At 38.2% G+C, this 144,179-nt stretch overlaps 2 protein-coding genes and 1 non-coding gene across 6 annotated transcripts; 2 read left to right on the forward strand and 1 right to left on the reverse strand.

Annotated features, from left to right (window-relative positions):
* Window positions 1-8,610: 8,610 nt before the first annotated feature.
* TMEM130 (transmembrane protein 130) lies at window positions 8,611-21,264 on the reverse strand. Its single transcript, XM_055804327.1, has 8 exons — window positions 20,661-21,264; window positions 17,925-18,215; window positions 15,838-16,006; window positions 14,552-14,721; window positions 13,812-13,896; window positions 11,125-11,327; window positions 9,957-10,069; window positions 8,611-9,150 (listed from the first exon to the last, which is right to left on the reverse strand). Exons 1-8 carry the CDS (start codon window positions 20,713-20,715, stop codon window positions 8,974-8,976), a joined length of 1,263 nt encoding a protein of 420 aa, XP_055660302.1. The 5' UTR covers window positions 20,716-21,264; the 3' UTR covers window positions 8,611-8,973.
* A 699-nt stretch (window positions 21,265-21,963) lies between these two features.
* TRRAP (transformation/transcription domain associated protein) lies at window positions 21,964-118,859 on the forward strand. 4 transcript variants are annotated; one of them, XM_055804322.1, is made up of 71 exons: window positions 21,964-22,126; window positions 22,673-22,823; window positions 23,171-23,220; window positions 27,192-27,302; window positions 27,843-27,947; window positions 28,606-28,689; window positions 29,420-29,476; window positions 30,135-30,260; window positions 30,597-30,674; window positions 30,902-30,990; window positions 31,950-32,046; window positions 32,411-32,549; window positions 35,160-35,238; window positions 36,250-36,484; window positions 38,405-38,732; window positions 38,854-38,951; window positions 39,597-39,791; window positions 40,301-40,492; window positions 42,242-42,407; window positions 43,676-43,932; window positions 44,814-45,014; window positions 47,377-47,555; window positions 48,629-48,828; window positions 49,602-49,819; window positions 49,947-50,144; window positions 50,817-51,077; window positions 52,089-52,250; window positions 53,499-53,595; window positions 54,031-54,152; window positions 55,282-55,452; window positions 56,233-56,301; window positions 60,159-60,278; window positions 60,617-60,736; window positions 61,093-61,257; window positions 61,676-61,857; window positions 62,143-62,341; window positions 62,761-62,889; window positions 63,578-63,844; window positions 64,464-64,670; window positions 65,530-65,688; window positions 65,772-65,906; window positions 66,106-66,216; window positions 67,485-67,631; window positions 69,696-69,909; window positions 70,603-70,728; window positions 72,605-72,751; window positions 73,862-74,064; window positions 74,740-74,861; window positions 75,664-75,877; window positions 76,887-77,066; window positions 77,416-77,562; window positions 78,258-78,377; window positions 78,677-78,964; window positions 80,332-80,469; window positions 80,859-80,971; window positions 81,487-81,622; window positions 87,455-87,646; window positions 90,040-90,268; window positions 90,502-90,767; window positions 91,517-91,617; window positions 94,268-94,469; window positions 95,610-95,774; window positions 98,250-98,340; window positions 99,514-99,713; window positions 100,458-100,719; window positions 109,087-109,312; window positions 109,835-110,052; window positions 112,236-112,420; window positions 114,071-114,274; window positions 115,198-115,392; window positions 117,608-118,859. In XM_055804322.1, exons 2-71 carry the CDS (start codon window positions 22,724-22,726, stop codon window positions 117,890-117,892), a joined length of 11,574 nt encoding a protein of 3,857 aa, XP_055660297.1. In that variant the 5' UTR covers window positions 21,964-22,126; window positions 22,673-22,723; the 3' UTR covers window positions 117,893-118,859. The 4 variants fall into 4 exon arrangements, with proteins under 4 accessions (XP_055660297.1, XP_055660300.1, XP_055660298.1 ...); XM_055804325.1 differs by having other exon boundaries at window positions 21,965-22,126; window positions 90,040-90,235; XM_055804323.1 differs by having other exon boundaries at window positions 21,965-22,126; window positions 47,377-47,528.
* On the forward strand, window positions 22,951-23,093 carry LOC129784652 (small nucleolar RNA ZL1). Its single transcript, XR_008747651.1, has one exon. It is a non-coding gene; the product is annotated as a small nucleolar RNA ZL1 (small nucleolar RNA).
* Window positions 118,860-144,179: the final 25,320 nt, after the last annotated feature.

The raw sequence follows: 144,179 nt of genomic DNA on the forward strand, positions 1-144,179 counted from the left end.
TCTCCCAAAGAGTCCGGGATGCAGCAGAAGAGAGATGCGGCTCTGTAAAATGGCAAATCTGCTGTACCTTTGCTGACCTGAGTCTGACAGGGCTGCTCGGGCTCTGTTTTCTTTCAAGTTTCTCTGCTGGCGCAAACGCTGCGACATGTTACTGTAAGGAACAGCGGAACAGCAGCCACACATCGGGGGTTTGCAGGGGGGCTTCTGGATGCTCATTGTACCCAGGAGATGCTATATTGCCTGAATTACTGATAGTAAAGTTGCTCTTCTAGGAAGAGAGGGAAGAAAACACAAAAGGTTGGCTCAAAGCTCATGTAAACAATTAGTAGCAAAGTAAACTAGGGCGTGAGCTTGGCAGCATATCCCGCTAATGCCCTGAATTCCTTTGTGTGAAGCAGCTTACTTTACTCAGCAAGTGCAGGGAGGCCCTGGACAGATGCCCTTTTGCAGGTCCAGCAGAGTCAACAGAAGATGCTAGTGATCCAGATGCTCCTCAGTGCTTCTCTGCCAGGAGTTGCTGCCCCCTCCTATTTGCTGGCAGAAGGAGTTTGCACGAGCACGTACGCCTTTGGATCAGGCAGCACCAGTAGGTCTGGTGCAAACTGGCCATGCTACTGGTGTGAGCTGGCTCCAGGGATTTGGCTGCTGTGAATTAGGGAATGCTCCCACGGTTTGCTCACTCTGGCAGATCCAGTGCAGGGACAGGGACAAGTGCTAGCGAGTGCTGCCATGGCCCAGCTGGAGCGGGAGGAGGGCAGCCCTCTGCGGCCACGTGGCACCTGGTATGGAAGAGCATCTACCTGGAAAATTAGTGCAGAGGAATGAACGAGCTGTGAATTCACCCACCCCCTGCTGTGCATTAGCTTTCCCACTTTAAGAGGGTGATTAGATTGCTGTGTGCCACTGCCAGTGAGGGGTGATACCCACCTTTTCTGAACCCCCCCTTTAATGCTGTACACAGCCCCTGATTACCATTGCCCTTCCCCCTTGGCTCTCGGGAGTATGTTTTGCAGAAGCACAGATGTTACCCAGAAAATTCCCAAACCATAGAATTGCCTCATACTTTTTATGCTTTTTGCTTCACTTTGATATTTCCCCAAGGATGCTATGCCTTCTTTGGTCTCTCTCTGGGCAGCAAGTCCCTTTGTAATGTCGTGATATTGCTGATGGTTTTTTCTTTTTTTAATTTAAAAACTTGCTTTGGAGTTGTTTCTTCTTCTGTGACAGTTGGTCCCCAGGAATTATTTTGCTTTTACATAATTTGCACATCTGTGTTCCGTCTGTGGTATGAAAACCAGGTTCTTAATTATAACAACCATATATCTGTTCCTTTCCTATTGCCACTGTGACCCTCCCAAAGTCACTGGCAGTTCATCATCTTGCAGCAACTCAAAATGAGCAGTGCGTAAGGGGTGAATTCCTGCTAGTTTAGCACTGCTATCAAGTGTCCTCATTGCATCTTACACTCTGATGAGTCCTTGACACTGGAGGACAGTTTCAGTTCGCCTTCACCTGTCACCGAGCTGTGGCCACCACTGCAACAGGCATGGTGAGTTTTGAACAGGCTCTGTTTGATCCACATTAAGCTCTCTGGGAAAGGGCAGGATCTGTTGATGATTATTTGTGGCAGACGTTTGCCTGACGTGGGAGAACAGCTCTTTAAATCACAAGACTGTCAGTGGCTGCAAACATCTGTGGATATGGGATCTGTAATCTCTCCTCTCAGACCTTGACATTGCTGTTTAATCTCTGCTATTTGCGACTACAGTTGCGTTTTTTTATAGGAGTCATGTAAAATCCACTGCAGGAAGGAATCACTGTGCATTTCCAATTTGAGTGGCAGTGGATATTGCACAAATATGTGTATATGTGTGTACACATGCACACATGCAGACGCACACACATGTAAAGCACAGGGAACTCTAGTGCAAACATTACCACATACTCCAGAAAGACAAATGAGGGGAGCAGTCAGTCCATGGGCTAGAGCTGTGGAGTTTTCAAGTGGTGCAGTAATGAGAAGTAGGCATGCCCTGGGGTCCTGGTCAGCCCTGACGTGACACCCATGACAGCCCCATATATGCCTCCAGGATGATATATCCAGAGAAATGTAATTGTTCCCTGTTAAAGTGCTCATTGTTTTGGAACTGAGGACTTTCTTCACTGATCAAAGAGCTGCCTTTGATTAATCGGTTTTGAAATGAATGAATTTCTAACTTCTTTTTTTTTTTTTTTTTTTTGCTTTTCTTAGGGGACACATTTCAAAAGCCTTTTGATCTTTGGTGATAGGTATTTAGTTAAAGGCAAGTACACTTTTACAAAAAGAACCGTGGAAGTCTTGTAACGGGTGACATGTATAAAACCCTGATCAGAAAACATTCAGAACACGTGTTCAGCAGGTCCATTGACTTCAGCGGGCCTAAGCACTCTCGCAGGGTTGCTCTTGTGCTCATTCTTCAGCAGGATCAATGGTTTTAAAAGGTAAAATCAGGCTGCTGGTCTGTGGGGGAAAAAAAAAGGGTAATATCTGCCGCAAAGGTCAGGAAATATTTATGTGGCATCTTACACTAACAGAGTACAGGCAGCACAAATCTTTACAAATAGGTGTCCTGCTGGTACCAACTGAAATGTAAGAGGCAGTTAGTGTCTTTCCATTGTAAGTGTCATTTGGTCCCCAGGGAGGCGTTTAATGGATGGTATTTCCCTACTGAGAGTCCTGTATTTTCTTCCTGTACTTCATTAGTAATAGTTGAGGGTCCTCCTGTTCATAAAAAATGTATGCATTGCTTACTTGATTTTTCACATACTGTATTATGAAAAAGGATGCAGTTCCTACAGAACTAAATAGAATGCTTTCCCTTTAGTTATGCAGTGCGTTCCCTACTGCAAGCAGGTTTTCCTCACTACTTATTACCAAGCCATAGGGAAGGAAAGGACAAAACAGAGAAAAGAGAATAAAACCCAAACAAAATAATGGCTATTTGCAAATCCACTTGCCCCTGGAAATTTCCCCCCTCCCCATGCAAGCTGCATGGCCTGGATTGCTCTTAAGGATACCTTGAATGCAACTGCTGTCTGCGGTGAGACGTCTGTAGGAACCGGGTACCTCACTCTTTCTGCAGAGGCGGACCTGTGACATGAAACACTCATCTTACCGAGCATGAATAATTTGATCCACGAGTGAAATCTTCCAGTTGTTTGACAAGGTAGAGCATTCCTAACCTACTGTTGTTAGAGGGAGAAAAAAAAATCAGAAAGAAGAACTCAAAATACCACAAGTAGAGACACTGGGAATAATTTCGGATACAAAACTCAAGCTGTAACAAAAATCCAAGTCTTTCCCTGGTGTCTCAGGGAGGCCCATCTTTCTCCCCCAGGATCAGGGGCTGCCATTCATTTTCTGATACTGTCTTGGTTGGCTGGTCTCCTATTTTCTCACAATGTTTTAGCTCAAATCTACTTTGTTATAACCTTGACCAACTCCACAATATATAGATAATTTAGTAACAGAAGTACTTTACTTTAATGGTCTAATTACATACAATACAACACTTTAACACCCAAACAAGAGCCTCCCAGGAACTGCTCTGTGTGTTGGGGTTCAGTTCCCACATGTGTATCTATCTGCCTTTCTGGCTGCAGCGCTCCTGCATGGGGTGCTCGCCTGGGGTGGCAGAGAAAGTGCCACACTGCCCGTCACAGATCAGTCCTGTTCGTCCCCCATCACCCACAAAAATGCTCTGGATTCATTGCAAGTGTGAATTGCAAGTAAATCAATTGCACATGGAAAAAATCCAGTAGTGGACTAAGAAACAGTTTTTGCATTAGCCACCAGCTCCCCAGATGGGTGCTCGCTGCAGGCCACCTGATGTGGTCCTGAGAACTGGGCTGTCCTGCTGGAGTGAGGCTGCTCGCCTTCCCTTCAGACCCTATCTAACACCCCAAGGAGCTGCTCCTCTGAGTCTGTTCCTGTGCTTGCACTTCAGTGTGTGTTTGAGTGCTTTGCTGAAGCAGAATCAAACCGGCCAGGTTCAATATTGACTTGTTTTTGTTAAATTGAGCATGTCGTGTTTTGTTACATAGCTTGGGGTGGTGAGAGAAATCCATTAAACTGGAAGTTAATTAGTACGGGAAGACTGTAATTTATCAAGATTGCCTGAATGAAAGTAAGGGTATTGCTATTTAATTAGCAAGCACATTTGAATTTTTTGGATTATTTTTTCCTTTTGGATTTAATTTAAAATATTATAAGTACTTTGCGTATAATGAAAGAATAGATTAAGAACTGGAAACTGAAAGGACCTTAAGAACCTATGGCATTTTTTTGTTGGTTTTGTTTTGCTTAATAGTACATGCTGTTGATGAGATAAGGGATTTTATTGCTGTGGTCTCTTCTTTGTATCTAAATTATAATTGAAAAAAGATGCTTTAAATGACAGAGTCCTAATCTATATTACCACGAAGGACTGAATTTATAGAGCCACTAAGCCAGGATGTGCCTGTTTGTTGCTGCTTCTGCTTCCCTGTTTCTGGGACCTTCCACTGAAGCAATGGGGACCTCTAGGTGGTTTCAGGAAACATTTGCGCTCAGCTGTGGTTTACACTGCGGGCTGCTTTCTTCTTAATTTTCCTTAATTTAAGATGGGTCATTGTAGATTCAAACTTCACAGTTACTCTCCTTTATGGAAAATGATAGTGCTTTCACTCACTGGGATGGGCCTGGTCCCACCAGTTTCTAATCACGCAGCACGTGTCCCACTGACCTAAGGGAGTGTGGAACAGGCTGTTGTCATGTCAAGGGCATTGAATAAAGTCCAGAAAGTTATCTCCCAGGACCGTTACTGCCTGCACAGCTTGTTCAGTCTGTCCATCTATCCCCTTCCAGCAAAAGCCATGGGGCAAGCGTTCCTGCGCGCAGCGACCAACACCGAGCCATTGGTCACAGCTGCTCGGGACGGCATCCAAAACCATAGCACTCGTGTTGTGAATAATGTGCATCTTTTATCGAACTTGGTTGTGCATTTAGCTTACGTGCCACAGTGAGGCGTGCATAAAAATATTCACTGAAAGCCTTACCAGTGGCTCAAGTCTGCCATCGTGGGAGTATGAAGATTGTAGAAATATTCTTGTGCCGTGGGAGACACCTGCTGTGCAGTCCACAAACCGCACTGCCACACTACGCGTGCTATGCCCAGGCACCCTGTGAGAGCTACCGTACAGGATATCTAAGTCGGTGTTTGTACAAAGCAACCTGAATGTAGTGCTTACCTTGCTCCACAGACTGTAAAAAGGACCAAGATTAGGGAGATGGTCTGCATCCTTCCATAATCTTTTTATTCTCGAACTTTATGCAGGCATCTACACCCGCCTCTGCACAAGCAAGCTCTGTATCTCTATGTGGCTCCCTTTTGCCTCCTGTGAATAGTGATAATAGCTCTTCCCTGCCTCCTGGGACAGCTGTGAGTAAATGCGTTAGAAATTTATTTGGCTAGGGTAGCCTTTCACTAGTGCTCTCGTGTCATTGGCTCTGGTAGTTGTGTCAGTTGTGCAACTATGGCATTTTGGACAAAACCCACTACATGCTGCGACTATATGCACACCGTTGTAGGAATTACACACGCTGGCGATGAGCATACCCAGCTCTGAGAAAAGTTTCTGGAACTTCTGCATTCCCCACGTTGGTGGCTGCAATTTAAAAATCCACACTTGTAGTGCTCGGTGTGCTGTCAAAGCTGAGATCTGCAGGATTGAAACAATTTTCTGACAGCTACAGGATGGCACTTCAGTTTCCACGGAAACTGGCCCTGGCTCTGCAAAATCAAGGTGACGTTTTGGCTGATTATCTAATAATAATGCTGAGTGTTTAAATATATGAAGTTCTTCACCTTCCTCTTGCTGAAACAACTTCAATTCCTCCAGCATCCAGCAAACGCAACAGAGGTCTTGCAAATTCAAACTGTTGTCCCAGCTCGGGCTATGTAATCTACTTCCCAGAGATGAAAGGCAGAATTCAGCCCCGACCCGCTCAGCCACAGAGCCTTACGCTCTGCTGTTAAGATAAAGGGCTAATTTGTCCCCACATCTACTGCACAAACTGGTACCATTGTTTATATGACAAATTACAGAATAAGAGAAGTTCTTTCGGTTTACCGTGTGCCTTTATACTGTGTCTTTACTGAACACTTTTGTCCTCAAACACATTTCGTGTAAATAATTCTATCTGCTCACACTCTTGCTTACCTGAATTTAATCACTCTTTAGCTTTGCACTCACTGGACTCTTGTTTTGAATCAGTGACTTTCATCGTTTTGCTGAACATTCCTTTTTCCAGGTCATTGATTTCTAAGGTTAACAAAATGAATCCTCCCGCTGATCCTTGTTACATCCCACTAATCTCCTTGCTATATCCTGAACTGCTCAATTACCTTTTGTCTTCAATTTCAGAGGCGTTTATTGAATCCACAGATCAGTCTTTTGTGCAGGAAGCAGTTTCATATTAGATTCAGGAACATGTTCATGTGAATAGTTCTCATACTTACACCTCAATTTGTTAAGGTTGTTTAAATTTTCTTGGTTAGTTTGCTTCTTGACATGTCCTTTTAAGTGTACTTTCTCTACAGCTTTTTTTTTTTTTTTTGCAAGAGATGTCTTTCTTTCTAACCTCTATTATTTTCTGTCTGCTCTTGAATTAATATCTTCCACTATTTGATAGTATTGACTTTCCACTTTGTATCACTTTATCTTTTCTACCCTTCTGAATCCTTTGACTCCTTTGCCATCCTTTGTTCATTTTAGGAAGAGAATAAGAGTGAATATTCTGAAGGACATTTGCTCTGTTTTCCCGAGTAGGAAATTGGGGATTTTCTTAGGCCTGTCTTTCATATCACTAACTCCATGTCTCTTTTTTTTTTTGACTGGGGGTTGCTATCCACTTTAGCCAGGTTTGGCGTGATGAGTTGTATCTCAGCTGGGATGTATTGGGAAGAGCATGGAGGCACAAAACTAAAGCAGCAACCTTTGTGGCCTAATACCCCATGCATCAGCTGGGTATTGATAGAAAACGAGGCAGCCCATAGGTCTTACTCCTTTGACATGATCTTCCTCCAACCCAAATGACCCGTTTCATGTAACTCTAACTGAGTTTGCTCTCAGAGTTACTGTCTTTTCTGGGAGTACAATATGGAGAAGAAAGGGGTTTTACACATTCAGTAGTGTGCCAAGGGGTTGTCTTTAGGTGTCTTATAGCAGCAAGGGCCACATGCCTGTCACAAATGTAATAAAAGAAGCAGCCCAAACTGAACTACTGGCTACAGAGAGAAACTGTGCAGTCTGTCTAGAGCCACCAATGCTCTGAGTTGCATTTTTCACGTCAGAAATCTGTTATTTCTAGCGCCCAAGGACTGTGGAGCCATTTACAGAATACACCGACATCCCAGAACAAGGCACATACCTTTGGCAGTGGCTTAGATGACTGGGATCTCAGGAATAAGCAGTAAAAGTGAAATTCTCTAGAACAATAACTTCTCTGCTAAGGACAGGCACATTTTTAACAGTGACCAAATATGACTGAAGGTGAGAGTTTGACACTAGAGCACTGAGAAGGAATACAAAGGACACCACTCAGAATCAACAAGCTTGCTTATAAATACAATTTCTCTTTAGAAAAAAAGCCAAAAGAAGTTCTGCCTTGGAAAGTACTTTTCGAACAAAACTTGGGTTTACTGGATCATTTGTTATCTTAGATGATCCTATTCAATTTGAATGTATCAAATTAATTAACAAAGCCCTTCTGAAGTCATGTAATTTCATTCAGAGGAACTGATGCTCTGGGCTTCTCTGAGGAAACACAGAGGTTGAATGTGTGAAATGAGCACCCCAAAACCCTCATGGTAAATCCCCTCACTTTCAGACAACCATCTTCCAATCAACACATTTGAGAAATTTTGACATACTTGAAAAACGTCAAGCCCACGACACCCATAGGCTTTAAATCAGAGGTGGGGAAGGTGTGTCACGTTTAAAAAAATAAGAAATTGCCACAAAGGTGCTTTTGTTTAGAAGCTTCCAGGGTACTCTGAAACATCTTGTAGCAGAAGGCAAAGCCTGGCTGAGCAGGAAGCTGATAGTAGAAGACAGCCTGCAACAGGCATGGAATTTACACAGCCTTGAACATTGACCGTGAATTTGAATTTAATATGTTTTGCTGAGCAGCTTTGAGCTACTGGTTGTTGCATTTTTTACAAGAGGAGCTTTGGTGACTAGCTGGGTAGTAATATGAGAAAGAAAAGAATGGACAGCCTGGCGGAAAAAAAAAGCAAGCTGCTTCTACAGATTAGAGCAGAGTACTGCTTCACAAAGTGTTGGAGATGTGAAGTCTTCTACAGCATGTGCAGCGATCCCACCAAAATACTGCCAGCAGCTAGCTCTCCATGAGCAGGTCACCAGCCACTACAGTCCCACAGAAGCCCATTAACTTAAAAAGGGGGGTCTTCTGAGACAGGAGGAAAAAACCCATTGTAATTAGGTAGTCTGGTTCATTAGAACCACCTAGGCTGTTCTCAGCCTGGATAAGTCAGTTCCTTTTTACAACAAATAGACATTCAGCAGCATTTTGGGTGACTTCCATTTCTGGTAATAGTATTGTAACAGAGGAAAGAGAAGTGTGTTTGTCTTAAGCATTTTTTTCTTTGAAACAGCAGAAGGAACAGAGAAATTACAAGAGGTAGTGAGTTTAGCAAACCTGCACATAAAACAATCTTTCATAAGAATAAAATGCTGCATTTACAACTGTAAATGTATACACCCGTATAATTTAAAAATAGAAAGCTACTTTTACTCAAGTGCTGGACTTAAAGTGGTTAACCTCATTGCATTGGCAAAACCAAACCATTCATGCAGCACTGGGCTTTTAGCTCATCATAAGTGAGAAAGTTAAACTTGACAGTTAGTGTAAGGAAAGTGCAATTGTGTTCTTCACACTGTGTAAGTTTTGACTGGCTTGTAAAAAGAATGTAGAAGTTCATGACTCTCCCTGGCAGCTTCTTGCGATGACCAAAGAAAACATGATCTGCAACACATTCGGCCACAGCCTGACTCCGAATAAGAGGCGAGGTTTTTGTCAGACAGCGGAGAAAAGTCGAAGTCAGCTACCTGGAAAAAGAACATCAGAGAGATCTTTCTTAATTTGGGTCCTACGAGCTCAGGCGAGTCCGGCAAGAATACTTTGGGCCAGAGAAATGGCACTTGGTCCTCAACCAGTTTCAGTCAGTCACCAGCTTCAAATAGACTTGTGATTTATACCTGCTGCACACCCGGCTCATAGGCAGTCTCTCATGAGTTATATCATTTGCATTGTGGCACGATGAAAAGTGTATTAGGAGCTTTCCAAAGGGCCAAAAAAAAAATCCTTTTGATTGAGAAGCTCATGCAAAGGGCCAAAAAAAAATCCTTTTGATTGAGGAGCTCATGCTCGTTACAAATAGGATAATGTAGCAAGTGAAAGCTACACCAGAGATGGAAGGTAGCTGGGGAGATAAAAGTCACATACTAGGGTCACGTGACAATGTAGTGCCACTTTAGGTAATAACCCACCCTTCGTTACTATCCTGTACCCTCTCTCACTATCCCCCTGCTTTCTTCCATATAACCACTCTGAGGGATAATTTCATATAACTCTCTGGAAGGGATACTTCAGCGCAAGCATCTGCTTGGGAATATTAACAAACTGCCCGTGATAGCCCTGGCAGCTTGAATTATAGTTACAGTTCTCTGCAACAAGCCAGAAGCATGCCTGTTGCTTAAAGTGCTTGCCTACACTGTTCAGATGTTTCCATGGAATGGATCAGACATACTAGGGAAATGCTCCCTCCCACTCCATTTGTCTGGTGATTAAAGAACAGACATGGATGAAAGGTATTTAATTACTATCCCAGCTCAAAGTAAGAGTAACTGAATACCTCCACGAGATCTTTTTGTTGTGTGTTACTTCGAAAGGTTGTGTACAGCACCAGCCCTAGCATCACTGTAGCCAGAGCAATGCAGAGCAGGACAAAGCAAGCCGGGTGGATCCCTAGGAAAGAGCACAAGGGCATATGCCTGGAGTGATGCAATACACTGAGAAGAGGTAACAGTAAGAAGGAAATTACGTTTTAGGAGTTTACATATTTTTAGAACAAAGGACATGTGTGTAACAGGGAATAAATTTTTCAGCCCAGATCACTTCATGTCTTTCTGAAATCTCAGAAGTGGGAATGCGGGGTTGTGAGGTTGTAAGGCTCCTTCCCTTTTCACCCCTCTTTTCCCTTGAACAGCCTACAAAGCCCACCCAATTACATATGTTAGCCCTAATTCCCCAGGGTGTTTGTACCCCTGTGGTACCCCAGGATGACAGGAGGATACCTCATTGTCACAGCAGCTAGCAGCCTCCAGCAAAGAGGATTTGCACACTTAGTCCTGAATGCACACCAGCACCCTGTGGAGTGAGCTGGCCTGTCCGTATACCAGTGCTGGCCCACGGTGATGTGGTATAACCATTCTGCATCACAGCCTGGCTGCTCTCTGGTCAGGTCCTCCTCACTTGGCCACCTAACCACATTCTCAGATGATTCAGGGACCCAAGAGGGGCACGTGTGAGTGTGCATGAGGGAGCCAGCAGGGACTGCTGGCTGGGAGGACAGTAATCTGATGAAATGGAGGCCAAGAAAAATCTAGCCATAAAAACCCCCATAACTAAACTAAACAAAAAGAAGAATGGAAACTGCTTAAGTAAGGGAGAGTTACAGACATATATGTTTTCCTAGTTATCCTCTCTAACTACAATAGCCAGACTATCTACACTGGAAAATATCTAATTTAAGTAACTTAGCCTTCCCTGGAAACTCATTAACTTCAAGACACTCATGAGACAAAGGGTTCAGCAGGATGCAAGAAGCTCAGAGCAATTACAGGAGGCACAGTACAGGCTCTCCTTTCTCTTCCTCCTTCCTATGCTTTTAGGGATCTATACCAGTTTCCAGAAACCTCATCTGCAGGCTGGTTAATCCATAATTGTCCCTGACATGTTTGAGACTGTCGGTTCCCTGACAGGTGGGGATCTCCACGCTGCTCAGACTAGCTGCTCCTCACCTGTTGGCCACACTTTTATTTCATGGTATGTCTGCAGCATCGTCACGCCGTTCTCCACTCTGACGCTGAGGCAATACTGTCCAGCATCACTGAAGGTATGGCTGAGGTTGTAGCAGGAGCCATCAATCTCCACCAGATGGCATTTCTCACCTTCGAGTGGAATGCACTCGGACTTTATAAGCCAGCATAATGCCAGTGGTGGGCTGAAATGACAAGAGCGAAAAAAGAGGAAGGGAAGGGAATAATTTGGTGAAAATTTTGCAAAAATCTCGTCAAAGAGCTGATGAATCACTTGGTTAAAACAGAATAATGATTTTGAAAATAATTAAGTTAATCTCAATACGAATAGAGAAGTAATTAACTGCACAATTGTTTGGTTTATAGCATCTGTCAATTGAGAAAGTTCTTTGTGATGCTTCTATAAAAGCAAACCTTTCAGCTGAGAGCTGAATACCTGTGCGGGTCATAGGTGGGCCATTGTATGTAGAAAAACCTGTAGTCCTCCAACGAAGATAAAAGGAGTCTTTTTTCCCCCTGTGCTTCCAAGGCAGTATAGGTTGGTTTTAATTTGTTCTTCTCACACAGAACTCACTTTCTGTGTTACTGAAGCACACCCAAGAATTTTGTGATTAATGTGTGTGTCCCACCCCCCCAGTCAAAACTGGTAAGATTGTAGGATGAGCTCTGTACAACAGATTAATAGCTGGAAAAGGTAAAGAAATCACAAGATCTCCCTTACAATAACAAAAATGGGTTTATTTGCTATCAAGCAATCTAGGTGCAATCTGCTTTATGGCCATGTGTCTTCTCACCATGTCTAGTTGATGCCTTTTATTTACATTTTCAGACCCTTGTCCTAACTGATTCTGCTTGGACCCACCTTATGTACTATGGACTTTGATTCTGACAAGAGATAGAGCTTTTCTTTACTCCATCTTATTAGTATTTTGTTTCTTATCTCTGTAGGACATTCTCTGCTAAAGAAAGCAGCATGTTTATGTGCTTACCTGATTTTCTTTGATAACCCATTTCTCAAGCCTTTGTCATTGCTTCTCTGTCATAAACTCTTATTGCATCAGTCCCAGTGCTGTGGCTAGGAGGTTAGGTCTGTGTTGTGGTTTAACCTAGTAGCTTGCTGAACACCACACAGCCACTTGATCCCCTCCCACCCCCCAAGTGGGATGGGGGAAAGAATTGGAGGAAAAAAAAAATTGTGGGTTGAGATAAAGACAGTTTAATAGGATAGAAAAGGAAGGGAAAAGAATAATAATAATAATAATAATAATGACAAAAATATTAGAGTATGGAAAAGAAGTGATGCACAATGTAATTGTTCACCACCTGCCAACCGATGGCCAGCCAGTTGCCAAGCAGTGTCCCCCAGCCAGCTTTCACCCTGGTTTATATGCTGAGCATAATGCCGTATGGTATGGAATATTCCTTTGGTCAGCTGGGGTCCCCTGTCCTAGCTGTGCATCCTCCCAGCTTCTTGTGCACCCTCAGTCTACTAATTGGTGGGGTGGGGTGAGAAACTGAAAAGTCCTTGAGTTAGTGTAAATGCTGCCTAGCAACAACTAAAACATCAGTGTGTTATCAACATTATTCTCACCCTAGATCCAAACCACAGCACTACAGCAGCTACTAGGAAGGAAATTAACTCTACCCCAGCTGAAACCAGGACAGTCTGGCAAACACTGTCCAGCCTAAAACCAAGCCCGCTTTTAGGGATCTCATGTTTGCCTGTAATACTGGTATGCCATTTCCAGTTTCCACTCCTGCCAGTGTGCCATTTGCTTTCTGAATGCAACTGTGCTGCTTTGTCTATTGGGACTATTTTTACCTTTGGCAAATGATTCTGTGTTGGGTGCTGCTCGCTCCATCCTACATCCATAATAATAGTCCTGCTTTTTTTTTTCCTTCTTTTTTTTCTTCCTTCCCTCCCCCTTTTAAATCAGCATTAGCCTAAACAGCTTCCAGTAGCAGAACTTGAAAGTGTCACTCCTCTTCAGAATAAATTACTTCTGTGGTCATGAAGTTTTTATGGTGAAAGGTTTCTTGAGTATTTGAATAGTATTTAAAATGCTTCTGCCATACAAAAAAAGCTCTGATGTGTTCTAAATACTGCAGCCTGTGAGAGTTCGTGCTAGGACTGAGGTGCTCATGGCTCTCCCATGTTCCTATAAATCTCACTCCATGGAGCCTCTCTGACTTAGTCATCTTGTGGCAATCTTAGTTTTGTGAAAATTATTCCCCAAACCCATTACTCCCATGTGCCAGTCAAGGATTGCTGCTATGCAACAGGACTCTGAATGCAATTTAATTTAATGGTGGGGAAACTGTTCAAGAAGAAAATTCAAAAGGAAGTTTTAAAATTTAATTTTCCCCACTATCTTTCTCTGGCTAGTTTTCTTTTAACATTATCTTTACAAAGATAAAAAAATAACATTTGCTTTACTTGGGAGGATTCTACTTTTCTGAAAAGATGCAGGCTCTTTCAGGCTTTTAGAGTTCATGGTATTTCAAGCCAGGAAAATGCAATATTCAATAGTATTTTGCTCAAAGGAAATTTCTTTTTTGTTTTAAGAAACACTTATGTGGGGTGTAACCGACTATTTTGAGGAAAAAGTGGGTAAAACCCCTGAAATAGACAATGCTTTTTGGGGAAAGAAGTTGCGTTTCCTACTTACGTGCCATTGATATGAAGAGATAAACTCAAGTTTTCCATTACATGAGTCTCTCTGGAGCCCACTACATTAATACTTTTAACAGCATCTGAGAGGAAGAAAAGAAAGCATGTCACACTCCACATGTAAACTTACAGTTCACTGGAAAACCAGTGAAGGTTTGTTTTCATAGACTGCAGATTTCAGCTCCATCAGTCCCACAAATAATAATACTTGCCTCACACCCAAAAAGGAAACCTACCGGTAGAGTTATAAGACTTCTGACTTTTTTTGTGATTTCTTTTTAATGTATAATCAACCACATTATTAATACTTTGCATTTTTACTTATGTATTGATTTACTCCTGAAGCTGATCAAATCAATAAGACTTTCCTAGTGCTTCTTTTAACTAATTCATTTTTTAGGGATAGCTGGCATAAACTAAACAAATAAATACTCTATAAGTTACAGTAAACATTTTGTTGTAAGTTTTAAGTGTATGTGAGACTTTTACAAAAGACAGTAAAACTTTTGGTAGATGAAAAAAACCCAGAAGGTTTTATATATTTCCCCCCATTCCCCCATTTTTTCTGTACTAGAAAAGCACAAAGTCCATTTTGCAATGTAAACACTTCATTGAACAACGTTGACCAGTTCTTGCATGTGAAACAATGCTTAAGTTGTATTATCAAGTTAAAGCTAGATTCTATCTGTACATATATAGCAAGTTCTGTTTTGAGTATGCATAATGTTTCATAATTACCTAGCAGCTCCAGAGCAGTGGTAAAATCACCAGTTTTCTGCACCATTTCTTTTTCATGCATGATGCTTCCAATTTGCTCCCATTCAGCTATGACTTTCAGATGCACTGTGCGATTCCCCATGGTAGAGCAGTTATAGTAGACAAAGGGTTTCTTGGTAATCTGATAAACTCTACGTGCAACACAGAAAGATTTAGAATCAAAATTGCCTTTTATCAAGTGCTTGCATATTTCTGATTTAAAAAGGGAACAAGCTCTTATATATTTTCTTTATAGACAATGCTACAGTTGGCTGTGACTTTAATTCTACTTTATGTCCATATCAATAAGGATTAATGTCTGTGGCATTACCAATAGAACTATGATCAGTATAAGGTCCAGAGTATATTTGTGCATTTTTAATCAAAGAAAATAAAGACAATGCTAAAACAATTAACAAAATGGAATAGTCAGTAAATTATGAAAACTACCTTTATAGCAGGTGGACTATAAGCTAACTGAAGCACTGAGGTGGGAGGGGTGGAGGAAAAAAGAAAGAAAGAAAGAAAAAATGTAGCATTCAAAGACTAAAGCTTACATCTCTCTTTGCATACACTTATTTGTATTGGACATATATTTGTCCCCAGAAAAGGAAAATACCTAAATGTCCCTTTTCATCCCTACTCCAAGTAGCTTTACCCATGGTTTTGTTTCCGATGGTTCTGAGCTATGTTGTGGTCTTTTCCCCTCCATTTTGTTATTAGGTAAGCATTAGGTGTGTGTTAATGTGTACCTCCATATTATTTGAGACACCTATCCACTTCCCAAAGCTCCTCACCCAAGCTGTGGTATATTATGGGTAGCTGGTCATAGTAACAGCTACTTACTGCCTAACCGCAAGACAGCATACTCTTCCGTGTTCCTTAAGTGCACAAATTATGCACATATTCAACAACAACAATCTGCTAATGGAGATCTGCAGGCATAATGATGTTTTAAAATAACAATTTACAATAAGTTACTTTTTCCAGTTTGTTCAGTTCGGTTCAGCTCATTGCATGTATAGCAATGCACCAAAGCATACATTTGAACAAGAAATTTAGGTCTTTAAAATGTCACCATTTCATGAGTACACAGTGACTTCCATGCCGAAGTTTTCATAATTCACCTGGCTGACATATTAAGAATGTATCAATTGACAAAGACGTATGCTTTGTCCTATGATTTAATCAGGATTTCTCTGTAGATGAGCAACTGAATCAGAGCCATCTTGAATACTCATTAAAGGAAACAAAGTAACCACACCTACCCATCTCCAAAATCCCAGGTGTAGACAAACGATGCTGACTTGAAGTAATGACTTGGGTCATGAAGACAGAAAGAAATCCGGGATATGGCGCCCATGGAGGAACTGGAACTACGCGTGATAAATCTGCTGTCTTCTATCTGGGCAATGGTGAGATTCCCTGTGATAAATTCTGCGGAATAACAAGGTGGAAAAAGAATGACAGCATGCATCACTTTCATAGCATGCTCTGTGTGAGTATCAAAACATTATTTAAAGTGTACTGCATAAGTCTTTCTGTATCCTAGTCCAAATGGTTAAGTGTATTTGTAATATTACTCAGTGTTGTTACATGTGTTAGTGAGGCAGAGAGATTAAATACTTATTTAGGGTTATACAATGGGTCATGATAAAGCTTCTAATAGAACTAAGAGAAGTAATCCTGGACCGATTGAGGTCAATACCAATTTTTACTACTGATTTTAAAAGAATTGGGATTAACATAAAGTATCTAGATCAAGGGATTCAGAATCAAACTGGTATACACACCCTTTGTATTTGGGGTGCTGGTTTTTGATTGGATGGTTTGTGGGTATTTATGGTGTTGTTTTTTGTTTTTTAGTTTTAGCTACTTCCACAGAAATGAAAATTTGACTATTATGAATAAGAGATGTGCTGTATGTATCTTGTGAATACAGAAAGGGTGAAATTTTGGTTTTGATGTCTGTAAGAGAACTTATGCTCAAGTTTGTTTATAAGGACTAGTAAAGGCGCATCTAAAAAAACTTCTCTAACCTACGAATAAAGACGTATTATGATGATACACTTATTAGCTCATTATAACATTAATGGGCTATTAATTACCAGTCACAGACTCTTACCTTGTAAACAATTCCTTAAATCTGGTTAACTGTTATTTTCCTGATGCACAATTAAGAATCACAATTACCACTTCACAACGGGGCTGGTAATGCAGAACTAACCATAGTTGTTATTTATATGAATTATTGGCAATTACGTTGGGGCCTCTGTGAAGCCCTGGTGGGTGCTCTTGCTTGGGGACGGCAGAAGGGTACAATGGAATCTTAACTTACACAGCTAAAGAAAGTTTCTATCCCTTTTGCTTGCGGCATGAGAACATGACAGTGCAAAGCCAGAAAGGAGTAAGTAGATATTCAGCAAGACAGCAGCTCTTAACAGAGAAAAGATCTCATGTATACTTTTATAAAGACTTATGCAATAAGCTTGGTGTTTCTCAAAGAAAAATCTCAACAGTTATTCCCCAAAATGTCAGCTATATCCTATGGTTAGCTCTTCTGTCCTCATGCACATCTTCTTCTTTGGCTAGGAGCTGGGTCTGTATTGGAGTGTGTAAGTCAAACACTAGGACATGGGGCTGAAGGGACATGGTTACTAGTCTCTGAAAGATGGGGCTGTGTGAAGCTCTCAGGTGTTACTTCATGTCAATCCCTGTATCAGAGATTAGGTTAACCATATGGTACCATTAGTCTATTTATAAAAAAAGATACTCATATTTATGTTTATGAATATTCCCAAAATAAGCCAAAATTGCACTTAGCGATATTTGGTAATGCAGCCACGACTTCACATCCAATTTCAGTACAGTCAGTCAGAACTTCCAAAGAAAATGTAATGGCTCTGTTGTGCTGATGGCCTGAGTTTTTGCTATGTCATGCGACAGGGAAAATCAGTAGATTGTCACTGCTGCTGGTCATCCTAACTTTAGGACTAGAAATGCTGCAAAGCAGTACAGGGAGCATTGTTTTAGGAGTCTGGATATCACTGAACAATGTTGATCTGTGAACTGCAGCTCTTGAAGCGCCTAGTTGCTAGTTCAGTCTCTCTAAGTGACAGACAGGAAAACATGGGCAGGATCACTCTTGCTTCCTGGATGTAGGTAAACTACAGTATGGCTCAGTTAGTACAATGCCATCCAAACCTATATTCAATGAAAGAGCTACACAAATCTAACTCTGTTGGCAGAAGCCGTATTTATGCCGGGCTTTCATTTTTCTGATGCTAGCAAAGGCGGCAAGCATCCCGATGTACACCGAATTCCGGAAGACATAGAAGTTGTAAAGCCATTTTACCTGTAAATTGAAGCACAGTGACATTTCTAGCAATCGGCCGACATAGCCAACAGTTTCTATGAGTCACCCAGACAGATACAGGAAAAGTCCCAGGAAATTCACCAGTCACATTAATTACGGAGTTAAACTGCTGCTCGGATTTCTCTATCAGGATCAGAGGAGCATAAATCCAGTTAAAGTGATACAAGTTTGATGCAGCACTGTCATTCTTCATACTTAGACTGGCGTGAACAGTAGCTTGAGCTCCCGTTGTGACAGGACCATTGTTGGTTATTTCCAGACCATATTCCTCTGTGGAAATCAGAAGGAAAAAAACCCAACAAACCTTATTGTACTGCATTTTTTAGTTTTTTTATTTACACAGTGTAAGTAGTCAGCTGTAGCTATGTGATTCACAATAGCAGTCTTTTTTTTTTTTTTTAACATATAAAAACCTGGAACAGAAACTGTATATATGTGTTCAAACAAGTAGCATAAACCAGCATGTTAGATTGGGTCCTAGAAATTTTAGTAGTATAAGGGAGCTTCAGCCTAGAACATCACAAAAACTTAGATAAGGTTTTATAGGCAGAGCTGGGTACTGGTGGTAGGGTCAGTGCCACTAAGGAGCTAACATGGTCACTAAACTTCCAGCTACTAGAAGAAAGTCAAGCTCAGCTCCAGCCTGCCCCCTAAAAAAATGAACTTCCAAAGTCAGGCAAGATTTCATCTAATAGATTCCTTTGTCAGCTCTGTTGGCCAACACATCTTTCCCATTTTCCTCCTAGCTGAACAAAAAAATCTCAGTACCAGCTTCTGCTCTATGGCCCACCATTGATTGCTTTTCCAGGAAGAGACCAAAAATCCCAGTGTAAATGAAACTTGTACCATGCCAGAGGGCCCTGGACAAGCTCAAGAAGTGGGCCCATGTGAACCTCATGAGCTTCAACAATGTCAAGTGCAAGCTCCTCCACCTGGGTTGGGGCAACCCCCAGTATCAATACAGGTGGGGGGATGAAGGGACTGAGAGCAGCCCTACAGAGAAGGACTTGGGGATACTGGTGGATGAAAAGCTGGACGTGAGCCAACAATGTGCGCGCTCGCAGCCCAGAAAGCCAACCATATCCTGGGCTGCATCAGAAGTGTGGCCAGCAGGTTGAGGGAGGTGATTTTTTGTGATGGGGTGGTAAAATAGTGGAACAGGTTGCCCAGAGAGGTGATAGATACCCTGTCCCTAGAAACATTCAAGATCAGGTTGGACAGTTGGAGATGCCCCTGCTCATTTCAGGGGTGTTGAACTAGATGGCCTTTAAAGGTCCCTTCCAACCCAAAATCTTCTGTGAAACAACAAGACATGAGAATTGCAGGACCTGTCATAACTGAATCATCCCTGCTACTCTGGATTGCTCACTAAACTTCTCTGCCATGTTTACACAAGCTGCTTCAGCTCTTACAACTACTGCAATGGGCAGAGTGGGAGTGAGGTTGGGTTTTATGGCAAGGATGCAATTGATTTTTCCAAAAAAATAACAGTGCAAAAAGATTAAGTGACCTGCATGTGTTAAAAACAAATGAAAACAAACAACCCCGAAACAAAAGGAAAGGCAACAATCACTGGAAGCTGTGAATTGGGGCAGAGCTGGGAACAGTATCTGGTTGTTTGCCTCCAACGTGGAGGATGTTCCCTCCCTGCATCAGCACCCTGCCTGGCTGTCCTCTCATGGGCGAGCAATGGGGCAGAGCAGCAGGGGTTCTCATGCTGGTGACTTTCCCTCTCCTCTCTTTCAGCAGCCACCAGACTGCTAAAGGGGACCTCAATACTGTGGATTCAGAAGTTGCGTTTCTCACTCATCCGTGACCCGTAACATCGAGGGAGCACTGGGGTCAGCTCACCCCTGTGCTGCCTTCCCTGCACCCATCAGTTTGGGATGGCGTGGAATCAGAACCCAAAGCATCTACTTAGTGCCTGCATTTTATTTCACAGATCGCAGGTGCTGAGCAAACCTGAACACAAAAGGACTGTGAGAAAAAACTGTAACATTACTGCCTGAGCAAGAACTGCACCGGTCCCATTCCACAGCACAAGAGTTCAGATTTTTGAGTTAATAGAGAAATGCTGGCGATTTGTTGAAATCTGACACAGGTTTCAAGTCTCTAGAAGATTCAGGCAACTCTCCGCATTGTTCCAGCGGAACCTGGGGAAAAAAACCAGCCAGCTACCTCACGCTTATCTAGCACTTCTCCTTGGAGGTTATCATGGTGCTTTACACACCAGGGCGGAAGCCCAGCAGCTGCAGCGGTTGGAGATTAAGCGGCTAACCCAAGGTCGCCCAGTGAGCCACTGGCAGAACAAGCCATTTCAGACCAGTTCTGGGATTTTTTCTACCTTCACCACCTCCATCTGCAGAACGCAGCGCGGCGCGGGTACCGTGGCAGGGGGCAGCCGTGCCCCCCGGCGCTGGGCGGGCGGAGCGCAGCCTGTGGGTCGGGGAGCGTGAGGCAGCGCCAGGGCTCCCCGGGGTGCCCCAGCGCCGCTGCCAGCGCCTGAGGAGAAAGTCTGGGGTGGCCGGGGGGTGCTCGGAGCTGCCTCCATCCCCTGTCGTGGCCAGCAAGCCCGGGCACGGACCCGCCGCCACCCCACAAGTCAAGCCCCTCACGCCCGAGGTCTCCCGCCCCCCCCCGCCCGCCCGCTCGCCCGCCCGCTGCCCGGGAGCCGCTCGCCGGCGGCGATGACAGCGCAGACCGGCGGCCCCTCACCTGCCGCCGGGGCGGCGCGGCCGAGCAGTAGCAGCACGCAGGTCAGCCCCAGCATGCTGGGGGCGGCGGCGGCGGCCACGGGCAGGCACCGCCGGGCCGGGTCCGGGTCCGGGTCTCGCCGCGCTGGGGCCGGGCGCTGCCCCCGAGGCCGCCCGCGGTACTGCGGCACCGCCGTCCGCGCCCCCGGGACGCTCCCCCGCGGCGGCGCCCAACCAGCCTCTCCCGGGGGAAGTTCCCGCGGGGCTGTCGCCAACGTGATGGGCTGCTGCGGAACCGCCGGGGGGGGGGCGGGGAAGGCAAACCAAAAAAGCAGCAAGCACGAATGCTGCCCGTCTGCGGAACGGGCAAGCGTTTAGGAAAGAGTTTGTATTGCGGTGTGGTGGCTGGCACGGCAAGGAGAACGGTATTTTTCAGGCTCAGGTGCCGTGAGGACGCCCGAGCGGCTGCGGTCACCGCCCGCTCCGCGCCCGCGGCTCTGCCGGACCCCGTCCCGCCGAGTGGCCGCGGGGGGCTCGCAGGCGCAATGCAGGTTTTGTGTAAGTAGTTCTCCGAAGCCCATTCTTAATCCTAGTTGCCTTTTTTTTTTTTTTTCCTTTTGGTGCGGATCAGGCCCCCTCTGCCGGCTTTGCTCCCGGTTCCGCGGCTTGTGCCGCCGCTTCCCTGGGGCGCCGCCGGGCCGCGGCTGCAGCGGCGGGAGGGGCCGGGGTAACACCTCGCCCTGCTACCGGCGTCGCGCCCAGCGGCCGCTGCCTCAGCGGAGACCCCGGGGCTGAGGGGAGGGACGGGGCCAGCCTCGCCTCAGGCACCGCAGGAGCTGGCAGCCGCCCTTCCCGTCTGGGGCGAGAGCGGCCCGGCAGGGCAAGGGGTGGCCGGGGGCTGCGAGGCCCGCGGCTCCGGGGCGCGGTGAGGGGATGGGGCGGTGCCACAGGCCTCAGCGCCCGCCTCCGCCGGGGAAGATGCGCGGGAGGCGGCGGCCGGAACTGGGCTCAGGAGCTTCCGTTGCGCCCATGCGCTGCCGCCGGCCTCCGGGAGCAACAAAGGAGGGAGGTGGGGGGCCGAGGCCGGCCGGGCCCGTGGAGCCGCGGGGTGAGGAGCGCCGGGGGCGGCGGCGGCGGCAGCGCCTCGGCGGGGCCCAGGCCGGGGCGCGGGGGCGGGGTGGAGCGGAGCGGCGGGAGGCGAGGCCCAGCGCGGCGCAGCCTGCGGGGCGGAACCGGCGGGCGGGGGGGGGGGGAGGGAGGGAGGGAGGGAGGGAGGAAGGGGCCGGAGCGCGGCGGCGCGGTGCTGAGAGGCCGCGGGCCGAGGACGGGAACCGGGAGGGCTGAGGGCCGCGGCGGGGGAGGTGTCGCTGCGGCCGTTCATGGGTGCCCGTGTTCACAGGGCGGGTGCCTCGGCGGGGATGGGGGCGGCGTGATGGCGCCCTGGCAGCGGGGAGCGACCCGGTGGCGACCGGCCCAGTGGCGGGGAAGGTAAGGGGGCGCGGGGCCCGGCCGCGGCCGTACCGGGCGGGGTGTCTGCGTGGGCCCCCGGCTGTCGGTCGCGGCGGGCGCTGCCGGGCGGCTCGGCTGAAGTGAGCTGCCGGGAGAGCGCCGAGGTCAGGGGAGAGGGTCGGTTTTTCAAGCTGATTTTTATTTCAGTGACTCAGACCAGCAAGGCGGGGCAGCTGGTGGTACCTCAGGGAGCGAGTCTTGCTGAGATATGTCCCAGGGTGGCTGCGAGGTTGGGACCCGGCTGGGGGGAACTGCTGTGGGGTATCGGGAGCATCCGTGGAGCAACGAAACCGAACAACGTGTGAGGTGTGAGGAGCCCAGCGTCTGCTTGTGGCTGGCAGCGCTTTCCTGTGACACTGGCTGCGGGGTGCTACGTTTGTCACCCTAACTAAATGTGACAGTTGTGACTTTTGGAAAAGATGTGTCCTCTCCGATACGTCAGAGTGGATGTAGGTGGTGATGTGGTAGCTGCTGTTAACCAGATGTATAAACTAGTAAATATTTTTTCTTATTTTTTTTTTGTAGGTGTATTAGTTTTGATTTTATGTACTGAAAACTGATCCTTCGTCCTCCAAGATGGCATTCGTTTCGGCACAAGGACCTACGGTGGTGGACCAAACCACTTTGATGAAAAAATACCTTCAGTTTGTGGCTGCTCTTACAGATGTCAATACACGTGAGATACTTTTTTTCTATGAAAAGCTACAGTTCTTCAGTAGTTTTCACAAACTTTATGGTATTGTTCAGACAATTGATAAACGTGTGTTGAATTCAGTTTAAATTTTATTTGAATTTTGATTTTTGAAGAAGCAAAGTGATGAGTAATACTTGCATGAGCCAAAGTGAGCAAGCTGTGTGCGTGTGTGGTTGTATGATGGTTGGTTGTGAGAACTGTGTGCCTTATAATTGGGCAGTGATAGCTAAACTGATAAGATCTGATTGCTTCTTTGATCAATGGACCTGGTGTTTTCCTTTGTGATGTAGTTTTGAATTTAACTTTTTTGCTTTAATTTCCATTTTCAGCTGATGAAACCAAATTGAAAATGATGCAAGAAGTCAGTGAGAATTTTGAGGTAAATAAAACAACAAAACAAACCCAAACAACAAAACCCCACCAAACCCCCCAACCTTCTGAAATGGCAGTCTTGTGATTAATGTATGTTGGTTTGATTTCTGATATTATGTGGTAAAAATAGTATCTTGTGATTTATCAATGAGTTACAACAATATAAGTAATTTTAGCTTTATATTTAGTAATTAGCCAGGTTGTTGAAGAATTACAGCATCTGGACTTAGCTCTTTCACTCTCTAATCTTTATTCAGTAAGCATTTAAATGAAGGTGAAGTAATAGATTTTTCTTCTATTTTGTTGAATAATAAGTAGTTTTTATATTTAAAGCTTTCTTTTATTTAGTTCAGATATGTATTGTGCCCTTGTGAAGAAGAGGACCCTCTCATTCCTCTGAGTTCCATAGCATAGGGAGGGAGGAGTTGTCAGATGCAGAATCTGACATCAGGAGTGGAGATGTCTGGTGACATCTTTTGTGTAGTGTTGGACCATCAAATTTAGATGAGCAGCAGAAAAAAAGCGAGACATGTATTAAACCAACCTTGTCTTAGCAGAATTTATACTTAGTTGAATATTTAATCTTTGTCTGTTCTGAAATGATAGAGAACTTAATATTTTGTAGAAAAAGTTCAGGGTCTCAGAATCACTGTAATTATCTCCGTATCTAGTTTTTTAGTCATACTGCAATTAAAAAGGAGTGCTACCACTTTAACACATTCTGTCCTTACCTACTTTATTTGAAGTGATCTTGCTTAATCTGTGTTATGGAAATGTAAATACACGTTCTAGTCCTGTTTAATGTCTTTGGATATTTTTAAGTAAGCTTCACATAAAGTTACATCCAATGAATGCTGAATATTGAAAGCTGTGCCAATTTTAGTTCTTCCTGAGTTATCAGTGGAATTTCCTGTCCAGTGAATTTTTTTGTTTAGTTCAGGTTAACATAGTGGAATAAAAAAATTAGAGCTGGTATAACTGTATTATAAAACAAAACTAAATTAAAAGGCTTAATCTTTTCTTAGTGTGTATGAGGAAATAAGTAGATGTCTGTGACAGTTCTGCATATATATGCACATGGTGTGAGCAGAGCTTCATATTACCATAAGTGACTATCTAAAAATACCCCTCTGGAGTTTTGTATCTGTTTAAGCTGACCTGCCATCTCTGAAACAATTTGTTATCTGACTAAAATAATAGTTTTAACAGCTTAGACTGTTGATCTGTTTAGAATTTGAAGGCTTAGTTGACTGTCTTTGCTCTTGTCTTCAGTAGGGTAGAACTTAATATTTGTTTTGATAATGTTTTCTTGGAACTCACTTGTTTCTATGGTGTGATCCTCTGTAAAGACATCATGAATTGACTTATGCTGAAGTACAGTTCTACTTGTTGGAAAATACTTGAGGGAGCAAGAACCACTAAAAAAGTTTTAGTTTCCTTTTTTCCTCTATAGGTTGTGGGGCGGTATTGTTGTATGTTGTTATGCTAGATGGTTTCTTTACATTTTCTCGTTCCGTAGTCTCCTTATTAACTCTTCTGTATTGCCTGCTTCAGCTTCCAATAGCTATGAAGTTCAGCAGGTTTTATGTTTCACTTCAAATGTTGGTTTTTTTATTTTCCTCCTCAAAAAATGGCTGTTTGAAAATGAGTGTTCAGGTTCTGTTGGCTGCATTAGTGATCTGGACGCCTCTCTGGTTAGGGGTAGAACTGAATGTGGATTGATCATTCTGGAGGACTTCTTGAAGGGAGGTTTAAAACTGAGGTGCTGCATAGTTTTAACCACTTGACAGTGCCAGTTTTTGGGCTAGTTGTTAGGATGCTGTTCTGGGCTAGCAGAGGATATTGCTCTCTAAACTAGTTTCTGGATGGAAGCGTGATAGTTTTGAATCATGTTTTTCAGAAATTACTTGTTTCAGAGGGAATTTTTTCCTTCTCCATTTCTTGACAAGAGATTCTGGATTCCAAATGGGGAGAGAGGAGTGTATTCATTGTCTTTTCAGCCTCTGTTTTGGAGGAGAAAAAACTTCCAGAATCAACCTCTGTTGCTGCTTCTGATGTTTTTGTGCCAGCAGCATAATTCTGAACTTGGGTAGTATAGTGGGGTTTTTTAGTTTCTTCTATGGTTCAGAACAGCAACTCATAGATATCAGTAGTGCAGCTAATTTTGTGCTCTTTGCTGTTTATCAAAGATATTGGGAAGAAGCTTTCAGAATTTAAGCTGGGCTTGTGAAGGTATACTTCTCTTTCAATGAATTTGTGAGCCACTTAGCCAGAATATGGCAATACCTGTTTAATTTCTTGTTAGAAACTTTCCTTCCTTTCTTCCTCTAAAGTAGGACCAATGTCATGGCATAAAGCTGGGAAGGTTAGGAATCTTTCAAAGTTGCAAAGATTATAGGGGAGGTGGAAGAGAAGATATAGACAGGCTTTCTTTGGGAAACCCTTTAAGGTGAAGAGAAGATGCTGGTTAATTTGGTGTTGATAATATCCTGTCTTACATTGTCATGGTTTAACCCCACCTGTCAATTAGCCCCCCCCCAGCTGCTCACTTACTACCCCCCAGTGGGATGGGGGAGAGAATTGGAAGGGTAGTAGTAAGAAAACCCGTGGGCTGAGGTAGAGACAGTTTAATAGGTAAAGCAAAAACTACGCACACATGCAAAGGTGAACAAGGAATTCGTTCAGCACTTCCTATGGGCAGGCAGGTGTTCAGCCACCTCCAGGAAAGCAGGGCTCCATCACGTGTAGTAGTGACTTGGGAAGACTAACTCCAAACATTTCCTTCTTCTTCCCCCAACTTTATATGCTGAGCATGATGTCATATGGTATGGAATATCCCTTTGGTCAGCTGTTCTGGCTGTGTCCCAGTTTCTTTACCCCCAGCCTACTTGCTGGTAGGGTGGTGTGAGAAGGAGAAAAGGCCTTGACTCTGTCGAAGCACTGTTCACCCTCTGTGATCAACACTGTTTCCAGCACAAATCCAAAACGGCCCCATACTAGCTACTATGAAAAAAATAAACTCTGTCCCAGCCAAAATCGGCACATGTATTTAAAATGTTTTTGTGCCCTTGCTATGATATCTGTCTGCTTTCTTAAAAGCCCTTGGAATAAAAGCCCCTTTATTTGGACAGTGCCTAGTATAATATGATTTATGGTTGTGTGCTATGAAAAGTTACTGCAAAGTAGAGAATAGCAGTGGAAATCTGTAAAAGGAGGAGGCTTTATAAAATTTTTATGTTGTTCAAGGAATAATGTGAAATGCCTGTATAGATTTTTCAGAATAATGCTGCATTCTCATTTGTACCTTAATTAACAGACCAGTATGCTTCTGTATCACAGATGCTTCAGAGAATTGCCTAATAGCATATACATAAACTACAGCTGAGATTCCAAATAAACCTCACAGTGGCCAAGTTAGGTTTTCTTTTAAGGCAGATAAAGCTTGCTTGTCTAATATTTCCAGTAGTGCAAGATAGTTTTCACAGTGGAAAGTAATGCTGTCAGTTTGTGTGATGTGTACATGTACACATATTGCAGAAAAACCTAAAATCTCAATTTAACAGTGGCTGAAAAGTCTTGGGAGTCCTAGAGCAATGAAATGAGAGCGTGCCTGTCAGTCTTTCTTGTTCAAGAATGTCTAAAGCGCTTTGGCTTTTTCTTTTTCCTCCTATTTAAACTGGCCATGTGTTATGCCCATTTTATTTTCCATGTGAGATGACAGTGTTAAAGTTAAAAAAAAATCATATTACAGTCCATTGGAATTGGAGGAAAGACATTAATTTGTATTCACTTTTGTTTGTTTCATGAATAGTGCTCTGTAGTGTGTTAGCAGACACGTGTAATCACTGAATCTATTAAAAAGTCACTGAAAATGTTTGATAGTGGCTCTGAATGTAATTTAGTGTCATCTGTGTAATACTGATTATATCTGTCTCCCCATTTTTGGTATTTTTTTTGTTTTGTTTTGTTCTTAATTAGAATGTGACATCATCCCCTCAATACTCTACGTTCTTGGAACACATCATCCCTAGGTTTCTCACCTTTCTACAGGATGGAGAAGTACAGTTTCTGCAGGAGAAGCCAGCACAGGTAAACTGTGTGGAGCATCTCTTACCTTTTTGCAATGTGTATGGCGAACTACTTGATTATCCTAATGAACCGATTTATGTATGGACTTTGTGTTAAAAATAGATCTGTCATTTGGAGTGAAATTGAGTAAGTCCAGCTTCTAAAAAAGTTACTTATAAACTTTGCAAATCTGGGCTTCTATGAAAAATGAGGAAAAACAGGTGAAACAGAATTGGCTTTCTCACTGGAATATAACAGAATGTTAGAAATTTATGAATTTACTATGGGATGAAAGGCAAATGTATGTCATTAAATACTTAAATTGGACTTTAAGAAACTCAGTTTTTCAACTGTAAACTTTTAAAATTTGCCTTATTTACATTTGTGGGTAGTAGGAAGAATTATTGTATATGTTTATGTCCACATAAAGTAAAATGGCTTTTTTTTAAGCATGCGGAATTATTAAGCTGAAAAGATGTTGCAACCAATTGTTGGTTTCTGTGTGCTTTTGAAAAGTTCTATCATATCTTTATTTTCTTGTCTTTTTTTTTTTTTTTACAGCAACTCCGAAAGCTAGTGCTTGAAATCATTCACAGGATACCAACAAACGAACATCTTCGTCTTCATACCAAAAATATCCTGTCTGTAATGTTTAGATTTCTAGAGGTATTTTTATTTTTATTTTTTCTCTTAAAACTGTTTCAGGTTTCCAAAAGTTTTTCCTCTTCTTTCTTGATCTCCAAAAATTGCTGGGGCTAGGATTTCAAATAGCTGTTCTTCTAGAGCAAGGGTGGAAGGGCATTCTATTTACGCTTCACCAGTGTGGTATCTTATTGCCTACAGGTTTTCTGCATGTTCTGTCCTTTGGAAACTTGGATTTTCTCATGCTAGATAAATTTCATTCATGAATGTTTTTCTGGGAGATATCTTATTCTAGAGAGTTTGTTTTGTTTCTTACTTGGAACTGAAAGAGTGGTCATTTGAAGCTCCGAAAAAATAACCTGCTGTACGTGGAGGTGTCTTGGTGTGTAAATAGCCTCACTTGGGTCTCACTGTCCGTGGGGCAATAGAAACAGGTCTGATGGTATAGAGTGGTTGCAACTTCTGGTTTTTGTTCCAGTAGGAATGAATTTAATTTTAACCATACTCTTTAATTTAATTAGATTAAGTTGTATCATAGGAAGGGTATCTTGCTTATGCAAATTCATATTACTGGGGCTCTTGTAGGTTGCTGAGTTGAGTATAATTTTATGGAGTTTTTAAGTACTTAGGGAGTAGTTGAAGAATGCAGCAGTAGGCTCACTAAAGATTCTCATTTTTTCAGACGGAGAATGAAGAAAATGTACTGATTTGCTTAAGAATAATTATTGAATTGCACAAACAGTTCCGACCAGCAATCACTCAAGAAGTAGGTCATAAATCTTGTTAGATGGTATAGAACTTACTGCCATGCTCTTTGGAATTGTTATTTTGTTCAGGTGGGTAGGTGGGTTGGTTTGAGTTTTCCTGCTGTTCTTTTGTGTTGGCTGATCTGTTGTGATAACCATATATTTAATTTTTTTTTTTACTGTAAAGTAAAAGAGGATTGGATAGTGCTTGCACCCCTGGGAAAAAACACAAATTGTTAACGCCGAGTTGTCTTTGCTTTAAGTGTTCATGGGCAATATAATTAGACTAAGTAATAAAATTCCCACAGAAGGCAAGAGAATTGGTGCCTTTTTAACTTGTGAAGAGAAAATCCTGGAAAAAGAATATTAAATTCTTCCCCCCTCTACCCCTTGCTTCTGTCTTGTGACTCATGAAAGGAGTATTTGAAAGTGTGGATTTTTATTCTGTTGCTTTCTTTACTTGCTTTTCTCCTGGGAAGACTTTGTTGGTTAATAGTAATTTTTTCTAATACTTTATTGGAACTATGTTGAGATGATAAGTAAATTGGATTCTTTCCAAGTGTGAGTCAAATGAATATTGGCAGAACAGAAGGAAATAGGAGAACACTTTCAAATTTTTTTAAATGTAATGAAAAATATACTGTAGTGGTGACTTAAGATTTTATGTGATTATACTGTTAATATAGAGATTCTAAAATTGTGATTTTTTTTTTTTTTTTCTTTATGGTAAACTGACTTCTTCCTTCTTAGATCCATCATTTTTTGGACTTTGTGAAACAGATTTACAAGGAACTTCCAAAAGTAGTGGTAAGCGTTTTATTTCTTAAATTGCCCTTGCTATAGTCAGAAACCTGGTTTTTATGTCTTAATTTTATCTCTAAAATATATTAACATAATTACTTTTGTATTTAGTGATACAAAGTAAATCTTTTAATACATTTTTTAAAGAAAAATAAATTGGATAAATTTAGATTTTGAATTAGAAAAACGTGTTTCTAGCACAGTATTACTAGTATGAGAAAAGCGAGGTAAACTTAGGTAATTAAGCACTGGTCAGTTGACTGCAGCGGTGTCCGTGTTGCCAAATGTTGGGGTTTTTTTTTTTGAGGGAAGGGCGAGGTGATGCACTTTGCAGCAGATAGAGCTCTTCAGCGTGCTTGGTGTCTGTGCAGAACAGCGCCTGCTCTTCCTCACTGGTACAGAATATCTGTTGGGAGCTTTTTCTTCAGCAAAAGAACCACCTTGGTGGGGATGCTTTTCCACTTCTTGCTGTAGCAGCAGTGAAAGATTGCAGGGTATGTGTGTAGTCCTGGTACATACTGCTGTGTAAATGTCCCGTGCAGAGAAGAAAAAACTGTCTGCGGTAAGCTGTGGGGAAAAAATATATGCAGGAATTCTAATGGGATAAACGGCCTTTTGACTGTTACTGGCATTATTATATTTTTCCTCTGCTCTTTGCTTGTAGAATCGGTATTTTGAGAATCCTCAGGTGATTCCAGAGAACACAGTTCCTACTCCTGAAATGGTTGGCATGATTACCACAATTGTGGTGAAAGTAAATCCTGAGCGAGAAGATAGTGAAACAAGAACAGTGAGTATTCTAACTGCTCTTTAGCTATGAGCCTGTCTGTATCGCAATACCCCAGATCACAAGGGCAGGTAAAGATAATTAATAAGCTTTCTTTTTGCTTGTTTTTCCTATCAAGATTTATTTGTAGAAGCTGATTGAAACTTTCCATGTATTTTCTATGCAGCTATAATTACAGGATTTTTATTTAATGTAGTACCATATGGTTTTGTGCTTTTAAAATGTTATTATTGCTAAATATAGTGCTATTAAAATGAGCAGTTTCTTTAAAAAGGTATTTGGAATACTTCTTTGAATTAATAATTAAACTGTTTATAAGACACGTGTTCTTTCTTTCAGCATTCTATAATTCCCAGAGGATCTTTATCTCTAAAGGTCTTGGCTGAGCTACCTATTATTGTTGTTCTTATGTATCAGGTTAGTATACTCCAGTATTTTGCATATAAATACTTTCTATTACTGAACGGCTTGTGTAACTTCTGCGAGCTAACATATCAGTAAAAATGAACGCAATATATTTTTGGGATTAAAATATGGTCTAAAAATGAGCTGCTGAGATTTTGTCATTTTTTCTGTTAGCTGTCAAGTAAGTTGACTGCAAGGGACTTGTAAATTTCTCTAATTATACCTCTTTTTTTTTTTAGCTCTACAAACTGAATATTCATAATGTAGTAGCTGAATTTGTGCCCTTGATTATGAACACTATTATAATACAGGTTTCTGCTCAAGCAAGGTAAGAGCATTTTAACAGTGTTTTGATGATATTTGGGATAAACTTCTTAGATGTGCCATGCACTATTGCCCAAAATATTTTTGTCTTACATCTTTTGATCTTTGCTTTTAGTCTTACTGCTTTTAATCTCAAAAGTAGCAATGATTATTTGACTTAAAATTGTCAAAATTTTGTAAGCGAAGTAATTGGCAAATCTGAATATTCCCATTATATGGCATTGATAAAATCCATAGTTGTGCAGAAGATGCCAATTTTTTATTTGATTATGCTTTTTTTTAAATGAATTTCTAAATAGTAGAGTTTTTATAGTTTCTGACAGAAATCCGTATTACCAGAAATAGTATGTGACTCTTGACAGTACGAGATCATATTAGCTGGGATACTTGCTGTTCGTTAATCTTTACTATACCACCAGTGGTGTATTTTTGCTCTTCCAACGCATAGCTTAGGTAGAGCCTTGTGGTGTTGCAGATGACGGGTGCTGCTTTTCTTGCTTCACAGAGAGGTTTCTAAGGAGCAGCAAGTGATGCTGAGCAGGGCAGCAAGAGTAAGATCTCTGTCTTTCCCTGTCTGCCTGAATAATCTGAATAAGTGGTTGAAGCTTGAGACAGACAGACGGACAAGGCTGTGGGAGGGTGTATTGCTTGGAGGAAAAAAATTGCCCTAGTTAGGGGAATGGAGCCAGATGTTTGATGCTAATGTATTGGCTTGGCTTTCTATAGAAAGTTGAAAATTGCATGGCTGCCTCAGGGCTGTGCATTTCTACTTAGAGCGTAAGGTTCTGGGAATTTGAATGGCAGAGAGCTTGTTGAAAATGGGCTCTCCCATGATGATTTTATTCCGTTATGAAGCAAGAGCCTCACTACAAGGTGATGTAATTTGAAACTTCTGTGAATTTTCTGAATGAAGGTATTAAAAAGGAGGAACAAAATTGTAAACACTGTTCAATTTTATTTCAGGCAACATAAACTTTACAACAAGGAATTGTATGCCGATTTTATCGCTGCTCAAATTAAAACATTGTCTTTTTTGGCTTACATCATAAGAATTTACCAGGTAGGTTGTGTTTTTTTAACTTTATTACTCTTAGTGCAACAGATGGATCTCTAGTTAACTTAATGGTAGGCAAGGGACCACCATGAGTGCATCGGGGATTGGAGGGAAGAGCAGTTGTGTAGCAGATCTGAAGACGGGGCTATACTTGGTTGTCCTTTCAGAAGGATTCTCATGTGAATGCAAACTCAAAATGTGCCATTCCACCCACCCTGGGCACCTATGGAATGGCTATTGTATTTTGATTTTAGAAGTACTTCTTAAAGAGAAATGAGTGAATTTTACGTGAATGTTATTTTGCAAATAAAAAGCAAACCTTTAAAATATAATGTCGTAATAATTGTATTCATGCTATTTTTTGTTATAGGAATTGGTGTCTAAGTACTCTCAGCAAATGGTAAAAGGAATGCTGCAGTTGCTCTCCAACTGTCCAGCTGAAACAGCACACCTTCGGAAGGAGCTTCTGATTGCTGCTAAGCACATCTTGACAACAGACTTGAGGAACCGTATGTAGTACTTATTTTTAAAAATGTATCTATAAACTGGAAAGATTTCAACTATTTCTGTGTATTTAAGAGACATACTGCTTATTACTTGTTTTGGACTATTACATACATTTGATTATTTTGGGGGGTGTGTGATATTTGTTTTGTCTTTTTTCTTTTTCTTTAAAAAAATTGTCATCTGAATAAGATGTTCAGTCTGCCAGCAGTATGCAGAGTAGCTTTTCTAGTTTTCCAAGTATCTGTTGTTCCAAGTAATTGCCATTTGAGGATAAACATTTGTGTTGGTTTGTAATTGTTCCTACAATTATATGGATACTTTAAAATACTGATCTGTTAACCTGAGTGGAAGTAGTTTTGTCAAAACCTGATGGCATATGTTTGATTCAGCTCATAGTATTTGTTTCTAGCAGAGGAAAAGCCATTTTTGGTGTGCTTGAATTAACCAAGTTTGGTGGCTATGTTCTGTTTTGGCAGAATTGCAAAACTGGAGATGAGTGTACTCTGTAAAGTACTAACTTCTATCTTTTCATCTTTATTGGGTGGTACCCTTTCTTTTTCTTCTGCTAACAGCAATTATGGAGCAGTGTGATGCCTTACAGGTGGTGTTAGCTTACTAACAAAATAGCATGTTTCCTACTTCTGGGATTTAGTATTGTGGTCACATGGAAAGCTGTTTCTTTGGTTATTTTTTGGCTAGCTGTAGAAGATCAGGCTTCAGTCATTCTGCTGGTGCAGTGCAACTTATTTGAAAACATGAATGTTAAGGAGAGTGTTTCATGTTTGTGGGTCTTGCCATTGGCATTATTGTTCTCAGTGAAAGAATCTTTCAGACTGAGTCTTTTGTTTTGATTGAGAGTTGACAAATAATGCCATTGTACCTTACTGTGATGTGTTTTGTGGAACTTTGCTTCTGATTCCTAAAAGCGAGGGTGGAGGTGAAACTGTACTCGCTCTCTCCACTATTATCACCGCAAAGACTGCCCCTGTCTAAGAATATCAGCAAAATGTGGTGTGTACATAAATATTAGATGGAGGTTTTAAAACCTGGCTTAGAAGATAGAATTCAAATTGAATTTAGAAACTTACCTATTTTCATCCATATTAAGCCATTTCTTTTGAGAATTTTTACTGACGTGTCCATTTCAAAAAGCTAGAATGGTTTGTATGGTGTTTCTGAAATTCTAACGACTGAACGTTGTGACCATTTCTTAATTTCAGTGCAAAATATTCTTAAGTTACAAAGTTTAAGGAGAGTTCTATCAGTGGTCTGGTGTAAACTATTACTGCTTGCTTTGTTTTAATTTCTCTTGCTAGCTCACATTAGGATTCACAGCACAGGAATATGAATGTTAAATGTGTTCAACACACAAACTCTCAATTTGCATTTCCTTTGCTTTTTTTCATTGTCAGGATTTGTGCCTTAATCTCTTTGCTAACACTAGCGCATCTAAGACTGTTTTTTCAGAGTGGTTTGATGATCAAAGGTAGTTCCTTTCCAACCATCTTTTTGACTCACCTTATTTCTCCACAGTATTATTTGCTGGCTATGGCTGAATTTATTCCCACATCATGACTGCTGTGGTGGTTGCGTTGTAAAATAATGGATTGTCTTTGCATCCAAAATCTTTGCTCCCATTCTTAATTTGCTTTTTCCACTGTAATTCTTTCAGATCTCTGCCCTCCTCAAAAATCAGTGCCAGTGCTCTCCTTTTCTCTTCCTCTGTATTTTTGCAGAATGTCACATTCTCTTAAAGCAAAGACAGCTACTATATTGTCCTTTTCGTTTAAGTAGACCTCACTGATTCCTTGTCTATTTCAGATTTCATTCAGGAAATGATGAATTTTTATCTTTATTATTGTTTGGAAATCTGTGGAGAATGGAGGCTGCTGGATATTCCTCTTTGTCTTTATTTGTCTTTTTGCTTATTTTTTACTAATTTTTAGCTTGTGCTATTTGGAGGTGGGAGCAGTTAATCCGTCCTGTCATTTCCATCATCTGCCTTCGGGGGGAGAGCAACCTAATCAATTCTATGAACTTGTTGATTTCTGTATTTAAAAATCAGATGCCTCTTTGGTCTTGCTTTGCCACTTGATTTTGTTTTTGAAATCTTCCTTTTGTTCCTTGACACCAAGTTGCATGTTGCTGCAAGTTGCTCCTTATATTTTGGGATAGAGCTTGTATAAGATGCCAGGCAAAATTGAGTTGTGTTGTACAGTGTTGCCCAAACTTGTCCTTTTCAGTAGCTCATTTGTTACATTTTAAAATTTCTGCAGAGTTGAAAATAAGCATTTTTTTCTCTTTCCAGATGTAACTGTTTTTGTAACATCAGTGCTGTGGCTTTGCCTGTGTACTGTGTACTCAAGGGGCAAGTGTCAGTGGAGTTCATAGTCACAAGAGGTTAATTTAAAGTTTCCTTGTAACTGACACTGCCTTTTATAAGCTTCAGGAATGAATTTTATAATAAAACCACTTTTCTGACTTAGGTATAAATACCTAAGTTGCATGATTTAATGCTTAACTATCTTATTTTGATTATTTATTTTGCCAATCATTTTTTCATTGCCAATCATTGCTTTTTCTTTTTTCTCTTTATTTTTTTTAAATTACAGAATTTATTCCATGTATGGACAAACTATTTGATGAATCTATACTAATTGGCTCTGGATACACTGCCCGAGAGACACTGAGGTATGACAAAGTTTGGAGTGCCTGCCGCAGCTGTTTTCTTTCAAGGTTTACCAACATTTTAGGGTCCTAAATCTTTGCTTTAAATAACTAATTTTATTAGATCATAATATTCGAATGGTTTCTGCTGCTGTAAAGAGTGGTGGTTCTTTAACACTTTTGATGGCGTAGCATGGTAGTGTGAGTGTAGGGCAAAATGAGATAAATGGGTGAATGAAAATTATTTCATGTTTTGAATTACAGAGCACAGCCACAACAGTGGTCACAGTGAAATCAACTCAGTATCTTCCCAGTATTTCAAGAAATACATCTTGTGTCCAGTGTAAAATCTGAATGAAATTTTAAACTGTTTTATCAATCAGTACCTTAAAACTTACTCATTTGAATTGAAAAAAAAATAAATGAGGAGTATACTTACTTGCTGTGTCTCCAAATGTACTAGTTTTTAGGTGCTTTTGCAGACCAAATTAAAATATATGAACTGGCAGAATTGTTTCCTCATGCTGAAGTATCAAGTGTACCTTATTGACAACATGTATTAGATTGAGTAGTATCTGCTAGATGCTTAAACCTGGTATTTGAAAAGAAATTATATTAAAAATTTATCAGGTTTTGTAACTACTTCTGAAATGAAGAATCATCAGCAGTTAATTGTGAAACAGCTTACCAACACTGCTTAAAATGTGGCTTACAACACACTAATTTGCTTTTAATTGTATGTAAATGAAAATATGTGCTGGGGATGTTCAGCAGTGGGGGAAGAAAGATCAGAGAGGTAATATCAGTGTTGTGGGATAAATCAATGAATGCATCTTTGGTTAGATTGTACAGGTTATAGTTCTCTTGTGTAATTGTAAAAGCCGTGTGAGATCTGGATTTGCATATAAAAAAAGTAGAAAATCTGGGTTTAGAATCTTGGAAATAGCTCTGGGCAGTAATTATTGGTTAAGTCCAATTAACAACAATTTTAATTGTCCTCAATGTGTTTTCTTCATTTCTTGTTTTTACTGATAGACCACTTGCATATAGTACGCTGGCAGACCTGGTACATCATGTCCGTCAGCATTTACCACTCAACGATCTCTCCCTTGCTGTCCAGTTATTTGCCAAGAACATTGATGATGAGTCCTTGCCTAGCAGTATCCAGACAATGTCGTGCAAGCTTCTGCTAAATTTGGTAGACTGTATCCGTTCCAAAAGTGAACAGGAAAATGGAAATGGTAGAGATATCCTCATGAGAATGCTGGAGGTATTGATTTAAAACATTCAATAAGAAGTTGAATATCCTATTTTATAGTATGTTGCCAATCTCATTTTACTTTCTCCTTTCTTCAGAAATGAGAGTATATAGAAACAGTCTGCATACTGTATTTCATTTTAGTACCTCAGAGAAGGGTTTTTAAAATGCTGTGCAACAGGGACCATCTCTCAAGTATAGCGGAGATGCTTTGCCAACTCAGCTTATTCATTCAATGACTTCTTTCAAAGAAGGAAACCATGTCTGTGATGCTGGGGGTAGCTTAACTGTTATTGTTATTTAAATTTTTCTTTTAAAATTTAGTTGTAATCTTCCCTCCCCACCACTGCTTAAGGGTATGTAAGAAAGGTATTCTTTAATGCCTTCTGTGTGTGTGTTTTGTCTTTTTTTAAACCCTGAAAGAGGATTATTTCACAGGTCCTTGGCATAGCCCAATACAATGTGTAAAACATGAAATATTTGTACTCTGAGGACCTACAGATCCTTTTTAAGGATCTTTTTTATATGGAGGCTTTTTTTTGTGTTTTTTTTTTTTTTTAAATCAGGGATGCACCTGAAAAGCTGGCCTCCCTGGTGTAGTGCAAGTGAAGTAATACCTGTTTGCTGTAGCCAGGTTGTTAATGGAAAAAGATTGTGTAGTGTTTCTTCTGCCATAACATGAAGATACACTCAATTGTAGAGTAAAACACTTCTAGGGTAAATACTGATTTAATAATCTCATTTTGGGATGCGAGATCATGGCTTGAAATCTAAATCAAACTGGTGTTAATGCTTTAAGATAACTGAGGAAGCTGTATGGCTGGTTGTTTTGGAAAGGGAGATGTAGGAATTCTGAATGTCGTGGATCCCCTGCATCATTGACGCTTCTCTGTCATTGATAGCCTGTTGTGGTTCTGAATGCACCAGGGAAGAGATTTAGTCATTTTAGTAATTTTCAGATTATTTGGTATTAACTGTGAACTTATTTTTTTCTTAAGGTAGCAGTAGTTTAGGGAATGGCTTTCATCCTAAATACAAAATACAAGTGACAGTGCAAGTGAAAAATCTGGATAATATGCATTGTAATGGGACCTTTATTCCAGATTTCTCGTACTGGAGTAGCTTTCTCATAGGGTTGTCTTCCAAATAAACTTGTGCTTTTTCCCCCTACTTTTTGAAAAAAATCTGTAGTGTTGCACAGTTGTTTCTTATTTGATAAACAAGTGTTCGTTTTGTAATAATACGTGAATTCAGAGAAGATACATCTAGGGAAGAGGGGGGTAAACAGAACTGTGGTGGTAGTTGGGAAAAATCTGAGCAAGCTGAGTACATCTAGACTTTAAAAGCTGGGAAGTACAGAAAATTTTGAACTGAAACCTTGTACAACATGTCTCTTGTTTAGTATTGGCCAAGTGGCAGGAATGTTGGGAGACTGTTCTACAAGATTGATTATTGCTTTCTAAATCTGATATATTGCATAAAACTAAAACTTAACCCTATAATGAATACATCTTTGAATACATCTTACATGTTACAAATAGGTCTGAAAAATTTGAGGCATTTATGCTTAATAGTACACATTTTTAGACTGAAATATTAAGTCTTATTTTTAAAAATGTATTCAGATAGCTCTTCATTTTAAGTTAAGTGGAATTGTAGAGAGATCCAATTTTAGTTGATGGTTTTACTAGTTTTCAGCAAATATTTTTACTCTTGGAACTTGTTAAAGGTAAGCAAACTACTTTAAGCGTATCAACAATGTTTGCAGTGATCTGAATGACTTCAGAAATGGTCATAAATCTTACTGGTCTTGGTCTGCTGAATTGAAGTATTAGTATTACTAAATTCAGAAGGATTTTTGAAGAAGAAACTTACTTTTTGTTTTCTTCCCCCTCCCTGCTTTTTCATTTCCCTTCCCTCTTTGTGCCTTAGGTTTTTGTTCTGAAATTCCACACCATAGCACGGTACCAGCTTTCTGTAATTTTTAAAAAATGCAAGCCACAGTCTGAACTTGGGGCTGCTGAAGCCGCATTACCTGGAGTACCAACGGCAGCAAATGCAGCACCTGTTCCTGTTCCATCTCCTGCCCCAGCCACTCCAGTGGCCCCTGCACCAGTACCTGTATTTGAAAAACAAGGGGAGAAAGAAAAAGAAGATAAACAGACATTTCAGGTCACAGATTGTCGAAGCTTGGTAAAAACTTTGGTCTGTGGTGTCAAGACAATCACGTGGGGCATAACATCATGCAAAGCTCCTGGTGGTAAAACTGCATCTATTTAATTATTTTTATCTTTTGTAATTCTACAGTTAAAACTCCCTAGCATGAAAGCAAATAGTATTTTTAATGGTTAACTACTGTCTTATTCTTTATCTTTTTTCAGAAGCACAGTTCATTCCCAATAAGCAGTTACAACCTAAGGAGACTCAAATATATATAAAACTGGTAAAATATGCAATGCAAGCTTTAGATATTTATCAGGTATGTAACCTGGCTGCATAGCACTCTTATTTATACAGTTACTGTGTGTTAGATCTTTTAATAAGGATTTGTTTGTCAGCTAGAAGACAAATTTCACATGTAGTATATTTTCATTAAATCTTCAACTTCAGGACCACAGCTATTAGGAAATTTCATGAATTTCGAAGTACTTATTGCTTGCAAGGAATAAATTATTTTTTTAACGCTGTTATTGTCTGTGTTTATGCAGGCAGGTTAGACTGGAAAAAAATGGTCTTTCACATAGCGGATTAGATCTTTTCTTCAAAGTGATATTTTTTGCATCAGTTGAAGCATTCACGTGGCTGTGTTTATGTTCTGTAGTTAAAGTAGTGATGACATGCCAATGTACATGATCTGGAATTACGTAACTTTAGGAATGCACTGTGATATCTCCTGCTGTAGTTGTTTTCCACCCTGACTTCATGGTTTTAAAATCTGTGCGGAAAACTCTTATTTTAATATTTTCATTGTCACTGTTGGCTCTTGGCCCAACTTCTAATTGTATGGGGCTTGCATGTGAAACCTGTAGTATATCAGGTTTTTCCAAAACCTTTTTTTAAGAGTAGTGGGGGAAAAGTTATTCAAATTCTGTAACCAATATATGTGTTTTCTCAATTGCTGTAGGTCCAAATAGCAGGAAATGGACAGACCTATGTTCGAGTAGCAAATTGTCAGACAGTCAGAATGAAAGAGGAGAAGGAAGTTCTCGAGCATTTTGCTGGTGTGTTCACAATGATGAACCCTTTAACTTTTAAAGAAATCTTTCAAACTACTGTTCCTTATATGGTGGAGAGAATCTCAAAAAACTATGCTCTCCAGGTATTATGTTTTTGTTTACTTTTTTCAGATGATAATAAAGAGCACTTAAAAAATAGCTTATGCCTTGGAAGTACACAAGGCTGGATTTATAAATGGTAATGTTGAAATCAGCATGCAAGATTTGAAGCAGTCTATAAAAATACTTTGTAAAGATGGGTTTTCAAAAACTTTCCAGATTAAATGATGCAATACAAACATGAGCACTTCAGTTTAGAAGATACGAATGGACTTTATTCTTGAAAAGTATTAACATTGTGGAGTTCTTTTTTTCTTCAGGTAGTGTTAGTGTTCTGCAGTTTTACAGAACACGAGTCCTATAATAAACATTAAACTTGAATACCTAAGTAATATGCATGTTTGTTTTCCATTGAGAATAACCTGAATCACTTGGGTAGCGGTGGAGGTGGGGAAAGAAATCTGTCTTAGTTTTTTGTTTTAAATTGGTAGTGCATTTATCCCTCTGTTCTTTTCATTACAGCAACAATAACTCTTGTGGTTTCCTTTTACAGATTGTTGCCAATTCCTTCTTGGCAAACCCTACTACCTCTGCCCTCTTTGCAACGATTTTGGTAGAGTATCTTCTGGATCGGCTGCCAGAAATGGGCTCTAATGTGGAACTCTCCAATCTGTATCTCAAGCTGTTCAAGTTAGTCTTTGGCTCAGTTTCACTATTTGCAGCTGAAAACGAACAAATGCTGAAGGTAAAGGTCATTTGTGTTAAAAATAAAAAAAAAAAATCTGTTTTGACTTAATACGTTCTTCAGATGTGTGAAGAAATTTTGTTTTACACTAACATTTTATAGTGTTTTCATGTTTGAACCACTGTTAGTGATATATCTCCATTTTTTCCAAATGCCCAGTACATTGCCTTATTTATGAGATGGTTTCTGTGAACGTTTGCTTCATATTTGAAACTATAAAGTGACATACTAATTCTGAGTATAAATGACTGATATGTGCTTGTGGCCTGATTAGGATTACCACAGACCTGTGTAACTTCATGGTCAGGATATGCTTATCTTCTTGCATGTTTTTTCCCCTTTGTTTCCATATTAATTTAAGACTTTTGCTTAGACTGGAATCACTTTTTTGTGTGTTCGTGAATCTTGTTCATTCATGTCATATTCGATGACATGTACCTCTCGAGTCAGTTACTTCTGTGCTTTTAAGAAGTCTAGGTTAAGGAATGCTATTCTTTTTCTATTGACAACATATTGCCTGTGTATTCCAAGGATCTATTTATGTTGATGAGGTCATCATTCAGTGAGGTTAGAAATACTGAGCTTGAAGCTAGTGTGTTTTTAATCATAAAAGTAACAGCTGCCTATATCCAGAAATAATTGAACGCTGCTCCTTCTCTCATAATTTCTCTCTATTTCTCTTCTTCCAACTTAAAATTTCTGATACAGGTAACTGTGTGATAATTGTTTCGGTGCTGAATGATTTTTAACAGTAAGTTTAGTTCAGTTTTCTGTGCAGAACAGAGTAGGGACTAATAGTTTCCAGATTCTTTGAAAGATAAAAGTAATATGAAGGAATATTCATAAGTAGTATGAACCAATATTCATATAATCTTGCTTAAATTCTTCTAGTTTGTCATCAGAATCAAGGTCATTAGGATTTTATAAGCTGCAAATTCAATGTAAAGAGTGCGATTTACTACCTTCACAGTCTGATGCTTCTGTTGTGGGTGGTTTTTTTGGGGTGGTGGTTTTTTTGTTTTGCTTCTACAGGATTGATGATACGGGCCTTGGGTAGACAATTTAACTGAATGATGAAGGCTATTTGCAGTATTTGCATAAGCAGTATAGAAAGCTTTTGGATGTTAATAAAATCCAGCGTTGTGTCACTGTTTGTCCCTGATCCGTGGGAATCCTTGTCTTTATCAATTATTTTTAATGATTCTTGCAAACTGTTGATGTCCTCTGTTCTTGAAGGCCACCAGTTTCATAGCTGGTTTTTTACTTGTAAAAGTTTGCTTTCAAAGTAAAATTTTAGCATTCACGAAAATGAAGAATTAGTGATGAAATTAGATCAGTAGTAAATTAATATTGTGAAATGTCTTCTTTTGTCATTCTGACACTTCTTCTGATTTCTGCTACACGTCCCTAGGTTCTGTGGAGCAAATATTTTTCATTGTGTCAGATTTACAGTATGTTTTGTTGTTCTAATGAAGTTATTGCTGGAAGTAGCAAGCAGAATTGATCATTTGGCTAATATGAAAGCAGGGTTTAACTAATTAAACAGCGCTTTAGGTTCTTGATACTGTTCAAATACAGGTTTACTTTTCAACAGTTCTTCAACAGCGGTATAAAATCAGCATATGTTGTAGTACTTGGAATAGCAGAAGGCTTTTTATCTGAAAAACTTGTTTCATGCTAAACTCGTACAGTGTAATGATGATAAAATCGATCATTTTTAATCTTAAAGCATATTTTATTTTTTTTTAGCCACATTTGCACAAGATTGTGAACAGCTCTATGGAACTTGCACAGACTGCCAAAGAGCCTTACAACTATTTCCTGCTGCTCAGAGCACTGTTCAGATCTATCGGAGGAGGCAGTCACGATCTGTTATATCAAGAATTCTTGCCGCTGTTACCAAACTTACTGCAAGGTAGAGCAATACCTTCTTTCCCCTCCCCAGTTTCTGATCTTTTTGTGTAAATAGTAGTAATAAAGTTATGTTATGTAATTAAAAAACCCTCAAACTGAAGCCCTAACCCTGATAAGTAGGTTCTTATTTTGAGCTTAGCAGTTGATTATCTTCAATGTGGCTTGTTTTCATTTACTGTCAGCTGCTTCAGGCTCCATAGTTTTGGCTGCTTCACAATTTCTGCTGCTTGTTTTTCTGCTTTTCATTGTGGGGCTGTTGGTTGGGTTTTTTTGGTTGGTTGTGGGGTTTTTGTTTTTTTGTTTTTTTGATTTTGTGTTTTTTTTTTTAATTTTTTGCTTTGTTAGCGTAAAGCATTGAGGGGTAAGAGTAATAGGAGAAGCAGTGTTGCCAGGCCATCACTAGTTTTGTGGGGAGGACCTTACAGATGAGCTCTGGTGGTTCTGTACTTGAGGGTGTGTCAGTGCACCTGCAAGTGCATAATAAACACAAGTAGTGCCAGTTTGCAAAAAGAAATGGAAAAAACAATCGGGTTGATTAATTGAGGATTTGTGCTTGTAAGGACTGGTGTTCCAGGGGTACTGAAGGTGAGCAAGGAAATGTGGAGAACTACTTAAACCTGAGGACAAGCTGGTGGGAACAATGCCAGGAATGTGCAATTCTGTGGTTCCCATCTACAGCTGTAGGGGCAATTTTTATTGTAGTTAGCAAATATGTATATTACTTGTAAATCACTATGTAAAATATATGTCGCTGTAGAAGTGCTAGCTAGGCTTATGAAATATATAAAATCTGGATGGGGAGAAAAATAACTTGGGGAACGTGTTTAGTCTGTATGGGGCAGTGAATGTACTTGAACTCATTTAATGCTACTTTTCAGGATTTCAGATACTTCAAAAACAGTTTGTTCTGTGTGGTTTTTTTTCTGTTGATAACAAGGCTGAGGTTTGGGTCAAGTAATCTTTTTCTGGTTTTCATCCCCTGTATTCAAATGCTACTTTATTGAATCTAATATTAAATTTTGGAATATTCATAGATGATTTTTTTTGTGTATGCATGTACCTGCAAAAGCATTTGCTGCATAACATCCTTAGATGTAAGTTATATTTATGGATGATACTGTATTTTGTAAATATGTTATTTAGAGTGCTATAAGCTTTACAGAATTTAAAGATGTCAGGTTATTTTGAATTTAGGAAATACAAATTTTTAACAATAAGCTATGGACTGTCTTTTTCCTTTGAGTGTATAACACTACCAATCATTTTCAGGACTTAATATGTTGCAAAGTGGCCTTCATAAACAGCACATGAAAGACTTGTTTGTAGAGCTCTGCCTCACTGTGCCAGTTCGTTTGAGCTCATTACTGCCTTATCTGCCGATGTTGATGGATCCCTTGGTGTCAGCTCTGAATGGATCTCAGACCCTGGTTAGCCAAGGCTTAAGAACTCTGGAATTGTGTGTGGATAATTTGCAGCCAGACTTTCTGTATGATCACATTCAGCCAGTGCGAGCTGAGCTAATGCAGGTAAACGTGTGGTTTCCTATTAGACCACAAGAGGTCATTGATTTGCTAAATATTATTAGAAATGTGTGTGAACCTTTGGTTATAAAAACTTGAAAACTCTGTCATGAGAACCATACAGTTTGAATTGTATGTAAAAGGCCAGTTGGTGTTGTGCTGCTAAACTGAGAACTCTGAGAAATTTAAAAGTGAATTAATAATTTCTTCTATATCTCCTGTTAAGGGGTTGAACTTAAGACTTGGGACTCAAATAGCAAGAGTATTACTATGTTTAAGATGAGCTGGTACAGAAAATGATTACAGTTCATTAATTTTTTTTAAAAATGAGAAAAGTAATTACCTTCAGCATGTCATGATTGACAGCTATATGAAGTCTTATATATACAGTGAAGATGATGTGGTTGAAATTTGGAACAATGTTTTAAATGTGGCTATTTCCCCTAATACAGTGCTTGCATATGCTTTATCCTTTAAATATAATACTTACTTCATTTGCTTTTTATATTTAAAATCTAGCATTTTGAGGTTAATTCACTTCGGCCTTAACTGGCCTGCTTTTTTTTTTTTTCTTTTTAAGAATTCCTAATGTTGTTCAATATTAGCCATAAATGTGAAACTTCATTTCAGTGTGGCAAAGATTTTGTAGCCGATCACAGTAATCTCATCTAAAACTGCATTTAGGACAACCTTGTTACAAAGCACTTGATTGGTTGCAAATTGAGACTGCTTTTATTCAATATAGATAAATATTTTCTGGGGGTTATGCAGGATCAGTTCCAGACATAAGAATAAGTGTTTTCCTTGACTTTTTTTTTTTTACATCACAACTTGAAAAATTATGAAGTGTGACTGGCCTGACCACGTAATGTTTAAAATACTTACAGGCTTTGTGGCGTACACTGCGCAATCCTGCAGACAGTATTTCTCATGTGGCTTATCGTGTACTTGGTAAATTTGGTGGAAGTAACAGGAAGATGTTAAAGGAATCGCAGAAACTACAATATGTAGTCACAGAAATTCAAGGACCCAGTATTACAATTGAATTTTCAGACTGTAAAGCATCCATTCAGCTCCCAATGGAAAAGGTAAGGGCTTAAGTTATTTTCTGTGCTGAGAAACTATTTTACTCAATTTTCTTTTATTACAGACTTTTTGGAAGCTTGTTTGCTTCTGAAACCTTGATAAAATATGCGGTATGTCTGCCAGTTCCAGATATGAGTTAATGAATATCTGTATTACAGAATTTACACAATTGAGAAGTAGGTTTTAGGATCTCTTGCATACCTGATTTTTTTTTTTTTTTAATATTCCTTCAGTTAGACAAAGAGATTTCTAATTAATCTATGTTGTAATGGAGAAAAATAATCTAAACTCGCTTATGCTTTTTTTTGTTTTTGTTTCAAATAATTTTTGAGTTGCTTTACTTGGCAGGTAAAGGATAAAATGTTTTGGAAATGACTGCAAAGAGGATTTTTGCATTTTTACCACATAATGCTCAGTTGAGAGTCTCTGTGTAAGGCAGGTGGATCTACGCTAACTTCTTGCTTCATTTTGACATGCAAAATTAGCAGAAGCTTGCCAGCTTGTGCTTTCTTTATTTTCCCTTTAAACCATTTTTTTATATGTCACCCCCGAAATAATAGGTTTAAACATGCTTTTCCACTTTTACAAAATGATAGGATAGGGAACTAAAGTGGCACAAGTAAATGCTTTCTGTGCATTTTTTTCACCTTCCTAACTTTTGGTGTATTGCTTAGATTAGGAGCAGAAATCTACTCTAAAACCTCACTATTTTCTTTTTGAAGCGTACCAAAAACTTACTGTAGAAATTCTTCAGAGTTGATTATTATAACAACTCCAGAGATTTGGTTTTGTTTGTTGTCTCTAGGTTGGGTAAGTACCACTTAGAGCTGCAAAACCACATTGTACTTGTACTGGCTTTCATCCGACCACGTCAATGCATCACAAGTACTTAGGTCTCACTAATTACAGCAGTCTAATCCGTGTCTTAACTCTTGGGATCTGAAAGTGAAGCTGGATCTGAGTTAATTTGGCCTGTAGTTTTAATACGTACCTTTTCAATTTCACTTTCATAAGTAGGTATGATCTGAAAATAGTAAACAATTTTCTTTACAGGCAGCTGGCTCTCTATGGCTTCATACAGCCAACAGGCTTTAAAAACAGCTTGGAAAAATGATATTTAAAATGCAGATCAGCTGCTCCTCTGTACTGAAACTGATGACTTGAACACATACAGATACTGTAATTGCTGACATTTTCCTATCCCGCTAGGTTTAATTTAAACCAAGTTTTCTGAAGTATTCATACATCCATGTTGGTTAATGATATGGAACAGTCTTCAGCTTCTTGGTGTTGACCGACAGTGTTATCCGTTGAATACTTTGTATCTATAAAAAGGAAATGTCAAATTGAAAGGCGTGGAATAAAGTGAAAATGAGAAATCTATGTTTTCTTTCAGTGCTTTGGTAGACTTCTATGGTCTGTGTAAAACTCATTGTTCTTTTCATTGAGGTGCTGATAAATTTATTCAAACAGTGATGGGATGACAGTTAAGTCAGTGAGTAGAGAGATAGTTTTACTTTCAAAGAAGGAAAATGCCCACTTTATAGGAAAGCCTTTTTCTGCATAATCCTCTTCAAGCATGTATGGTTAGATTTTATTAACAGTTGATCAAGTATTGAAATTCCTTATTTTGCATGCTCCAAAACTTTTTTTTTTTTTTTAACTTAAAGCTTGTCTCATTTGTTTTTAATTTCTTCCTTTTTTTTTTTTGGGCGGGGGGGGAAGGATAAAAAGTGTCTAGCTGTGTTTATGTATATGCAAAATAGAAATTTTCCAAAAAGATGTACCCTCCATTTTCATTGCTTTCATATTTTAGGCAATTATTTGAATTCTCAAATGTATTAAATCTTGCAAAGGAAAATGAGTGCTATTCCCATTAAGTAAACGGTGTTTAGAAGTTGCTGACAGGTACATTTCATCATGTATGATGTGGCTCTTAATTTGCATGGAAAAATACAACAAAGTAATTTGTAAGATAGAACAGTTTTTGATACCATTTATATATGTGTATAAATGCGTTGTATACCTGCAGTGTATGGGGATTATGAACAGCAATTATTGTTGGAGGGAAGGTGAAGAAAATTTTCTTGAGGTGGGGAGAGAGAATGAAGGTGTAACTCACTCATGACTTCAAATGCTTTCTGACTGCAGAAATAAATGTGTCTGCCCTGAAACTTTGCATTTATAAAAGCACAGCACATGCCATAATAGTTTCCAGTCCACACGCTCAGGCATTCTCTGCATTTCTTAATTTTTAGTTACTTTTAATATGTATTAAAGATGCTGTTCCCTTGATTAATCACCTAATTGTAAATATTAAGAACAAGAGGTGTTTGGTTACTGCCTGTCTTGTTTTCATTATAGGCAATTGAGACTGCTCTGGACTGTTTGAAGAGTGCTAACACAGAACCGTATTACCGGAGGCAAGCATGGGAAGTAATCAAGTGTTTTTTAGTAGCTATGATGAGCCTGGATGATAATAAGCACGCATTATATCAACTTCTTGCGCATCCCAAGTATGACAATTCTTTAAACATAAATGTGTATGTAAAATTTATAGTGTCTTTAGAACAACTTAATATAGATACAGTGGTTAGTCTAGGCAGTGCATTCTTCATGGGATTTTTACCTACTGGTTTATCCTGCTACCTTCTAGATCACTGCAGGACTTCGCTATAAGAGGGGTTTTGTCAGCACACTGTGTAACGCCAATAACATTTTTTAATGTTTCATGCTTTAGTTTTCTTCCTCTAATCACAGTCCAATGTATTATCTGTTACATATGATCAGACTTCTAAAAATTTTTTAAATTAATTTTAGCTTATTTTATTTAAGTAGTTGGAATATTTTGGTGCTTAATTGTGGTTTAAAGATTAACATTGATTGTGACATTTTGTGTGTTCATCTGACTTTTTACTAAAGTGAAAGAGATAAAAAATTCAGTTTCGTTTAGTGACCAGACTGTAGCGTAGTCACACACATAACCTTGTTTGTCGTAGTGTGGGGGCTTTTTATGGAAATTTTTTACATCTTATACAATTTTAGTCATTGTTACTTATTGAGTTTATTGCTTTTAGACAACTTTGACATCTTTGCCCACAAAGTGTGTGCTGACTTTGACTTGCAGTGTAGTGTACGTAACTAAAGTATAGTAGCTTTTATAATTTGGACTTGTTAGACTTGACGTAAATATAGCTTTGCAGTGAATAGGTTTTGTTGGGCAGTGATTTGATAAGTAATGTTTCAATCTTTCAAGACTAAAATCAGATGTCATTTTAAAAAAGGGAAAAATGTCAAAATATTGAAAATGACATTCTGTAATTGAGTTGCAGTGTGATGCCTGTATACCTATTATTTGTAATATACATGGCTTCTTCTGAACCACTGCTTTAAATGTTCCTGATGAAATTGAGCTATCCATCATGTTTGAGACCAGTGGCTGACAAAATTAATACGGACCAAGTGAACTGGTCTAGCTCTATCAAAATGAGGGGACAACATGAGGTGAGAATTTAGATATCGAGAGCAAACTTAAAATCAAGTACTTGACAGTGCTCATGGTTGAGCTGCCAATACTGCAGTTTAGGATTATAGCAAACTTAATTTTGTCTTTCAGCTTTACTGAGAAGTCCATACCCAGTGTGATTATTTCACATCGGTACAAAGCCCAGGATACTCCAGCTCGTAAAACATTTGAACAGGCATTGACAGGGGCATTCATGTCAGCAGTCATCAAAGACCTGAGACCTAGCGCTCTGCCTTTTGTAGCCAGCTTAATCCGCCATTACACAATGGTGGCAGTTGCTCAGCAATGTGGTAAGTGGAATAGAGATTGTGTGGACTGTCATCAGAGGGTGGAAAAGTTTATACTTTTTCTAATAGTAATTTGTTTTAAGAAAGTCATGATATTGCAGTTGCTTCTGGGTAGATACGTTGTGTTTTGTTTGATGGCTGAATTACATTGTAATTCTTTTGAGCAGTAAAAAAACATTAAGCAAGTTTTAAAAAACAATTAGTAACCTAAAAATACTTCTAAAATGCTACAGCAAATGAAATAATTACAACTTGGAACAGTTTATATTTCCAGAGCATTTGTGTAACTTGATATACACAGTTACTCTTGCAGATGGTCTTTAATTGGGTTGTTTTTACTTGTGGTATTGGAGGACCATCAGAGGAACCAAGTAAAAGTTGGAGCGCTGCTGTGGCTCATATCTATGAATAAAACTTTTTGTTTGCAGTTGTACTGTATGACAAGTAATTTGGGAAAAGACATACTATAAGCATATCACACTTCGTTGTCACATTAACGTAACTTGAATTTTTGTGCTTCTTCATTTTAATTAAATCTTCTTGCAGTGCATAGTTTAGTGCATAGAAGAAAATATACAAGTAGATGTAATAATTTTTTTTCTTCAAAGTGTGAAGAATGCTTTACAATCCATTCATATGCAAATAGACACAGTCCTTGCTGGTTTTGCCATGAGCTAGTTAGAACAGTAGTAATATGTAATTGAAAGACTGTTCATATTGAAATATACGTTGTTTTATCTCTCTCCCCCTTTTTGCCCCCCCAATACAAATTACAGGTCCTTTTTTGCTACAGTGCTACCAGGTTGGAAGCCAGCCTAGCACAGCCATGTTTCATAGTGAAGAAAATGGGTCAAAAGGCATGGATCCCTTGGTGCTTATTGATGCCATAGCAATCTGCATGGCATATGAGGAGAAGGAACTCTGCAAAATTGGAGAGGTGGCTCTAGCAGTGATATTTGATGTTGCGAGTATTATCTTGGGTTCAAAGGAAAGGGTAATATATTCTGTTTTAAATATATATGTTTAGATGATCTAATTTCAGCTAATAGAATTTTGCTTCTAAAATTTTGGAGACTACCAGTGAGCTGAAAAAGCAAACTGATACATTTCTTTGTTTCCAGGCTTGTCAGCTTCCCTTGTTTTCATATATTGTGGAACGTTTATGTGCTTGCTGTTATGAACAAGCTTGGTATGCTAAACTAGGAGGTGTTGTGTCAATTAAATTTCTTATGGAACGACTGCCGCTAATTTGGGTCCTCCAGAACCAGCAGACTTTCCTGAAGGCGCTTCTCTTTGTTATGATGGATCTAACTGGAGAGGTATTTAATGAATGAATTATATCAAATAAAGAGGGGGGGAAAAACCAATCTGTGTGAATTTAAGAACAGAAGAACTCTTGCTAATTTTGATTTTACTTAACTTAAGAATGTATTGTATCTGTGATAGGAGTGAATTTTAGTAATTTTTACTTAAACCTTAAGACGAAGTTAGAAATTACATCTGTTTTTTCCACATAACTTTGCCAAAGTTGTTGGAATTACACTTGCTTCTTTCAGCGTAGAGATGTACAGGTCACATTCAGATCAGTGAAGGAACACTAGAGTTGCTCTCACTTGCATGAAAAACACTGTGGTTTTTTCTTCTTTCTGTGTCTAGTTTGAAAGCTGTTCATCTTATAAAAAAGCTGTATGTAGTTATAGATACCTAGAGAGTCAGCTGCTTGACCTTTTCTCAGTTGTGAATCATATGGTGACAGTATTGCTAAGGGTTCCAGTGCCTGAGTTTGTTTATGAAATTGCGTTGCAGCTCACAGTTCTGGAATGATTGGTGGGAAGACTAGTTGAATAATACGTGTTCTGTTTAAGCTTATATGTTTTAGCCATTTGCAGAGGATTGATCAAAATCATATGCCAAGTTCATTGATGAGTAGTGTGTAGATTTCTGATCTTAGATCTGTACTTATTTAATAAAAATGATCTATAATACTTTAGGTTTCCAATGGAGCAGTTGCTATGGCAAAGACCACGTTAGAACAGCTTTTGATTAGATGTGCAACTCCTTTAAAAGATGAAGAAAAAACAGAAGAAATCCTAGCAGCACAGGAAAAGTCTTTCCATCATGTAACACATGACCTTGTTCGAGAAGTAACTTCTCCAAACTCTACTGTGAGAAAACAGGCCATGCATTCATTGCAGGTACTTGCACAAGTCACTGGAAAAAGTGTCACGGTGATTATGGAGCCACATAAAGAGGTGAGCAGAAATGCTGGAAGGGAGTTTAAAGCTGTTTACCCATTTGGATTTGCAAAATGCTTTTCTGAGTATGTTTTCTCACAGTAGTGAATTAAGTTCTTAGTGCTTTGGTAGCATGCGTTTTTCATTTGCTAGATTTCGTTGTTCTAAAATACACTGTGGCTGGGGTAGTATAGAGGTTCGTACAGGCTATGCCTGACTACTTAGCCAGTATTTATAGTGTCTTCAGGTTGATTTACTTCCCGAAATTATGGAGTGCTTGTCCTACCACCAATCAGACATAGGCTAGGCCAGGTAGATACTGCATTTTGAACCTCAGTTATGTGTTACTTTCTAAATGTGAGGCATGTTGCTGTGTCTTGCCCTATCCAGAAAGAGACTATAAAGATCAAAGCTGGTTGAAATAACTTCTTGCTGAATATTGTTAAAGGTAATAGCATTCATTCTCTTGACAGACAGGTAAACATACATAAGCCATAAGGGCCACCACAGGGTATGAAACTATAGGTGTCATTGTTGTAGTTTGGGAACATACAGAGGAGCCTCCTCTAATTCATACCTTATTTTGCTAAAGGTGTTTATGGAGGACAGTGAGAAGTTGGTGTAATGGAAAAAAATTACATGAATGTTTTAGTTTTTCTGATGTTTTAGGAGCTTAAAATATGCTTGTTTCCTGAGCTGAGCATTTGAAATGTCTAAGTCTACGAATTTCTTTGTTGTTTATGACGTTATGTGAAGTTAATAAGTATCATAGATCTGCTCACAGAGAATATGTATTACATATTCTGTAATGATATGTAATGTAATTACAGATACTGAGTTGTTTTGCTAACTTACTGTGAATTAAATTAGTTTGGAGAAATACTTTTCTTCTTGCTTGGTGATTTCTAAAGAGTTACATCTAGAACCACAATAGAAACTTGCATCCATGACCAATGATGACTTAGTGGCTAGGTCTGTGGGGTCATTTGAATTGGCTGCTAATTCAGTAATCTAAACTATGCTGTGTAGGTTCTCCAAGACATGGTTCCTCCTAAAAAGCATTTACTTAGGCATCAACCTGCAAATGCCCAGATTGGCCTGATGGAGGGAAATACATTTTGCACAACCCTGCAACCCCGATTGTTTACAATGGATCTAAATGTGGTGGAACACAAGGTTTTCTACACAGAGGTACTTTCTTTTTATGTTGTCATATTTTAATGTAGATACTTCAGTAGTGATGGTGTTAGAACTTTTTGTTAAAAATACATATTTTTCTCTGTGTCTTTTAAACTTTCACTGAAATGTTAAGAATTTGCCTTTTGAAATGGGAGCTGAGGTCTGCCTTTACCTACAATGTAATAGCTCTGAGCTAAGCAGGGTGTTCTAATGTGTGTGAAATATATTAAATGAACTTTGGTGTTACTCCTAGTTTAGTAGACCTAACTTTCACATTTAGGTCTTATTTTATGTACAGTGTATCTCTTAAATAAGTTGTTGTAACACCAAAACATAGATACAGTTTGTTAAAGTTTTTTGCATCTCTAACACTTTGAGTAAAATCAGGTATAAAACTAGCATATAGATTTAACTGAGAGAAACTGTCTAGTCCCTTGGTTTCCTAGCAGTCTTGTCCAGATGTGAATTTAGAAGGTCTTTGATACCAACAGTAATAGCAATTAACAAAGCAGGTGTGGGGTATAGTTGTCAATGCAGAGGATCCTCTGTTTCTGACTTAAGATGAAGACAATGTGCTGTAGGTGAAAAAATGTCTGTAAAAGTGAGTGATACATTGGTATTGTGAATGTGAGTGTTAAGTGTTCTTGAGTATAGGTGCAACCTGGACATTGTCAACTTGCATGACTTTGTTTCAACCTGTGCAGTGTTTTATATATATATGTGTGTGTGTATGTATATATATATATAAAAAAACATATACATACATTGAAAATACTCGCCTGCAAAGAGGAGAGCCTCTGGGCAGTGACCCATGAGCTTTAGAATTCATGGAGACATTTTCAGCACGTTTTCTCCCTATTAATCTCCTTCTGCCCTCTTGCCCTGCTCCTCGTATTTGCAGTATTATTACTGCCATTCAGGAGGCAAGTTTTTCTGTAGACCTTTGATCGTATGAGCAGCCTGTTTGCAGATAGACCACCTAGGTATTGGCCAAAAAAATGCAATATGGCTAACTTTTGCCTGACTTTTCTGTGTTGGCAGTGCTAATGGACTCTCTTGCCTCTGGATAACCACCAGTTTTCGTGGGGACTTATACCCTAGTTTTGAGTATAATTTTGGCCTGTTGGTGAAATTTGGAGGTTGATTACTCTGTGTAAACTTGGCTGTTTGAGGAAACAAGACTCAAAATGTAATTGATAATACTGTTTCAACCATGATTCACAGTGCTATGCTAAAATGATTGTTTATTTTTTTCCCTAGTTGCTAAATCTGTGTGAGGCTGAAGATGCTGCCTTAATGAAACTACCTTGTTACAAAAGTCTTCCATCGCTTGTACCTCTTCGGATTGCAGCCTTAAGTACGTAAAACTTCCTAAACAAAATTTGGTATGTCTTTGTGAGAATGGGCAGTCTTCTTCCCAAGATCAGCAGAAAACTTGAGCGCTTGAAGACTGATGACTGCTCTCTAGAGGACACAGTTTAATGGAGAGAATAATGGGAAAGTATCACTGCTTTCTTAATGGCTAGTATTTAGTTTCTGAAATGAGCCCCAAATATTTTTAGACTAATTATGTTATACAGTATTAAGAAAACTTTAGAACACTGTTAATAGAGTTTCCATTCTTTTATTGTTTTGTGATGTCTGTTGCTTTTGGCAAAGCATGCTATGCTTTAGCTGTCTGTAATTTGAGATGCAATAAAAGAAACTTAAAGAGAAGAACTGTAGAATTAGGGATTTTTCCCCCTCTCTTTTGAAATTAACAAAGAGAACAAATTTACTTTGATATTCGCAGATGCTCTAGCTGCCTGCAATTACTTGCCTCAGTCGAGAGAGAAAATCATTGCTGCACTTTTCAAGGCACTTAATTCAACAAATAATGAACTGCAGGAGGCAGGAGAAGCATGCATGAGAAAGGTTAGTGTATTAAACCAGTATTGCTTTTGAGGCCATTGTTCTCCCTGCTTTACTTTCTTGTTAGAAAGCTTCTTGGGAAAGTTCTCTATGGGAAATAATGGCTGCTCTGTTAAGTTTTTGTTAGTGACACCAGTATAATTATGTTTTGGTCAGATGTGGTTTTGGGGGGGGTTGAACTTAACCGTAAAAATTTCTTCTGGTTGAAATTAAGCATTATAAGCTCTTGGACAAGGACCATGGTAAGTCTTTCAATCTTTCCATCTGTCCCGTCTTTTGGTCTTTCTGTTTGTTGGGTCTTTGTAAATGTATCTTCTTTTCTAAAGTAAACAGTGTTGGTCCTTCCTAGCAGTTTTGGAAACGTGCATGCCTGGCTTTAGTGTAAAAGCTTTTCTCATGTTTCTTTTTTTGTTCCCAAAAGAAGTGGTAGAAACCTCATAGTTGGTTTTGGAAAAGTAAGCAATGCAGCAGGATTAGACTCTGCATCGCAGTATGGCAGTTACCTTAATGAACAGGACTGGCTGTACTGGTTAAGGTCAGAATCGGCATCCTTGTATGGTGCTACATTACACTATCTATTCTGTGGATGCTAGGTTATTGTGTTAAAAAACCCTGGAAGGATGGTGAAAAGGATATTCTCTCATCGTGGTTTGTTGTCCAGTAGGTATGCCTAACTCTTGTTTAGCAAATTTTTAACACCATTCTTAAAAATACAGAAAATGGAAAAAAAAAAAAAAATCCTTCTAACCTCCTTGTAATGATGTGTAGATTGACTGGCATATAACAGGGAATATTTGCTCTGTTGCCTTCAGCCAGATTCACAGGCAGTTCTTAATAAAGCAGTGTTTATAGCTGAACTTAGAGCTGTAGCAGTTTTTCAATCCATCTGTAATTAAAATCTCCTACTTGATTATTTTATGGAATAACCTACTGTGTGTCAGAAATGCTTAAGTGCTTCCTAAATCCATCTTGCCACTATATGTATTTCGGGCAATAAACATTGTTTAAACTATTGCATTTTAAAAGTACAAATGAAAAGAAGAAAAATCAATTCAGTGGAATTTATTTTAAGAAGCTTGCACAAAAGTAAGTCCCCTCTCCGTCTGTATCTTAATCCTGTACTCTCTTGCAGTTCTTGGAAGGAGCAACCATAGAAGTTGATCAAATTCATACACACATGAGACCATTGCTTATGATGTTGGGAGACTATCGAAGTCTGACACTGAACGTTGTGAATCGTCTGACATCTGTCACTAGACTTTTTCCAAACTCTTTTAATGATAAATTCTGTGATCAGATGATGGTAAGCTCATTCAAGTTTTCTTTAGGTCTTCCAGAAGAACTTTTTTTTTTCTTTTTTTTTAGCTTACATTTGTATTGTTGAAGAGTCAACAAACAATTCAGTACTGACTCAGCGTATATATTGGAAGTAAAAGATTTTTGTTTCACAGTTTTTGTTTCACAGTTAATAGAAAAAAAATATCTTTTTAAATATTTTGACTTAATTTCTAAAGAGCTGCTAAACCAGAAAGTTAGGATACCTTTTTTTTTTTTCTTTTTTTTTTTTTAGCGAAGACTGATTATGCTAAGGTCTGCTTGGACAAATTTATCTTTAAACAAGGTGCCAGCAGCATAATATACTAAGGAAACCCTTGAAAATATATTTTACTTCCTAGTGTGCTAAGTCTGTTTTGGTATTTTCTTGATTTATAAAGTGGCGGGAGGTATTGCCCTTCTTATTCGCAGTTTTTAAGCTGTGTATGTGAATTCTTTATCCGTTTGCAGTGATATTTAAATGTTTAAATGCATACATATCAAGCAAATAATTACCAAGTGTAAGTCTATCAGACTTCAGATTTTTCTGACTTTTAATGTACGTACTCTTTTAACCCCTACTTTCTTGAATATGGAGAGGACTTGGCAACAGTGAACTCTTCAATCTGAGGGAGTGAAAATAACTAATCATTTTGCCTTTTGTTTCCTTCAATCCTGCCTCTGCTGCTGCTTTTCTTGTAGCATATGCTGTCACTTGCTAAAATAGAACAGTATAATTAGAACAATACTAATTATCCTGTCTTTATAGCAACACCTGCGTAAATGGATGGAGGTTGTAGTTATTACACACAAAGGTGGACAACGGAGCGATGGAAATGTAAGTTAATGAACGCTTTCATGTGGGAACACAATAAATAAATAGTATTAATGTTTTGGAATTACAGAACTCAGTTGTAAATATTGTCATAACTGATTACACACTTATGTTTTGTTACAAACTAATGAACTTACATGTATATTGAGTATTTGATGCAAATCTTAGTGAGAGGAGCTTCTTAGCTGCTGACAATGGTTACTTTCAAGCCTGTTCCTTACAGGTTGGTGTGAGAACAGCTCAATGATTTTTACTTTTTTTTTTACTTAGGATTTTCTGCTTAGAAATCTGTTCTTCATTGGAATGGCTGATGAGCTCAGCAGCATAATCCCTCTCTTTTCACTAATATGTTTGATGTCCATAACATAGTATTCTGACAATTATACAGAATAATGATATAATCCTAGTTAATTTTAAATCTAATTTTTGAAAACCAAGTTCAATATTTAGCAGTTAAAATCACATTAAAATCTCTCTCCTATCCATACTAGTGGCCTTAATGGTGAGCTGTGGGAAGCTGATCAATTTTCTTACAAATGGAAAATAGCACAGCTTAATGACTACACTGTGTGCTCTTGGCAATATGGTACTGAGGGCAATTCCTGCTTCAGTATAGTTTCACGTAGATTACCGGAAGTCCCATAATTCTATTAAGATTTTATTAATAACTTACATTAAGTGTTGAGACTTATTATTGCAACTAGGAAAAATTGGCAGGAATTTTGTTCATGTCTTTGTTTTTCAAATTGGAATGAAATTAGATTGGTGTTTTATTTCCCTCAAAACATGGAAATGGCTTAATGGCTTTTCAGTACTCTCTGCTGTCATTGCAAGGAGAGCTTTTAAATCTGAATTAGGTCATTGCTTTGTATTTGACCTAGATTGACCTAGATGGAGTAGAATTTGTTTCTTATGTTTTTAAGTTAAACAGAATTTATTCAGATCGGAGTAGTTCTAAGGCCTTCATATCCTTATTTTGGGATTCACTTTTCCTGAAATGTGGTGAATACAGATACCTTGCAGATCTTTTTATAGCAATAGTCTTTTAAACCACAGTGTGACACCTCCAGAACAGTTTTTAGTTGTCCCTAATTCACATTGAATTGTGAATTCTTCTGCTTTTAATGTTTTCTGTTGATGTTTTATATGTAGTTGTGTGTTCAGTCTCCTCTAAACCTGTAATGTTTTCTTAGTGTTGGTTTAAAACCTAGGTATGTTGAGGGTGAGGTGCACACCAGACTCTTCAGAAGGAAGCTACTGTTGCATCTTGAGAGAGGAGAGAAGTCTATGGAAACATGTTCAAATAGAATTGCGTGACTGCAAAGCTGATTTGAAATACTACTTTTTTCCCCCCAGTTGTTGCTCTAAAGCTTCCTTAAAAATAAAAACTCTAAGAAACTGAAGGAAGGCACAGACAGCGTGGTCTTAATTCCATTGCTGTGACAGTCTGTGTTTGTATGTCCATATGTACAGTGTGCTGTTGCTGTAATTGTACCTTCTAAATGTGGGAAAACTGGGATGGCAGAGCTGGTGGTCAAAGTTGCTGTAGCTGGCCTTTCACTTACTGCGATTTCTTTTTGTCCATAGTGAGATTCAAAAATCTGCCGTAATCACTTAAAAGCAATGTTGGGGAGTGTACTGGAGTAGGTTTCATCGTTCAGACTGAGTGAGTGAGCGATTAGATCTAGGAGACGGTAGGCATGCTGTGGAGAATGGAATTGGTCAGGAAAGCCTTGTGTTTGCTAGCTGAAACAGTAGAGAACACTGTTACGATAACTTTTTTGATGTAAAGTGTTTTCATTTTTTTCCGTTGGCACTTTATGAAGGTGCCATTTGATGCTGCTGCTGCTGGTCGTGTGCAGTGCTCCAGCACAGTGCGGGCAGTGGCTAGTCAGCAAGGCTGCTAAATGAAACATACCGAAAGTCTGTGGAATGAGTTTTCACACGTAGATGGCAGTTCTAGGCAAACAAAGAACTTCAGACATCTCTGTTAAAAATGCTGCATTATAATTAACAGCTATTGTGAAGATCCACATTGATGCCAGAATAACGAAGTTCTTCGTTCACCTAAATAATTTTGACAGTCTTACTCTGTTCCTGAGCTGTGACTGGGCTGTTTAGAGAAATGAACAAATTAAACCAGAACATATTAAGCAGCGTTTAAGATTTAATCCATTTGCTCAATGAATGAAATCTTTGATTTAAGTCCCTTCTTTTTCTCTTCCCTGTCTCCCCAGGGAAAGGCATTTTTTTAGGTCATGTCTGGGAATTGAAAAAGTTTTGAATAGTTGGTTGCCTCTGACCGTCCGGCTTGTGAACAGTGGCACCGCAGTGGAAATTCTGCATTACAGTCTGTCAGAAGGACTTTATAGCTTGGTAGTTCAAGCATTGAAAGTGGTTTCAATGTTGCACCAGTTTGTCTTTGAAGATGCTAAAATATTGTTTCCTCTGACTTAATAATCTCTACTATCTTTTTATTCAGTATAAATATTTGAGAAGCTATGTCTAAACAACATACGAGTAGAAAAAAGAATGCTTTCCATCCTAATTCTTAGGAGAGCAATTCAGAGCATGGGAGATGCTCATTGTTTCCGTTCTTTCAGTCTGAGATGAGAAAATAACCCTACTGAAGTCAGTTTCTGTCTGCAGCCTGAAGAATAGCATATCCTGATTTGTTCATTTATTTGATATTTTTGTGGGCATTTTCTTTTCATGCTGTGACTTCTGTTTTGGTTCAGCCTGCTGCGGAGGGGGTAGAGGTGAGAAACTCAGTGGAGGCACCAGGAAGTTCTTTGTTGTTGTGGGTTTTTTTGTTCGCTTGGTTTTATTTTTTATTTTTCCTTTCTTTTTAATTGTGGTTTGTTAGTTCAATTGTGGTGTTTTGGGCAGAGTGCATTGTGCCTTTGAGTGCAGTGCTGTGAATTGTCTTCTCTTTGTCTGTGGCAGAGCTGTTTTGATAACATTGCTGTTAAGGATGTTAAGCATGTTAAGCATGTTTGTACTAGGAAGAGCAGGATTTTTAGTTTCTGTGAAGGCATAAGTACTTTCAAAAGATTTTATATGCGTTCTCAGTGCTGCACTTCAATCCATGAGAGTAGTTTTGTGGGGATCTGTCTAGGCAGATCATGTTTAAGGAGTGGGGCCTAATACGTTGTGTCTAAATTCAGTTGAGGAGATGCAGTGCACTTGGTAATATTCTTTTGTATAATGCGTACTAGAATTCAGTTTCAGAGGGATGGTGAGGGTGGATGTTTCGGTTTTTTTCCTTTCCCTTTTCTTACTGAAGGAAATTCACACTCAACTGAAATATAGTGCCCATTTAAATTACACTGAAAGAAACCCACAAAATTATTTTGAACATCAGAAGAATTTAATATCTAGTGGAAGAACAGAACTGACATTTCTTTGAAGTAACCAGCTGTTTGTGAGATATACTGAACAGTGCTGTGAGAAAGCTGTCTGTCTTTTTCTTTGTGTCTAGTCTGGGGTTGCAGGGTGTGTATGAGAAATTAAACTGGCTTTTTGATGTATGAGCCACTTGGTGTAGTGCAGTGAGCACTCCATAACTCCCCATCACCATTATCATTAAATAGTGTTTAGCTCTTACCTGTAAAACACCACTATACTGACAAAGAATATAAAATTAAACCATGATGTTACAAGGGGGGAAGGGCAGGCTTTCACAAAATCAATTTTCTCCGTACATTCTGGTAAGTAGATGCTATATGTATGTTAAACCTTCGCATTTGGTTGCTGGCTATGCTAATATAGAAGGGGGAAAAAAAAGGTAGGGTATGTGATACTGTTTTTACATGTTTAGCTGGTAATATTAATTTAATTGTATTTCTTTTTACCTGTAGGAAATGAAGATTTGTTCAGCAATTATAAATTTATTCCATCTGATCCCAGCTGCCCCTCAGACTTTGGTTAAACCTCTGCTGGAAGTTGTTATGAAAACAGAACGAGCAATGTTAATTGAGGTAAAAGTGGAAGTTAACATTGCTGACACTTCTGCTTTATGGTATTTTTAAATGTTAGTATATAATAATTACAATATTTTAGGAATGGTGTAGAAAAACATTTTGTGTAATGAATAAATAAATGAATATTCTCTTCAAGCGTTTTAGGAGGTGTTAACATTTGTCTTAGACTCCTAAAAGTGCCTTTTTGAAATTGTCAGTAAATTCTCATCGTAGATGTTCTGAACATTTTGTATCTGCATAAATGCCAAATCAAATGGATTTTTCTGCATTCTAATAAATGACTAGAAAATACTCTCTACTCTGCATTTTTAATTTAAGCTTTATGAATCTTCCAGGCTGGCAGTCCATTCAGAGAACCATTGATAAAATTTTTGACGCGTCATCCATCCCAGACTGTGGAGCTGTTCATGATGGAAGCCACTTTAAATGATCCACAGTGGAGCAGAATGTTTATGGTAAGCTGTGTGGGGAGGGGAGCAGGAGAAATCCCTCATCTTCACAAATCTGATGAACAAAATTTTTTTCATCTGTTCCGTGTTTTTTTTCCCTCTGTGACCTGGTAGTCCTTAATCATGGTTTTACTCTGACTGTAGGGTGCCAATTCTCAGGTTTTTATTTGCCCTGAGATGTTGATTTTATACCTTTCCAGATCATGTAGGATTATTACTAAAGTTGTAGAGGTTATTTTTATGTATGTGAAATATAACCTCTGCAACTTAAGGGAGGAATATAAAATCTACAGGATGATATAGACCTTTGTTATTTTTGCTTTTAAAGGTTGTTATTAAAATTATGTCTTCCCCTTCTGCAGAGTTTCTTAAAACATAAAGATGCCAAACCTCTACGAGATGTACTGGCAGCTAATCCTAACCGATTTATCACTCTGCTGTTACCTGTTGGTACCCAAGCAGCTGTTAGACCTGGTTCTCCAAGCACTACCACAATGCGTCTTGATCTGCAGTTCCAGGCTATCAAGGTATTCATTTATTCTTGTTTGTCTCTGAACTAGATAGTTAAATCTCTTTAGCTACAAGCCTGTTACGTGCGGACTTTCAAGTGTGTGTATGTGTTATAGCTCATAGAAAAACAATTGTAAAAATGTGAACTGTTTGTAGTCAGTCACTGTAGGAAGGGAAAGAAGACTTGAGGTGAACTATACTTTCTTTTCTTAAAAATCAAGTACGATACAAGAGGAAAACATGGCCACAGAAACATCTTTTTAAAATAAGAAATTCCTGTAAAAATCAATATAGACTAGTTTTTATTTGACTTTTAAAAAAAAAATATTTAAAACCTTTGATTTTGACCTTAAAGAAGTGCTTTTATATAATTTTTTTCTACTGACAGATCTATTGCGTGTTGACTGTGCATTTGTCTTGTTTTGCTTTTGACAGATCATAAGTATTATTGTTAAGAATGATGAATGTTGGTTAGCAAATCAACATTCTTTGGTGAATCAGCTGAAACGTGTTTGGGTGAGTGAAGCTTTTCAGGAGAGACATCGTAAGGAGAATATGGCAGCAACTAATTGGAAAGAACCTAAGCTATTGGCATATTGCTTACTGAATTACTGCAAGTACGTAAAAACATTTATTTCCTATAGCTTGCATATATTTTTAAAATAAATTTTGAAAATACTGTAAAGGTGTGTAGGGGTTACTATAAAATGGTTTGTAGTTATTGAAGAGAAAGTTTAATATATTTTGTAATACTGCCGTTAGCTCTAAAACCATGCCTCTGACACTGCTTGCTCCTGCCTGTGCTCATTTAAAACCAAGACTAGTTTCTTTATCAAGTCATTAGCATAGTAGTTTGGCTGGGTATTTTTTCACAGAAGCTTTTTTTTAATGTTCTTTTACAGAAGGAATTATGGTGATATAGAGTTGCTCTTCCAGTTGCTTCGAGCTTTTACAGGTCGATTTCTCTGCAATATGACTTTCTTAAAAGAATACATGGAAGAAGAGATCCCCAAAAACTACAGTATTCCCCAGAAACGGGCTTTGTTCTTCCGATTTGTAGACTTCAATGACCCAAACTTTGGAGATGAGCTCAAAGCCAAGGTAACGAAAGCAATTAAATCAAAGAAGCCTGGAATTTAGGTTTAGTTTTCTTCTTGGGAGCAAGGGCAACAAAACTTGCTTACTTAAATGTCAGTGAGTTGGATAATTGGCAGAGTCATTTAGGTGAAAATATCATACCTGAAGAAGAGTGATAATAAACAGAGACAGCAATTTATCTTGCTTTCAGTGCTGACTACTTCAGATTACACTTTCTAAGAATCTTTGCCCTTTAAGGGGGAAAGGGGGGGGGGGGGGAATCCATGTGTATCTGTTTCTTTAAGGTTTCATGTATCACTGCCTTTTGTAAGGCAGTGAGTGTGTCTAACATGCAGGTTTGCATATGAAATTACTGGAATGTTGACTGCTGTTAGAAGAATCCAGTAGTTGAATATAATAGTTTTTTTGTTTGTATTCTGTAGGTGCTGCAACATATCCTGAATCCGGCTTTCCTGTACAGCTTTGAAAAGGGAGAAGGTGAACAGCTGTTAGGACCTCCAAACCCAGAGGGAGATAATCCAGAAAGCATCACTAGTGTTTTTATAACAAAGGTAAACAAGGATTGTTTACATTAAAGTGTTGGAAAATTAAAAAGTTGTTTCTCTCATTTGGCTTTTCAATCCTGATTTGAATTAGTTGTGCTATTTCTAAATACTACGATCAGGTATATCAAATCACATCATAATTTTGAACTGGTGTGAGATCCCTCAGTCATCATTAGGATTGGACTTCAGTTCATGGTACCTTTACAACTTGAACGTCTGTCTTCAGAAATGGGGCTTATATGGCTGTAATCCCAGTCTTTTGCATAAGCAAAGATTTCCATGACTGGACATCAGTATGTTTGTAATTCACATTGATTTCGTTGAACCAGTTAGGAGTTATAAAATAGGTGTTGTTAAAGAGGAGGATTGTGGGGGGGTGTTGTGTTTGGGTTTTTTTGTCATCCTCCTGTCGTCGTCCCCAGTAGGTTAGCACTTCAGAAGTTCCTAGGTGTGCTTGTTATTTAAAAGTTCTCAACTCAGGAGGTTGTTTTGTGGGTATTAAACTGAATAAAAAAAGTGGTATACTTTATTAGTCTTACTAAAAACTGCTCAAAAAGCAAAAAAAACTATAATAAAATTGTTTTTCTTGTTTTTCTGTTTTTTTTTGTTTTTTTTTTTTTTTTGTCTTTTTTTTGTCACTGTTCTTTTTTCTCCTCACCTTTCTCCTCTCCTCTTGGATCATCCCTGGGACTAGGTACTTGATCCAGAAAAACAGGCTGATATGCTGGATTCTCTCAGGATATATCTCTTGCAGTTTGCAACACTTTTGGTTGAGCATGCTCCACATCACATTCATGACAATAACAAAAACCGGAACAGCAAACTGCGACGCCTCATGACATTTGCTTGGCCTTGTCTCTTGTCCAAGGCTTGTGTGGACCCAGCATGCAAATACAGTGGACATTTACTTTTGGCACACATCATTGCAAAATTTGCCATACATAAGAAGATAGTTCTGCAGGTATTGACTATGGGCTTGTATTCATACATGTAAGGGATGTTGATAAGTTCTTTAGTGGGCTTTCTTTTATTTAAAAATGCAGAGGAGAGGGTGCACAGTAGTTTGGGATACTTAGTTTACTCAGTTAAAAAAAATAATATCTATATACGTACTTTGGATACTTAGTTAAATTCGTATGCAACAAAGAAAGAAGCAGCAAGCCAAATATTAATACAAATTTATTTGGGGGTAGAAGAGTATAGAAAGAGTTTTGATGGTAAGGGAAGAAAGAGAGGGTAAATGGGACAGTGAAAAGTCCTCTTGATTGAATTAGGAAAATTGGTAATGCTTCTTCATTTTAAAAAATACACACATTTCAGTTGTGGTAGAATGTGGGGACCGAAGGAAGACTTGAAATTGCACAGTGGAGAGGGAGGAAGAAAAAGGGAACATAAGGGAAACGGAAATATATGCTGTATACCTCTCATAATGAAGTATCATCATGTATTTAACAAATTATGGGCCTTCAGGAAAAAATGGTGTTTAGAGAATTGTGTATTGTAGTTTCTTTTTCTTTATAAATGCTTTATTTTTGAAAATATATGTAATATTAATGTTGATCAGAATCTTTGCTGTTTAGGTTTTTCACAGTCTTCTAAAAGCTCATGCTATGGAGGCCAGAGCTATTGTCAGGCAAGCGATGGCTATTCTGACTCCGGCTGTGCCTGCTCGAATGGAGGATGGACATCAGATGCTGACTCACTGGACGCGAAAAATCATTGTGGAAGAGGGTCATACAGTTCCACAACTAGTACATATTTTGCACTTGATAGTACAACATTTCAAGGTACTTGCACCAGTTCTGGCAGTCACGGTATCTCAGATACCAAGAATGTTAACTGCAGTTTGCTTAGAAAACTATAATCTGATTTATATGGTTTATCTTGAAAAGGCATCAACTGTCTGCAAAGCTATTTATTTAAAACTGAAAACTATTAAAATTAAGCAGCAAGCCACTTATTAAACTTTATCACGATTGAAGTCAGAATGTTAGGTGAAAGTCTGCAAGGTTAATTCATTGCACATGCATTAGCAGTGCTCTTTAACAGATCTGTGAAGATTCTTTAAGTTGTTTAAAAAAAGTGCAGAACCATATTCTTTTCCATCCTCCAGTAATTCTTGTTTATTGACTTTATATATTCTGTGGGGTTAACTAGACAACTTTTATCTCCAGCTAATGTATGTTGGGAAGTATTAAGCAAATGGAGGAATGCTGCAGAATATCTATATAGGAGTATTTTTGAAACTGTATTAAAATACGACGTGAAGTAACAGCTACCTAATATACATTTAAGTCGCTTTTCATGAATCAATGCCTCGGTGCTTTTTGAAAAAATATCTGAGTTCAAGTGTGAGTTGTAGCTCTCTAAAAGGATCAGCAAAAAATTGGAATGATTGGTCCTTGAGAAAAATAATGTATTTTCAAAAAAAATCTTCATTTGGGTATATGAAACCAGTAGTCACCACTGAAAAGTTTTATTTGCAAAACACCAGTTACTTTTCCAGATTGCAAAATTTGAACATGGTACAGATTTAGTAGGCTTTGAGATTAAAGACACTTTTACCGTTTTGCTTTATATTGCCTCTGTTTTTGTGTAGAATTTTATTGGTTAATGGCTAACATGACTGTGAAACCTTCTTTTCAGGTTTATTATCCAGTGAGGCATCACTTGGTTCAGCATATGGTTAGTGCCATGCAGAGACTGGGCTTCACTCCCAGTGTTACAATAGAGCAAAGAAAATTAGCTGTGGATCTTGCTGAAGTAGTTATTAAGTGGGAATTGCAAAGAATTAAAGACCAGCAGGTAGGAAGTCTAAAGAAACTGGTAAAGATTGAACTGTTATACAGTTAAACGCTTTTTTAACACATACATTTGTGATATTTCAGCCAGATTCAGATATGGATTCAAGTGCAAGTGGAGAAGGAGCAGGTTCTGCCTTATCTGCTGTTAAGAGAGGGTTGTCTGTGGATTCTGGCCAAGAAGTAAAACGATTCAGGACAGCTACAGGAGCAATAAGTGCTGTAAGAGAAAAATTTTGTTCAGACACTCTGAAATTATAACCTGCATTCACTAAGCAATTTAGTGCAATTATATTTTTTCCACCTAGCTCAAAGCTCCCTGAATTGAAAGTTAAGGTTTTAAAAAATATTTTAAATTTGTTGTACTTGTTGTTATCCTTTCCAGTGTTGCTTATGGTTTTTGTGTTTTGTATACCTGCAGGTATTTGGACGTAGCCAGTCCTTGCCAGGAGCTGATGCGCTTCTTTCCAAGCCGATTGACAAGCAGCATACAGATACAGTCGTGAATTTCTTGATTAGAATTGCTTGCCAGGTAATGTGTTTATTCCGATATGCAAATACCAATGCGGGATTAGTAGCCAAAACCATAAACACCTCTTTTCGTAAGAGTCCTTTTATGCTTAGATTATTCTAGTGTTTGTGTACTTTATATTGCTAAAAGGTCAGAAACTTTAATGTGAAATTGTAGAAGTAGTAAAATACTTCTGTTTTAAGGAGGAAAGAAACTGAATTTGGTAAAAGATTTCTGTGTGTTTTTGATGTCACAAATGATGGATATTGTTCAAGAGAAGTATGCTTTAGCTTCTTATTGTTGGCATTGTATGTTTAGAGCTTGCCACAGGGAGTGTGCACTTTAAAATTAAAACTTCAAATGTGAACAGTTGCAACCCAGATTCTGAAATTTCAACTCCATTTTACTGTGCTATTGATCATTTCTAGTATTTTGTTTATTCTTTACTTTCTTTTTCAAGCAAGTACTATATCATCAGGAATGACATGATTGAAATGAACATGAGTAGTAGAATTTGGCTGGAGCCAGGCAGACTTCAGAAAGTGCCCATAAGCATGTTTTTTTTAATTCATTTATGTATTTGCCTGATGCTGCAAAGTATGCTTGTTCTATTGCCTAGATATAACGGCAAAAATATTTTATCCAAAAACTAGAGAGTTTATAATAGGGGAAGACTATGTGAATTACATCTCTAAGGATAATGATTGTAATTGTGTTTTCAAGATCAAATACATGGAATTACTTCTTTTCACGCAGCGTGTAGGACTAAAGCTTTTCACCATATTTTGTAAGAGTTAACTTTTCTAGAGTGGGGAAAATTAACAGGGTGTAGCTCAAAGCTGACAAATTTTATGGCTTCTCCTTCTGCAGCAGACTCAGCTGGTAAGTAACGCGGGGTTTTATACTCTGCAGTCCATTGCACAGAATAGACACACTCTCGAAGTATGAAGATGAATTGAAGAAAGAGCTACGTGTGTTTACACATACCTTGCAAACAGAAAAGATTAACCATCCTGAGCATGTTCAGAGTTGTAGTGTATGGGATTAAACTTTTTTCAAAATATACCTTTGATGGGTGATTTGGGGTAATTAGCTAGCACTTTAGACACCAGTACTGATGTTTACTTGTCAGCTTTTTATGTAGTTAAATACTCTGTGACTATACTGATAAAACTATGTAAGCTCATCCATTTCAGAAATAAGAAATTATGTGCTTGCTTGGAATGCATAATGAATTAATGAGTTGGTTACAAAAGGGTGTCATTTTGTTAACTCTGATTAATTGCTAGGTAAATGACAACTCAAACACTGCTGGATCTCCTGGGGAACTGCTGTCTCGCCGCTGTGTCAACCTTCTGAAAACAGCTTTACGGCCAGACATGTGGCCAAAATCGGAACTGAAGTTGCAGTGGTTTGATAAGCTGCTAATGACTGTGGTAGGTAACATTCTAGTCCTGTAGGTCTTCAGGTTTCACTAGCCCATACATTGATTGAATACTAGCGATATCTTGATGCTGATTTTTACAGTCTTCGTCTTTTCTTCTTTGTAGTGAACTACATAATCTGTTAAGTATGTGAATTGTATCGGTGGTTATAATTTGTATAGCTGCAGTACTTAAAACATTAAACTAGACTTAGGAGCAGGTGGAGTAACTTCCTGAATTACTTCAATTTTGAAATAGGTTGTAGTTTGCTTGTTTGGATGGTGTTTTTTTGCTTTTCTGTTGATAGAAAGTTTTACATATTGAGATTGCTTTTATTGGTTCTTGGTTTTCTGACTACATTATGATTATATGAAGTCACTGAAAGGCTGGCTTCCTGTATTTGGTGCTACAACATATTTTGTTTATAATCTCTGTGCTGTTTTTGTGCTTTTTGCCATATAGTAACTTTTTTTACACCTATTTTATTTGTATCATGCTATTTAATAGATTGGTAAATCTTACAGTGTTAAATTTTTAGGAGCTCCCTTGATGTCGCTTTTCTGTTTCTTTGAATAAAGGACTAATATATCCTACTTCTGTAAATTTTAAAATCTCTAAGATTACATGAAAATTTGCTGTGGCCTATTTTTTTCAAACGATGATTTGCATGTGCCGTACTTCAATAGTGCTGTTGTCTTTATGGAGATAGTTCTTGAAAGGGCAAGTATGTACTTTCATCCTTTTCTCCTTCTGTTGGAAGAGTTTTTGATGTGGCTCCATTTGTTATGGATTTACAAATGTTCAGTGCTCCAGGGAGCTCATATTTGTTGCTTTACTCATCTTTTCCCAAATAGTGTGCAACCTGAGTGAAAATTGCCATTAAAACTCATAATTTTTTTCCTGTTTATGGCATTTGATAGCCTGCAACAGGAAAAACCAGAGTCAATTCTGACCATTGTTGTGCAAGGATTGCCTCGTCCTCATCTTCCTCACTTGCACAGCTGCAAGGCTGTTGTAGTGCCGGTTGATGGAGGCCGTGCAGTAACAGCAGTATGACTTCAGCAAAGCCATGTGCACTGAAGACAGAGAAAGTTGTGAGTACCTGTGTGCTGGCTGCTGAAGAAGAGCTGCACGTTACCGTACAGACCAGCGTTGGCCCTTGCTTTCCCAAACAGAGGTGAAGATGGTGAAGATGTGAAAATAACATTAGAGCATGCAATTTGGAGAGTTTTATGCTACCAGAATGCGAACTGCTATCGTTTTCCTCTGCCTTTTTCATACAAATCTTCCAGTTTATCATCTTCCATGAATTTGTGGAAGGTGGGCTAAGTGCGCTGCATCTAAGAGTGAGCCAAAATCAAAACCTAGCCCACTCCACTTCTCCTTTGCCCACCGCAAAACAAACATGTCATACCAGCCATCAGACCTGAGGAAGGTGGTGGTTGCTGATGTTTACTTAATACAAGGATATGAGCCCTTTGGAACAGGAATTTTATATCTTAATTTTGTGCTATATGGCATTAGTTATACAAGAGGCTCAGAAGAAAAGACTAAGGCTTTTGCAGGAAACAGGCTAATTTACTATCTTGATGATTTTGTAGGCTTACAAAGATATGTCCAGAGATGTTTTATTTCCTTTTTTTTTTCCTTTTTGTTCCAGATATCCCCTTTTCTAATCTTTAAGCTATAACTTACCACAGAATACGCTGTCTTAGCTCTTCATGGAAGGTCTGTCTCTGAGAGATGTTGACAAGGAGATAAAACACAATCCTCTGTTGAAAGCATTTCTAACCACAAGGTTGCAGGCAAATTTTCAAAGCGAAGGACCACAAAAAACACCAGAAGGAATATACCTGTAAATGCTTAAGTAACGCTTCTGTGGTTAAAGATTTTAGAGCACCTTGTATTTTACAGTTTTATATTGTGTGACGTAATCAAAAGATTGATGTAAAACATTGCCAGTCTAGAAACCTCAGCCTTATTACAGCTTGTCAACAGATTTGATATGGATTTACTAATTGTGTAATACTTGATGATTTCCCCCACTCAATGCCTTTTTACATGTGTTCTCTTCAGGAACAACCCAATCAGGCCAATTTTGCCAACATTTGCACTGGCTTAGAGGTCTTAAGTTTCCTGTTGACTGTGCTGCAGCCCCCTGCTATCCTTAGCAGCTTCAAACCCCTGCAACGAGGCGTCGCAGCTTGTATGACTTGTGGAAACACCAAGGTTTTGAGAGCAGTCCACAGTTTGCTTTCTCGCTTGATGGGTATTTTCCCTACAGAACCAAGTATGTGGCATTTTCTTCCTCCTTTTATCCTTTATTGCTGCATAACATAAGTGATCAAGGGCGGGGTGAAGATACTCTTTGGAATGTGCTAATACTCTTGTTTTATGATTCCTGCATTTAATGGTCCATTTTAGCTTGCACTTTCAACCTCTGTTTAAAAAAAGAAAAGCTGAAATAAGTAATTGTGTGCAATACATTATCCATTGACATAAAAACTTAATAACCTGTGGCTGTCATAACTTTGGTTCAAGAAATGCATGCTATAAATTTAACGTATTTTTGCAATTATAATTTTTCAGTTTCAGAGGTGCAAATCTTTTAGTTGCTAGGCTTTGATGTTTTCCTAAAACAAGGAAGGGAGATAGAGTACAAAAAAGAAAGACGACAGGTAGTGCGCCATGTCTTAATATGCACTAATTTAGGTAATCCTCTCTCTCCAAAAAAAATCACTACTATAAGACTTCTCATCAAAATGAGTTATTCAGAAGTAATGGTACACTATTATAAAATACATATTGGTTGTATAATAAAGAGGTTTTTATAAATGAGGGATCTGCTTATGTTACTTTGGTTTGTTAGCAAGATAAAGTTCTGGTCGTGGTATAGATGACTCTGTGTTCACCGTGTAACTGTTCCTTGCCTGTGCTGTGGCTAATGTTACCAAAAGTAAACACAACTCTCTAAACTCTGCAGGTACCTCAAGTGTAGCTTCCAAGTATGAAGAGCTGGAGTGCCTTTATGCTGCAGTTGGAAAGGTTATTTATGAAGGACTTACTAATTATGAAAAAGCCACTAACGCTAACCCTTCTCAGCTCTTTGGTAAGTTTCCCACATCTCTAGCAGATATACGTGGAGTGCGTATTCACGAATATGATCTTTGTCATGAGCTTTTATTCTCCATAAGGAAGCTGAAATCTGTACCATGGAGAGGAAGCTGTGGGAAGCATTTCAGGCTAACTTGAGAGACGAGCTTGGGATGTCTTTTCATCTGTGAAGAAAGGGATTGGGGGTTCATTGCATTCTGTCTTCTGTATGATTTGGGAGCAGTTACTGGAAGTGGGGAGCTGCAATTGTGCCACATGGAAGCCTTCTGTATTTAAAGGGTATAGGAAAAAGGTGCAGCATTCAGATTAAGCAAAATATAAAGTAAAAGTTACTGGAATACTGGGTAGTATTCTGAGATGCAGTAGAATATTTCAAGGAATCTGTGTAAACATTCTTACATTTTATTGCCTTACTCTTTTTCAGTTGTTTTTAAAGTCTTGTTTATCAGCTGATTTAAATAGGGTGGGAAGATTTGTGTATATATATAGATCTTGAGTTCTCAGTAAGTAAGAAATTACAAAAATGCTATTTTTTCTTGAGTGAGCAAATCTGAGTTTTTAGCATATGCCATTCTGAACAGCTGAAATTTTCCTTTTCTTGTTCTTCATACTTAGTTGCTAAAAAACTCAGCTACATAATACAATGGCAAGGATGTATTGCAATAATACAGTTTGGCCTGGAACTGGTTGTGTTGGTAATACAGACCTGAAATTGCACAATTTTGGAAAACTTGCTGATTTTAATGGCAAATGTCCTTCACTATTCTGCTCTGTGATTTGTGTAGATAGTTGTAATTTTGCTTTGGGAATTGCCTATTTGTCAGATGTCAGGATGTGCTATACAACAAACTAACCAAGAAAGATGTTTCTTACATTTTGTCCAGAGCTTGCTTAAAAGCAGCACTACAGTCTGTCAGGTGGTGCACATCTTAGTTACTTTGTGTTTGAGGCTCAACTTTGTGTGATGAATTTTGTACACATCTGAGCACAAAAAGAGATCAAAACTTTTGAAGCAGCCATTCAACGAACAAAGCACACTCCTTTAAATATTGTTGTAGGCTTTTGTTCAATTGTGAAGTTGTAGTAAGGAAGGGGATAGCTGTAGGTGTTTTTAGAGGGTGTAGTTCGGCAGGATGGGCGCACTTTTAAAAAACGGTTAAGTATTTTAAAGCAGATATTGCTAAAACTGATTGGTTTGCACAAACATGGATAAGCTTATGTTGGGATAGGCATCGTTAACAACTGTGTAATTTGAAAGGACTGGGATCTTGTAGGCATAGTGCATTCGTAAACTGTGCTGAAACCAGCTCTTACTGCAGATTGAAAAAGTTAGCTACTGAAACTAATAAGATTAGAAACCCAGGATTGTGTAATGTTTTTATTTACTTGATTTTTAATTACTAAACCAAGGCCTATTCATGTAAAAGTTTTGCTACTTTTTGCTGCTAAAAAAATGTGCAACATTAAGAGTAGTTTAATTTTGCCTGGTTAAATCTCTCTCCCCCCCCCCCTCCCAGATGTTGGAAAAGTATCTACTCTCAATGCCTCTATTTCTGTCCTCCCTTTCTCCCCCTTGACCTCCATCACATGCTTTATACAGACTTCAAAATATTTTGATTAATGCAAAAATAACTTTTTAGTAATAGACTAAAGATTAAAGTTGAAACTGAAGTTTTTCTTCAAATCTGTCTTCATTTATAGTGTTTGTAGCTTGGGTAGTCCCATGCTTCCTTCATGGCAGGACAAAACACAGCTTGAATGTTTTTCTGTACTCGTCCATGAAATGAGAATATCCACGTTGGAAATCCCTACTTTTCTCAGGTCATGCTCAGTAAAAGTTTTACTTCATTAAGTGTTGTTTTTAATTATAGGTACTTTGATGATTCTGAAGTCTGCATGCAGTAACAATCCCAGCTATATTGACAGATTGATCTCAGTTTTTATGCGATCTCTGCAGAAGATGGTCAGGGAACATTTAAACCCACAGGCTACAGCAGGAACAGCAGAAGCAAATACAGGTATTGCACTATATAGTTTAGGGGTGTCAATTATTTGATGTGTTGTAAAATATTAAGATCCCTTCATCCTAAAGGGATCCAAATGATTTTGTAGATTTGTGTGCATTATTACATATTGAAAAATACTTTGGCATTAGTGAGAAATACTACTAATGTATCAAACGATAAAAATGCACTTTGAGGTCTTGTTAGGTGCTTACTCTATATCAATTTCAGTATTAACCCAAACACTTCAGTGAATGATTAGTGAATATTTGCTGAGCTACAGCATTTAAGAATTTCAGTATTTCTATAAAGAGTTTATAGTGTTGAGGGGAGAGGGGCTGAATTTTTTTGCTTATTCTGTGCTTTTGCGTTTTTTTACTCCTTCCTATTTGATAACATTGGAACAGCTTTGTGAAATGAACTTGTTGGAGCTGATGCTTTGTTTTTATCTTAAAATAGCTTCTTCACTCTGTACAATTCTGTCATCAAATGGATTAGGTCGTGAGTCATTGAAAAAAGTCAGATGTTCTTGTAGAAGAAAATCCAGTGCTAGTAACAAGCACTGTAATTTATTAATGAATAAGCTACTGTAGAAAATACTTCGAAAGAATTGCTGCTGTTAGATTCCCAGCCCATATTTTAAATAGTTAAATGAGAAAATTGCAATTTTTATTAATACTGGGAAACAGGTGGAAAATTACTAAACTTGACAGATAAGCCAATCAGGAAACTAACAGGACAGAATAGGTTTGCTCCATCATGGAGTACTTCATTCACAAGTTTAACTTTAGTTTTTCCAGTACTGGGGTTCTGTAACGCCTTTTACCAAAGATTTACTGAAATGAAACCACACAGGCTTGCCTTTAGAATTTTGAATGGATTTGGGTTGGTTTTTTTTTAGTTTGTTTTTTTTTTTTTTTTTTTTTTGAAGGAGTCTGTCTCAGTTGTTCAGGAATGGAAAGTAGTTGTTCTGAAAACATTATTTTTGGGGATATATTTCCAGGTAATAGATATGGTTGTTGCTATTTTTAAAATTACAGTAGCTTACCTTGAAAAAAGTTTTACTAGGTGTTTTATATGCATATACACAAAAAAACAACAACAAAGGATTACAATTATCTGTAGCAGGTACAAGTGAACTGGTGATGCTAAGCCTGGACCTTGTGAAAACTCGGCTGGCTGTGATGAGCATGGAAATGAGGAAAAATTTCATACAAGCTATTCTGACATCTCTCATTGAAAAATCTACTGATGCCAAAATTCTTCGTGCAGTGGTAAAAATAGTGGAAGAGTGGGTGAAAAACAATTCCCCAATGGCAGCTAATCAGGTAAATTGAGAAGATAATGCTCTCAAATATTGAATAACTATAAGACACTGTTAAAATTCATCAGTTTTTGACAGGGTTATAAGTATCTGTTGTGTATATTTAGATGCACTTGATGAGGGTTGGAATATTTTGCATCTCCTGTAAAAGTAACTGGATTTAAAGATACTTGGCATTTTATAGGCTTATATTAGGTGTTTGATCTCAAGTGCTGTTTTGCTGAGTACTTGTTTTAAAGCAGAAGTTTTAAAATATGTTTTACATTAACATGGATAAAGAGATTCTTCAGGAGGAGGAGTAGTAATGCAGGTTTAAATTGTGTTGTTCCTGTAACGTTTTGTGGCTTCTCAATTTGCTGTATTTTCTGTTGGAGTTGGATACGTGACAACCTAGTGCTGTATGAAAGGACCTACACTTTTTACAAATATACATTAGATTTTTGTAATCATTGAACTACTTAAACCTGGTTTTAGTCATGATTTTAAAATTCTCTAGCATATATTAGAAGGATAAATGCTTGAGTTATTTAAGAACTATGACCTTCTACCAAGCTATTCTTCAGTACTTCAGAAGTGAAAGAGGGATATAAAGGATGGCTGAGGTGTACTTTGAATGTGCCAGTTCTCTGCACATTTTAAGATGAATTGACAAAATTAATCACGTCTTCTTTTAACACAGACACCTACTCTCCGGGAGAAGTCCATTTTACTAGTGAAAATGATGACTTACATTGAAAAGCGTTTTCCAGAAGACCTTGAATTAAATGCCCAGTTCTTAGACCTTGTTAACTATGTCTATAGGTAATTATAGCAATTAATCATTTATTGCAGTGTACTGGTTCATAGTTTTTACCATATATGACCTTTATGACGTATCATCAGTCTTTTTTGGTCTGAATTAAGTGATGTCTTCCCCTCCCAGGGAAAAAAAAAAAAAAGCAAAATCAGTTCATTTCGGTGAGACCACAGTATGCATTACGGAAGACAGTTTGAAAATAGAAGTTCATTAGAAAGGATTTTCTTTTTGGATCCACTAAAATATATTTACTGCCCCAACCTCTTCCTTTCCCGAGATACTGGGGCATCCTTGTAGCCGATTGTATTCTAAACGCTGTGGTAACAGCTGAAATCTGTCTTTTCACATTCATAGGGTATAAATAATTCTTCTTTTCTTGGAAATTTGTTGTAAGTTATACTTTCAAAAGAGTTACTTTGCTAGCTGTTAGGTTTTGTAACATGATGAAATAACTCAAATAATTACCTTATCAACAACAAATGCCAGGCATTTAATTTTGTGCTGACGATTCGCAGTATTTTGAGTTACTGTTTGCTGCTGTTCTGTTTGCTGGTTAACTGTGGAAAGCCCTGGTGTGGACATGGTAGTCAGAATATCATTTGTCATTTCAAACAGAATACAGATATGGCTGAAAGTGCTTCACAATTATGATAAGATTTTATCCTGAAAGAGTTTTTATGATATATTTGTGTCATATCTTGTGGGCTTCTACAGAATATCACCTCTTTTGATTTTTTGATGTTATATACAAACCCTAGAAGTCTTCTCTCACTAATGTCTCTGTCATTTAATCTTTGTTCATTTTAGGGATGAGAATCTTTCTGGTAGTGAACTTACTGCTAAACTTGAGCCAGCATTTCTTTCGGGTTTGCGTTGTGCCCAGCCACTCATACGAGCCAAATTTTTTGAGGTCTTTGACAACTCTATGAAACGTCGTGTTTATGAGCGCCTACTTTATGTGACCTGTTCTCAAAACTGGGAAGCAATGGGAAATCACTTTTGGATAAAACAGTGTATCGAGGTGAGGAAATTATTTGTATCAGAAATACAATTATAATTAAAGAATTATGTTTTATTCCCCATTTTGCTTGGCTGGGTGTAAAAGCATTGTGCCGTGTGTGTCTTGAAGTATGTATTATCTGTATCAAAGCTAAAAGTACCAAGTCTGCTGCCTCAGATACTTCCTGTGCTGCTTAAAAATAAATGCAGTGTCTAAATTGTGAAATGCTGATGTTTGGAAGGTGGCTTTAATATTAACCTTTAAAATCTATTTTTCTCTGCAAAAAGCTTAATGACCAGGTTTATACTGCTTAAGAAAACCTATCTCTTATTAATTATAGTAATTATAAAAAAAAAACCACAAGAATTATTACAGTGGATGACTTCAAGAAAACTGTTAAGGCTAGAGCGTCTGCTCTGGCCGTATGACAGTGGTTAGGTGGGATTGCATTGAAATGAAATTGCATTTTTGGCTGGCTTATTTAAAACAAGATGGGATCACCCCCACCCCACATTTCTTAACAATCTGCATATTAAAACATGACTTCAGAGTGACTGTGAGGATAACTTTGTACTCTTAAAAGTATTAGAACTCCTTCCGGAGAGATAAACCCCAGCATTGTTGGTTTCGGATTTCCCTGAGCCCCACAACATTCACTCTGGGAGGACTTTCATTGTAACGGTGAGAGTTTGTATACATTAGCAGACTGGGGACACTAAATAGACATGTTAAAAAGTACCAAATACAGAATTTAGGCGTAGAAGATTCCTATTTCTTCAGCATTTTCAGGAGAGATTTGAAAACGAATCTTGAAAGTATAGTCATGAACTTGAAAATGGTGACAAAATGCAATCAGATTAAGATGAAAAAATATTAGTGTATTTATTGAATGACGGTGATAAATAGGCCTTAGATGTATTATTGCAAATTTTATCTTACTGATAAATATTAAACAATAGTGATGTTTTCCTTGGAATACTGCAGCTAACTGTGTATTTAGAAACTCCCCTTGCTTTTTCTCCTTGTTTAGCTCCTGTTGGCAGTGTGTGAGAGGAATACAACGATTGGGACAAGCTGTCAGGGTGCTATGCTGCCCTCTATTACCAACGTTATCAACCTTGCTGACAGTCACGATAGAGCGGCATTCGCTATGGTAACCCATGTCAAACAAGAGCCTCGTGAAAGGGAAAACAGTGAATCCAAAGAGGAGGTAACTTCCAGAAAGTACAGTAGAAAAATCTTTGCTGGTGTATAGCTTTTCCTAGTTTCTCATGTAGTAAGTTTGGAGAATATGTGTCCAAGGTGAGGTGCACAGATTGTTCAGTGTATCCTTGTTTAATACATTGTATTTTAACCAAGCATGGGTTTCTCAGAACTTGCATCATTCATTTAGCCTTTTCTTTCCTATAGCACTCTAGTAATATCTGAACCTGAAGAACTAACAGAAATAGTGAGACCTGAAATAAGTTGAGTGGAAGGTTATCTTGTATTTGTATGGAAAAAAAGCAAAAGTGTGTAGAAAATTATCTGCAATCTTTGATTTGTTTACTTCTGTATAGGATGTTGAAATAGACATTGAATTGGCTCCAGGAGATCAGACCAGTACACCTAAAACTAAGGAACTTTCTGAGAAGGACATCGGCAACCAGCTGCACATGTTGACCAACCGGCATGACAAATTTCTTGACTCTCTTCGAGAAGTGAAGGTTGGTATGGGTGGTTGGTTTCTTGACAAAACACTTTAATACTGAAATCTTCAAACTGATCTGACATCCCTCCCCCCCCCCCTTTTTTTTTTAATCTCACACTTTTTTTTAGCTGATTTTTTTAATGTAGATATCTCTTATAATCTGATGTAATTTCTTATTTGCATAGGGTAAAAATTTCTTAAGCCTTCACTTAATTGCTAGTTGTTACTGTATCCCTTTCCTACCAAACTTCAATTTCATCCTACTCCACCTGTAAATGTATTTTAACTGTTCAGTTAAGAAAATAGTGATGGCAGAGACAGGGCAGAGATCAAAAATGTGTATCAGCATCTTGCATTGAAATCATTTCTGAGAAAATAATTTTAGCTGAAAGCTATGTGAAATAATTCTCACAATAGTAACAGCTCTGTCCAATGAAATTGATCATACCTATTACTGAAGTAATAAACTTCTTTCCTATTTTTTAAATTTTAAATGGTTACAGTAATGCATCAGAGTCTTGATCAACATGAAAATAGGATTAAGCTCTTGTTACAGTAGTCTGTATTGCTAGAGGAAACAACTTTTTGACATGTTGGTTGGAAAAGGCATTTGCATTACTGCTTAAACAGCTGTCTAACTCTGAACTGTTTTTCCATAGTACTGAATTGTATTTTTGCCATTTATATACATCTCTTTCTTTTTGTTTCTAGACTGGAGCATTGCTGAGTGCCTTTGTTCAGTTATGTCATATTTCTACACCATTAGCAGAGAAGACTTGGATACAGCTTTTTTCACGACTTTGGAAAATCTTGTCTGACAGGCAGCAACATGTGAGAATCTCTCTCTTCTCACTTAAAAAATCCCCTTTGTAACTGACTGTTGTCCCAGGAAAATGTATTTGTGTCATAAATGACTTGTTCACTTGCTTTGAGGAGTTTGCCGTTCTTTGTGACTAGTGAATGCTGTATACCTCAATACATCTTTTTTAAAAAAATAGAGCCCTTGAGTGTACGAAGAGAAATACTGTTATCAAATGAATGTTCCATGTATTAACAAGATTTTAAATCTAAATTAGAGAATTGAAGAATCTGATTGAACAGATAACTATTACTATGTTTTTTTCTTCTAGGCTCTAGCAGGTGAAATAAGTCCTTTCTTGTGCAGCGGTAGCCATCAAGTACAGAGAGATTGCCAGCCGAGTGCCCTGAATTGCTTTGTGGAAGCCATGTCACAGTGTGTTCCTCCCATTCCCATCAGACCTTGTGTCCTGAAATACTTGGGTAAAACTCATAACCTCTGGTTTCGTTCTACGCTGATGCTGGAACATCAAGCCTTTGAAAAAGGACTGAGTCTACAAATTAAGCCTAAACAGACAACAGAATTTTACGAGCAGGAAAGCATAACTCCTCCTCAACAGGTAGTGTTAGAGTAATTGAAATACCTTGTGAAATGAGAAGAGAAAAAAACAGTGATAGTGTAGTGCGGTGGTACCATAGTCATATTTTTCCATTTAGGTTGGAAAAGACCTTTTAAGGTCACTGAGTCCAGCCATAAACCTAATGCTGCCAAGTCCACTACTAAACCATGTCCCAAAGTGCCATATCTACCTGTCTGTTAAATACCTCCAGGGATGATGGCTTCACCACTTCCCTGGGCAGCCTGTTCCAGTTCTTGACAGCCCTTTCGGTGAAGACATTTTTCCTAATACCCAGTCAGTCTCCCCTGGTGCAGCCTGAGGCCGTTTGCTCTTGCCCTGTCGCTTGTTCCCTGGGCGCAGAGACCGACCCCCCCTGCCCACAGCCCCTGTCAGGCAGCTGGAGGGAGCGATCAGGTCCCCCCCGAGCCCCCTGCTCTCCAGGCTGACCCCCCCCCAGCTCCCCCAGCCGCTCCCCACAGGGCTTGTGCCCCAGCCCCTTCCCCAGCCCCTGCCCGGCTCTGGACACGCTCCAGCCCCTCCACGTCCCCCTGGCAGTGAGGGGCCACAGCTGCCCATAGTATATGAGGTGCCCCCTGATCAGTGCCAAGTACAGGGGGACAAGCACTTCTAAATCTTTGTATTTAGAAGCTTATTAGTGTTGGTTTTCTCTTAATTCAGTCAAGAAATTCCTGTCCTTGTGTGTTTGCGCATACAGACACTTGCAACATTGACTGCTTTGTGTCTTACCTACTTCTCATGCTTTTCTTTCATCTGTCACTGATATTTTCGTATTTCTCTCTTGATCCCTCTTTTCCTTTTGTTTTTGACACTAACTCATTTTCTGCAGCACCATAGAACTACATGAAACCATTTCTGCCCCTAATTTTAAATCTTGAGTAGAACTCTGTGTTGTCTGTCTCCCTTAGTTTCCATAATCAAGTTGGTTATTATATGGCCTTAAAGAATTATTAAAGGTAAACAAAATTGAGTTATGTGTAAATAGGTGCTGTTGTGTTTAGTGGTCTGTCAGGTATTTATGATCTACTTAAGCATGTTTCTGATCAGCTGAGGAAGCTGAATATTAGATTCCTTTTACATTAAAAACTTAGTTGTTGGTTGTTTTTGGTTTCTATGGTTTGATCTATTGGGGAAGACAAGCAAGAATCAATGTACAAGCCACAGGTAGTTTTTTTTGTCATGTAATGCAGTGTTGTCCTCAGTACTTGGTTGCTGCTAATTGCTTGCCTTCTGGAGTTTTTTCCATGTCTTTCTCAATTTGCCTCAGTGTAGAACATGTGGTTTTGCTATCTACTATGCTTTATAAGGACAGCTTGGCTGTGGAGAAGTAAGTGTGCTTAACATTCTAGGAAATACTGGATTCCCTTGCTGAGCTCTACTCTTTGTTACAAGAAGAGGATATGTGGGCTGGACTGTGGCAGAAGCGCTGTAAATTCCCAGAGACAGCAACAGCTATTGCCTATGAACAACATGGCTTTTTTGAACAGGTACGCTCTTGACATTAGAAACAATTTGAGTAGTTCTACTGTCAGAATAAATATTATGGTCAGAAAAAAATTTCTGAATATTAATAAACAACTTCAGTATTCTAAAATAGAAAGCACTGTAGCTTTTCTGCTGGCTAAAGTAGTAGTTTAAAGGCCGTGTAATAACTAGATAAGCTGAGATTTTTGAACACATCTGTCGTTTTTTCCATCACATTTGTAAAGCTGCAAAATAGTGACTATATTCAGGAATGAATTAACACACTACACTTTTTTTTTTTAAACTTAGACTTTATAAAAGTTTTCTTATAACTTTTTTTTTTTGTAGAGGAAGTGTTGAGTTAATGTGTATATAGCAGGTGGAAGAATAAAATGGTTTAAATTTTATTTAGGCACAAGAAACTTACGAAAAAGCAATGGAAAAGGCTAAAAAAGAGCACGAACGGAACAATGCTTCTCCTTCGATCTTTCCTGAATATCAGCTCTGGGAAGACCATTGGATTCGGTAAGACTTTAAAGCTGGTGTAGAACAACTATTTTTACCCTGCAGTTGAAGTAAAATACCCTGCTGTTTAAAACATTAGTTACGAGAATAAACCTAGCTGAGGACTTAGCTCAGATACAGGGGAAACTTAAGGGAATAAAAAAAAGCTGGTTTTTACTCCCTTAACAGAACCTCAGAAGTGATATGCCTGAAGTGTTGTAAAAGTGTAATTTGATATTGGTGGAAACAGACTGGAGCTAAAATTTGTTTTTCTTATTTAAAATGGTTGTTCTGGGAGACACAAAATGCAGCTCTTCCCTGTTCACAGATTTCTGTATTATAACTGGTAATAAAAAATAAAAAAATAATAATAAAAAAAAATCTTCCCATCTGGAGAAGACTTCTACAGTGCTTGCAGAGCTGTTCATAGACAAACAACTATGCAGATAATATTCTGATACACAACATTTATAGTCACTTTTGTTCAATTTTTATTTTTTTGTTAACCAAATTGACAATGCTTTTGATTTTCGTAGTTGCTCTAAAGAATTGAACCAGTGGGAACCTTTGACAGAATATGGCCAGTCCAAAGGTCATATAAATCCTTACCTAGTACTGGAATGTGCATGGAGGGTCTCAAACTGGACTGCTATGAAGGAGGCTCTGGTGCAGGTGAGCGAGGGCTTTCTATGCTAATGTTTAGTTTCTTTCTTCATTTTACTGATTACATTGCTAACAAGTCAGCATTTCGGTTCATTTCACAGACACAGTGAACTGCTCTTTGGAAGTTATCTTTGATGTCCCAGCGCACAGCTGGGTGTTTTGGCAACTGAACCATGTAATTTCAACAGACAAACTTGATTCTCTTTTTCTATCCGTTTATAAAGCTGTACTATGTAAAAAAATTTAGCCAGGGCAGGTGAAGGACAATGTGCATTGTAATGAGTAGCTAAAAAGTGACAAATGCTTGTCACAGAAGTGTGTGCCAGCAGGGATATGTGGAGAAACTTAAAATGGGACCCTTGCAAGTATAATGTGTAATTTAAAATAGTACATTATTGGGGAGGGACATTTTTTTTTGTATTTTACACCTTTACAGGAATAAATGTCCCTTTTGTGAAAGGGAATGAAGTATGAAAACACATCTATTATCATACCCCTGTCTGTGGGCAACATAACTGTGCTTCCAGGTGTAAAAGGGCAAAAGGCCATCATTACCTGTGGGGTGGATGTGTGTTTTAGCACCTGAAAGGCAAAGCCAAAGCGTTCTGAACTGCTCCTGCCCAAACCTAAAACTGCTAAACACAATTTATTCTGTTCATCTCCACTGCACATGAAGGGGGATTAAGACCTGTATGAAAATGTGAGGGTCGGGGACTGATTAGCTGAATTACGTTACATACCTTGGTATATTTGAGGAATATTTGTAAGGCTGTGTTTCAGCATCCTTGTTAAAAAGATCCCTGAAAAAGTAACATATTAAATCTCAGTTTCAGTATTAATTGGTTGGCGAGGCTGGTGTACGCTGCAGATTATAGCAGTAGTTACTGTTCAAATGAAGAAAGAGACAAATTTGTGGTTGGTTGTGTGGTGGGAAATGTATTGGGATTACTTGGCGCATGCTGGTTTTCATGTTTCTTGGATTTTAGAGCCCTGCTTAGCAGAGGTGTAATAGGTTTGTTTTTCTTTCCGTAGCAATGTTTGTCTGTACTGTCTGTCCAGGGATTGCTTCCTGTATCTGTCATCTTTTGCTTTCTTTTTAAGTACTCAAATACTTTATTACTGCAAATTTACTGCTAGATTCCTAACTTGATTCTCACTTTGAGTCTACTTTAGTTCCATTTAAAATGAGGTTCATTTGATTTTGCAATGTATCCGTTACATATAATTTTAAAATATCTTGGGAACACTAGAGGTTGGAGCCAGTATGGTCAAGACTGGAAACTGGAGATCTAACAAGAAATGAGGGACAGGAAGACCAGGTAATGAACCTCAGGCAATGAGCCTGGGATTAGGAAGCAATGAGAAGAGTATGAGGTGAGGATGAAGAAGGCTGGAGGAGTACAAATTTGACGAGGAGTGGCAGGGATAACTGGGTAAATAGACAGAAGCAAGAAGTTGAAGGAAGTGATTTCCTTCAAGAAAGTGTAAAAGGACGTGGTAAAACCAGCGAAGAGGAGGGAGGCATTGAATTAGATGTTGCAGGGTGCGTTAGTGGGACTGGCTGTGCAGGAGACAGGGTTTGAGTTGATGGATAGGGAGGCAGATAGGGACCTGATTTGAACAAGTCACTGAATTTTTCAAATCACTGATTACAGAAAGGGATGGGTTACTTCTGGGGGAAAGGTACTTCGATTCTACAACTGGGTTTATAAAGTAAATAGAATCATAATGCATAAGCACAAGGGCATACCTAGTTTTTAGACGATTGACTTTCAAATGTGTTCCCAAAACAATTTTTGTGTGTATAACCTTTATACTAGAAAGCATACAAGTAAAAATGGTGAGACCAATTATGAGCAAGAGTAGGCTTTTGTGAAGTGACACTGTTTAAATCTACAGTCTTTACCAAAAAAAAAAAAAAAAAGGCTGAAAAGTATTTTTATCTTTTCTCAAATTGTGACAGTTTGTGATAAGTTTTTGTGCTAGAAGTAAATATAACTATTGTAAAGACTACTATATATATACGTTTATGACAGAATGCTGAGGCTTCCAGATGGCACAGCTAGTAGGAGTTGTTCCCTCTAAGTTCCTTATTTGATCCTCCGTGGAATCAGAAAACTTGAGTTTGGAATTTTCTGATGTTCCAAGGTTTCCTCAGAAGCACCGATGATTATACTTTAATAGTTTAACACAAAGTTTACAGAACCATAAAACGGCTTGAGTTGGAAGGGACTTCTGGAGGTCATCTGGTCCAGTGCTCTGTCCAGAGGAGGGCCCCAGTACATCAGGTTGTCTTGCCTAGCAAGAGTTTTAGGATCTCTTAAGAACTGAGATGCCACAGCCTTTCTGGACGTATTCTTCATCTGAAGTAGCATCGGTGTGCCTTATATGTTGTTTTAGAAAACAGCGCAGTACTTGGCTTCTTTTGTTAGAAACTAAGGAACTTGCATATGGCAAGTGAGGTAGTCACCATCTTCGTTTGGTCGTGGATAATATGTATTGTTTGTTCTTTCCTGCTGTTGACCTTCCTGATTCATTATGGAGTTCGTTATTGTGTCCTGCTTGTAATTCATTTTTCTGAACAGCATGGACTTGTAAAACATTTAACTTTCCCTTTGTCCTTTCCTGGGTTTCACTCATGAGACTGTGTATTCTGTGTTGTGTGCTTGATGAATGAATACTCTAAAGTTTTGGCTGTTACAGAACAGCTTGAAGGTGGGGGGCACACTACATAGAGAAAATAACACTTTGAAAGATTTGAATCTGGAAGATCTATTTTCTTTTGGAATATAATTTATTTTTGTGTGTGTGTGGATAAAGTTAAAATGGCTAAGGGAAACATGCTGTAAATGAATCCTCATTTTCTGAGAAGATGCAACAGAGAGAGAATACATAGGCAGATACTTCTATCTGAGCAAATTTTGATGAAATCTTACACATGCAAAAAGCTGATCATATTTAGGTAACTTGCTCCTTGTCTTCTCTTAGGCATCTTCTCCCCAACTGTTTTAAGAACCATCCCATGTGAATAAACTGGTATTGTTCTTGAGGTTATTATAAAATGTTAGGCCATCTCATGCTTCTTGGGGCAAATGACAGATTTGTGCATTGGAGTCACCCGTAGATTTGTCTGGGGCTTCCCCCCCCCCCCCCCCCAACTTCATATGCAATATCACTGTTCTGTAGTGTGTTTTTTTCTTTTTTTTTTTTTTTTTTTAATTTTAAGGGAATATACCCTCTTTTCATGGTGCGTAGGGTTGTTCACCTGTGATTACATCTGGTTTGTTTCTACATTAAGTAGAACTGCAGTTCGGAAGGTGAGGATACCACATTAAATCACAAGCAAAGGGGAACTTGCTGATCTTCATTGCACTGTTGCTACATAGTGTGACATTACTGGAATGACTCTGGTAAAGATGCCAGAGTTTGGAATAAGAGGGTGAATTGCATATTAAAAATACAATCTTACTGACAAAGTTCTCAAGCAGAGTCATGGGCAGTGTTTTTTTGTATTGCAAAGAGCCAGAAGAATTAGTTCCTCACTTAATTAGTGTTTATTGTTTCATCAGTACTGTCTTTTGAACCAATACCTACCAATTAATAATATTACATGTCAAATTGACAGCTGACTGTTGAGTTTCATAGTATTTGCAAGAGATGAAGCATAATTATGAAAAAGGCTGCGCATCCTTTAATTCCAATATCTTTCAGGATTAAGTTCTTGTATACAAAATATCCTAACAGCATGCTTCTTGTGACAATTTAGTCTCACATGATAAATATGCAGAGTTGTGTGTGTCTCTTACTTTCTCCAAAATCAGACTGAATATTACATTTTTAAAATGTAGTATGTTTACTCTTCTGTAATGCTTTCTTTTGTCAGAAGGGAAAATAGGTAGATACAATCAGTATGTTTTACTTTAAAGGCTGAACCATGTAAACAGTAAAAGTTGTTTGATTAATTAAAGGTAGTGTTGTCTTTTGATGGAACCTAGATTAAGGGTGTCCAACCATTGCAACGTTTGAATTGGATGTAGTACTAATGGTTCAAATTAAATAGGTGTCTCTAAAGATGGATTTTATTATTTATCAGCCCATGTGAAGCCAAATCTGTAAGCAGCAAGCTGCATATGCTACAAAAAATGTTATATTTACATTTTAATTAACTTCCTTTGTCCTTAAACAATTAGTATTTTTGTCCTATTTAAGTGTGCAACTTCCGTGGCTAATTATAGAAATAGTATTATTTGAGAAACCTTTAAAGCCTAAAATAAGAACTGTGTTGTACAGTACATTATAAACCGTGAGTTTGAACAGAATGAAATACTGAACAGAAATTGTGTCTGACAGGTTCTGGTTTTGGAGATTTGCAAGTTGAGTAGAAGTGACAACCCCGAGTAACTGCTCATGTGCTTCAGCTGAAGTTATATTAAATGAGATATTTTCAGTGATGAGACATTTACTAAATGACTAAGGAGAAGATGCTGCTGAAATCATAAATGGAGCTTTTGTGGCTCTACTCAGATTCTTGTAAAAGTTTCAGGACATGTTTGCATAAATATTAGGATGTGGAAGAATAATTGAGTCTATGCTGCTATAGTTGCTATTCTGGTTTTATTGATATCCTTTAATGTGGCTGTTTTTTATCAAGTTCCATGGTTGATTCACAAGAGAGGTCAGAAGGATGGCAAACATGTATCTGTGTTCTTAAATCTTTGTGAAACATTTTTAATAATCTATCTATTAAAGTCGAGCTATTAAAACAGCAAGTGGCCTTTGATAGGACCCAAGACTCATTTCCGTTTGCTCACATTGCCATTGTGTTTAATGATCCAGTAGATAATGTAATAAAGAAAGAGATTATTTTCACTGTGTAAGTGTAAGATTGCTACCTGGCAGTTTCTCTTTGCTGGCTCAGGCATAAAAATCAGTTGAGGATAACAGAAATAACAGTTGTAATGGTTAAGATAGAGTATATCAACACGAAGATAATGCAGAGGGATTTCTGTGTTGCATATCAAACCATAAAGGGTTTGATGTAAAGCGGAAGAAAAAGAAGGGAAAATGTTCTAGATTTAAGACCTGCAGTGTCAGCTAGGGAGCATTGGCTAAGTGCAAGTTTACTGTAAAATACTCACAGAATTTAGTTGCTAGACCATTAAAGTACTTTACTGTTTTTAGTTGCCACGTTTCTGTTGTTCCAGGATTTTAAGAAAAATTTTAAATTACTTTAGCACTACAACCTGACTTTGTACCTGCACTGAGAAATGACTTAAAAAATTATTAACTGTTTATTTTCATGAACTTAGTAATGTCCTAGAGCAGGCAGGTAGGAAGTATAATACTGGCATAATGTGCTGACATATGGGGGCGTGGGATCATGTGAAGTGAGAAGTTGACATTACTTGTTCTGGAGCGCCTGAAGCATTTCGGAGGTAGTATGCGTTATCTGCTGAGAAGCATCTTTTTTTCTTTATACAGGGTGAATTGGTTTGCAGTGAGCTTCATGCTCCTGTTGCAAGACTGCTTTCAGCTTGCTCAGCTGTCTGAACACTACAGTTGTCAGTGTAAAAATACCCTAACAGCAGGTTGTATGCAGGCATTTCTACTCTTGTGCTGAATTTGCAATTTATGTGCTAGCCTGCCCTTGCCAATAACTTTGAGAGCTCAGACTCCTCTAATGACAAGATTTGTAGTAGTTTAGTCTGGTATTTTTAGAAAATGAGTGAACTTTAATAAAAATAAAATTGAGTGTTTGCTTTTATATTATAAAATAATTTTTAAAAGTCTGCGTTGGAGTATGAATGATCTTTACTAGACTCTTTTCCATTTCATTACCAGGTGGAGTTGAGCTGTCCAAAGGAGATGGCATGGAAAGTGAATATGTACAGAGGATACTTAGCAATCTGCCACCCTGAAGAGCAACAGCTTAACTTCATCGAGCGGCTGGTAGAGATGGCGAGTAGTTTAGCTATTCGAGAATGGCGAAGGCTTCCTCACGTAGTCTCACATGTTCATACTCCCCTCCTGCAGGTAAGAATGAGAAGGTTTTTATTGCCAGTTGTTTTTCAGTGGCAGGCTTCAGAACTTTCAGTAACTGTAAAATATTTAACTGTGTAGTGCTGATAGGTTTTTCATAGTGATATTTTTTTGTTAAAAGTTGCAGAATGTGCATTTCAATTTGGATTCCTTTTAAAGTTTTTGTAGTTTACTTGAGACTGTTCTGTTTGTAGCATGCAGAGGTAGCTATTGAAAAATTGATCAGATGCTCATCTTTTTTTGTGGGCTAATACATAATGCACTGCAGTACTTGGAGATCTTGAACATTCATTGGGTTTTGAAGTGAGATCCATTTTGGGTGGGTATATTATTGCATTCTGTTATTTGCAAAAGTTTAGCTCTTGTTACTGTTGAGGGAACCTTTCATGCCCAGAGGGGAAATTCTGGAAAATCTCAGTGCAACACAATCTGGAATTTCCTAACAGGGATGCATGCGCTTCTTGATGGGCTGTTGCTTAGAGAATGGTGAATGAGCCTTACCTGTAGAAATGCAGAGGACCTTGCGTTCTGAGTCTGTCTGTTTGAGCTGATAGAATACCACTAGAACACTTCTTGATGAAATTTAATTCTTTACTGCTAAGTCTTCACTGATACTTCAAGTTTTTCCTCCCCTAAGAATGGCAGTATCTGCAGCTTGAAAGGATTAGTCTTGCTAAATAAAGTATTTAAGTGCTTCCAGATATCAATTAAAACAAGCTTTTAGAATAATCTAATATGTATATATCCCTCATGAAGAAATGATAGATTAGTCAATGACTGACAGAAGTACAAATGTATGCAGTTACATGCATTTGCACTGCAGTAATTACTTTTTTTTTTAATATCAGATAGTATGTGATTAAATACCTGTGAGAAAATTAAATTTACGTGATGAATGAGTGTAGGATGAAGGTTAAGCTATTGTGAGAGCTGATACTGAGATGATGGTAGGAAAATACTACTTTGCTTAATTTATTTTGTTTCAAGAGATTTCACTCTAAATTTGGACTGCTGCTTTTTTTTTTTCTCTCCTTCCAAATAATTATCTTATTTGCTTGATTAACAATGAATACAACTGTTATCTGCCAAGTGGTAGATTAGAGAATACTACATTGGTTTTACTGTACTACAGGTAATTAAATTCCATTAAAGTTTGTGGGCCTTTCCTTCAGGTTGTTGAAGTTTTAACAAAATGTCTCCTGCCTTTAAGTAGGTTTGAGACTACTGCCATCTTCTATTTGTTCCTCTCATTAATTTGAGGATAGTAGATACCAGTGAGAAACCATTCTAAACTTATTTCTGAAAGCTAAGGTGTATGTGGAGTAGCTTAAAGTAACACCTTCAGAATCATGTAGATGGTATTTCTGTACATGCAAGCTTCTATCAAGAAGTCAGATCTTGACCAGTTCTGCTGAAAGTTTTGAAGTCAGTATTTTTACTTGATCCTTGTATTTAGCATGCATGTTTCCTTGCGCTTTTCTGTGATTAGGGTTGATGTAGTAAGGTCAAACCTGTATGCTAGAATTTAATTCTAACCTGTGGTTTTATTTAAGTGCGTGTGGGGAAGAGGATGGGGATGAAGGGAAAGTGTACATTCCAGTAAATTCTTTCCTCTGCTGTGTTGTGTTTGTTTTGTTTTGTGGGTTTGGTGTTTTGGTTTGGTTTTGTGTGTTGTTGTTTTTTTTTTTAAGAAAAAACTGCCTCTTCAAAGGAAGACACTACCATTTGAGGGGCAATTTGTGAAAGTATTTGCAGTTCAAAATAAAAGGATGGATGAGGGAATTTTTGTCTTAATATAATGAATGAAAGACACATCATAGTTACCCAAAATTAAACTTAACAAGCAAACCCATAGTATCATAGGAAGAAAATATTAAGTATAGATCAGTAATGTCTTTTTACAACCCAGTAATGTTAGGGCACTTAGGTTTTATTAGCATTAGGCATGCATGAAATAAACTGCTTGGTACTTTTACTCCATCCCTGGAGAAGGGGGGAGCCTGAAGGTAGGCAGGGACCTTCTGGAAGCATGTAAGAAAGTACTTTATGGCACCTTTATTATTTTTTTTTTTAATAATTTGCCTATTTATTAGGACTAGTGACCCATTCATATAAATACTGTGCTGGTGATTCAGTGGATGAATTCAACACTTCAGGTCAATGACTGAAGTGTTGAATTAATCTCCTGGACTTTTTGCTATTTTGTTAATGATTGGTTAAAGGTCATTTATGCAGCTAATAGACAGGTCCCTAAAAGAGCATTAACAGTTTCATCTTTATTTGATCATTTAAAGGTGGCATCATTCATTGAGATCTTTTCTAACAATGAAATTGGCCAGCTTGTTTTACTATCCTTTATGGTGTTTATATTGTTTAATGTTTTCTAGGCAGCGCAGCAAATAATTGAACTTCAAGAAGCAGCCCAAATAAATGCAGGATTGCAGCCAACTAATCTGGGGAGGAACAACAGCTTACATGATATGAAGACTGTTGTAAAGACTTGGAGGAACAGGTTACCTATTGTGTCAGATGATTTATCCCACTGGAGCAGCATTTTCATGTGGAGACAACATCATTACCAGGGTAAAACTGCCTGGTCCAGCATGCATTCATCATGTAATTTTCCAGACAACACATTGTTTGAAATAAGTTCTTTTAATGTTTTTTTTTTTTGTTGTTGTTTAAACATACAGGGATGGTTTTGATTTTGACAAATGTTTGTTTTTATTAAATTTCCTTTGAAGTGTTTCATTATCTTAAGTCATCATTTCATATGTATTGCTGTGTAAGATATTGCTGTGTATATAATTTTAATTTATAATGACAAATGTTGCATGTTTTATTTCTAGCCATTGTAACTGCATATGAAAATAGTTCTCAGCATGATCCTAGTTCCAATAACGCTATGTTGGGAGTTCATGCTTCTGCATCGGCCATTATCCAATATGGAAAGATAGCTCGTAAACAAGGGCTGGTCAACGTAGCTCTGGACATCCTGAGTCGCATTCATACAATTCCAACTGTGCCCATTGTGGACTGCTTTCAGAAGATTCGCCAGCAAGTTAAATGTTACCTTCAGCTGGCTGGAGTCATGGGCAAGAATGAATGCATGCAGGTATGGTAACTTTATCTCTGAAGTGGGTGGAACTTGGAGAATTACAAGGGCTATCAGATACATTGATTTAAATAAACTGCCTGTATACAAAGCAGGCTCTAGTTTTCTTGGCCATGTTATACCGTAGATAGAGTGTTGTTTTAAGTAATGCTGTTAGTTAAAAGCAGTCATTGTCCTCTTTGAATGGAGTACTGTGAATACATTAAACGTTAGCTGAATAAAAAATAAAGTGGAAATATGTTTTTTTGAATCTTACAAGATAGGTGAATAGAAGGGATTTTGAATATTAGATTATTTACAATAGGAAGAAACACTATTGTAAGACTAACTGAAGCTCTGAGTCAGTTTTAAGTGTCTGACTCGTGAGTGAGGGATGCTGGCAAACTGAAGTGAAATTGTATGTGTTAAAAGGAAAGGAAAAAATGTGATTGTAGGCAAAACCCACTGACATAAGATTATAAGGTCAGCAAACTGGGACCTTATAATAATGTAACATAACATAACATAAAAAAACAAGACGGAAAAGGTAGCCGATCACCTGATGAACATTGTCTGTAGTATCTGATAGTTTTGCATAGGCTGGCGGAAACTTAAAATTGTTCAGTCCAGATTTTTTAAAATGAAAATTAAATACTATAAATCTGTGTTATTTAAATTTCAAGAGAGTATTTTGGCTATTGTTTTATGATGCTTTCATCTTAAACCTTTCCATTTTAGAAGGCTTTTTCTCACTAAAGCTTTTTTAATAGGGTCTTGAAGTTATTGAATCAACCAATCTGAAGTACTTCACCAAGGAGATGACTGCTGAGTTTTATGCATTGAAGGGAATGTTCTTGGCACAGATTAACAAGTATGTTGGCTGGAAAAGGCAATGGCACACCTCTGAGAAAAATGCAACTGAAGTATTTCAGCACAGTATTTGAGCAGGAAATTCCATATGTTTATACAATTTGTCACAGCTCTGCAAGAAAGTGAAAGTATACATGAGAGTTCCTTTGTAGTTTGAAGATGTAATGGTTGGTCGTATTTCTAAGTATTGTAGGAAAGAACTAGTTAAAACAAACATTGCACCAGTTCTTTTTTGGAAAGTTTTGTATTTCTCCACCACACCACCCCTACTAGTTGTGTGAATACTTAGACAAACTGATGTCTAACTGACATCTTAGTGTAGTTGTCAAAAGGAGATTGCTTTATTTATGCTCTTAATGTAAATACCACGTGTAAAACCAAGGAAGAAAAAGTTTAATCTGTAACCAATTAACCTACCTCTTTGTTTCTCTCATTTCTGTTTGATTGTCATTGTATATGTCCCTTTAATAGCTGCAAGTGGTCAAGGCATAGGAACATGTGTGGTGGCACAGTTCAGAGTGCTTAGGTGAATCTGGAGTGTGATGCAGTATGGAAAGGCAATGCTAGTTTCAGATAATGGAATTTGAAACACTGATGTGGTGTGCATTGGAGACATCTTGCATTGTGGCAGTTAAACACCTAGGTGAAAGCCTTGCTTTCACTCAACTACTTTTGTAATATTTTTGATTTATGCAGACAGGCATCTTGCTGTTTTGAGGAAGATCTCTCTTTAGTTCAATAAACAAGTATCTCAGCAGTCAAATTTTATTTGGTGATGCCAAAAAAAACCCTTTGGATTTCAACAGCGTTTAGTATGCATGGTACTTAATGGCAGTATTGCTACGTGTTACATATGGGTGGAATAATTCCTTTACCACTACGTTGTGGATGCTTACGGAATAAAATCCATCAGGTTTTAAGCTGTACACTGCAACCTCACATAGCAATTTAAGTCAGGAAGTGATGAATATCTTCTTATGTGGATACAAGAGAGAATTTTAAATAGGCTGAATGCAATTACTTCGATGGAAAGTGCAGTGGGATTTTTTTATGGCCATAAGCGACCTTTGTTTCAGTGAAGGTGTAAAGAGAAGGAAGCGTACCTCCCCCCGTCGTCTTTTAATTTTTTAAAATGTATGCAGATAAAGTAATAGGCAGCTAAACTGTCTCTGTTTGTTCTTTTGGGACAGAATGGATAAAGGATTCTGTTTAAAACATGGTTCTGATGTACTTACAGTTTCTTAATCTTACCAAAAACGTACAGGCATTTTTTAGCACTGCAGCTGAGGTCGGGAATTCAGGTCAGCTACAGTTAAGAACAGTGACAGCACTGAACCTGCGAATGTGTGACTACTATCACCTGTGTGTTGACTATATACTGGAAGTTAAAGGTCACCTCTGCTCTGGCATCTCCCTGTGCTGCCCATTTGCTGAGCAAGGTGATAGAAACCATTTTAAAAAAGTCATCTTGGGTGTCAGGAATGATGGATTGTAGAGGAGAAAAGAAAACAGACTGAAAAGTCCCCTTTTTATAAAGGGGAAGTAATGGTACCAAGTCATCTTATCAGGCTGCTGCTGTGGTAGTTCGCTGCAAAACCTGAACCTCTGAAAGCAAGTAATGTTAATGTAACATAAAAACTAGTATATGCTTTGACAGACAAAGTTACTTTCTTTTTCACAGTTTTGCCTTAATAGTTATTTTAATTTATCACTATAATCACTGTAATTCGCCAAGGTAGTGTTTTTATAGAAAAAATACATTACAGTTAATTAAAAAAAAAATAGTCAAACAAGCATTATGTTACTTTTGTATGGCTTATTTCAATGCTGCTTCTATAAGGGAGAAGAGAAGCGGTTTCTATTAATACAGAACCTTGGAATGCTTTAAAAGTGTCTTCATTTCAGTAATGTGAGTTTTCTCATCGTTTATTTTTATGCCTGAAAAGTTACATAGGGTCAAGGGCTGCATATATATTGGATGAATAATGCCAAATCTTGGACTAGAAAACCTTGAGGAAACCTAGAGAAGCCTTCAGAAGTATCAAAGAAATAACCTTTTGGTTATGAAGAACTGTGTGATTAACACATATTCCTTTGCTTTTCCTGTTAAAATAAGCTTTTAAAGCTGTGGGGATGAGGAACTGAATTTTTGCAGATAATGTTGATTGTAAATTCTCTCATGACTTTGGTGGGAGAACAGTTAAATAAAATACAGTCCTCCAAAAGAGCTGATACAACGTCTTCCCAATGTTGTTTTTTCTTACTCCCTTTTTTGCTCAGCAGAGGAACAATTTTTAATGCATTTGCTTTGTCTTTTCTTGTGTTATCATTCACTCTTTTTTTTTTCTCCCGGTATCATTGCTTTGGGTGCTATTGCAGTGCCCTGGAAATTTTTTTTTTTTTTTTTTTTTTTTTTTTTTTCAGGAGATATCCGGAGATCTAAGATAATTGCGTAGTTGTTTCTGTTATGAAGCATGTACTTTCATAGGTGCTGAACTTTAAGGAAAGCTAAGACAAAACAGTCATAAGGGACCTTACTAGAGAACTTGATGTGAAAATGTAATTGAGTACCCTATCAGAAATCTGTCTTACATAGTGTAGTAACTTTTTTGTTAATGTAAAATTCATACTCTTTATTTGTCACAATGCAGGTCTGAAGAAGCAAACAAAGCTTTTTCTGCAGCTGTGCAAATGCATGATGTGCTAGTGAAAGCATGGGCAATGTGGGGCGATTACCTGGAGAATATTTTTGTGAAAGAACGTCAGCTTCACCTGGGTGTGTCTGCTATTACTTGCTACCTTCATGCATGTCGTCATCAGAATGAGAGTAAATCAAGAAAATACTTAGCAAAGGTAAGACCTAGATTTTTTTAGAAAGAATTGGAGCTCCGCCCCTTCGGAAGAGGCTGGGATAATGGTCAGTGTCCACATCTGTGCAGTTAGAGAAATAGCAGGTACTGATGGAAAGCTATAATTTAGGTAGAGAATCTGCATATGGTTGCTGTTGGGTCACTGCACGTAACTCATCTTGGGTTTTTCTACTTCATTGGGATATCTGGGGTTTTCTTTAGGTATGGAACCTTTTTGTGGTATAAAGGGGACGAAACACATCCAGCATTTCTGCTATATAATGGGGTGAAATATCTGCAGAAAGGCATCCTTTGGTCCTTTAAAGTAACATAATTTGATGTGTGTTTATCATTACTATGGATAATTCATAGTAACTTTTACTTAATTATTGCATTTTATTTCAAATATGCCTTTTCTGTAAATTTTTACTGTAACTCAACAAAATTTCAGCCAAAAAAGCGCTTTGTAGTTAGTATTGTGGTTACTATGGACATATTCAATCTCTCCCATGAAAAAAAAAGCTAAAAAATGGCAGCAGACTGTGGAAGACAATCTGTTTCGAACATGAAACAAACACATTTTTTTAGATTAATGGTGGCCTCAGTAGCACTCTGAAGTTTTATTATTCTCCCTGTCTGGTTGAATAACTGTTAGTGATTTTTAGTCAGTGCTTAATATATTTGCATTTAAATTGAGCTGTAGGAAAGGTATCATTAGGGGTGGACAGTTAAAATAATTAAAAACAACCAAAGAAATACTCAGGTTCTGGTGTCAGAGTTAATTTATTTGAACAGCATATTTTACATTCTATAAACACGCCTCATTTTCCACCCCCTTCCCTACCAAATACCCAAAGAATTTGTGGAATGCAGTCATGTTCATTTACTTTTTTCTGCCTTGTTTCATAGCAAGTAGTACACTTATATTTATTTTCTATTTCCTTTAAATATAATTTCTAAGAGAAAAAATGACATTGGCCAGGCATAATGAATGTAAGTTCTTGTGCTTTAACGCTTTAACAACTTTAAGGCTTGCAAGGACTCCACTAAAATGCTAATAAAATACCTGTGTTTTTTGTGCATCATAATGATTGATGTGTCTTGAATTTAAGCGCTGAGATGTCGTCTTGAAATTCTCTTTTAGGTTCTTTGGCTACTGAGTTTTGATGATGATAAGAACACCTTAGCAGATGCAGTAGATAAGTACTGTATCGGTGTCCCACCCATTCAGTGGTTGGCCTGGATTCCACAGCTGTTGACGTGCCTGGTTGGCTCAGAGGGCAAACTCCTTCTGAACCTCATTAGTCAGGTATGGAAGATAATCGCTAATTCTTTATTGTCTGCAATCTTTGTTTTCAAGATGAGAGACAAAGATTTTTTCAAAGCAAATTATGAAAATGCCAAGCTTTAAAAATGCAATTGTTTAAAAAAAAAACCCACCACCAAACAACAAAGGCAGTTTCTCTCTAGAATATTTTAAATTTCAAAGTGAGTGTTACTTAATGAGGTTAAACCCAGTGAAGTTGTATGCCATATGCACATAAGGCGTTATAGCTTTCCCTCTGGAATTGTATTTATTAGACTTTTGTGAACATTATGGAACACATTTAGAAACACAGAGTTAAATGCTTGTAATGCAGGAGTAGGGATAAAGAATTGTTAACTTCAGTGACTAAAGGGCAAACTATTTCATTAATTCTTTGGGTTTTATTAGACAATATTAAAAAACAAGGCTCTGTCACCATCAGAAATGTTTACTGGGGCTTTGTAAGTTTTCACTTGAAGTTTAGCATGACAAACAGACAAATAAGGATAAGGTTTAAGGAGTTAGATGAAGAAACTGAACTTACTTCCTGGATATGTACCTCTGAACTGACAGATACACATTTTGATTAGTCTTGCTTTGGAATTTTGAGAATTTACTGTCTTTGCTGTCTGTTTTTAAGCAGAATCAAAGAATAGAATGTATACGTGTATGTCAGTTTAAAGTTGGTTTAAGCATGTCTGTAGACTGAGGGAGAATAAGTGACATCTTGTTAATGTGTTTTTAGATGCTGTTTTGGTATTGCTTAGTGTGAATGGGGTTCCAGCCTGGTTTCAGAGATGTTAACTGTTCATGGGCTAACTTCAGCTGTGTTTTAGCGTGTGCACAACCTGGGAGCATTTTGATGTTTGCTCGTTTGGGTTAATGTAAAACAATAGTGAAGTCCTGTTAATGTACAGGTGAACACACAACGACGCTGCAGTAGCCTGAACCACAGGTCACTCCTGCCTGCAGTGCTCCACTGGTCCCTGAAAACTGGCAAAGGACAGCTGCTGTGCTGAATTCCTCACAGTGCTCCTTTCCTTCCCCCCACTCTTGATTTTTGGGATGTGGACTTCATGATTCGTGTGGGTCCATTCCAACTCAAGATATTCTGTGATCCTGTGATATCCAGCTGCTTTTATACTATCTATCTCTTATCCTTGCTCTTTCAGAGCTCTGAGAATATGCATTTTTATAGAGAGGAGTCTGTCCATCTGTGTTTGCATATGCATTGATACTTGTGTACACAAATCTAGATAAGTATGTGTGTGCATATGTATATATATGTTTCCTTCCCTCTCTCCCTAACATGAAACTGAAACTTTGAAGAGGCGATGTACCCAAACAGCTTAAGAAAGCAACGTAGCTAAGTCAAAATTTCTGATGTGTATGGCTTGATATTGTCTTGCAACACCATGTGCTTGGCTGTCTACTGAGAGCAGACAGAAAAATATTATTTCAGTGACTTGTAGACACTTTATTTGTTGAGATCTGTATAAAATTTTAGGAGTGCCTACTCAGAAGTCCTGCTGTAGGACTTTATGAGCTTAGGCTCATAAATATCACAGATATTTTTGTTACACTTCAGGTTCGTTGAAAGAATATAAAATAAAAAAGTACCAAATTTTCAGTGTTACTAATTTAAAACTCTTTAAGTTTGCAGAAGTACTAGAACCTAAACCTTACAATTATCTTCCAGTGATTTACTCTTGAATTACACATGAAGTGTGTGTGTGTCAGATCAGTAATCTGCCACGAATATCATATTACTGAACAGTTAAATGCCATTGCAAAATTTCTACCGCTTACCAAGCCCATTTGGATGGAGAAAGAATCCCTGGTTTAGTAAAATTGTGGCTGTAGAAGCCTCTAATCATGTCTTCAGGTGTGCTCTGTTGTGGGTAGTACTTAGACACATTGTTTCTTTCCTTTTAATAGATACCGAGATTTACAGATTTTAAAGGGGATGCTGAATGTTAGTATCTCTTCAGCATTTTTTTTTTTTTTAATGGAAGCCATAAAATCTTTTTTTAATCCTTGGGTGAAATTAGTATCCCCTTAGTCTAAAGTGCCACAATTGGGTGGAGTGAAGTTTCTCTCTAATGGGCCTTCATATCAAGTATCATGGGGCTTGCTGGGAATTGTGGCCTAACTTAAAGACTAACCACTGTCATGATGTCTGTGTTTCTTCCATTACCTGCCTGAGTAAGATCTTTGAGCAGGCCTGGCTGGTACTCTGGCATTAATGCTGTTTTCAGGTTTATCAAGCAACGTGATCTGGAAGCCCTCGTTAGGGAATGCCTTAGCAGTGTCTGTAGGGAGTTACCATTTCATCCTCTAAGAGTTTCTGTTACTGAAAGAATCTTTAAAACAAGGAGCTGGATTGCACTCAATTACAAAGAGAACCTGTACATGTTGATCTGATTTAGAGTCAGTTTTCCTTAACTGAGAAATATGTCTGTGTGTGTCTTTGAATAGGTGGGAAGGGTCTATCCCCAAGCTGTCTACTTCCCCATTAGGACCCTCTATTTGACCTTGAAGATAGAACAGCGAGAGCGCTACAAAAGTGGTGAGCTTGATCATGATGAAATTGTTTGGGTTCTTTGTAACTTATTTTGAGCTTCACCTGATTTTATTGGGAAAACTGATTCTCTAGAAAACATAACCAATTTATAAAGGCTAAGGGAAAAAAAAATCTTGATGAACTTTGCTTGTATTCATTTGTTCCTGTGAAGTTAAATGTACAGATGGCTTGAGCTGTCTTGAATTTTCTTGAATAAAATATTAACCAAGTAGAGTTTAATCGCCTTCATTCCCGTGCCAACTTAGTTATTGAGAATTACATATTCCTTACTGGATTTTTATCTTTAAAAATTGGTGGAGAGATAGAAATTCTTGGATTACAGGTACAGATGAGCATCATAGTTTTCTGAGATGTTGTAGTCTAATTTTGTTTGAAGGCATGAACCATGTGACATTCAGTTTCATTTCAAGTAAGTCCAACTTTTAAAAATAGTTTCACAAAGGATGAATTCATGTAACTCAAGTGAGGGAAGCTGCTTTCCCTGAATAATCTCCACTTTAACGTTTCCGTAATAACTTCTTAAGATGAATGTTCAAGTGAAGTTAGCATCTAAGTTTATAGAAAATAAAATCATTTTAGGCTTTGAAGAAATGTTTGGGAGGTGGGAAGAACATTAAACAACTTGTGCAACACCTTTTTTTCCAACAAGTCCTATTTCGAACTGTTATGTCAAATGATTCCACAGAATTTCATCGTTCTTTTGTCCCATATAATTTTCTGGGAATCCCAGGAGTGCACTTGAAGAATTCTCCGTTCTGTTCTGTGTTCTTTGTTATGAAGTGCATTGTTTGTTTAATTGCCTTTTCACTTGGGAATTGTTCACTAAATTTTGAAGGACTAATTAAATAATGTCTTATTTTTCTTTGAGTACTCTTTTGGAGGAGGAGGGGATGCCCACATACCATAATACTTCACTACGTTCATATCCAGTGACAGGCGTTTCTCTGCCAAATTCTTGATATTGCCACATGCACATCTAAACCCCCAAATATTTCTTTCTAACCCCCCCAATTTTTCTGAATTTCCGTAGGTAATACATGATTAATACTTAATGCAAATCTAAAGCAAATTCTTTGAACAATTTATTTTACTTCATGAAGACACGTCTCAGGTTTATGAAAGGTAATTTTTATGTTTTTAAAATTTTTTACTTTCTAGATTCTGGGCAACAACAGCCAAGTTCAGTTGGAAACCAGTCCCACTCTGCCTCAGATCCTGGCCCAATCAGAGCCACTGCACCAATGTGGCGATGCAGCAGAATTATGCATATGCAGCGAGAATTACATCCAACACTTTTGTCTTCTCTGGAAGGGATCGTAGATCAGATGGTCTGGTTCAGAGAGAATTGGCATGAAGAGGTAGTTGGCTTTAATACACCTTCATATGTATGTATCACTTAAGGAAAAGTTAAATGCAAAATATTTATCTAGAGTTATTTTTAAACATTAAAACATAACTTCGTTTTGATTAGTAAACTGATGTATTTGTAGAACTGATTGTTCTGATGGGCGTTTTAAGGAGCATGGTGATTTCTGGAAGAAATGCAGAGGTTTCCCAAAACTAATAATTAGATGAATGCCTCTAGGATTTAAGCTGTTGCTTGTACTAACTCAAAATTTATATTCTTACTACGTTTCATGGATACCAGTTTCCTTCTTCATCTGGTGGTCTGTGACAGGTAGTGTTAATTGTCTGAAGTTTGAATTATAACAAGGAGCAGATGGACATGCCACTCTACTGTTATTATTTGCCTCAAAGTGTCGGGCTGTTAAGTTCTGTCTACCTAGCACAGTGTTTGTTTGAAGAAGGATTCCTCATATCACATCTTTTTCTAATATATCACAAAATTTATCTAAAACTTAGCTGCTCTTAAAAGAGCAAGGTGTACTTTGGGGCATTTCTGCTGCTCAGTTTATTTGCGGTGCTAATAAGAATCAGTGCGCTCATTGTGACTGACCCTCTGAGGCAATTTAAAAATACAGTTTTAAATAAATGTTTCTGAGAATAACTTCACTATATAAAATGCAGCGCAGGTATAAATACTTGCTGTCAAATCAGAAGTCCTAATTTTCCTGACTCTTTTCTCTTTTTTTAATCCTTAGGTTCTTAGACAGCTGCAACAGGGTTTGGCAAAGTGTTATTCCGTTGCCTTTGAGAAAAGTGGAGCCGTTTCAGATGCCAAAATCACTCCTCATACTCTAAATTTTGTCAAGAAGTTAGTCAGCACTTTTGGAGTAGGTCTTGAGAATGTCTCTAACGTGTCCACCATGTTTTCTAGTGCAGCCTCAGAGTCACTAGCTAGGAGAGCACAGGCGACAGCTCAAGATCCTGTGTTCCAGAAGTTAAAAGGGCAATTTACAACAGGTAAATATTTAAAGTGTTTTTTTAAATGATACTTTGAATTTCCAGAGAAATTTCCCCCTTCAAAGTTCAACTGTGAAGAAATTCTGCTTTTTTTATTCTTCTTCCACTATTTTTCTTAAGAGAAAATACAGAAAGCAGCACCTTTCTGTCATTCAGCAAACCGTAAATAGTTTGTTCCAGTTTTCTGTGGAGTAGTAAAGATAATTCAAATGAAAAAACAGATGTCGACATAAAGAATTAGTATATTGTTGCATTTTTATTACCTAAAACTGTGGTCACATCACATACGTGTTTAAAGATAAATTACTTCACTATATTTTTGCAATTTGTGTAGAACTGCCTGCTATAGATGAGGGACGATAATGATCTCTATTTTACAGTGATGCCAGAATTTAATGAAATTTTTACGCCAGAACTCCAAACTGACAGTATTATGTGAAGTCTTTCAAAACAGCCTATTTCTGATGAGTAAGATTACTTCAGTGTTTTGGATAACTAGATTATAAAAATCCTATTACACAAATTTACATCATTGTTAGGTAAATGGAATCAATAACTTTAATCAGATCTAATAAAAAAGATAGTTAAGGGAGGTAGCTTTCTTTGCTTCAGTCGTTTTTATCAGTGGAGTTACATGTTTGAGTATCTAATGCTGATTTAAAATTCTAAGAAAAGGTGTACAGTAGAGCGTGGTTTTGATATATTGGGAGAAAAGTGTTAAGGCCATGTGCTATATGTGACAGGAGGTGACACCGATTGGCATCAGGGTATTGGATTGATAGAATTCTCAGTTTTGCATAAATTCCTATCAGAACTACATCAGGTTTTACTTAAAGATAACTGTTTGACAGAGTTTGACAAGTGGATTTATGATGTTTTTTCAAGCATTTTACTGATACTGTTGTGAAAATAAGTGAACTGATGGGAAACTTGTGAAAGTAACTCAGTTGTAGGTATGGCCTACATAGCTTGTGCACACTGTATAGCATGGTGTCCTTTTTGAGACACAAGAGTTGCATGACAAAAGATAATGAAAGTCTTGAACCATATGATTAAATTTTTAATGGATGAAGTGTACTAGGAAGGGAAATGGAAGTAGAAACATTGTGTGTGTCTTTAATGGGAGCATACAGGGAAGAAAAAAATAATTGGGCAGTGATTAATGGAATGAAGTTTAACAAGTCCAAATGCCCGATTCTGTGCATCGGATGCAGTAATGCTGGACACGGTTGGGAGAGGAGTGGCTGGAGAGCAGCCCTGCCGAAGGGGATCTGGGGGTGCGGGCTGGGTGCACGTCAGCAGCATGCCTGGCAGCCAGGAGGGCAAATGGCATGCAGGGTGCATCAAACACAGCGTGACCGGCCGGTCTAAAGAGGGGATTATCCCGCTGTATTGAGTGCGGTGCAGCCTCACCTGGGGTGCTGTGTGCGGTGCTGGGCCCCACCATATCGGGACGTGAAGGTCCTCCAATGTGTCCAGAGGAGGGCAACAAAGCTGGTGAGAGAGCTGCAAGGAATGTCCTGTGAGGAGCAGCTAAGGGCTTCGGGCTTGTCTAGTTTGGAGAAAAGGAGTCTGAGGGGTGGGCTCATGGCTCTCCACAGCTTCCTGAGGAGGGAAGTGGGAAAGGGAGGTGCTGATCTCTTCTGCCTGGGATCCAGTGATAGGGCACATGGGAATGGTTCAAAGCTGCACCAGGGGAGGATTAGGCTGAGCATTAGGAGGGATTTCTTTACTGGGAGGGTGGTCAGGGTGGTCAAACACCAGAGCAGGCTTCCTGTAGAGGTGGTTGATGCCTCAAGCCTGTCAGTGTCTGAGGCTGTTGTGATGTAACCCCAGCCAGCAGCTAAGTTTAAAAAACCCAAACAAACATTCATAACTGTAATGGAAAGGAGAGGGAGAGAGAGGAATAAAACCCAGGAAAAACAAAATGAGTGATGTACCATGCAGTTGCTCACCAGCTGCTGACCGATACCCAGCCAGTCCCCAAGCAGTGACTGGCAGCCCCTGGCCATCTCCCCCTAGTTGAAGTTGATATACCGTGCATGATGCTCTATGGTATGGAGCACCCCTTTAGCCAGTTCGGGTCAGCTGTCCTGGCTCTGCTCCCTCCCAGCTTCTTGGACACCTGCTCACACTCACCCTGCAGAGCATGGGAAACTGAGAAGTCCTTGGTCTAGAGCAAGCACTGCTTAGCAACAACTGAAACACCGGTGCGTTATCGACATTATTCTCATGCTAAATCCAAAACACAGCACTGTACCAGCTAGAAAGAATATTGACTCTATCCTAGCTGAGACCAGGACAGAGGCATTTGGACAGTGCCCTTAGTAACGTGCTTTAACTTTTGGTGAGCCCTGAATCGGTCGGGCAGTGGGACTACATATCGTTGTAGGTCCCTTCTGACTGAAATGCTATGCTCTGCATTTAATACTAGTTTGGACTTGTTTTTCATTTTTAATGTGGTTTATATGTCTCTACATTGCAGCAGTAGTATATAGTCACTTTTTTATTGCTGTAAGTGTTGTTGATATGCTCAGGTTTTGTTGGATTTGAGTTATTTTTTTTCTGTCACAGTATCTCTTTAGTTTCTTTCCTTTGAGTGTTACAGAGATCAGGGGGTTTGGAAGTTACAAAGGAAAACTAAATACAACACCAGGCTCAAGTCTGCAAAATCTAAAGTAATGTTTCAGAGTGTTTCTAGAAAAACAATTAAGAAAGTTTAATTAATTGCAATTCAGTTACAATTTTTGGATAAAAAATAGAGAGGATTTTCAATTTTTATTATGATGTATATTTTTTGCATATCTTTACGGTATAAATGGTAGTTAAGTTTTTCAGGTTTGCTATCTGATCATAGCATTTACAAAGAATCATATGGAACAACATATAAAGCAAAGAACAGTAACATAGACCTGGGCATAAAAATCCTGTAAGTCATAAAATACAATGTGTTTCTTAGTAAATTTTAGTTTAATAGTAAGTAATTGCTTTCTGTATTTTTTTTTGTTGAAGAGTTCATGTTTTATTTTTTGAGTATGATTAAACATTAATGTCTACAAGATTAAAATAATTATTTTGCTTGGTACTAGATTTTATTTTATTTTAATCTAATAAATTAGTGTTTTAATCCACAAATGAAGTGTGGGAAAACAGAAGAAATTAAACTGATAAATGTACTTAGACATTTTAGTAATTTAATTCATTATGCAGAAAATGAAAGAAAGTCTTGTATTAATTTTGTAATAGCAGTAAAATGTGCATAAATAAATGAATAGGATTGTAATTACTGTACTGAAGATAGCAAAGGCGGCTATAACATAACGAGAAACCATTTGTAAATCATGCCTGCCATGTCCTTTCGTCACACTAGAATGTTCATGTTTATTTTTTCTGATTCTTAGTACCAGTTGCATTTAGATGATGGACAGCTAATTACAGCCGTTGCCTTCCATTCCAAAAGTATCCAAGCTGAGGAGCTGTCTTGGAGTAAACTCTCTTCTTCAATTATTTCCAGATTAATGTTGGCAGCTATGTTTTATAGACACTTTCAACTATGTTTGGTTGCATAATAATTTCCATCAACATCTGAGTTGCATCTTGATTCCTGTTTGGAACCACTGGGGACTCTTGCACCATTTTTTATATTCTAAATACTTTGTGTGCAGCAGTCTGGACCATTGGAGCTTTGATAGGTCATCTTTTTCCATCCTAATGTTAAATATTTTAAAACCAAATTTTACTTTGAATTTTTTTTCCCCTGGAACTTCAAATGCATAGTTCTTTGACCATCTGTTCTTTGTTCCTTCTCTCCTTTTCTGCTAAACCTTTGACATCAAAGAACAGGCAAATGCTGAGAAATGCTCCCTTTGAGAGCTCTCTCAGCAGTGAAAGGAGGAGAAAAACTGCCTCAATTGTTCTTTTGTGGGCAGATGATAGTTTAGAGTTTGGATTGCTTCTTTCTGCAACCATCTCTCCACTCAAGCTGAATACTAATGGAAAAATCCCAAATATACCCTTAAAGGGCAAGATAACTTTCTTGGGAGTTTTGGCACCCAGCACAGTGAATTCTTTACTGTGAATGGAAACTCTGTAATCGGAACAAAGCTTCTTGAAGACCTAGTGTGTCTCTGAAATGTGGGGAGAGGGCAGGGGGAGAAGATCTGTTAATAATTTTCAGCTTTTTTAAAGGAATATTTGGTTTCTTTTTCTCGAGACTGAGCATAGCATCACTTTGGTAGCTCTATCTTTAATTCCCTTCTAATTTTTAGATAACAGGATATTATCCAGAAAATCCAGATCAAGAGATTTGAGTTAGCATCGTATTTAAACTTGGTCTGGTCTTTATGTCTTGGTATTTTGGAGCTGAGCGATACACCAGAAGTCCTGCATCATATTGCTGCTTACCTGTCACTGGGATTTTTCAGGTTTGTTGGTGCTTTCCAAAAGTCCTTGTGAGGTTGCTTTCTCAAAGTTTCTTTTTACAGAGTGTGTAAATGTCGGAGTAATAACTTCAAAAGCAAGACAGCTTTTCTTTCTTTGAGAATGCTTGGAACTTCTTCGGTATCATATGCATAAATAATTTGGGTTGGTCTGTGAAGCTAAGCTTACATTTCAGTCCTAAGTGGCCTCTTATATGATTGGCGTCTTGTCTTTTTTTAGTTGAAGATCCTTGGGTCATGATCTTCAAGTGTGATCAGGGTCTATCTATAGTCAGAATAATTTTTAAAATCTTGCAAATGAACTATTGCTTGCTCTGAAAGTGTTAATTGCCTGGTACTTTTAACTGATTAGAACTATTTTCTGCCAGTGTAGTAGAAGGTGAGGTAGGGGGGATGAGGTGAGGTAGAGGGGGTGTTAGCTGCTAAGTCTTGGTTTGGAGGTATTTTCTTTGTAATGCTATGTTCGTGTTCTGTAGGTCAAGGATTGGGGCACCAGGGGCTTGCTACTCTAATTTTGCTTACTCAAGTGTATTCTTCTTTTGCGTTGCTTCATGAGAAGTGATGCTACAGCCCTTATTCAAAAAGAATTAAGCTTTATGTATTGTGTTAAGAAGCACAAGGAGTTTTTTTAGATCTGTCTCACTGACAGGAATATTGTGCCCCCTGTTCTTTTATTGAGAGTGCAGCATTTGGCAGCATTGAGAACAAAGAGCAAGCTGCTTCAGTTGCAGTCTGTGTCATGCTCTTCTGTGAATACCTCAATTAAAGATGAGGAGGTAAACTTCCTATTCTGTTTAGGAAACGATGGTGTAAATAGTAAGGTGTTTTAGACCAGCATGTGTTAGCTTGAGAAATATGTTCTCCAGTAGTAAGTACTGACAAAATGCATTTGTTTGAAACAAAAATACTATTTATATAGATGTCTGCAAAGCAAGGGGACTTTGTGCACAAATAATGCCTAGTCTTGTATTTCCCTTTCATCCAGCTGAAGTAATTTTTCTTCTCAGATGGGCTCTCTGTCACATGAGCAAAAAGACTAATTGAACTCTGTTTTTCCTGTCTAGCATTGGGAAACAAAACAACAAAAATCCTGAAATAGGCATTTCAACAAACTAGAGCTATCCTTGTGGTTAAGTGAATGTGTTTTTTTTAATAAGGAATATATATTTTATATATATATATATATACACGTATATACACACACATATATAGATAGATGGATATGTGTGTGTGTATATATATATATATGCATATTTTTACTACTTTGGTGAGTCACATAGCACAAAACCTAGTTGCAATTTGGGGATACTTTCCTTCGCTTCAGAGATTCAGGAGATAAATTATTCAAAAATTTTCTCACTTTCGTGAAATGATTTACTCCCACTGCTCGCTAGAGGGTAGGCTTGGGATTATAATAAGAGTGTTTTACAGTGGTACTGCAATAGATGCACTGCCCATACCAGGTACAAAAAGAAAAGGGAATGTTACAGTTACACTGATTTCTAACATCTGTAAATATGAAACTGTATTTTTCATTATAGACTTTTTTCTTATAGAAATGAAAAGGATTTGGTATGTGCTGTTTTTTAGCTGTTTTGGTCTAGTAGGCTTAAGATTTTTACTGAAAGCTTTTAGCTGTCGATACGCAGTGAAATACGTTGGGTTATATATTCTCTAATATTTTGTTTAAGTAACAGAATAGCAAAATGAAAGGAATCCTAGGCTGCATGATTTTATTTGGTAATAGTATCCTGTACATGTAAAGAAAAGAACTTGGAGAAAAAGAGTGTATGTATAGAACGATATGAACTGTCCTGGTTGAAAGAACAAATGTTCTAAGCTTGTTTGTAGGAGTAGGTCTTGTGAATAATCAGAGTTTTGAGTGGTTTTAATTGTGGTTGAAAAAAACTTGTATATGCAGTAATTACTGTACTCATGTACTTAATTCACTGTTGGCATACGTGCGGATAGATGCTTGTAGCATATTTATGTGGTCAAATTAATTTCTTCTTTGAGCAGCAGTCATGACTCTCTTGCGTTTGTTGCAGGGGTGGGTGGTATTTTTTCCCCCAACGCTTTTTAAAAATTCAAGTCTGTTAACTTGTACGACTTGGGATGCCATAACAAGGTTTACAGAGAAAGCAGGTTATCTTCTAATCCAAGTGTGTTTAATCTCTCATTGTTGTGGTACTGAAGTGCTGAACCATAATTTTATGCATGTGGCTTATGCGTTTCCCTCTTCTGGGAAATTCAAACAGATTTATTTGTTTGTTTGTGGTGTTCTGAAACTGTAGTGAAAGCAGTGTTGAGAAGATGGCATTGATGTTGTCCCAGAAAATGGTTGTTATTGCAGTGATTTCTGTTACAGAATTATTTGCATAGTGTGTTGAAGACCATGTATTGACCTTGGGAAAGTTCTTCCATTGCTTGCGTGTGGGCTACAGGAGGTAGTTGCATGCTGCAACACTGTTCGGTTGTAAAGGAAAGAGCAGGCTGTTTGCATAATATTGTAATTTTTGCTTAGGCTGTCAGATCTTTTCTTCCTGTGGTGGCACGAAGTTGTTAGCTAAGCCAGGAAAGAATAAGGAGAAGTTTCTTGCATCTCTGCATAGGAGAAAAATAGTAATAGCAATTTTACTACCTGTCCTGCACTCGCTCGCAGATTCTATGTTCTATCCTCAGTTCAGGCTCTTTCATCCCTTTTAAAAGCAAAAAGCCTCTGCTGATTTTAAATAAATAATTCACTTAGTGAAACAGGTAGAGAATGACAGTGCTAGACTTCTCCTCTCACTAAATGATCTGATCTAATCTAATAATTTCAGTTTATTACTGCTTTCTTACTATGCAATCTCCCTGGTTGCAGTAGTATATATACTGCTGAATACAGTAGTAGTATTGAAAGTTTTCACAGGATATTTTTCTAATTTTTGCATGACTATTGTCGCGACGGAGGGAAGACGCAGTCACTCAATATGAGTGATCAGCAGACTTCGTTTATTGTACCTCACAGTCACCTTTTATGCCTTGTTATAATTAGCTCATACATATTACAAAAGTTAAGCACATTATTGGTTAGTTGCCTAAATATCAAGCCTGCCCCTAGTTTCTCTTCTGTAGTTATCTGTTCCCACTTGCAACATTCTTTTTCCACCACAATCTTCCTGTTATATTTTTGCTTTACTTCAGATAAGCTGAGAGCGATGTGCGTTTTTGTCCAGCCAGCTGGACTATGTCTATGTGACCCTTTTCAGCTAGCCAGTTATCCACAGACTATAAAACAGGAAAATCTTAAGAGCGTCGTTGTTTACTAAATAACAGTATTTTAGAGCTGTGTACAGAAAAGAGGTAGAAGATTCTGACAGATTTAAGTTATATATAATTTTAGGACTCTACTACAGGATTTTATACAGAGATGAAATATTCAGCAGCTCTTCTACACTATTGAATTTTATAATTTGTTGGTTGTAGTGTTATTGCTGTTGTATGATCCTATACTGATTATGCTCTGATTATGCTGATAGTGCTAGATACTAAGAAGGAAGTTAACTCCATCCCAGCCAAAACGAGGACACTCTTCCTTGATGATTCCTATGCTATTCTGTGTTTGTCTTGAACCTGCTAGTTTTTCTTTGTGGATTCACAGGTAGCCATGTTTCTCTGCTGGACTTGCTTGGTAGTATGCCTCCCCTTTTTTGTGTGAATTGCTGACTGTAGTAGCTTTCCATTTTACTACAGTATTTGAGATCAGTGTGATGCTATTCTACATAAAAGGTGTGTGTGCTATATGTGGGACTCCTTAAAGTATTTCTCTTCAGGGCATGTGCCTGAAAGAACCTCTTTCAAAATGCAAACTTCAGACACTTGGTAGTTAAATACACTATGTAGAATTTTAAACTCTGAGGATGTATATGTATTTTTTTTCTTTTAGACTTTGACTTCAGTGTGCCAGGGTCAATGAAACTTCACAATCTTATCTCTAAACTGAAGAAATGGATCAAAATTCTGGAGGCAAAAACTAAACAGCTTCCAAAGTTCTTCCTCATAGAGGAAAAGTGCCGATTTCTAAGTAATTTTTCAGCTCAAACTGCAGAAGTAGAGATACCTGGAGAATTCCTTATGCCAAAGCCAACACATTACTACATCAAGATAGCAAGGTAACCTAAAAAATAGCCTTGGTAGCTGTAATTCTGAAAACAGAGAAGAGAATAAAAACTTCCTCCATTTGTCCACTCTGCAAAAGTAGATGTTATATACATTTAACTTATTTAAATTACATATCTAGAGTCATACTTTCATAAATGCCTTTTTTTTAATCTATCCTCCTGTAATTTTACATTGTCTCGCTAAGGAACTGTACTGTTACATGAAGAGTATATTTGATTTTCTGTTAGGTTGATACAAGTTGATATTAATTCTTCTGTTGTAGTCAGCAGAGGCACTATTCTTCAAAATGGTGATAAAGGTCTGATCTGATGATTAATATTGCTCAAGAATTGTGTTTTCTTAAATAAAAAACAGAAGAGCTTTCTTACTACAAAATAGAGACCACAGGCTAAAGGGATAATAGAATTGTACCTTGTAACACACTTGCACTGCCTTATTTCTTTGGTGGTTTTGTTTGTTTAATATCAGAGGAGATTAGCCTGGATGCTTTACTATCCTTTCCTTCCTGATAGGTTTATGCCCAGAGTGGAGATAGTTCAGAAACACAATACTGCAGCTAGAAGACTCTATATTCGAGGCCATAATGGAAAGATTTACCCATACCTCGTAATGAATGATGCTTGCTTGACAGAGTCTCGTAGAGAAGAGCGGGTGTTACAACTTCTTCGCCTTTTGAACCCCTGCTTAGAGAAACGGAAGGAAACCACAAAAAGACATTTGTTTTTCACAGGTACTGGAAAGAGATTTTATGTTATTTTTAAATATGTTACACTCAAAGATTGTAAATGCTAAAGTTTTTGATAGCTACTAATCGTTGATACTGAGGTTTTTGAATATTCAGAAGGCAAATTCACATCTGCCTAGGTGATTAGTCTTTTCTGACATTGTAGCAACCCTCTGAAGAAGTAAAGTTGATTGCATGTGATCTAGGGTGTTTTTAAAAGAGCTTATACACATAATTTGTGGTATAAAGTTCAGTTGTGAATAACATGCATAAGGAAGAGGCATGGCTATTGGATCTGTTGCTATGGTAATGGATACATGTACTTCAGAACAAGCATTGAGAAACAATTGGAGAGGGACAGAACAAAACTTTTTCTCCCCAAATTGCAATATACAGATACTGAATTTCTTTTACCTCTTCCACAGAATGCAGAAGATTTTTTTTATTTTTTTTTTAGAAGTTTGAATTTGATACATAGTTTTTGGATTCTCTGATGTGAGAACATATCTCTGTAATTTTTCAAGTAAATTAAGTGTTCACTTTCAGAAATAATATATGCTGATTGGTTAGTGTGCTTCATAATAGTTGAACTCTTGTGTTCTCCAGATACTAAGGCTGTTGGCAAATTCCAGCTTACAGCTGTGTAGCTGCTTCATATGAATGTATAAATATGTTTCATTTTAGAAGGTCAATGAATCACTTCATATAAACGAGTTCTGTACATTGCATTAGTCGGTCCTAATAATCCTTGGTTGGTGAGCAGGAAATATATTATGGATAAGGGAAACCAATCAAAGACGCTAAGGCAAAGCTGCTGCTTTGCTGTTGTCCTTTCTAAAAGTGCTGAGATCTGATTTTAAAGAATTATGGTTTTATCAGTCCCCCCTTTTGGGCTAATAGTATCTATTGATATGAGTTGCTTTCTGAGCTTAGGTGGCCAGATGATGCAAGTTGCACTTAGAGAGCTAGAGACGCATATTTGAGTTCTAACTTTGAAAGACCAAAATGTACGACCCAAAGGATTTGTTATAACAAAAGATAAATATAGTATCTCTACATATGCGAAGACAATTTTGCATCACAGTAAGGTCAAAAGAACAGAAATGCAGTGGATAAAGCCTTGAAAGATAATGATAAACAAGGCCACTGATGCAGAAATACATCTATATAACATGATTATTAAAGTAATACGTTTTCCTTCAGAGAGCTGTTTTTAAACTATAGTGTTTGCAGAAATAATTCTGTATCTTGGTTAGATACTATTTGAAAGAAACCTAAAGAACATTAATTTCTCTGCTGGCAGAGGTTAATGGAAGCAGACCAGAAGAAATTGCTCATTAACACCCCTTCTGCAGAATGCATTTTCTTCTTTAAGATTGAAGAAATTACATCAAACAATTTAAGTGCATTTAAACAACTTTTCCCTGTATTTCTGAGGTTAATTATTACAGCTTCTGAGGGAATTGATGAGAGAACAGTTTTGGTGGTAACTGGAGATTGCTGTCAAACAGTACAAACTGTTGCTGGACAACCTGGCTATGGAAGAAGCCTTGTCTGTCTCAATGTAGGTGGGGATGCACGTAGGATTTAGTTGGATGATACATCTGTTGAGCATCACGGAAGTGAAAATATGGGTTTTGCAACTTTACTGTTCATCAAGGAAAAGCTCTGTGGCTTTTCTGATTATTGAATTATTTTCTGTGTCTTCCCTATGTTGTTTTCAAATAGCGTCATTTAAACGTCTGTTCCTCAACTGTGTTCAGATATTTTTCCTTCAGTTTTTCTGAATCACTTTAGATACCCTATTGAGCTAAGTAGTTTTGTTCTTAAAAGTCATTTTTATTGACATGAGGCCAGTGTCATGTAATCAGATATTACAAACCCATTTGCATCTGAGAATAGCGAGTGCTGAATTTATTTTTTTGCTACTGTAGTTGCTGTTTCTGTTAAGATGAAAAAAATCTGCTATTAAATTTCTTTTTAACTGAGCTTGTGAATTAGTTATGAATGTAGTAATACAATTTTTCTCTTCATATACTTCAGCTGATTATCACAGTTGTATTTTAAGGGCTGATACTTGCATGCTAATTCTTCTCTTAATATTTGGGTTATGGATTAACTGTTTTATTTTGCTCTTCCCCCACCCCCCCTGCCCTCATCTTCTCTTACCCTTCTCACATTACTCCTAGTCCCCCGTGTTGTAGCAGTTTCTCCACAGATGCGTTTGGTAGAAGACAACCCCTCTTCTCTTTCCCTGGTGGAGATTTATAAGCAACGCTGTGCCAAGAAAGGCATTGAGCATGACAACCCTATTTCTCGTTACTATGACAGACTGGCAACTGTCCAAGCACGGGGGACTCAAGCTAGCCATCAGGTATTAGAATATATAATGAATTTTATTTAATCAAGGGCTTTTCTTGAGGACTGTACTATAGTGTGTCCAGCTCCCCTCTCCCCCTGGACTCTTCACCTCTAATTAGGTGCGAGACAGATATTTTTTGCAGAGGTGGTGTTTTGATTTTTTGGGGGTTTATTTTGTTTTTGCTTAGTGTTTTCTTGGGAACTCTTATATCTCTTTGGTATTTTAGATTATCTTGGAAAACTTCAAAAAAGCTGTATTCATTTTATTCTAGGTTGTTTTGTAACTGAAAACTGTAACAGACAAGGCATTGGTTGGTTTTTGACCCTTTTGTATAGTGCTTTGAAAATAATTGATAACATGGGAAACAGCATTCCTGATTTACATAAGCAGTTACAGCATGGTATGTGATTTAGGCTTCCCCATCTTCTTGTAATGTATCTCCTAAAATTGCCAGTGGGTTCATTTCATCTGAGTCAAATAAAAACAGTTGAGTTATCTCACCCTAATAAATGATAGTACTCAGAAAGAACAAAGGCCCCTCTCTCTGTAGCCTCCACCAAACTTCCAATTGTGATAAATAACCTTATTTTATTTTTTTTTATCTTAAGGTTAATGCAAATTCTTACATAAAATGCCAGTCTCATTTCAGAAATAGCTATTAGAAAATACATAGTATACATGTATCACGGACATAATTTAAAGAAATTATCTTTTCAGTCTTTCTTTGTTACAAAATAACACTAAGCGTTACATAACATTTGTTTCAATTTTGAGTATTTTTCCTTTAGGTTATGAAACTGTTTAACAAGTGTTTAACTGAAGTCAGTATAGTTATCGTGGGTTCTGGTGTAATAGAACAGATCCTAACCTTTTCTAATTAATTAGGCTAGTATATGCTACTGTACTTAAATATTTTGGTAGACTGCAAATGTTTACATCTAGGGAAAAAACTGTTGCACTGTGTACAGTTACAGAAACAGTTGAATACAGCTCTCAGCTTTTATCTTTTTGTACTTTTGAGGTAAATTTGCTGTAATAATATGTGTTACAATTTACCTACTGTCTTTCCTTATCTTGAGTATATAAAAATCCTTTACCTTATATATGACGAAACCATGCAGGCAGCCGTCTTTTAGGTTGCATGCTTTGTAGGCCCCATGTATAATTTCAGATCTTGCCATTATGCTTAAAATGTAGGATTTTGTTTTATTGCTGCAAAATGCATATCCAGCTTGCACTGAAGTGAGAAAATAGTGAAGTATGTTTCGTTAGTTTCCCATAAGAGTACAACATTGTGAGTTGAATGTCTCTTTAGCTCGCTTCTGTTTTTCTTGAAAGTCTTGAATAGAAGATACTTGAGTCTCAGGTTTTCTGACATGCCTGTTTACAGTTTTCCTACTTTTAGTGGTTTTACTTAAAATGTAGTCTTTTCAGCTAAAGAATATTTTCTAGCTGTGCAGAGGATGGGCTAAGAAGGTATCGTGTGTTTTGACAAAGTTGTCAGGAAGTAATGTTGGATTGAAAGTGTCCAAGTTCAGGATTTTTTTCTTAAAATGGGATACAGCAGTTGAGAAAAGTTTGGTAGTTGCTTTTGGCATATTTGTCAGTTGCTAAGAAGTGTATTAAAAATGATCTCTTTCAACTAATACTTTTCATATATAGGTTCTCAGAGATATACTTAAAGAAGTGCAGAGTAACATGGTGCCGCGCAGTATGCTTAAGGAGTGGGCTTTACATACATTCCCCAATGCTACAGATTACTGGACTTTTCGAAAGATGTTCACTATTCAGTTAGCTCTAATTGGCTTTGCAGAATTCATCTTTCATCTAAATAGACTCAACCCCGAAATGCTGCAGATTGCCCAGGTATGCTTTAGTTTGTTCTAGATGCATGCTGTCATCTTTGGTCAAATGAAAATCTGGACAGTACTTTTGAAATGAGTCAAAACAGTAATTTGATATATATAATTGCATTTCAGTAGGCTTTTCATTTAGATGTGATTGTACATCAGGTAGGTAGTAATTTAAACCGCAGTCCCCGTGGACATCAACTCTACCTTCTGTGGTGAGGATTTAGAACTTTGTCTGTAAAATCTTTGTTAAGATAAGTGGAACCGTTCATGTTCTGGATGCATTGGAATTGTTCATGACTGATAAGTCTTTTTAGTCCTCCTTCAAATATATTGCTTTGAATATATTTCTGTGTCAAACAGGTTTCAAAAAACCTCAAAAAAATCCCCTTTTCTTAAAGGGGAATACTCTTTTTCAAATACTCTTCCCTTTTCAGCATTGACATCATGTCAAGCTACAGCTCCTATTAATAGTGATTTTTTTCCTGTACCATCTAAACCCAACATTTAAAATAAGGTTTGCCACCTTAGTAGGGCAAAGGTGATATAAATTAAAGTTGTAATGTCATTTTAATGGATTGAGGGCTATACTCTGCATAGCAATTAAGGTTCTTTAATCCCTCTAGATACGCGTTCAGATGCTTACCCAGAGTGAACAATGCATAGAGAATGCTTGCCCAGAGCTGGGATGCATAGAGAATAGAAATCTGTCTATCTGCATGACTTCTTACAGACGATACTGCAGAAGAATCTGTTCCTGAAGGTTGATATTACAATAATGTGTAAATGCCTTTAATTTTAACTTTTTTGCTCAAAAACTGACAGAAAGAGTGAAAAGCTACCGCAGTACCATTTGTAGTCTGAGTATTAACAGGAAACAAAGATTCAGCTTCTTTTGGTTTCATTAATGAAAATCCGTTCCTTTAATTACTTTTCCAGGACACTGGCAAGCTAAATGTAGCTTACTTCCGCTTTGACATTAATGATGCTACTGGAGATTTGGATGCCAACCGTCCAGTTCCATTCCGGCTTACACCAAATATTTCTGAATTTCTTACCACCATTGGGGTGTCTGGTCCGTTGACTGCATCTATGATTGCAGTAGCTCGCTGCTTTGCACAGCCAAACTTTAAGGTTTGTATACCTTTTGAAAGTTTGTTTGCAGGCATGTTATGTGTAGCAATTTATAAACTAAATAGCACTTCCCTGGTTGAGGGAGAAACTGAACAGTCAGTGTTTTACTTTTTTTTAAAATCTTACCCTAAGGTCATCACAAAGGCCAGCTGAGATGTTTGCAGTTTGCCTTATTTGAAAGAATAGGAGGAAGACAGGTTTAATTTGACCCTTAATTTAATTTTTTTTATCCAAACATGTTAATTGAGGCTGATTGTTTCAGTTCTGTAGCCTCATAAATCTGTACAAATTCTGGCAGTGGTAAATAGTAAAATGACAAATTTAGAATCTTCATAGTAGTTTGTGAATAGAAATGTGTCTTGACCCTTTGTTAGCAGAATAGAATGCTGAAGATAAACTGTTACTTTGGTGTATTCTAGCTCTTCACAGTGTGTAGTTTTCTAAAGAAAATGTCTGACTTCCTTTTAAATTCTAATGCTTTCCAAAAATGAGGTACCTTGCACTTAGGCAAGCAATTTGTACCAGAAAGACATTGCAAAGAGCGTACTGTAGCTATGCTTGAGCTACTTACTTAAAAGATGGAAAATACTCCGTGATTTTTTTAATCTATAATACAGAAAGCTGTGTTTAAGAATATTTAATAATTTATCATTTACCTTACAAAGCTGTGTCTATACATGCAGACGCATTTGCTGACATAGCCTGTAGTTTCTACATCTGAATTAATGTTGTAGTATGCCCAGTTAGACTTGCCACATCATTTTGGTATGGCCCCACCTTGAGTACTGGGTACGGTTTTGGGCACCTCCATATAAGAAGGACATCAGACTATTAGAGTGTGTCCAGAGGAGGGTGACCAAGATGGTGAAAGGTCTTGAGGGCAAGACTTAAAAGGAGTGGCTGAGGTCTCTTGGTTTGTTCAGCTTGGAGAAGGCTGAGGGGTGACCTCATTGCAGTCCACAATGTCCTCAGGGGTGGCAGCAGAGTGGGGAGGTGCTGATCTCCTCTCTCTCTGGTGGCCAGCAGCAGAACATGAGGAAATGGAATGAAGCTCTGTCGGGGAAGTTCAGACTGGACATGAGAAAAAGGCCCTTCTCTAAGAGGGTGGGCAGTCAGTCAGAACAGGTTCTCCAGGGAAGTGGTCATGGCAGCAAGCCTGTCAAGAGTTCAAGGAGCACCTGGATGATGCTCTTTGTCATATGGTTTAGTTTTAGGTAGTCCTTTGAGGAGCAAGGAGTTGGACCCTGAGCCTTATGGGTCCCTTCCAGCTTGACATATTCTGTGATTCTATGATTTCTTGAAGATCGGAGCGCAGGTGCCCATTTATTTTTTTTGGACCTGCGGGTGCCCAGCTCAGTTCAGGCATGTGGTGCATACTGCTTTAGATTATGTGTCTTTAGACTTGAGAGGGATGCTTTTAACTCTTTATACTTTTATATTCTTTCACAAATTTCCATAAAATATATTCAATATGTGTTTTGTGTATGTTGCCCTAATGTCTATATTTGCAAACAGTGAATTTGACTCAGACTGGATACCTAAAAATTTGTTTTAGAAGCTCAAGGCAGTTGGAGTTGACAGGTTAATGTCGGTAACTCAACTCAGTGATGAGAAGAAATTGGAAGCTATTTGTTGCAGGCATTTCTTTTTCATTCAAGGATAGAACTGGCCTATATATACGTATCTATATGCGTGTATGGATTATATACATATATACCTGTGTTGCAGTCAGTGTTCTTCCCTGATTGGCAGAAAACAGTATTCGTTGAGAGCATAATCAGTGTGCCAAAAATATCCTCAGCTTTGCAAAGCACTCTTGATCTTTGGACAAGACTTCTGTGTATGTATGCATGTGTGTGTGAAAAGTCATAAATTTAGCAAAGTCATTTAAAAATAGAATGTATGTGACTATATTTGTGTATGAACATCTTATTATGTTATAGTTCACGCTTAATATGTTATAGTTCACGTGATTTTTCATTTCTGTAGGAGTCATTGTGTTGTGTTTTGATAATGAAAGCTTTTTATGAAAAGAAATACCTTGAGAGGAAATAGTAAAGACAGTTGGAAGCTGCACTCATCTTGAAAAGACCAAGATTGCGATGTTGGGACCAGAAGTGTCAAAATGCCATTGACTAAAATAGAGTTACAATTCTATAGTCCATGATGGTTCTTTGGATTAAATATAATAGTCTGATTTTTCTCCTTCATATAGGTTGATGGCATCCTAAAAACCGTCCTACGGGATGAAATAATTGCATGGCACAAAAAAACACAAGAGGATACTTCCTCTCCGCTCTCAGCAGCTGGGCAACCCGAAAATATGGACAGCCAGCAGCTGGTTTCACTAGTTCAGAAAGCTGTTACTGCTATCATGACTCGACTTCATAATCTTGCTCAGTTCGAAGGAGGAGAAAGCAAAGTCAACACTCTGGTAGCAGCTGCAAATAGCTTGGATAATCTCTGTCGTATGGATCCTGCGTGGCACCCCTGGCTCTAACTTGAAATTTTCAATAGCTTTTTTTTTGCTGCTGTTTGTGGTGTGAGTCATATATTGTGTTCAGAAAATGTGAAAAAAGCTTTCCAGACCATGGCTTACCTGTCACACTGCATTTTGTCGGTTTTCATTTTAATTGTGTTTACAGTAATATGACAATTTTACTGTTTTAATTTCATGAGGGGACACTTCCTCCTGTTTTAAGAAAGGTTGTTTAATATGCAACAGCTTTCACAAATAGCTTAAAATGAAGAGCAGAAACTTAAATAATGTACAGAAAAATCTTATTTTGTGATGAGGATCATAAAACTAGCACTGTTAGATTTAGGGTCTGCCATTCCTAATAACCTGCAGTATATAATTTTTTTTTATACAATAGCAATTATTAAAAAAAATACAGTATTCCCAGTTACTGAATTTTACTTTGTGGAATTTTACTTAATCACTGTCCCTTCATTGTACCAAATTGAAGGCACAAATAAATACTCTTCCTTTACGTTTTCTTCAAATTTACACGAGCAAAGTTGGTTTGTACAGAGAATTTTGTACCAGATGTATAGAGGTGACTTTTTGTTAGGCACTGAGAAAATTATGATCAAATTGTGCTAGCTTTTCTTGGAGCACAAGCTATGTACAGTAAAAGTGTAAACAATCTAGAGTATTTGGTTTAGTTGTGGACAGTGTTTGCAGGGGGGGTTATAAAAAGGATGGAAAAAATCATTCTTTGATACGTGTATTTGGCTGTAATAGGTAAAGTAAAATCTTAAAAAGTCCTCTTTTCTTTTTTCTTAAAGTTTAGAATTACAGTAGCTTCTTTAGAATTAATCAGTTTCTTTGTAATTTAAGAAAAGATCAGTTTAATGTTTCACTCATCTTTCTGTTGTGTTAGCATTTTTATAAAACTTGGGTGTTGAGAATGTTAAATTTGTACAGAGTGATTTTTTCAAAATAAATATTTTGTAAAACTCTTTGTGGTATTCATTTTATTTAGAATATTTTTACTGTTATACTATGGACTAAATATAAAAGACCTAAAATCAGGTGTGATCTTTAATAAATGAAAACAGCCTGTATTTTAAAGGGTGATGTCTGTATTAATGAGATATGGATGTGATGTTCTCATGTATGGTATTGTATTTGTTTACATAACAGCTGCAAATAGGAGGTATGTCTATGACAAACATTTCTTCACTCACTGTACAGTCTTTCTTCCTGGCCAGTCAATTAATGTGTTAACCATTTGTTTTCTAGAAGTCTTAATTTAAACAGAATGGTCTACTTCATGTCTACAAGAAATTCAGCTTTTAAGTAACTGTTCAGAGGTCAAGGTTACATCTGCAGATGAACTCTAATTTGGGAATTTCTGCTATTCTCACAGAAACTAAGATTATCTTGATTGGTATAGCAAAGGGTGGGTCTGTCTTTTTTTCTTTTTTAATTTATTTAAAAACAGCAGGTTCTTTAGAGGTTTCATAATAACATGAGAGGCATAATTGAAGTTAATCACCACCATTCAGTGGTGTACTGTCTGTGAATCTGATGACTTTTCCTGGGTGGGTGATCTCGCCTGCAAATTAACAGATGAACAATGCCTAACATACTACTTACCTGCAGATCAAGGCTTGCAGTAGGTGCAACTGTAGTCAAGTCATTATTTAAAAACAAAGCAACGTGTGCTTTCCACAGGTCTCTTGCAGAGTTGCAAAGACCTGTTCCTTTCATCTTCACAGCAATTAGCAGAACCAGTCAATTGATATGAATTTGAGTGTCATCATTATGCAGTACATGTCCCTCTACTGCTCATCTTGTACAACACTTCTGCTAACACCATAAGCAGGACTGAAACTGATGCAGAGAAGTGAGGCTGATGGGCAGAGGTCCTGTATGTGTATGTATATACAAGTGTATCTATAAATACACAGTTTTCAGCCATGACTGTCATATGAATTCAAAATTGTTAAGTTGATGAATTTAAACCCATTTGAAGTCAAGTGTTAAATATGTTTTTATTGCATATTTGGCTGAAGGCATCGCTTGGTCATGTCAAACAGATTTTAGGTATCGGTTATTTGCTTAGTCTTCATTACCTTTGAGGTGGGATATTCCACTGTACTGGGCATGAAGCCTTGGTGGTTAGTACAGAATATTTTGCTGTATGTTAGTTATGCATAAATGTTACAGCATGTGCCAATTAAACATAGTATATAGGATAATGTATAGTTTTGCTAGGTTAGTTTATGAATTTGCACCTGTTTACTCTTTGACTAGTAACAAGTACACCTAGTATTAAAAATGAAGATACCTGGCACTAACTTAAATGTGTTTTTTTCTCCCTTGAGATATGATATAATGCTATAGTATAGCAGGGAAAATAAAATGCAATTTTGAAAATGTAAATTAAGATAGTATTGACTTGTAAATGAAAAGGAAAGCTTTTATTCTTAGCTCTCGTAAATGAAAAGTAAATGTGCAATACTGAATTTATGGAAAAATGTGTATTTTCAGAGAAAAGTCTGGAAAAGAATGTTTCATTTTTGTTGCAAAATACAGCATGTTATTATGGAACAGTGCTAAATTTAGTTTATCCTGTGTAGGTGTTGTAATAATCTAATCCTAGAAGTTTTGGAATAGAAAGCAAATTGGAAATAACTTGTTCGCTAGCTTAAACTGCAACTGTAGTAATGCATTATATGTTTCTCTGAAGTTATTTCACTTAGAGGATTTCCCTATGCAAGTTCCTTTTCCATTCTTTCCTAGGTGAGATGGACAAGAGTTTTTCCCAGCTGAATCACTACTGCCTTTCCCATTAGTTGGTTTGAGGACCTTAGCAAGGGCAAAGGGACACTCATCAAGCAAGTCATGACTTCTTCTCTGGGTCCAGAAAAGCCAGTAGCAGATAAGGTCCAGCAGAAACATGTGGTAAGCATTCAGCCATCAAAAGTTCAAAAAAGGATGGTAGCCAGCTGGTTTACCCTGAACCACAGCTGTGTGATGACAGGTACAGCTGATCAGTTTGTGGAATTTGCGATGCAGGCATTTAGATCGAGGGGAGCAAGCCATTCTGCTTAACATAGTTCTGTATGTGGATCAAAGGATTAGCTGTGGGATTTGGCCAGGAGGGAGAGTTTATTACTCTCACCAGTTCCTTTTTGTTCTAGATAATGCTTTTGTTTCCTTGGATCATGAATAAAGCATGGCCTTTTTATTCCCACACTTGGTTTGTGTGTTATGTTGAAGAGGGGATGGTAGATTGAGTCATGCTGTATGCCAGTATATACAAGCGGAAGCTCATGTACATGAGTAGTAAGCACTATATAAGGGTTTGGAAAACAAACATGATTTTTTGGCAAAGCCTTGCTTCCTTATCAAAATCATGTTGGCAAGAAGAATCTGAACTTTCTTCTAAAACAACACTTCTGCATGTGTCACAACATACTGTATATGCAGTCATTCACAACGAAGCTTAGGACTTGAAGGGAGTTGTTGGCTTCCTTTTATTGAAGATTGTAACGTTTGTAGCTGTGGAATATGGCATATGCTGCATCAGAGGAGTTGCAGTATCTTTTCCTTAATCATTTGCATATCTTAGATATGTCTGACTCTGAGAGTTGACAGCATTCTCTGAAAGGAAGTCATCGGGTAGTTCAGCTGCCTTTCTGTTCATGATAGAAATCATAATGGAAAAATTATAATGTAAATTAAGAGACAAACTTTGTTGGTTTAGATTTGTGACATCTGTCTTGTTTATTCAAATATACTCTAAAAGAAAAAATGAGGGAGCAGAGCTAATAGGGAAGAGGTAGTTGTTTTAATAAGGTCCCTGATGGTGTCAATGTGCAAATGTTGATGCTTAGTTCTCTTTTTTTTTTTTTTTTTTTTCCCATGAGTATATGCCATGGATTTACCTTATTTTGAAAGAAGGCTCAGATGCTCTTAGCCCAGATGTTTACCACTGGCTCCAAGGAGGTAAATCCTGAAAGCTTTTACTTACACGAGTGCCCTTCAGAGTCTGGAGGAAGTCTTCTGATGTACCTTGTATGATCAGCACCTGTCCATTAGCAGGTAAGTGGTTTGACAGTACAGTATAGGAAGCTCACATGTGGCATGTATCTTAGCTGCATTTAATTTATGACTGTAGATAAGGGTTCGCTCTGTCTTGTTATTTCAGATATATGCTCAATATGCATCTTGCTGAGCAGATACTTGAAAGTGAAGTAACAATTTAATTGTCTATTCACTCTGAGTGCTCCCTTTAAGGTTTCTTCCTGCAGATTAGATATTACACAAAAAGAGCCCTTGTTATTACTCGGTAAAATCAAACGCTTGAGAATTAAGAGAGATTGAATTTAAAATTGTCTCTGAAATAGTGTGCATGGGCATTACACCATTCTTAAAATTCCTTCTGTTGTGGTTCCCCCCAGCCTCACCACCGCACAGAGTCCTGGACAGATTTGGCTGGATGTTCATGAGGATAACTAGTGACAAGTCCTTGACACCAAAGTTGTGCCAGCCATATTTTAAGTCTGTATGAAATGCATAGAGATTCGTGTGTTGTGGTAGACTTCTACACACATACCTGTCTTGGTGTGAAATGGACTTTATGGTAGGTCACTCAAGTGACAGAAATACTAGCAACTCAGAAGCAGATTTGGCATGAAAAACTGTAGACAAAAACGTGGGCTGTGGGTTTTACATGGACATAAATAGTTGTCAGGTTTCTCAAATTATACTGTATTACTTCAGTCTCCTGATTTTTTGTAATCACGTTTTGCTTTGTTTTTATTATACGATACTGCTGCAGTTTAACCATTTCTTATTACAGTCTGCTTTCAAAGTAGATTATCAGAATTCATTTACTTAAGTAAATTACACTCCTAAACAAAATCATTTAACATTAGTTGGGTGTTATAAGTCCACCCTCTGAAACTGGTATGCAGCTTTCCTCTCTTTCCTCTCCTGTAATTGGACTGTCCATGAATTGTCAGATACAAAGAGAAAGAGCAAGAGATTAGTTATTACTGGAAGAAGGTGACTCAAAGCATTTCAGCAGCAGACAATGAAAGCTCTGTTTCGTAATGGCAGTAGAATAAAGTTGCTTTTAAGGCTCCGATCGGTTTCAAATATGATGTATGAAATGTTCTTTTGTGGTGTAGAAACCTACTCGGGGAGAGGAATTCAGACTCACAGGAGCTTTTAATCAGCTCAGTGTGGGTGCATTTCACATTTAAGAGGTTCAGGAGAGCACATGTGAAATAACTGATGTCTCGCATGCCAGTTGTCGCCGTTTTTTTGGATGTGTCAGGGTCCTTGGTGTCCACATGTGCAGGCACTCGGCTCACTCCAGGGTGTGTTAGTTCAATGGTACCGCTACATGGGGTCTCTTATAAGACTCAAGGTGCTGAATTGCAAGGGAGGAGGGAGGAAGAAGTCTGTGAAATTAACGCAGAATTTAATTTCTTGACTGTAGCCTTCTCATTTACTCTAAATTAGTATTCCCATTCCCTGAGACTTTCAAGGAAAGGGCATAGGAAATGCTGTTTCTGTGTCAGCCACGCCATATCCCCTCCCTGCTTTCAAACTTCTCCTTTCCCTATTATAATCTAATTCTTTACTCTTAGAAATCCTGTGTATCTTTCAGTTACCCCACAGAAAATGCCACATGTGAGTATACTGGGCATAAATCCTGTGGTCTGGGTAGCAGGGGCTGGGCAGCCTCCTGTGGGGAGTAGGCTGCAAACTGCCCTGTGCCGGTCGCAGCCGGTTCCTGCTGGTTGGGAGCGGGTGGGACCCGCCTCCCCTCAGGGAGCAGGTGTGCTCGAGGGCCAGCGCGGCTGTGAGGGACTGCAACGGGTGATCTGTGCAGAGCAGAGGAGCAGTAAGAAGCGAAGACCTGAGGAGAAAAATGGAGAAAAGAAGCAAAGAGTGGCTGAAGGGCCCCATTTTGTGCTGCCCGTGCCCTTCTGCAGGGATTGGGAGTGACTGGAGTCCACGGCAAAAGCAAGGGAGCCTGAGGTGAGGAAGCAGGAAGAGGTGACAGTCTGAAGCAGAGCCTGCTGAAATGGGAGGAAAGGTGTTTCTCCAAGGTTTGTTTCCCTGTTTGGTTTTTTTCTTTTTCCTCTCGATAACTGAGTCAGTAATTAAAATTTTATGTTAATTGGCAATAAATTAAATTGAGGGAAATTCCCCCAGTCCAGACTGTTCTGCTGATGACTGTAAGCAGGCAGGCAAATGTTTTTAGCTGTGGTAACGTGCTCTAATGGCTGGATCTTGTACAGCCAGGACTTTGAAGACATGGTCATGGAAGCTCATTAAGGGAGACTTTGGTGCTACAAAGAGCAGTAACTTTTTTTTATTCGTCTGGTTGGGTTTTGGGTTGGATTTTTTTTAATTTTTTAAATTTTTTTTTGGTTGTCATGAGGTGATTCTTTTCCCTCTGGCTCCACTGGAATACTACATGTCGTTAATACGCTCTTGGAAAGTATGTCTTGAGTGAGCTACAAAACTTGTCCTGCCCTTGTCTAGTCCTGAAAGATTGTATCATGCTTCTTGTAAGTAATTAGGTTTGAACCCTGCAATCATGGCAAAGTTTCAGGTTGTTTGGGGGTTCTGATGTCTGTGTTTCCAAGGGAGAAGCAACAACTAGTGTGGGTGCTTTCTCACATCCTCTATTTTGGCAGTGTAGTGTTTTGGATTTATGAGGGCAAAACCCATTTACTTCTTGTTTTGTTCAATAATGCGAACCTCGTTAGCTCCTTGTACGAATATGTATCTTGCCATTTAATTGGTGCTGGCTGGATTTCTTGGAAGAAAACTATAACTGTCCCAGAAAACAGCTATCATAATGAAGTGCTGATAAAAGCTCTTTTCCAATGCACCTGACTCTTGTGCTCCTGAACATGGTGTAGACGTTTGTTATATTTAGAAGTGATACTAGCTTTGGCTTTTAAAATTCTTGTGCCCTACACTGTTATACCAGACCTCACTTGCTGCCTGCAGCCTAATTTTTTTTTTTTTTTAAAGGATATTTATCCAGGCTCTTAAGATGCTGTCAGAATTGTCCCTTAAATCAGTCAACCACTGCTTACCCTCAGTCCAACCTCCATGAACAGTTACAGAACCAGCTATATTAAAGAAGCTTTCTCAGTCTGTTATCTGGGAAAGGACAGAGACCTTTGCAGGTTCTTTGTTTCTCTTGATACTAACACATTAATTATTGTCTCTCTCCACTCTTTGCTGCTGTTGGTAAGAAGTTGGCATTAAAGAATCTATTTTGCTTGTTCAGCAAGAGTTCTCATCAGTAGCAATTTATAAACCACAATGGGTCGGTATTGCTTAACCATCTCTTGAAGCAGTACAAGTGGCAGAGAACACAGAACTGTTAACTGAGGTCTGGTGGTGTCACTGAAATATTTCATTGTGTAATAGTTATCCCCCTCACTTTCTGTAAAAAAAAGTAGAGAAAGATGCAATATTAAAATACCATTATTTAAGTGCATGCACTATTGTGAAGGCTATATTTTAACATCTCGTGCAATAAACTGTGCTATCCTTTGTATTTTTTTGTTAGCTTGAGCATGTGAATCTCACATCTTTGTGAGATTCTGTAGAGGACTGGGGCCAGGACTTCAGGATTCCTTGTCTAACTCTGTGGGTGACAGACACTCTCCAGTATGAAGTAAGTGGGCAGAAAAAATATAATGATACTTTTGATATTTTGCGGTGTGGTGGTAGTTGTAAAATGTACTTGCTTTGTGGTCCTGGGTGAAAAAAGCTGTTCTCAGTTAAAATAATCTTATCTTTATTGTTAAGGTACTGCAGTCTATGTGGTCCAAACTCAATTTTGTTGGGATTAAATGAGTTTTGGGATGCTTTCGTTGGGACAGTGTCCAAAATTCTGTTATCCCCCATAGCCCCTTTACTCTCTTCTCCCTTTTACTACATATGCTTGGCAACAAGTAGCAGAGACTAAACGTATGGCCATGCAAGATACATAGAGGGTGACTAGGTCACAATAAAAAAGTGGGGTCAGATGAATGTGCCTTGCAGGATATATCTGGTTTCCAGATGTGTAGCTAGGTGCATCCTGCGTGAGATGTGTTGCTCTTGCTTTAGCCTTTGGAAATTTCTGGAGAGCAAATAGTATTTTTTTAGTATTGCATATAAACTCTTGGTGGAAGTGTTGGGTGGGTGTGTGGGATTCTGACTTTGTAGAAAGCAGTTAATGCTGGATGTGATTTGTAACTGCAGTGGTTTTCTCTGTAGGCAAGAATGCATGGAGAAACGTATGAATGATACCTTGGTAAAGGATTTACCTGCTTATCTATGCAAATAGCTTAGCTTTAGTGCTCTTTTAACTTGAACTTGAATGTTACCCAGAATCAAGATTCTCCTCTAAGGACCCAAAACTTCCTCTTGTGGTCGCACTTTCAATTCAAGCTAGCTAATTCTAGTATGTCAGTTGGCATAGAGCTTTACTCATGCATGTAATCCCACAGCCCTGCTTCAGAATTATGTGACATTCAGACAAACCAGGCTAGTTTTGGAGAAGTCAGTCTGACAATAGGTAACTTAAACCCTACTGCAAAGATGTAGTCTTAATTGTTGAGTGTAGCTATAGACACTAAATGGAACACCTTCAGAACGTTATGTACTGCTCATGAAGGTTCCTTAATTGACTGCAGTGGGACAATAATTTAATCCTTAACCTGTGAATTAAAGACCATATAGCACAAGAATTATCATGTACACCAGTCCAGTCTTCCACAGCTCTCAGTTCAGTTCTTTCAATGGAACACCTTAAACAGGCCTGTCAAAATATGCATTGTGATCTTTTGTATTGTGGAAGTGGTTCTAAAACTGAAGACTTACTAAACAAGACACACTAGGAGGCTGAAATAGTGGCGGCCTATCCTCTGACCATCTGCTACCTGGTTTTATCTGGTGAATTTAGAAAAAGACTCAGCCTTCCTGAGCCTTTCGCAGCTGTGCAAAAAATAAGTATCAGTTTGGGGGGAAATGGCGACTTCCTTGTCTCTGCTTTGGCTGCTTCACTAAACCAGTATGTTGTGAATGAGTTAATGATTGAAAACACAGAAATGCTTGTTTCGTTCTCTTTGTGACAGATGCGATGCTGTGGAGCTGTGGGATGGTTTAGTACAGATATGAATTCTGTTAGGCTTTCAGAACAGGCCTGTCATGCAGGGGAAGTTATCTAGTAAGTCCAGTTTACCTTTCTTTTGGACATATTTTTTAGGAGTTGTGTACTATGTGATTCATCAGTTCTTTTCTGTGACCTGAATGAAGTCCTTAAAATAGTGCTTTGTTGCGGTAATAGTTTCATACCAGGGCACTCAGCTTCATTTGTTGCACTCTTCTGCAAATCCACCCAGAAAGAGATCTCGGCTTTGATAACTGCTTTTAACTCTAGATGTGCCTTCTTTATGAAATACGTTCATAGACTGGTGCAATAGTTGTTCTTCAGTGGGGCTGATTGAATGTGTGTGTACCTCAATTTAGTGTCTAACCCCCCACATCTTAACTGAAATTTTTATTCTAGAAAACTTTTAATAGCTTTTTAGGTGGTTGCTGAAGAAGACTGGATACTTGGTTAGGCTGTGTTTGTGTAGCTCTTGGTATTTGTTGCAGCATGATAAGCAGTGCTTGCGAAGAGGATTTTGACCAATTTACAGTCATGTCTTTGTAAACTCAGAACCACAGATTTCAGGGGGTTTGTTAAGAGCAACTTACAACTTTTCATTCCAGATTCCAGATCACTGGTATATTTCCTTTGAAATGAGAAATATTACCTTCAACTTCTCAGTGTTTCTCTTAATTTTAAATGTCATTTAGTCAAAGAATAGTCATGAATTTGCTAAAGAACAAAGTAGCTTTGTCAGATTGCAGCCTTAAAATTCTCCCTCCTCTTTATGCAGAACTAAGTGTCGATGAAGAATTGGTATCATCCATCGACTGCAGTACATCCTTAGAGGAATGCAGCTGAATTAATTGTAACTTGGTTTACAATGCTTTCATATAAGGACTTGAGGGAAACTGATGTCTGTTAGCTAGGGCACAGGCTGGGAAATTTCAAGATCTGTTTTCTGTGTTATTCTGCCATTGGCTCGCTTTGTCATGTTGGTCAAGTTACTTCACTCCTGTCAGCTTTTGATTTCTCTGTCACTCTTTTGCCTTTTCCATAATGGCAAAAGCTTGAACGGTACCTGGCACAATTGAGAGGCCCAACACAAGACCATTTCTTTAAGTGTCCTTGCTATGTAAGTAATATGTTGCTATTCAGCTAGGGTTATTTTCGTTACCCAGGAGCTAGATGTAGATACAGAAAAGAAATGTTGCCCCTTTTAGCAGAGGTCTTCTGATTTAATTTATACATGTTAGTTTAGCACTTCTGAGGTATAACACTTCTCCTATAGTGGAAGTCAACACAAACACACAAGTTAATGGCTTTACTTGGAAAATTTTTCTGTCTGTATTTGTAGATTTAGTTAACGATTATATTCCTATTTTCCCTGAATCAATGGTAAGAACTGCGCACTTTGAGTTGTATGATTCACCTTTCTACATGCTTATAATATTATTCAAAAGTAGCAAGGATAAATGCTGTCAGTTGAAGCAGTAGATTACAGAACATGAATCAGTGATAAAAATGTGCAAATGGACCTGACATGAGTGGTGTAGCTGAAATATTATTTCATGATTGCTCTTACAGATTTGCAGTATCTGTCCCTGCCATCTTTAATGGTTAGCTGTTCATGAATCAAATACAATTTCAGTCAAGAAGCAGCATGCCAGTGGGAGGATGTGTATGAACATAAATTACATAATTATTATTCCACTTGCTTTTATGCATTTAATCGCAGAAGAGCAGAAGCCTGAAGATACAAAATAAACCTTAAAGGTCACATAATTTTAAACAACAGCAGCAACACACCAACGTGTGCCCTGTAAAATATACAAAGATTAATAAAAGAGTGACTGGGACTCTTCGTTATTTATTTTCCTCTTTCATGATCAGCAGGCAATACTACTAAAGCAGTTTATCATATTTGCTTACTCTAAGTCAATTCTCAAAGCAAAAGCTGCAGAGAACTGGAAACTTACTGGGAAAAGGAGATATGTGGATGTATCTCCTCTTATTAGAGGAGAAAAAAAGGAGGGGATTTTTATCTGTATTTTCTTCGGACAACTGTCACTGTGTGATAGATGTCTAACCTGTTGCAGTGATGTCTGCCTGAATTTGCAAAAAGCCTGAAACAACAGGTCTAAGGTGAAAAGTGCTTCATCTTCTGTAACTGGTTGCTAACACCAAGGTCAGTCATGGATTTTGTTAGGTGTCAGCATTGTGAAATGTGTCCCTGTTTATGAAAGAACATAATTCTTTTGGATGGTTGTTGACATGGTTCTTGTCATCCGTGGACAGTTTATCCAGGCTGTAGATGTTGTCCTGAACACAGATGCATGGATGTGTATTAGGCGTAATGCGTGTAGTGATAATAGAGGGTCGATAATATTTTATTTGCATTTTCCACAAGTGGAATACGTCCCAGGGATTGTTAGGGGGGATGGAGCACAAGAAGGTTCCACAATGATAGTGGAGTTTTGTGCCTTCCTCAAGGGCAGCTCAGCTTAGCTTTCTCTAATTTTGAAACTGTTCTAAACCGTATCATGGTTATACAAAAACTTTTTCCAACAAAGGAGCAGTACTTTCACTAACACAGAATACAATATATTTGGTTATATTTGCCTTTATTTTTAGTATTTGGTGGGCTGCAGCAATCACAGGTCATTGCATGGGATGTGTCTGGATCCCATTGCACAGAAAACATCTGGTCATTTAGCTTAGAAAGTATCATGATCTCATGGAATTGTCATAGTAGTCTTGCTGATCAGTATTAGTACTCTGAACCTAGTTTACTGTCTCTCATTGTGAGTTATTTCACTCAAGGTCCATTCAGAAATGGATTCCTGAACAACCTGAAAGAAGAATTTATTTTGTAGTCAGAGAACAATCAAAATTAAATTCATTCTTCCTGCCTCTAAAAGGATATTTCTAGTCTTCCTGCCCACCCCCCCCCCCCCGGTATATTTCTGAGACTTAATCTGCCTTGAAGCCAAATACAGAAAGCAAACTAGATGTTTAGCTGTGGGAGTGCAGAGCTTTAGTGTATCAATAGGTGTGGTGGAAAAGTGAGTCTCTTGCAGGAGGTTAAAAGCAGTATATCTTAGTCTGTAGCCACTGGCCTACATGAGGAGTCATTTTGGGGTTTGTTGTGGCACAGTTTGTTTCTTGGTGGCTTTTTGTTCTTTCAGGGGTGATTTTTGACTATTTAACTCATTTTCCCCAGGTCTTCTAGATAACTGCCATTCATACCTAGCTGAACCTCATTGGTGTCTGTAAACTATGACATACCTGTTTTGCCCTGAACAAGACAGTGTGAGACGCCTGAGCCACCTCCAGACTTGGAAGCAATGTAACGTTGCCCACTGGATGATCTGCCCAACCTAATTCAACCTGACGAAGGGTAGGGCTTATTAGCTAAGGCAGAGCAACAGGGCAAATTTGCCATAATGCTTTCAGAACTGAAGCTGGCATTGCCACATTGCCCTGCTCTGAGATGTGTGGGTGTATTAACGCAGCCATAGCCTCCCTGTGGTGTGTGAGTGCAACTAGTGGGTGAGGTTTTCCAGTGTGCACTGCAAGCACCCCAAGGTTTTGCTGAATGTCTCAAAAGGGCAGAGAAGAAACAAACAGAAATTTGATTTAATCAAAGATTACTGGTCAAGACATTAATGACTTTGTTTCACTTCAGTGTGCCACAGCTGGGAACAGGCATAGCTCTTGCTCTTCCTTTTTATATGACCGCCCTTCAGGGTCAATAGGAATGGATTCCAGTTATTTTCTCTGCAAGAAAGGAGCAATTCTTGGGCAGAAGATACATGGCATGTTAATAAAGCTGGCTGAGGAGTTAACTTCATTGGAGAAAATGACCTAGGAATCTTATTTATGTTACTTTAATTCTGTATACATCACAAACAAAGAAGCCATAATGGAAAAACCGTTTTATCAATATGCTGTGTCAATGGTATGGAGATTAAGGGCAGCTGAATTCTAGCATAAGCACAAAATGTTGGACAGAGTACTCATATACAGTTTAATCCTTTAATCCATGTAGTAAATAAATGTTTTTGATGTGAAACACAATCACTTTGATTACAGCAGCAGAGGGGAATATTTTTTCTTCTGCTGCTTTATGTAGGATAAATAGGAAAAAGACTGATGGAGGTTTGACAGATTAAGCCTTGTAAATATACTCTCTTCCTGTCCTTTAGACAAACTAATCTTTGGATAAGGGCACTGTTATTAGCAGAATATGCCATGGCTCAATTCCTTATCACTTATCTCTCAAGTATGATAAGTTTTCTTCCAGAAGTTTTGTTATTGATACAGGATAATGTAGTATTTTTCTGAAGCCCTACTCTTTAAAGTGGTCTCTGAATTGATAACTTCAAGGTCATGATCTTGTACATTTCGGTACTTGTCTCAGTCAGACTTCAACATGTCATATCACAAGACCACCGTATACTGTATGAAGTCAGAGTTCACCCACTCCATATATTTATAATACATGTTAAAATATTTGGGGATAAAATTCTACCACACAAGGTAAAAAACAGGTCAGAATGTCAGCAGAAGCTGGTGAGAAATACAAAGCCACCTGCATTAAAGCATTTCATTAGTTCATTCAAGTTTTATGAAATTGGTTTGGTTTCAGAAAACAATGAAATGGTTGTTTTCATTTAACCATTTTAAAATTAAATGCATGTTGATTTTTTTTAAATTGTTATTCAACAGGACTTTAGAAAATTTTTGATGGGGTACAATTGGGATGTTCTCAATTTTACAAGCATTCCATTTCATGTCAACTTAATACCAAACCATATATTTTTATTTTTGAAAATGGGAAGCAAATGGAAAAGATGTTTTTTTCTTATAGTGCTATTGTTGACTTGTATTTGCAGCTGATATTTTAAGGAACCTGAAGTTGTTACTGCATGCCACTGGGCTACGTTATGCTTTAGGGCTGTGTTCCTTGGGCTACCCAATTAAAATAATTGTGATTCTGCTGCAATGATGGGGGAGCAGATCACTGTAATTAAAGATAGTTAGTTATTTTGCAATTATGAATTTGCTGTAGATTAAAAAAATGTATTTTCAGACTGAGATACATTTAGCAAAGACAGAATTTGAGAAGATTCATCCAGAAAATGAATCCTTATGCACAGTGAGTGAAGTGTTAAGTTGAAAAGTAGCATTAACTAAGTTAGTCGTATTCCCATACTATACGGGGGTATTTTTGTGGTACATATATAAAAATGAAAGAGGTGAGGAACATTGTGGTGCTTCATTCTAAGCTTCCTAGTACTTGCTATCGATTATCAATGGTAACAGTATCTAGAGTTCCTATGGCAGAGTTGCCTTCCACTGGGTGCCATACAGCACTGGAGGTTTGAAAACTCTAGGGATAGAACTAATGGTTTAAAAGTGAAGGAGAACTTAAGCAGGATGGATTGTAATAATCTAGTTAAATTAATTGAGATCTAAATGGGACAGGCCTTTAAATATCTCCTAAGTAAATATTGGCAGGGTTTAGGGGGTGTTGAGCTTAGTTTGTCCTTCAGAATTACTTCTTAGCATCTCCGTTTTATGTTTGCAGTGTGGCTCCTTGAGAACTTTTGTTTATTAGTTACTCATTAACTGCAGTGATGCAGTTCTGACGTCTCATGTTTATTCTTGATTTGTTTTAGCCTGTTTTCTTAGAAAGGCTATTGAGCCCCTTCAATTTTATATCTAATGTCTGTGCCAGACTTTCTGTCTCGGTTTTGCACCCCAAACCTGTTGTCCTTTCTGAAGTTTGGAAAACATCCCAGTTCACATGTGGAGCCAGCCTTGGTGGCTATGGGGAGATTATTTAAATTCTAAGTTATTTATTGTAATATCCTTTTTCTTGAACTGTGGTAGAGCAGATTATTTCCATTTATTTTGCTTTAAAGGAAAAAAAACAGGTTGTGGACCAATTTTTTTTTATATGATGATTAATTTTACTTTGATTTTTGCATTATCAATCCCTTGTGATGTCTCAAATAGGTATTTTAAAGTATTGAGTTTAAGCTCTTTGTGGAAGAACTGTCCTTTTCTATATTTACATACTGCCTACCACAGTGGAGTTTTTATTCATCCCTCTGTGCTATCCCAATGTAAATAGTAAAGCGATGATGCATTTTCCTCAGAAATCCAGAGGGGCTTCTTAGTACTTTTTCTTTTTTTATTATTTTTTGTTAAAATGTAATATTTTAAGTCTGATTTTTCCATCCTACAAGCTATAAATCATACCTGTTTACAGATATGTATAGAATTCTGTAGGCTAATGATTTGAAAGTGCTATCACATGAAAACAATAGTGTCGCACAATAGTTGACTCCCTTAGGAAATTACATAGCTATCTCAGTACTCAGAAGGTTTAAAACTGTCACTGCTTGGTAAAGATGAGTAATAGCAATCCTAGGTGTTCTCAGCCTTGAGTTTTAAAATTGTTTTCAACTCTCAATGCAAATGTCCCTTTCAAGGTGAGAAATGTCACACCAGAAAGGCAGCAAAGTTTCCAGGCAATTACACCGGTGAATAAATGTGTATGGATTCTTGATAACTTCTAAATAATTTCTTTTAAAATAAATAATAATAGTGAAAAAGACAAGGGCCTCTTGTAATTTATGTATGGCTTGACTGGGCTGTAGAAAATAAGGCATTGAGTGAATCTGTAAGGCTATTTACTGATTATTGAAATCTATAACTGATTTATTTATTGGTGTTGTGCTAAGCTTGCCACTACAGATCCAGCTCTGCAAAGGCTATCAGGTATCATGTACTGACATGATGTAATCTTGGTCAGCGACATGCAAAGCCCCAGATCCAATTTTGAATTGCAAACCAATGTAATGGACAGGAAACCATCCACAGATTAACTCTTGTTAATTTGAGAGAATACATAAACAGTAAAGTAGAGCATATATAAGCAGCAAACATGCCTTCACTTTTGTCTTGCCTATAGCTTGCTCTCTCCTGTGGACAACATGAAGTCTTACACAACAGTCTTTCTCATGTTCATGTTATGGCAGGAATTTGGCTACCTGTTCAACTGATGCAAAAAGCCTGCTTTTGTCTTTTTTTCTGGCAGTTTTAGGAGGTTGAAAGACAGAGATGCAGAAAGGGGAATGTTACTACTGTGATTACTACTGAGAAAATGAAGATTAGTATTTCAGAGGAGAGAAAGGAATTTGTTTAATATATGTTGTGATTGTCATAATTTTCTGTTGACATATGATGGTTGTTTGATGAACACCCAAATGGTAACATGTTCATATTCAGCACAACTAAGATTTAATTGCCCTGTTGCCCCTGCATAATATTTGAAAACAAAAAATTTGGATCAGAGAAGTTACATGACAAGTTCTTGATCAAACAGTTTGTTTCTGTGAGAGTGGGATTGGAACACCCGAGCTTTGTCTTTGGTTGCATATAGAGCAACCATTTAAATGTTGGCTCTGCTATTGAATCGCTCAGTAGTGCTGGACATAGCTTCATTTCTGTGATTAGTCCCCTCAATGTTTCTACTCTACTATTTGTAGTCTCTTGTTGCATCATGTGAAAAGGCTCAGGTTAGATTCCCCACTGCAGCAGCTCAGCTTCTATATAGTTTTCACATTTGGTGCACCAAGACCAGCTTGGCTTCTGAGAATGTGCAGATTGCTGAATTTCTTTCTTTTTTTTTTTCAGGAGGCTGAAATGAATGTAGCTAATGCCTTCGTATCCTCCCCAATAATTTTGTGTCTCCTTGACTGTGAAGTAGAACACATACTGGATGATGTGCTGATGCTGAATGAATTAGGCTTCAGGGCAGCCTAATCATGGAAAGGCTAAACACAGTGTGCCCAAGCTGTTCCCTGTTCTGGCTCTGGCGGCACAGCTGGTGTAGGGCCACTTTGGGTGTCTTTCAGATGGTCCCACACTAAGCTGTGAGCACACCTGAGTGAAAAGAGGACAGGTCTTCTGAGATGAAGATAGGTTTTCAAAAAGCAAGTGAGTGAAAACAAGAATCCTTGTATGTGAGAAAATAAATATACTTCCTTGAAACTATTATTTGTAACCATTTTGAAAAATGACTTAAATCTCTGTTTATCAAATTCCCTTATACTAAAGAGAACTTTTATTACTCCAACAATTATTATTATTTAATGTGAATTTGAATTTTAAATAACCCATTTCCAAAGAAATACATAAACTTGATTGTAATTCTTTTTCTCATCATTATCCTTTAGGGAGTATGTACATAGTGTGCCTGGAGAAACCTGAGGGCCCTCTTAGTAAACTGCTAGCTATGCTGCAGAAGAAAGGGGGTGTGCTTAAATGCTATACAAATGGCAGAAATAAATCTGGTGCCATTTGGTATCAGGCATAGGTTTGTAGGCTCCATGAAAGAGAAAATATTTTTTTACCATTGTAACTCTCTGAAGCATAGCAGATAAAAGAGCTGAAAATACAAATTTAAAGCAACTTCTCTTTAGGCAAAAAGCAGCAAAGGATTAAAGCGGGTAAAAGTAGTATATAAATGGATAACTGGAGAAAGGCAGTTCTGTGAATCATCTAATACAGACAACTGTCAAAGATACGAGGCTCTACAAACATTTTTATCTAGTGCTTTATGGCTGTGATCTGGAAAGATTCTTACACACATGTATAACACGGAAGCAATTCCATTGCTTTCAGTGAGTTAGGAGCAAATGGGGCAGCCATATGTGAATATGTTTTCAAGCTTAGAGCTATGAGACTCATTCTTTGTGCCTGTTCAAAGCATCCACTGAAGTCAGTGAAAATTTGGGCCAGTTGGATATTTCATCTGGAGTTCATTTGGAGCAGTCTTATAGCAGAACTTGTATTTCCTTTCAGGATGTAAGTTATAAAAAAAAGAAAAAATTAGGCAGCCGTTCCACCCCTCCACATGGCTTATTCGAGGCAAAATACATTCTGATAACTGCTCATGGAGGCAAACGTCAAGCAGACCGTTGCTTAGCCTGGAGACATATATCTTCCCAGTCCTGTAGTTGTAAGCAGATGATGGCTTCAGCAGATTGCTGAGACAGAGCTATGAAAATATAGCCAGCCAAGCCTCATGCTAATGACAGTGATGTCTACTGAGGGCAGGCTGAATCTCTTCTTGGAAGTTTCAGTTTGGGCTTCCTGACCACATGGTGAGTATCATGAATGGGTTGATGCTAGTTTAGAAACTTTTTGTCCTGTATCCTCCCTGTCTGGGGTGGGCACACTTTTCCTATCTTGTATTTAACAGCTAACCACTCTCCACTCTGTCCCAAATTTGGCTTGGGATGGACAAGCCCTGGGTAAGCTTGGCATGGCGGGGTAGTTTGAAACAACGGGCCAAATATGGTCACTTGCTATATTATTTGTAGTACAGCTGAAAAGAGTGAATACGTTGGTGTCTGGCTATCTCTAGGTTCATCTGATCTAGTCCTGAAAATTGTAATTATGATTTCAGTTATGACTCTTACCTTTAAGGATCAATGATGTGTATAAAGCTGCAAACTCTTTCCATTATAACTTAACAACAGAGTAAGATCTGTCTTTTTCTTGGAAGCCTTTCCTTTCTGACTGTAAGAAACAAAACGTTACAAAAGTAATTTTTTCACAGAGGATTAATTTTCCATTAGGTATTGATACACACTTGAAAAACAGCACCTATCATACAAACATCATTGCTTACCTGCCAATTACATAGAGTCGTTTAGTTTAGAGCCCATTATACACTCCTACCAAGAGTAAATCAGCACCATACATCTATGAAGCAGTCCATTGATATGGACCTAATTAGATTTTTATCAGTTTTAGATAGGTGTAACCATTTCATTATAATTGACCTGAATTAGTTTCTACATGTCTCCCTCATTAAAACATACAGCACCTGTGCTAATGGGTTTTGTTTCTATCAAGATATAATGAGGACTGGCATATCTGCATATTCTCAGAGCGCACCAAGAACAGAGGCAAATACTCCATTTTATTACCATCTGACAGAGACATAATGATTGCTGAGAAACTCGTTACCATCATATTATGCAATGATTTAACTTGAAAACCTTGCTGTGCTGCAGCCTGGCAGTGGTAGAGCTCTTGGAAATGCATGTTTTTTTGTTTGAATACTGTGAGCTGAGCTGATTCCCTTCTTCCCCATGTGCCGTATGCAGTGGATTTGCTTTGCAGATTTCCAACTGATTTTGAGTGTATTTCATTACTGTGCTGTGTAATTAAGGAGTACCACATGATAAAACCACAGGTAGGGCAGGAAGCTTGTACAAAAGATAGAACTTTAAAAATATTTTTTCTTCTCTCCCTCTTTTGCACACCCCCATAACGCTGTGTTTAATAGGTAAGACAGCCTGGTACTTCCTCTGCTGAGGCAGCTGGTGAAAGTTCTGCCTGCTCTTGGTCAACTATTCTGCAGCTTTGCAGATACAGGCAGGCACGTATAGATAAAAGCTTTTCAGCTGTAATTTGTGTCTTAGTTCTCTGTGCAACTTGCCCTCTTTTAAATGCTACTGCTGAGCTGATTTCTTCAGAGCTCAGCTTAGTGCAAAAGACCATGACAGAAAATGTCACTGAGCACAGTTTACGATTTGAACACTAAACCCCTCAGTAATGCAAAATAATGCAGTTCATCTGGGAAATGCTGGTTGCAGCGTTTCTGCCTCCATGCTAGACTTGAGAGAGGGGAGTGTACTGATAATTTGTCTCTGTCACCTGAGATAAGAGGTCCTTAAATATACTAAATATCTGTACGGTAGTCAGGAATGCCGGTTCTAACCCCCCTCTAGCCTGTTTCACAGGTTCACATTGAGGTTTAACATTTCACTGTGTGTGAAGGGGTGGGTGCTTTAGAGAGACATCCCACTGCACTTCCTTACATTGAGCGTAATACTTCTGTAAGTAGCCAAAATTCTTGTACTCTGGCAAGTACTCATTAGCTTGAATTAAAAGTTTTATTGTTTCAGTACTGCTTCTGGAGAGAAACATCCATATTGCAAATTACTCACCAATTAACAATCTTGGTGACAGTAATAGTATAGAGAAGAAGATAGAACTTATTTCTGTCCGAGCCAGAATGGATGTTTCTAGTGCAGGATTCATGGTAGCAGTGATTAGAAAGACAAGTGCATTGTTCTGGAAGCAGCGTTTCCATTTCTCCTTTCAATGTGTGGCATTCACAATGTTGAAATATGTAAAAAACTCATTCTTTTGTATATGTATGTGTACAAAAATACACCCTTTTTAATGGGGGGATGGTAAGAGAGCTTTATCACTTCGTAAACTTTTTAAAGTTCCAGAATTGTTTAAACATTTTTGAATTTCAAACATTGAACAGCTCTAACCAAAAAGCCAGACTGGATTCATGTTCGGGGTGGCACTGATATTTTAAATTGCTGGACTACTACTTCAGCAGCTTTGATCCCTGTGAAAATAATTTGTTCATTTACATAAGTTCAGTTATTAAAGAAACATACAGAGTATTTACACAGATGTAATTTATTTGGTAAGCAGGGAGTGACTCAGGTAGCAATCTTACTTTAGCCATTTAATTTCAGTACCATATAGTCAATAAATAAAGATTATTCCAGCCTGTCCTTCAGAGGAAACAACCTGTCTCCTGTGCTGGTAGAGAAAGACTAAATATGGATGCCTAAAATGAGACAGTTTTTTGTATTCAGCAAGAAAAATGATGGGGATGTTTCATAAACCTTCTGTTTTTATCTAATCAGCAATGAAAACTTTGCAAGATGGTGACTTTCAAGATTTTGTTCAGTCCTGAGCTTGCTTTCCTGTGTGTTAGTATTTTCCCATCCCCTTCCTTCTTAAACTTCTTCCTCTGTCTCTCTTTATGAATATTGGAGAGCAGGTTAAGAGATTCAAATGTGTGCTGAAAAAGGTAACGTGAAATTGATAAAATAGACTGTTCATACCTAAAAATAGATGGAAAGCTTTCTCCATATTCAGTGTTTGATCATGTAAGTAGTTTAGGTGTGTTATGTCATAGAATTGTAAACACAGTATTTCACCTGGGAGAACTATCTGTTTATAGAGCAGGCTTCCCAGTTGGAAAATGAACCATATGGTGCATATGTCAAACCAAGGGAAGGAGGTAAGCCCCTCAATACATAGAGTTAACAGATTGACTCTTAATTAAGATCAGATGTTGCCTACCATTAATCAGATACTCGGGCAGTCTATTTATAGTTGCCTTGATCCTTGGGTGTAGAGTTGTTATATGAACAAATTTCTCCACTTGCCCAAAATCAATTGAGTTTCACTGATGTGAATGAATGTTGAACATGATCCTTAGTCTGTGTTGGGGGAATTCTTGCAAGTGGAGATGAGAACCTATCTGGACAAGCCATCTGTCTGCTGCTGATGTGGCTGTAAGGTTGTCATTCTTGTAGGAAGACAACACATAGAGCAGCAGGGAACTAGGAAGACCTGTGCATGATACAACTTGTTTCTAGAGTGCAGAAAGGATGGGATGCCTTAGTTCCTCCACCTGCCTGCTGTTTCAATCTAGCTCTTTGCTCTTTACTGTTCTTTCAGCCTCTAGAAGGCACCAAGGCACTTCAGTGTGTTGCCAATAGCTTATTTACTCTCAGAAATATTAAAGATTATTTTGGAAAAAACATCATGTGCATAAACCAAAGAGACATAAAAGTCCTTGGTGGTCTCCAGATGCCATCAGCTTAGGCAGTAAGAGAGGGAGAGCCTTGACTTGTCTCTTACCTCTTAAAGAGATTCTTAATAATACAATTTGCACAGTCCTGTGCAGCATACCTCTTGGTTATCCCTTCTAATAAGTTTCGGTTTACGTCCTCATGCAGTCCTGCCCTGCATTGCTGGTGTTCCAAGTCAAGCAGTGAATGAAGACATTTGAGGAGAGGATGCAAACTGATAGTAAAACTTCGTTTTGTTTTCTGAATACATTTAAGCTGGCTGCACTTGGCTCCTCCTCACAGTGGTCGAAAAGCATTTTGGCATATTGTGTCAGCCCCCACAAAAGCTGGGCTATACTTCTCACACAGTATGTAGCATCAAGGTAGCATTTTGTTATCACTAATGTCATCAAAGAATGGTTGGTGGGTTTTTTTTTGGTAGTGCAACTTATGAGGAAAAGGGAAGAATACACTCCTCCAAAAGAGTCTGTGGATAATAGTTACGAGCCAAGTTTGGCACTGGGGCCATGAAGACTTTCTGCAGATCACAGCATTTGTTTTTTCTATAGCTTTTTTGGCTAAGGTGATCACTCTACCTATATGTTGTATATCCATGTGTCTAGAGTGTGTAATGCCGTAATAGTTTTTGAGTAATGAGAAGGAAAACAGTTGTACACAGATTTTTTTTCTAGCAAAATGTAGGATTGCTGTCACAACGTACAACTTTGAAGCTCAATTGTTTGCCCATCTTGCATGATTCTTGCACACAATTTTATGTTGATTTTATTGACTAGAAAAAAATAAGGTCATTGCACAGTGAGGCATTGAGCTCATTACTGATGTTGTAAAGGATTGTTTTTCTTAAGTAAGTACAAGGATATTGATAGCTAAACTATACCATGTGTTTGTTTTGGGTAAACATTTTGCTGTAATTCAGTTAATGAGAGGGATCTTAAAAGCATTGGACATGTCTGCATACTAATAAGAGGTTATGTATGCTCTTTAGTCCTAGATAATGGAGTGGTTGAAAAAAGGTCATTTAAGTCCAGCAGAAATTTGTTTACCATGTAATTATCAAATGTAAAAAGATAATACCCAAAATGACAACCAGGGTGCTGACTTTGGAAACCCCCTGTCTTTGAAAATAAGAGTTGTGTTCATTCTTGGGTTGGAAGACTAGTATATTTTCATGCTGTAAGAAGAAAAAAAAGTCCACATGATAGAGAAAGCAGTGAAAATAAATATAGCTGTGCAAACCTTAGAAGGATGAGAATTGCAGTTTTCCAAGCACAGGTTTGTGTTTGCAGTGTTTGGCTGAGGTTTTCTTTTTTTCCCCTTGAACTGTAAGCAAAGCAGGAGGTTACTCTCTAGTGAGCAGTATTTGGTGTGGCAAAGGGATATGGAAGAAACCAAGTTGTGGTTTTCCTGTAAGAATAAATTTGGGAGGAAATTTTTTCACATGTGTTAATTGTTCAATCCATATTCCAGAGTTTGGTAAGTGATTCTTTCCAGTAAACAAAACCAATTTTTTTCTTCTGTCTAAAACCATAAGAGGTTTTCTAAGTAGTATTATACGCAGTAACTCTTTAATGTAAGTTCTTACCTCAGTGGCTGTGTCTGCTCAGCCAAGGGAAGCCCCAGCACCAAGCCTTCACATTACTGATCATGAGACTGAAAGAGCACCTGCCAGTGTGGCAGTGCGTGATGTGCTGAGGCTGGGGGGTAGCATGTCGTAGTGTCCCACTTGCACCAGTCTCTGTGCTGCTACCAGCAAGCCCACGGGCAGCAGCCAGGGTGTGAGTGCTGTGCCTCTGCACAGTCTCCCTGGGGCTATAGGTATAGAGCCAGAGAGATAGCCAGCAGTGGTGATTTCCCTTGGTAAGTGGCACACTAACAGAACTGCTTCTTTTTATTTACTGAGTTTTCATTAGTTTGCTCTAGAGGAATGTTTTATACGTCAGTCAGAAACTGTATGCATGAATCTGATAAAGCAAAGGCCTGTACTTGCTGTGAAATATGAGCCTGAATCAAAACCCTCTTGAGCTCTTGGAAGTATTTCCATTGATTGCAGCAAGCTTGGATCTATTCTTATTTCTGTGAAAATTCTGTAATAAATGAAGCTGCTTTAGGTCATTGGGAATGAAGGATAGCAGCTGTAGGTAGTGTTATTACTGTGGTGCCAATAATCTCCAGCTGTATTAGGGCTGTTACAAGGTGTCCATGGGAAATGGTTCTTCTTGTGAGGGAGTGATGGTTTCAGAGTTCTGTAAGATTTTTTTTTTGTCTTTTCACTCCTGTTTTGTACCGATTTCTCTTAGGTTCCTGATTTTTTGTTGTTTTTCCCCCCCATTGGTGTTCCAGTCACCCAGGGAACCAGTAGCTCATTAGATGCCTTGCTGGATTCCAAAGTTTGTCTTCTGAAATGGTATGGTGGGTTGACCCTGGCTGGATGTTGGGTGACCCCCAAAGCTGCTCTATTGCTCCCCTCTTCAGGTGGACAGGAGAGAGAAAATGTAACAAAAAGGCTTGAGATAAGGGTTGAGATAAGGACAGGGAGCGATCACTTGCCCATTACTGTCACAGGCAAGCCAGACACGACCTGGGGAAATTAGTTTAATTTATTACCAATCAAATCATAGTAGGGTAATAAGAAATGAAAACTAAATCTTTAAACACCTTCCCCCTCCCTTCTTCCTGGGCTCTACTTTACTCCCCATTTTCTCTCCCTCTTCCTGGCCAGAGGCGCGAGGGGATAGGGAATGGGGGTTGTGATCTGTTAATCACATGTTGTCTCTGCTGCTCCTTCCTTCTCAGAGGGAAGGTCTTCACACTCTGTCCCTGTTCCAGCGTGAGGTCTCTACCATGGGCTGCAGTCCTTCATGAACTGCCCCAGCCTGGGTCCCAACTGTGGGATGCCCTTCAGGCACAGACTGCTCCAGCCTGGGTCCCCTGCAGGGTCACAAGCCCGGCCAGCAAACCTGCTCCAGCCTGGGCCCCTCTCTCTGTGGGGCCACAGGTCCCACCAGGAGCCTGATCCAGCCGGGGCTTCCCATGGGGTTACAGCCTCCTTTGGGCATCCAGCTGCTTTGGTATGGGTCTTCTGCGGGCTGTGGGTGGATATCTGCTCCGCAGATGAGGAGGTGGACCTCCATGGGCTGAGGGGGACAGCCTTGTCTCACTGGTTCTTTATCACAGGCTGCCAGGGAAACTCTGCTCTGGTGCCTGGAGCACCTCCTCCCTTCTGCACTGACCTGGGTGTCTGCAGAGCTGTTGCTCTGGCATACTTTTCACTCCTCTGTCTGGCTGGCGTTGCTGTTGTGCAGTTTCTTTCCCCCTTCTTAAATATGTTATCCCAGAGTTGCTGCCACTGTTGCTGATGGGTTTGGCCTTGGCCAGTGGTGGGTCTGTCTTGGAGCCGCTGGCGTTGACTCTGTTGGACATAGGGGAAGCTTCTAGCACCTTCTCACAGAAGCCACCCCTCTAGCCCCCTTGCTACCAAAACCTTGTCATGTAAACCCAATACACCTGGATAATTTATTTAGACCATCACCATCTTGCACAAGAGACTTTACCATGTAGCAGTCTTGTACTCTTTCAGCCTCTTACATAAGAGAGTGTGTTTGGTAAACAGTGGTCTGTAAAATACTGTGTCTGAATACTCTTACTAGAACGTACGTCCAACTTTCCCTTAGTGGATAAAGTGCTTTTGATACACCTAAAATTAAATGTTTCTCCTAGTACATTTTTGCTATCTGACAAACACCTTCTTCAGCTATCTAACTTAAAATATATGTAGCTTCTTCTGTCCAGTCTTTTGTTTTTACATTTTTTAGCAGTGATGCTGGTACAGCTCAGAAACGCTTGATAGCTAATTGCTGCTGCAGGACCATCTGAAGGGCAAGCACAGAAACATTGGTTGTTAGCAAGCCTTCTACCAAGTTTTCAGGAGTCACATGATTTGAAAAATGTCTCTAGCATTTCCTCTCCCTTCTTTTGTGAAAAGTTACGTTATGAAGAGTTTCATGCTGTAAAAAGAAAAAAAGTCCACATGATAGAGAAACCAGTGAAAAAAGAGTAAACAAGCTGAATAATTCTATTCTGTCTTCCATTTAACCACAGAATGTGGTATAGCAGGTAATGGTCCTGGTGATGATGTCAGCATGCCTTGGCTCCAAAATAATAAAATCAATTCAAAAGGATATTGAGGACTCTTCAGTGGTCATTTTCTCTGTTAAAACAGGTGTCAGTTAATGCCAGGAACAGTAGATGGCTTTGATGATGTAGAGACTTCTAAATGAGGAACAGGAATAAAACTGCTAGCCATTTTGTAGATGTTTCTATGCAGACTTTCAGAAGTGTCCATTTGTCATTGTTACTGTCTGGGATTTGGGTCAGAAAAAATATCCACGCCTTTTTGCTAGTCTTCTTATGGACTTGATAATAAAAATAGGTA

This window comes from Falco peregrinus, chromosome 5 (assembly GCF_023634155.1).
Source record: "Falco peregrinus isolate bFalPer1 chromosome 5, bFalPer1.pri, whole genome shotgun sequence".
NCBI lineage: Eukaryota > Metazoa > Chordata > Aves > Falconiformes > Falconidae > Falco > Falco peregrinus.

Coding starts and splice junctions, on each gene's coding strand:
- TRRAP (XM_055804322.1), top strand. CDS start 22,724: ATGGCATTCGTTTCGGCACAAGGACCTACGGTGGTGGACCAAACCACT. Junction 78,965..80,331: donor GCATAACTCCTCCTCAACAG/GTAGTGTTAGAG, acceptor TTAACATTCTAG/GAAATACTGGATTCCCTTGC. Junction 94,470..95,609: donor CAAGAAAATACTTAGCAAAG/GTAAGACCTAGA, acceptor ATTCTCTTTTAG/GTTCTTTGGCTACTGAGTTT.
- TMEM130 (XM_055804327.1), bottom strand. CDS start 20,715: ATGCTGGGGCTGACCTGCGTGCTGCTACTGCTCGGCCGCGCCGCCCCG. Junction 18,216..20,660: donor CCGCGCCGCCCCGGCGGCAG/GTGAGGGGCCGC, acceptor TGATTTCCACAG/AGGAATATGGTCTGGAAATA. Junction 13,897..14,551: donor CACTGCTCTGGAGCTGCTAG/GTAATTATGAAA, acceptor TCTTCCTCTCAG/ATGCTGTTAAAAGTATTAAT.